The sequence below is a fragment of the Xenopus laevis genome, chromosome 8L (assembly GCF_017654675.1).
Source record: "Xenopus laevis strain J_2021 chromosome 8L, Xenopus_laevis_v10.1, whole genome shotgun sequence".
Lineage (NCBI taxonomy): Eukaryota > Metazoa > Chordata > Amphibia > Anura > Pipidae > Xenopus > Xenopus laevis.
In genome coordinates this window covers 5,209,303-5,353,481 of record NC_054385.1, presented here as the reverse complement: position 1 = coordinate 5,353,481, position 144,179 = coordinate 5,209,303, and the positions used below count along the sequence as shown (strand labels likewise).

The following is a 144,179-nucleotide window of genomic DNA, read 5'->3' as shown; positions in this document are numbered from 1 at the left end:
TAGTTGCTAGGGTCCAAATTCCCCTAGCAACCATGCATAATTTGAATAAGAGACTGGAATATGAATAGGAGAGGCCTGATTAGAAAGATGAGTAATTAAAAAGTAGCAATAACAATAAGGGGGTTATTTACTAAATTCTGAATGCAAATTTTTTTTTTTTTTATATAATCTGTATTTTTCAGAATTTATTAGACCCCGAGGATGAAAAAGTCAGAATCTGAAAATCCGGCATCTCAGACTTGTCGAGGTTGCATATAAGTCAATGGGAGAAGTCTCAATGATTTTTTGATGTGCGCTTGGTTTCTTGCAAAAAAATTTTGCCCGAAAATCTGAGTTTTTGGTTGAAAAATAAAAAAAAAGTCATCGGCTAAAAAATCTGAAAAAAACTTGAACGTTTTCAGGAAAATGTAATAATAAATAGGCGTAAAAAAACCAGAGCGGATTTGAATGAAGTTTGTAGCAGAAAATATTGAGATAAATTATTACATTATAGAATGGCTAATTCTAAGCACCTTTTCAATTGGCCTTTATTTGAATTTTTTAAATAATTTGCCTTCTTCTTCTGACTCTACAGCTTTCATATGGGGGTCACCGACTCCATCTAATGCTCTGCAAGGCTGCAAATGTATTGTTATTGCTACTTTTTATTTCTTTATTACAGTTCTCTCCTATTCATATTCCAGTCTCTTATTCAAATCAATGCAAGGTTGCTAGGCAAATTTGGAACCTAGCAACCAGATGTCTGAAACTGCAAACTGGAGAGCTGCTGAATAAAAAGCTAAATAAGTCAAAAACCACAAATAATAAAAAATGAAAAGCAATTGCAAATGGTCTCAGAATATCCCTCTCTACATCATACAAAAAACATAAACGTTGTGTTTGCCAGCAAATAAAAGCCGTATTTTCCAATAAAAAGGCTTCCGTGCCGTGACAATACAGTAAGGTATTTAAACAGCCTTTGAAGCTGCTTCCCAAAAGCATTTTGCTTTCTGCCGATTCTAAAGGCCTCATTGATCATTGACTTCTAAACCATGAATAGTCCCACGGCAGATCAAAATGCCAGTGTTTCATCACCTCTGACTGGCGGCCAGAGAAATTGCCTCCCAAGATCAAGGCAGAAACATGGAGGCTCTGATCATCCCGTATCTGAGGACAAAACACTTGCTGCAAATAGTCCTGGGCTGTGATCTGAAAGGCTCTCGGACCTGCAATGGGTCGACTGCAGTACTCAACGTCTGTGTGTCTGTCCAAGTTCTGGATAGAAAGACATTCTATAGTAGAGACGACTTCCTCTGTGTGTAATACTGTGACCCCTTCTGATCTTTATATGGTCACAGAACAACCCCTCAGTGGCTTCTAATATCCTTATCATTTACAGTAGGGGGTACATTATCCCTTATAATACATGAGTGATACTCAGAGTTCCCTGTATAACTCAGCCTGCAGCCTTGTGCCTTTATATGGTCACAGAACAACCCCACAGTGACTTCTAATATCCTTATCATTTACAGTAGGGGGTACATTATCCCTTATAATACATGAGTGATACTCAGAGTTCCCTGTATAACTCAGCCTGCAGCCTTGTGCCTTTATATGGTCACAGAACAACCCCTCAGTGACTTCTAATATCCTTATCATTTACAGTAGGGGGTACATTATCCCTTATAATACATGAGTGATACTCAGAGTTCCCTGTATAACTCAGCCTGCAGCCTTGTGCCTTTATATGGTCACAGAACAACCCCTCAGTGACTTCTAATATCCTTATCATTTACAGTAGGGGGTACATTATCCCTTATAATACATGAGTGATACTCAGAGTTCCCTGTATAACTCAGCCTGCAGCCTTGTGCCTTTATATGGTCACAGAACAACCCCTCAGTGACTTCTAATATCCTTATCATTTACAGTAGGGGGTACATTATCCCTTATAATACATGAGTGATACTCAGAGTTCCCTGTATAACTCAGCCTGCAGCCTTGTGCCTTTATATGGTCACAGAACACCTCAGTGACTTCTAATATCCTTATCATTTACAGTAGGGGGTACATTATCCCTTATAATACATGAGTGATACTCAGAGTTCCCTGTATAACTCAGCCTGCAGCCTTGTGTCTTTATATGGTCACCATACATTAAGTACCGTTTACCAATAAAACATTAAATAAATCCAATAGGATCTTTAGGTCACCAATACGGTTTCACGCAGCTTAGTTAAAATCAAGTGCAAGTCTATGTAATTTGGAGCTTTCTGGATAACGGATACCTGTATTTCATTCTTGCATTTGATTGGCATGAAAGCATTCCTATCTTTGTTCCTAGATTCCTGGGAGAATGCCGAGAATGAAAAAAAAAACTTTTACTTCCCAGACATTTGTGCAACATTTCTGCAGCATTTTCTCCACGGTTCTCTCCAAACACACGTCTGTTTACTCGTCCATCCCCAGAGAAGTAAATGTTTAGCAGCGGCTTTATCCTTTCACTAGAAAGGCCCTGACATTTCCACTAAGACATGAACATAAAACGCCGGAGCAGATTCACAATTACCGAGAGGAAACGGTTCTTATTTATCTTTCCATTTTCCCGCAGATATTTCGTTCCCCTTTAAATGAACTGTTTGTATGACGTAAAGAGGGATATTCTGAGACAATTTGCAATCGGTTTTCATTTTTTATTATTTGTGGTTTTTGACTTATTTAGCTTTTTATTCAGCAGCTCTCCAGTTTGCAATTTCAGCCATCTGGTTGCTAAGGTCCAAAGTCCCCTAGCAACCATTAGCGTTCGTTTCGGGGGGCGGGCACTGGTGCGTGACGCGCAGCCGGGCCCCGCCCCCCTCTGTGCGGCCGCATTTGGCCACATTTTCAATGGCGAACGGACTGCCGGGGGCAGTGTCGGACTGGGGGGCACGGGGCCCACCGGGACAGCTGTCTAGGGCCCCCCTCTGGCCTCCCCGTCCGGCCCCTACTTTGAAGTGCGCCGGCGCGCACGCATTCTGGCGCGCTCAGCGCGCACGCACGATGCTGTACTCGCCGCATCGGCGCATGCGCAGGCTGCGCGGCGCAGTTTTTTCTTTCCGATTTGTGAATGGAGAGAGGTGGTCTGGCCCGGCGGGAACCCATGTGGGTCGGGGCCCACCGGGTTTTTTCCCGGTGTCCCGCCGGGCCAGTCCGACACTGGCCGGGGGGCCCTGAGGGGGTGCGGGCCCTGGCCCGCTCGCACCCCCTGCTCCCCCGATAGTTCCGCCACTGCTAGCAACCATGCACTGATTTGAATAAGAGACTGGAATATGAATAGGAGAGGCCTGAATAGAAAGATGAGTAATAAAAAGTAGCAATAACAATATGTTTGTACACAAAATTTGAATAGCAGGCACCGCTCCGGAACACCAAAATCAGTTGAGTCCAAATTTTAAATAATACTAAAGTCTTTATTTTATATTATGTATAAAAGATAAAAGCCTGACGCGTTTCGTGTCCCCCAAGGACAGTCTATGATTAAGTGTCCTTGGGGGACACGAAACGCGTCAGGCTTTTTATCTTTTATACATAATGTAAAATAAAGACTTTAGTATTATTTAAAATTTGGACTCAACTGATTTTGGTGTTCCGGAGCGGTGCCTGCTATTCAAATTTCGTGTTGCTGCTCCCTCTGCTGAGGGTCTGGGGCATTGGTGTATGAGTGTAATTTCAAGGACAAGAAAAAAGGTTGTGAGTTGTAGTTCAGCAAGGCGAAAAAAGTTATTTCCCAGGAATTATAGGTTTTTCCAATATGGTGAAGCAGTGGAGTGGTGCTTATCTGAGTATATTGAGCAGGCAGACCGATAGACAGCTGAATCTAGAGAGCAGATTATCAAAGGGATGTATTGGGGCGTCCCCCACTCCCTCCTCCTTGCCAGCTGCAAAAGCCCCCCAAAAAAGGAGTTGTAATGGTCTCACCAGATACACAGTTCCGGAATTTCTCAAGGGCGCAGCCGGGTTTGAACTCTCAGCAGCCTCAGGTCTGTTTCACAAATTCGCTTCTCTGCAGATGTCCTTTTCACGTTGATCCAAGATGGCGCACCGTCTGTTCACAGCGAAACGCAAACTCCGACGATCACGATCTCCCGTTGCATCATGAAACTTTTACAACTTTTCACGATTTTTCCGTTGTTTGGATTAAAAGCATAAAAGAATAAAAGTCCTCGCCAAGGAATGATCCCACCTGGATACTGCAACGCGTTTCGCCACTGAAGCAGTTAAAGACCTTTTTCTTGTCCTTTATATCACAAGCATACACCAATACCAAGGAACAATCATTTTAACTTTCCCTACAGGAAAAGCGATCGCCCACCTGGATTGTATTTATTATTGGGTTTTATATCTCTTTATTCTTAACGTATTCACTGTGTTTCCTGGCCGGCCAGTGTTTTAGAGATTATATAAAAAATTGGTTTTTTTTCAATATATCGTATTCGATTTGCTTTATGTAGACAATATGTTTGTAGCCTTACAAAGTATTCGTTGTTTTTTTTTTTTTTAAATAGGGTCAGCGACCCCCATTTGAAAGCTGGAAAGAGAAGAAAAAGGCAAATAATTCAAAAACGGCAAAAAAAAAAGACCAATTGAAATGTTGCTAGAATTAGCCGTTCTATAAAATACTTAAAGGTGAACTTTAAACTGCCGCAGCCTTGCGGATGCCACATTTAGCTATAAGAACCCCCATCATGTATTGGGGTGCTGCCATACAAAAGGCCCCATACTCCCTAATTACTCAGCCGTTCCCCAGTCTCTATAATGAGCAGCTGATTCTTGCACCCTTATTATTTCTATCAGGGGATATAGGGAAGCATGCGGCCCCCTCCTACTGTTGGGAGACGCGGCACTGCAGCTGGGGTGGGGGGTGACATTGGGCACAGCTGGAATGCTGCAAGTTTGACATCCCTGAAATACAATATACAGATATAGGGAAAGGAGGGGGAGGCTGCAGAGAGAAGAGAAAGGCACCCTCTGTTTTAGGAAGCAAAGCATGCAGTCTGATTCACTTAAAGGAAAATCATAGATTTCTCATACATTTTTTTCCCACACTCGCTGAGAGTATTTCCACTGCTTTCTATACTAACATCATCATCATCATCACAACACTTTGCAAATATTCTATTAAGAAAGGGAGGTTTTACAGTAAACAAAGCAGCAACTCGAGATAAATTAGCCATAAAACGTAAGGATAATTAAAGGAGACATAGAGGATAGATAAGGCAATAATGAATACTGTATGGTGCTGGCTTTACTTTGGGCTAAAAATGTATAATTTCAATAACAATGGCTCCCTGTAGATCTGCTGCGATCCCTGACCTGTTTTAGGGGTGTGGCCAAATGGTCCCGGGGCCAGAAGCACAGTAGGAGTGGTCAGGGTCAGGCTGGTGGGTACAGGGTCTTGCACCCCCAAAGGGGCCCCAGCCATACCCCCACACCCCCCTACAGGGGCCACCCCCACCCACCCTCCTCTGAGCATGCGTAACTTAAACCTACGTTTAGCGCATCACAGGACAGAGATCAGTTTCCTGGCGGCGTTTCGGGTCTGGGTCGGGCCCACTGTGTTTTTTCCTGGTGTCCAGTCCAACCCTGGGAGGGGGACAGCCAATCGCAACCCTTCAGTCACACAAGCAAAGACAGGCTTCAGTTCCCTATCAGGTCTGCCCAGCTGCTGATTGGTTCCCATCCTACAATGCAGCCTAGGAAAGGAGGCAGCGGGACTTGTAGGGTTTTTACAGTAATTTTCAATAAATCAGCCTGAAACACAATTTTTTTTAGAGCATTTTCCTTCTATATTTAAAAAAGTAGAAAGCACTGGCACTTTTCTTGCACTGATATAATATGTCTCCTTTAGGGATGCACCGGATCCACTATTTTGGATTCGGCCGAACCCCCGAATCCTAATTTGCATATACAAATTAAGGGTGGGAAGGGGAAAACATTTTTTACTTCCTTGTTTTGTGACAAAAACTCACGCGATTTCCCTCCCTTCATATGCAAATTAGGATTCGATCCGAATCCTGCTGAAAAAGACCGTTATCCTTGCCGAAAGACGAACCAAATCCTGGATTCAGTGCATCCCTAGTCTCCTTTAAGCAGACTTTTATTTTTTTTTTTTTTATATCTAGAAACGTTACAAAAAGCCATAGCAAGTAAGACTGAAGGAAAGGAGATTTCAAAATCAGGATAGCAAAGGCTGTAAGGGCAGGGTGGAATTCCCTATGGGGGGGGGGTTGGAATGAGTGATTCATTAAGGGGATTTCACAATAAGGGATTCTTTACTGCAAAGGAATTCAGGAAGGTTACATTTATGGGTAAAGAACAAATTCTTCCTACTCCCATGAGGCTTCGTTGGCTGCCGAATAATTTGGTGGTTTTGTTTGCTTTTCAGTTTTGCAGGGGAACAATGGGAGGTCTTTGGGAAACCAAGCAAGTTATTTTTTTTCATCTAGTAGTGATACATCTAAAGCAACTCAACTTAGTGAGTAATCGTGAATATACTTCATCCATGGGGATTCTACAGGTCCTGGAATGTCAAGATGACCACCATGCGTAAGGATGAGCGTTGCAATGTTCCCAATGATACTCATCAAGTCCAGTTGCAGTGGACTTACCACTACTACGTGCAATAAATCTGCTTTTTGGGTCTTTACAGGGACCCCCTTCCTCCAGTATCACCCACATAGTCTGCTCCCCCTTATTGTGTGACTGGCACAACCTGAAGAAGGTTTTCCAAAACCCTTTAGAGGTGTCAGGGAGAGTGTAGAGAACATGTTTAACAACTGGATATATTATATATACACCAGGGACATCTCTTGTTTAGATAACCGTCCCCAGAATAGGGGCCAACACCTTCCTACTCTTCTACTTCTCTAAACCAGGAGGACATGGACAGTAAGGGGCTACAACTGGAAACCTCCATTCCATTGAGTTTATTGAACGTAAACCTACCAAAATGTCACCTGGGAGGACAGAACATACAGAGAGGCAAACAGCTGGAAACAGAACCAGTAAATCGCAGGACTCGGAGGTCACTTCTTTAAAGAAACCTAGAGATCTTTGTGTTGAGGCTGCTCTTGGTTACAAGGAATATTGTGCAGACACAAGCCTAGTGTTAATGAAATGAGAATGGGTGACGGATTCTCTACAAAGAGGGAGAACATGTAAGAAAAAACATCTCTGGCAGCATACACTGTATTTGTTAAAATGCTTTTTGAAAGATGTAGCAACAAGAGAATAGGAAGCTGAAGGCCAAGATGGTAGCTCTTTGGTGGCTTAGCTTCAATAGTGGGAATGAAACTGCCATATCCCGGCGCTGCTTAAGAGATTAGCTGAACCACAAATCGCTTTCAAATTACATCTTTATTTTACAGTCTGCTCACTTCTAGGAACTATGAATTGAATGGGAAAACGTCAGGCAGTGGAGGAAAACTGCATATATTCCATGACAATAGGAAAACAAAGAAGCCACAAAAAGTCAAAGCAGAAGATTATTTTTGAATTCTTGGCTTGCATCAAACCAGATGTAATGCCAAACAGAGCCTCCTTTAGACAGCCAGTGCGCATAGGGGGATACCAAACAGCCAATCAAATAGCTCACGGGTAAAAAAAGGTTTGGGACCCCTGTTCTAATGCAATATAGACCTCCTGGTAGAGGAATGACTAAGTAAGAATGATCAGTGTTGAACTGGGCCTCCAACACCCCACCAGAAAATGGACATCTGGGCCCAGAAAAATTAGAAGGAAATACCATATGGGATAGAGGTGAGATAGACCTATGGTGCAAATAAGAAAAGGCAGAGAAGAACTGTCCCAAACTGGGGTACCCTAGGATAATCTGGTATGTTGGTAGGCCAGTCTGACCCTGAGTAATGAGAATGGAAAATCAAGAGAGCGGTCAATTAGGTGACACATGGAATGAAAAATTATGCTTCGATTATGCCTTCCAATGTTGAGCCAGAAGGCACTTGTGAGGGATTGGTGCCAAACGGGGAGAGAGGAACCCACCATATTTAAAGGTTATCCTAGCACAGACCTGATGAAAGGCAACATGGCCTAAAATGTTGTTGGTACCCAGCATGTTGCACGATAAAACAATAACTGGGGACCTTTCAAGTACCTTTCAAGTATATAAATCTTGACTTTCACTTTCAGAACGTTGAAGGTTGTGGCCACACTGGGAGTGGAACAATGGGAACAATGTAGTTGAATAGATATGCTTCTATATATTATGTGAAAAGAAATATGGAGATAGGTTGGTTTTATTCTGTTTTTAAAATAGTGGAGGCCACAGAATCCCCAGATAGTGGCTAAACTACAAACCCCAGTATTAGCACACTAGGGGTCAGGCTTGGAAACATGCTGGGTCGGGTAATACAGCTGTGGGAACCTGGATTGAGATTCAATACTTCTCAAGCTTTATCATGGGAAAAAAAAGGATGACTGTCCATGTCCTGTGTTGGGGAATGATGGAAGTTAAAGACAGAAAGGTTTAAGAGTTAAGGCGAAGGCCCACAGCTGGTTTAAGGAAACGGATAAAGGTCCACATGTTGCGTTGGCCAAAGGCCAGATAGACGGGGTTTCCTTAGTGAGGCATTTTTTTGGAATCGGAAATGGACAGATTAGGCCCCCGTGTGTATCTTTGAAGTCAGGGGAGCTACTGGAGAGACTGATGGAGTCAGGCAGCACACACAGGCTAGCTTGGGTTTCCCATGGGATGGACTGATTCCATTACCAAATGGTTTCTTGGTTAGCGATGAGCAACTTGTGGTTTCCCTGCTCCTGCATTCCAGCTGAGAGAGATAAGCTTTTTTTTCTGAGAATCCATCTATATAACCTCCTCCCACCTAACATCTTAAGCCTTTACATAGCCCCACCACCTTGTAATAACTCTGCATTTCGCTCTCTTAGGTCTGTATTGGCTTTAAATCTCTCTCTCTTTATCCTGTTCAAGAAATAATCAGAACCCTCAAGTCAACGCTTGTCCATTCTGCTCTCTTCAGCGGATGCCGTAGATTGCTGAAAGGACTTTGGCCATCGTGTTACATATAATAAGGATGCTGAGTCTCCTTCTCCCAAAAATGACCAACTGGAAGAGCTGGGCAAAGAAGTATAGGGGCCCAAGGCAATATTATTTATTACTACTACTACTACTACTACTATTACTATATGCCACTCAGATTAACCCTTTCTGTCCAGGGGTACAGTTTCAAGACCACAGCCTCCCAAATTGATAATGATCCATTGACGGATTGATAAACTGGGCAAGCAAGATAACTTTCAGATACTTCTAAAGAATAAAACGAGTCCATGGTGTAATGATCCTCCTCAGGGCCTCCCTACAAAAAATAAGGGCCCATACAGCTACCCCCCATGTACACTTATTGGACCCCAAAACAGGCCCAGGGCTGGGCAGAAGAGGCACGTGCCTAGGACACAACTGTTGGGGGGTGCAATGTACATAACTCTTCTGTTGCCTACCCTGATCTGGCCCTTGCACCTCACTGGTTGCTGGAGGCTTTTAATCGCTCCCCAAGTCATGGAGGAGGGGCAACATGGCTAACTGGGTTGCCTAGGGTCCCTGGCCGGCCTGGCCCGGCCCTGTCCAGACCCCCCACTCTCCTGGACCATTTTTTTGCATTATATTCTGTAGGGCAGTAACACCATTGATGCCCTGGGCCATGTATAGAGGTGTGTGTGTTAAAAAGTCCCCAAGGAATAAGGCACAATAAAATAATTCGAATAATACTAAAAGTATCAGCAATGCGCCGTAACTTGAGATAACACAGAGCTAGATTTGTATGTGGCTTCCAGACATTCTGCAGCTTTTTTCCGACATTAGCAAGCGGGATGTGTTTTCACTCCTCGGCGTTCCCTGGAAGGGTGCCGAAAAACTAAAGAACAAGGCAGGAGAAGCTCCAAGAATACGCTAAAGCATTCAGGCAGATTTCATAGACGTATAGCACTTTTATTTTACTACTATTTATTCCTCACCTTTCATCCAGGCCCTCTCCAATTCATCATATTCCATCCTCGTGTTCAAATCAGTGCATGGTTGCTATAGTAATTTAGACCCTAGCAACCAGATGGCTGAAACTGTAGAGCTGCCAAATAAAAGCTAAATAAGTCAAAAACCACAAATAATAAAAAATAAAAAAAAATTGCAAGTTATCTCAGAATATCCCTCTCTACATCCTACTAACAGTTCATTTAAAGGTGAACAAACCCCTTTAAGGAATTGACGGTTAGATTCATATTCCTGTGCAAAGGATTACATTGTGCGACTCCCAATCCCAGAATTCACACGGGCAAAATAACCAACATCTGCCGAGTGTTACAACTGGTTTTGTTTTCAGGGGGGATCAGATTCATATTTCATTCTTGCAACTTACGTCCAAGGACAAAGTCACTTTAATTGTTCCAAGAAGACAAAACTCCTGGGCCGGGAGGGTGTGAGCGACCCCAGACTCGTTTCATTCGGTTATAAGAAAAAATAATGTCAGAAAGGAAATCTGGAAATGAGTTTTGACACTTTCTGATGCAAAAAGTAAACTAAACGTGCCTTGTTTATGTCATGTCCGCTCAAGAGCCAAACAAAAGAAACAAACAGAGACTTTAAAATACGAACTGAGATATGAAATTCATCCCACCTGACTGAATATTGACACTGATCCTTACAACTTATTGAATAGGTATTCCCTGTACTAAGCACAATTCAGCAGGAACAGTCCCCTAAATTTGCTCATAGTCTGTACAGAGAGAGATCCCATAAAACTATGGCAGCATAGGTATTCCCTGTACTAAGCACAATTCAGCAGGAACAGTCCCCTAAATTTGCTCATAGTCTGTACAGAGAGAGATCCCATAAAACTATGGCAGCATAGGTATTCCCTGTACTAAGCACAATTCAGCAGGAACAGTCCCTAAGTTTGCTCATAGTCTGTACAGAGAGATCCCATAAAACTATGGCAGCATAGGTATTCCCTGTACTAAGCACAATTCAGCAGGAACAGTCCCCTAAATTTGCTCATAGTCTGTACAGTGAGATCCCATAAAACTATGGCAGCATAGGTATTCCCCTGTACTAAGCACAATTCAGCAGGAACAGTCCCTAAGTTTGCTCATAGTCTGTACAGAGAGATCCCATAAAACTATGGCAGCATAGGTATTCCCTGTACTAAGCACAATTCAGCAGGGACAGTCCCTAAATTTGCTCATAATCTGTACAGAGAGATCCCATAAAACTATGGCAACATAGGTATTCCCTGTACTAAGCACAATTCAGCAGGAACAACCCCCAAGGTTTGCTCATAGTCTGTACAGAGAGAGATCCCATAAAACTATGGCAGCATAGGTATTCCCCTGTACTAAGCACAATTCAGCAGGAACAGTCCCTAAATTTGCTCATAATCTGTACAGAGAGATCCCATAAAACTATGGCAGCATAGTTATTCCCTGTACTAAGCACAATTCAGCAGGAACAGTCCCTAAGTTTGCTCATAGTCTCTAAAGAGAGATATTATAAAACTATGGCAGCATAGGTATTCCCCTGTACTAAGCACAATTCAGCAGGAACAGTCCATAAGTTTGCTCATAGTCTGTACAGAGAGATCCCATAAAACTATGGCAGCATAGGTATTCCCTGTACTAAGCACAATTCAGCAGGAACAGTCCCCTAAGTTTGCTCATAGTCTGTACAGAGAGATCCCATAAAACTATGGCAGCATAGGTATTCCCTGTACTAAGCACAATTCAGTAGGAATATCTTCCCTGCTATATCATTCTGAGTTTCCCACTATGCTGTAATATTTTCCGTGCTGTGGAAAATGTTATTCTCATTACCAAGATGTGGTCGAGTGGGATAATAGCTCAAAATGAACGATTCTGGAAAAGATTAAAGTAGTGTCTTAACTGATTGCCAATACATAGCGTCACTAGAACAACAATAGGGCAGGAAGCTCACACTTCACGGTAGCAGTTTCTATCATTTCTATCTATTAAATCGGAAGCCTTTTGTATTCAAAGGCCAAACCATTCAGCCGCACACAGCCACAAAGCGAAGGCTTCTCTACCATAATTACCATCAATTAATGCAGAATTGTTCTTGTTGTTAAATAACAAGTCGTTTGGCAAATTAATTCGGCACAGGAAGTGTCAGCATTAGAGAAATCAATGTCACGGCTTCTCTGTAATTGAACTGTGTTTACATGTCCCTTCGCTTAAATGCGCAGAAAAGATTAGATTTGGGTTTAACTAGCGTGACATTAATGCAAACTGGGGGGAAAGCGGAACTTCATGTCGAACGCCGCTTGCTGGAATTTAACAGCACTGGGGGTTATTTATAAACATAGGGCAAATTTGCACATGGGCAGTTACCCCTGGCAACCAGTCAAAAGTTTGCTTTCATTGTTCAACCTGCAGTTTGGCTGACACAAGTCAGTCACTGATTGGTTGCCCATGGGCCCTGTGTTTATAAATTAGCCCCTAGTGTGTCTTTTCATTTTGGTCAATAATTCTTAACGATATCCCCTATTAACAAGTGTAGGGTTGGACTGGGCCATCTGGACACCAGGGGAAAAAAAAATAATAACCACGGGCCGCACCAGTCCAGACCCGCTCCCTGCCGAGACCCTGGGCATTGCTTACTGACGTCCCCCGCTGGTGGAGAGGGGTTGTGGCTATGGAACCGGATGCAACTTTAAAGGATAAATAAACCTTTAAAACAAGTGAATGTAAAATTGACGAGAGTGCTATTCTAAGCACAGTGGCGTAACTACTCACCGGCAGGCCCTGGTATAGGATGAGCACCTGGGCCCCCCTGTTGGGCCCTCCCCCCTATGAATTGCGTGCACTGTACAATCTCCCCCTGCCCAACCACCCACGATATTCATTATCGTGGCTGCGGTGGGCCCCAAGAGGGTGCAGACCCAGGTGCCATCGCACCCCTGGTAGTTACACCACTGTCTAAGCAATTTTGCCATTTACATTCATTGTTTATTTTCTTTTTATTCCAAGATATTAAGGGATACATGTACTGTTAATATCAATGAATTTTGTTCCAACAGCGCCACCTGCTGGTCAGTTTCCCACCAGCAAGTAGTCAAGGAAGTTGTCAGGAAAAAGAAAGAGGCTGATGTGCTTCTGCTTAGGAAAGATGTGAGAAAGGTTTATAATTTTATTCCTAAGCAGAAGAACATCAGTTCAGCCTCTTTCTTACTCCTGACAACTTCCTTGACTACTTGGTAGTCAGACTGGTGGGAAAATGACCAGCAGGTGGCGCTGTTGGAACAAGATTAATTAATATTAACAGCACATGTATCCCTTAATATCTTGGAATAAAAAGAAAATATATAATGAATGTAAATAACAAAATTGCTTAGAATAGCACTCTCCTCAATTTTACATTCACTTGTTTTAAAGGTTTATTTATCCTTTAAGGGCCCCATCCCACCATCCACACAGACGCCCCCACGACCTTCTTCCTCTATTGTTGTGATCGGGGGAGACCAGGGGGTGCGAGCTTCGGTTGGTGGGGCCCTTGAAGGCTCATTAAAACCCTGCACCTGTCCCAAACTGCACCCCCATGCCCCTATAACCACAGATTCATGGCAATATATAGGTGTCCCAGCCCGAGGAGAAGATTCTCCTCTCTGCCACATTTTTTGCAGCCACTGGCAACCAGGGTTGGACTGGACCATTGGGAGCCCACGGGTTCAAAACGTCTGGGGCCCCAAGCATGTGCAAATGGAGCCCGGCCGCATTTCGTTCTTTCTATGGGGCCAGTGATCAGGGAGTGGGTCTGGGCCGGCCGGTTTCCATGAGGGCTGGGGCCCACCGGGTTTTTTCCCAGTGTCCCTCCAGCCCAGTCCGACCCTCCTGGCAACCAGTGGGAGGCTGCTGAGTGTCTCAACTCACCTCATTGGTGCAGCGCCGCTGTTGGGGTGCATACAAGTTTCCCATTCTTAACCCTTCTCTTATGGAGCCTAAAATGAATCTCCAACAGAGCTTGATTTATAGCCAGTTATGACCTCATTTTATTATTTCTTTCAATTTTTTTATGGGGATCATGGAGACCCACACTAAAAACCATGGGGTGCTGATTACCAATCCCCACCCTCAGACTATAGTGGGGTTTTCACATAGCACCGGTCTAGTTATGAGCTTAATATAATGTAATGCTGGATGGGAAACAGGGAACCGGATCCAAAACAACTCCAAACCTCTGCCCTGAAAAATAATGCCCTTTGCGTTATCAGTAAACAATGTAGCTAAACATTCTCTTATTCATCAGCTTTTTGCCAAAGTTATTACCCCGAGCCGCCTTGTAAAAAGTCAAATGCTAATAAAATAAATGCAGGAATTCTATAAGCACATCCAGCTGGAAAGGATTTATGTGGCTCTATTGGATCAAGTCCATTGATCTCTTATGTTATTTCATTTGTACAGATTCTAGCAGCGACCAACACACCGACATTTGCATAATCCTATTCCCCTTCCTGCACAGGTCTCCGTATCTATAAAGCTTAATGCAATTTGCCTTGTTTGGCTACGGATCGACCTTTGTGACTGTCCCTGTTATTCTCCATAATGCTGTTAAAATTGTTCCATGATGCAGCGGTGTAAGGAAAAAACAACGGACTATTGAAATACAGGGAATAAAAGAAAGGACTATTTTCCTCTTCTTTTGATAAAGATGACGATGGTTATATTTTAAGACGCTGGATACATTTTCAAAGTTTGCCTTTGTCGTATTGCAACATTCTCTGATTCCCTGCCCAGGTACACACAAGATAAGTCTAGCCTAAAACCAAAAAGTGGATGAAAGTAAAATGCCAGTATAGGTTTGGGATCTGTACTGTCTAAGGGAATCAATATGGCACCTCCCTCCCATATGTATAAATACAAATATACAGAGAAGGAATGTTCTGGGCACACAATAAGCTATACCCTCATACTGTACTGTCTAAGGGAATCAATATGGCACCTCCTCCTCCCATATGTATAAATACAAATATACAGAGAAGGAATGTTCTGGGCACACAATAAGCTATACCCTCATACTGTACTGTCTAAGGGAATCAATATGGCACCTTCCTCCTCCCATATGTATAAATACAAATATACAGAGAAGGAATGTTCTGGGCACACAATAAGCTATACCCTCATACTGTACTGTCTAAGGGAATCAATATGGCACCTTCCTCCTCCCATATGTATAAATACAAATATACAGAGAAGGAATGTTCTGGGCACACAATAAGCTATACCCTCATACTGTACTGTCTAAGGGAATCAATATGGCACCTCCTCCCATATGTATAAATACAAATATACAGAGAAGGAATGTTCTGGGCACACAATAAGCTATACCCTCATACTGTACTGTCTAAGGGAATCAATATGGCACCTCCTCCTCCCATATGTAAAAATACAAATATACAGAGAAGGAATGTTCTGGGCACACAATAAGCTATACCCTCATACTGTACTGTCTAAGGGAATCAATATGGCACCTCCTCCCATATGTATAAATACAAATATACAGAGAAGGAATGTTCTGGGCACACAATAAGCTATACCCTCATATTGTACTGTCTAAGGGAATCAATATGGCACCTCCCTCCTCCCATATGTATAAATACAAATTTACAGAGAAGGAATGTTCTGGGCACACAATAAGCTATACCCTCATACTGTACTGTCTAAGGGAATCAATATGGCACCTTCCTCCTCCCATATGTATAAATACAAATATACAGAGAAGGAATGTTCTGGGCACACAATAAGCTATACCCTCATACTGTACTGTCTAAGGGAATCAATATGGCACCTCCTGCTCTCATATGTATAAATACAGATATACAAAGAAGGAATGTTCTGGGCACACAATAAGCTATACCCTCATACTGTACTGTCTAAGGGAATCAATATGGCACCTCCCTCCTCCCATATGTATAAATACAAATATACAGAGAAAGAATGTTCTGGGCACACAATAAGCTATACCCCAATACTGTACTGTCTAAGGGAATCAATATGGCACCTCCTCCCATATGTATAAATACAAATATACAGAGAAGGAATGTTCTGGGCACACAATAAGCTATACCCTCATACTGTACTGTCTAAGGGAATCAATATGGCACCTCCTCCCATATGTATAAATACAAATATACAGAGAAGGAATGTTCTGGGCACACAATAAGCTATACCCTCATACTGTACTGTCTAAGGGAATCAATATGACATAGTACATTTTTACTTTAAGAGAAATATTAATTATGATCATTTCACAGAATTCTGCACCGGTTGCCTAAAAAGCATTCCGCCGGCATGTTGGATCACACAGATAAATGTACCCGGCTCATCTGCTAATTAATGGGACAAGGCTTGTTTCAGCATTCTCGTGTAATCTCCAAGCATGAAGCCTGAGATATCTTAAACCCCAGTGAGTTATCACACGCTTAAAGGGATAAACGTTGCGCAGTTCCAGTGCGTCTCAATGAACCACAGCGTTAATCCACTTTATATCAAACCCTAGTAGGGAAATCTCTCCTTATCACAACCGGCTCCTTCTCAAATGTCAGGGATTGTTTTTTCCTATCCTTTCACCTGCATCAAATTATGCCTGGAATTTCTGTTTAATTTGCTAGAATTTGCCTGTGTTTTATCCCTGCTGACATCTTGAGTCTGAGTCACTGGTAAACACAAAGATATTTCAAGAACTTTAAAACCAGTGAAAAATGTGCAATTGATGGAGAATGGAAAGTTGGTTAGAATGACATTTTCTTTCTTTAGGCAAGAACAATTTTTGGGTGGAGATCCCCTTTAAAGAACAGAATAATAGAATACATAAGACAAGTAATTTGACTAATGGACTTTGAGATCTATGCCCAAACACTATAAAAAAAAAGCAAAAAACACACAAGCAAAAACAACCAGTTAATTTATTTCAGCCCCTGGCCCGGATTTGTGGCAAGGCCACAAAGACCCAGGCTTAGGGCTGCAAAATATTAGGGACAACATGCCACCCAGCCACTTTCTGGGGAGCACTAGGAACGTGCCGCTCCTGTATACTCGATACTTGACTAAAGAAGAATTGTGCTTTGATAGGTCCATCTGCCTGAAGATGTTGGTGCCTCAACTGCAATATATCTCAGTCCTTTGGTAGCTCCCACCAGAAATCCATCTGAAAAGCTCATCAGAAGAAGTGTATTGGTGGACTACTAATTATATAGTACAGTGCTGTCCAACTTCTGTGGTACCGAGGGCCAACTTTTCACTGGCCTTTGTGGTGGAGGGCCGATAATAGAAGTCAGTGTTGGCCACTACCCCTTTTAAACCACACCCACTGTAAACCACACCCATGTTACCACAAGAACTTTTAAGACCATATCCACATTAATTGTGGTAACACACCAAAAAACCAAATGGTTGGTGCTCACTGCAGGGAGATCCCTCATCACTCATATGCAAAAAATCTAAGCAAGCAGAGAATGGCACACACAAGCAGCACTGGGCAAGCAGAGAATGGCAATCACAGGCATCACTGGGCAAGCAGAGAATGGCACACACAAGCAGTACTGGGCAAGCAGAGAATGGCACATACAAGCAGTACTGGGCAAGCAGAGAATGGCACACACAAGCAGTACTGGGCAAGCAGAGAATGGCACACACAAGTAGCACTGGGCAAGCAGAGAATGGCACACACAAGCAGCACTGGGCAAGCAGAGAATGGCACACCCAAGCAGTACTGGGCAAGCAGAGAATGGCACACACAAGCAGCACTGGGCAAGCAGAGAATGGCAATCACAGGCATCACTGGGCAAGCAGAGAATGGCACACACAAGCAGTACTGGGCAAGCAGAGAATGGCACATACAAGCAGCACTGGGCAAGCAGAGAATGGCACAAACAAGCAGCACTGGGCAAGCAGAGAATGGCACACCCAAGCAGTACTGGGCAAGCAGAGAATGGCACACACAAGCAGCACTAGGCAAGCAGAGAATGGCACACCCAAGCAGTACTGGGCAAGCAGAGAATGGCACACACAAGCAGCACTGGGCAAGCAGAGAATGGCACACACAAGCAGCACTGGGCAAGCAGAGAATGGCACACACAAGCAGCACTGGGCAAGCAGAGAATGACACACACAGGGAGGGAAGGCAGAACAGAGCAGGAGACAGGAATCAGGACCAGTCTAATATGTACTACATACAGTGACACAGAGCTGGTGCCCCATTAGCATTTTGAATAAGGTGTGAACAGGTGAACAATGTGGCAGTTTAAGTCTGGATCTCAGGTGTGAACAGTACAGAGCTGTAGGGGTGTGAACAATAGAGGTGTCACAAGTGTGAACAATGCAGGGGAGTCACAGGTGTGAACAATACAGAGGATTACAGTCTGAATTTGAGGTTTAAGCAATGCAGGGGCCAGTTAATCTCTGTAGTGATACCTTTTAAAGTTTACATATGGTAAACAGACACAGCATGTGGGGGCCACACAAGGGGGGGTCGTGGGCCGCCAGTTGAACAGCCCTGATATAGTATATTTAGAAGTATTTGAAGATCCATTCCTACTTGGGGCCCACTCAACACCATCCTGTGCCTTGAAACACAATATTAAAATTATCTGTCTTGTAAATCACTTGGCTATTCTACAGGAGTAAAAGCAAGTCAACGTATGATGAACATGCTGGGATGCTCTATAAGGGCCAAGGGAACGGGGTTGTTTCCATGGTGGGTCTTTTGGGAAGAGAAGAGACTTGTGGAAGATAATAAAGGGTGATAGAGAATTTAACACGTGGGATGCAGATGGGGAGATGTTACAAGATACAAGGTTCCTATCAGAGGGTAAAGCTTGCAAAACAGAAGAATATTTGGAGGCTGGGGAAGCCTCCAAAGATGAGAGAAGAAGATGTAATCTATTAAAAGTCCATCATATGTTTTCATGGAACAGGTTGAGGTTAGCAGTCAGTCCCTGTACACACATTAACTCAGATGAAGCAAGCCATTGCATTACTAAACAAATGACGCCCCATCTTGTTAGTGATCAGCCTATTATGTACAAATAGCAGCTTCAGTTTATATGATGGGGACAATGGAGAGATTATTAACAAACAAAACCAAATCCATACAAGATGGTTGCATTAACCCATACCAACGTTTCAATTCTAGAAACTCTATAAATTCCCCTTTTACGGTCCTCTTGGGTGGTCACATGAACTTCCATGGTGGCCCGAGTTATTGAAATGCAGAAAGTAATCCTCTCGTACAGGCACGGCCACCAGATGTAATCTCATTGGAGAAGATCAGTATAAACTACCCAAGACAAGTCAAGGACTACAACTTCTGAAATGTAACATATGTAAACAGCCTGACGATTATGGTCATTAAACCTTGCAGATTACTCTTTAGAGAGTTGAGACAATAATGCCCTATATTTTACAAGTCCGTGCCCTATTCTGCAACGCACAGCTGTGAATGAAAGAGACCTTTGCATCTGATAAAAGACAATGGAGTTCTCTGAGCAGTTTGGCATGACCAGTTACTCTTTAAGAAATGCTTGGCTTGCTTTTCCCTCTGTTAATGATCCGTAGCATTTCAGTGGCAAGAAACTGGCAAGGCTTTCATTACAGGGGACTGGAGCGGGAAGGTGCTATGGATAAAGGGACTCACTAAGGCAATAGGTGCAAAAAAATATATGAAATTGGCTCAAAATGTAGGTACTATTGTTTAATGAAGATGGATTATTCTTCAAAAGTCCTGGGAACACTTTTTTTTATGTCCAACTTTAGTGTTAAAAGTGGGCAATGAATGGGACATGTGCAGAAAACTCAATAAAGCACACAGAAATTATGTATGAAAACTAAGGTTTTAAAAAATGGCTTAGAAGAAACTTTAGTAGAGATACTTTGATTCATTAAGAGATCAAATGTTGCTTTTTACATAGTTTTCTTTAAGACCCCCCTTAAGAAGCACCATTTGTGGGATTAGGCATTTAGATGTTCAACATAAAAACCCATGAATGAAAAAGTAAATGGATTGTGCCTTTATTAAACACACACATTACCCCACCTTTTCTTGCACAGTGTACAATAAGGGCTCACGTACAGAAAGTCTGCTTAATGTGTACTAGATGCCATAACACTATTAGTAAACATTTAGAAGTCATGTCTACTAGGAGCTGTAATGCAGAGACTGCCGATGACATTAGATAGTAATAAGCCATCTCTGAAGGCTCTCAGCAGCTTTATTTTTTAAGTTCAAGACCATGACATCTCCATTTGAGCAAACTGTGAAGAAGACAATTGCTTCTTGGAGGTCTACAGAGAGTCTACTGGAGTCATCCAGATATGTAAAAGTCTTGGTCTCACCAGAGTGTCTAAAGAGGTGAGGCTTATCATAAAGAGGGAGTTCGGTCCCTTTATTTTTTAAGTTCAAGACCATGACATCTGCATTTGAGCAAACTGTGAAGAAGACAATTGCTTCTTGGAGGTCTACAGAGAGTCTACTGGAGTCATCCAGATATGTAAAAGTCTTGGTCTCACCAGAGTGTCTAAAGAGGTGAGGCTTATCATAAAGAGGGAGTTTGGTCTAGTAATGTGTGATATGACTTGGTGGACCAGAGGCATGGCCAATAATGCCCTAAATTTACTTTGGGAACATTTGAAAATTTCACACATAGACATACTTTTTATACAAAACAAAGTTTGGGTTGTTGAAGTTTTTATAGCCTGAAATCCTTAAAACATGATTTTAACCTTTTCCATAAAGGAATTATTGATAATGGTAAAAAATTACATGGACATCCAGATAGTGTTGTTTGCTCAGAGGAAAATTTGTGACCCCTTCGAGTTTTAACCATGAGCCCTCCCTACCAACCAATAGCAGAAGAAAGAGAATTCTAGACATTAAATAAAAATTACAAAGAAAAAAAAAGACCTAAATTCGAATAACAACATGGAAAATTCCAAGAAAATAAATTATTTGAATGGGAAAACCAGAGACAAAATGATTTGGCCTGTGAGCATACAGTATAAGTTTCCTGTTAATGTTCATGGCCATAACCACTCGCACAGGTATAAGGATAAGGCACAAAACCAGAGTAAACAGTAAAAACTTGTTTCAGTTCTACAAGTTCTACATGGCAGGTTAGATTTCACCTGACTTGGCTTCCCATACCCTCAAGTTCAGCTCCAAGAAACCTGTATCACTGGATCTAGTTTCATTTGCTTGCCCTTGCAATAGAATAAAGGCGCTTCCATCCAAAGGCTAAGCCGAGTGATTTATGCTTCCTGGCTGGTGGAAGATTCCCAACTGACTCATTAAACAGTGCAAGCCAAGTGAATCCCAGTGTGTCCTACACCGGTAGGGTGAGCAATTCAGTTCCTGGCCAACTGAGAAATCGTAAAAAGTGTTCAAGTTTATTAGAAAATATGTGACTGACAAATCTACTTCCTAAGAGCTTCCATATTTTACTGCCTGCTGGGGTGGCCAACTGACCTCCCATGGTGGCTTTATCATTACATATCCGCCAGTCTCCCAATATGTTCTTCTATCTAGTTGGCTTAGGTCCCTTGACTTGTGGTCGGTGCTGGGGTTTAACAGAGGAGGGAGATCCAGGTTGGCTGAAAGATATGATGTGACAGCTCTCCAAAAGGGCTGGATTTGAGAGAATTGCCAGGTCATATGCAGAAACCCCATTGCCTCAGTCTGGAATCTACCATTCTCCAATCTCAGGTACCATGTTGTAGTAGTTGGAGGACCACTACCTTTCCTTAATTATATCTTGAACGTTCTACAAGATACTGTACATACACACTATACTTATCCTAATAAACGTAGAGATCCAAGGCTTGAACTTAATTTTACTTGGATCTATCTGGACTCCTTATCTAAATGGGGTGTCCAACCTGGGGGTTTACTGTAGCCCTTCAGGTATTTTTTTTAGCCCCTAATCTGCCTATGGTCTTCTTTGCTGGACATCATCATTGGATTACAAACTGGATCTCATACAGTTACATCAGCCCACTATAAGTACAAGAACAAGGGAAGGTTATAAAAACAATGGCCAACGTTAAGTAATGGCCAACGTTAATAAATGCAGAATAATTGCCAGAATTTCCAGGACAAATTACTAATTTTGAAAGAAAAAAAGTTCCTCCTTCATCCAACAGTTCTTTGGATACATGTAGACTGTACTCAACAATTGCCTTATATTCTACTAACTGTCGTTTTTCTTGGTACTCACCATTTTCTTTTGAAGGACAGACCTTTCTGTATCAATCTTTGAAACAGAAAGATTGGAATAGTTCTTTCAAAGTTGTTGTTAGAAAGATTCATTCAAGGTGACGGGTGAAACGTTTGACGCCCTTCAGGGAGGTTTCTAAAGTCTCAGTAGATGTTCCTCGTAGTTGGATGTTCTGATTCTGCTCTATAAAATACAAAAACACACAGCCATGTTAAGGGGGTATTATAGTGTCCAGTCATTTTCCCATGTTAATCTTCTCATGGGACCAACAAAGTTAAAGGGGTTTCTTCACCTTTAAATTAACTTTTAGTATAGTTTTAGCATTCCCCTAGCAACCACGCATTGATTTGAATAAAAGCCTGGAATATGAATAAGAGAGGCCTGAATAGAAAGAGGGTAAGAAAATAAGCAATGACAATACATTTATAGCCTTACAGAGTATTTGGTTTTTAGATAGGGTCAGTGACCCCAGCTTGAAAGCTGGAAACAGTCCAAAGAAGAAGGCATATAATTGAAAAATTATAAAAATTAAAAAATGAAGACCAATTGAAAAGATGCTGTTCTATAACATACTAAAAGTTTACTTAAAGGGGAACCATCCCGTTCATAAGTACCTGGATAACAAGGACAAGATACGCAGTGGCTGTTTCCGTAGCAGACGTCCCAGGATTTTTGGATAATAAATAATGAGTTATTTAGAAGTTAGACGACAGCCAAACCATCTGTTTTTGGGCTGGGCTCTGTTATTTCATAAGCTAGCTAACTCAACTAACTTAGTAACTTTGTTTCACTGCAGACGGTTCTACAAGCAGTATTAGAACAGACTTATTTGGAACAGTAACACAATTGAGTGCTCGGATCGGACGAACCAGAAGTGGGTAGAGACCCAGTGGAACTACAAGGCTCAGGTGAGCTGATTTTGAGCCTGATTTAAGGGAGAATAATAATTCAACCCTGCATGAGGTTCCTACAAGAACATCTGTAATGAAAGAGAACCCGCTGATGCGTGACATTATTTGCATATTTCGTCTGCATTACTGGTTTTCCCAGTGCACTTCCATTACAGTCCTATGCAAATGAAGGATTCTGCTTTACTTTGAACATTGCATTATATGCTGTAGGGTAAAGTTTCACAGATGCATCACTTTGCATAAGATTACAGGCTTCACCATCCCGGGGTCTTGATTTGCATTAAATCATTTTAGTACTTCTCCCATCCTACTGATCTACTGTACATAAATTCCCTATAAACAAGGAAAATATAAATATATCCTATGGGGTCCTTTGACTTGTCACAGTACAATAAAAAAAAAAAAACCCACCTCACTGCAAAGTCTAGGCCAAAAAAACAACCTTTCCCCTATACATTAAGGTGTTAAATAATAGTAAATAGTTTTATGGGATCTCTCTGTACAGACTATGAGCAAACTTAGGGGACTGTTCCTGCTGAATTGTGCTTAGTACAGGGGAATACCTATGCTCAAAATTTTTACCATGTTTTTCTACGTTAGCATTGATATAGGAAACCTATTAACCCACCATTTTCAACACACCAAATGGCTACTGGAACCATTGTTCACCCCTGAAAGGCCCCCTTTTTGGCATCTTGTAAACCTGATCCTTACAATATAACGGTATTAGAGAACTGCAGTTTTTGGGAGAAGATAAAGTTTGTTGCCGGTGAATGAAAGAACAATGGAGGCTTGTGCAAGTCTGGAATGTCAGTAACACTGGTCAGGGTTGTCTAGAGAACAGAGAAAGTACTTCAACTCCAAAGCAAAGGTGTGAGTACTAGATAAGAATAACTTTTATGTATGTACAATATATTATGGTTTAATGCTTCTCTCCTGGTTAGTCAGTCCAACCAAGGCCTTCCGTGCAACCCGATCAAAATGTTCTTGACTTGATTACGTCTGTCTAAAAGGAATTGTAGGGCAGTCATGGAAATATGGTGTGTGCCCGAGACGTGTCTGTTACCTGCTCGTTAATCAACTTCAAGCAAAAGCGGCTTCTTTGGAAGGGGGAAACCCATTCCTCCTACTCTTAGTATTTCATCGGCCTCTTACAGCGCTGGACTCAAGGGTCTGAGACCCACCAGAGCTTCTGGCACAGGGTCCCCAGGCCCAGTTCAACCCTGACCTCTTGAGTTATAGTTTTAGGCTCATGTTTAGCTCAATTCTTGGATAATGCTATGAACAGTTGGCTGGAACAACCTGCAACAGATTAGGCCGGAGTAAGGATTAAGGTTGCCACCTGTCCAGATTTCACCCAGACTGCCCGGTTTTTGGATGGGCTGAAAAGTGCCTGTCCAGATTTCCAAATTAGGACAGGACATTGAAGTTAATGACATGGTATTCAGCCAATCGCTGATGGCCACATCATCAGCCCTGCCCCTGACATCACTGGCCGCCCCCCCAATGTCATCTGTCCTGTCCGTTTTCCCCAAACTGAAAAGGTGGCAACCCTAGTAGGGATATTATTAAAGGGGTTGTTAACCTTGAAATGAACATTTAGTATGATGTAGAGAGTGACATCTAAAATTGCAATTGGTTTTCATTTCGTATTATTTGTGGTTTTCCAGTTATTTCGTTTTTTATTCAGCAGCTCTCCAGTTTGAAATTTCAGCCTTCTGGTTGCTAGCGTCAAAATTCCCCTAGCAACCATGCATTGATTTGAACGAGAGGCTGGAATATGAACAGGAAAGAAACAGTAAAAGATGAGTAATAAAAAGTAGCAATAAAAATACATTTGTAGCCTTGCACAGCATTTGTTTTTGAGATGGGGTCAGTGACCCCCGTCTGAAAGCTGGAGAGAAGGCAAAAAAATTGAAAAACGATATAAAAAGAAAGCCAATTGAAAAACTGCTTAGAATTAGCCATTCTATAACATATAAAAAGTTAACTTAAAGGAGAATGAAAGGTTAAAACCAAGTCAGCTTTATCAGAATGGTCTATATAAATACACCAGTAACCCTCAAAGTAATGCTGCTCTGAGTCCTCTGTCAAAAGAAACAGCACATTTCTTTCCTTCTATTGTGTACTCATGGGCTTCTGTATCAGACTTCCTGTTTTCAGCTTAAACCTCCAGGGCTAGGGCTTGAGCATGCTCAGTTTGCTTCTCTCCCTCCTCCCTCCCTGCTGTAATCTGAGCCCAGAGCTATGAATGAGCAGGGAGAGACTCAGACAGGAAGTGATATCACACCAAGCTAATATGGCAGCTGCTATCCTAACCAAACAGAGAGAGCTTCTAGAGCTTTTTACTCAGGTATGGTAAAGCATTCTGCAGAATAAATATAGTCTTATAGCTTGCACTATTGCAGCTAATTTATTTGCAATAAAATGCCTCCGTAGCTTTCTTTCTCCTTTAAAGATAACCCACCCTTTAAGGTTGACGTCCCATGTCCTATAGGTATCTGTCACCTAAAACAATTCTCAGTTGCGTTCCATTGTTCTTGATGAAACAGAACATGACGATACAGCACATAGAGGTTTGAGTTAAAAAAAAATATTTGCTTTGCCTTAAGCAAGGGCGTAACTACAGAGGAAGCAGACCCTGCGGCTGCAAGGGGGCCCAGGAGGTATAGGGGTCCCATGAGGCCCTAATTAACAAGCAAACTCAACATATATTGGTAAAACAGGACAACCTGAATATGTTGCTGTGGGGCCTGGTATAATCTATTTACGCCACTGGCCTTACGAATTATTTCTGTGCTGGAGGAAGAAAAAATAAGATCATTACAATTTTTGGAAAGCTGTAATAAATGCTGCAAAGTTCATATATATATATATATATATATATATATATATATATATATATATATATATATATATATATATATATAAATATTTAAGGAACTTTCTCAAGCACAGCAGGGGGGAAGATAATTATCTTTTGCATCAGGAGAAATATTTGCTGCCAGAGTGGAGCCTGCGGAGACTGAAACAAAACCCAATGGGGTGTTTTTAAACATTGTACCTTCCCTGCTATGTCCACCTGCCGTCCCGCAGAAGAAAGGGCACCAGGGACCCCTGTGAGTGTAGAAAACACATTTAGGGCTGCACAGAATATAAATGAGTAAAATTAGCAGTGATGTTTGGACTAAAGACTGTTTCTGCACAGAAATAAAACATAGCAAAAGAAAGTGAAAGCTTACTGTTGTGTAATGGCTGCATGACTCTGCTAATAAAGCACTTTTATACTCTACTCATCCTCGGCTACCCAAAATATAACACCTATTTAGATAGCGTGGGTCCAAAACTGGCACAAAGTTAAAATGCCAAAAAGGGGGTGTTCTGCTGCCATAGAGGAAGGACCTGTGCCTGTTGTGATTACATTAGGACATCAGGACGACACGTAACAGGGTACAGGGCATAGGCATCTGCTGTACTCAAGACTGTCAGAGAATAATAAAGATTTAAGGCAATCAACTGCTATATATATTTATATACAGGTATGGGATCTATTATCAGGAAAGCTCTGAATTACAGAAAGGCCGTCTCTCATAGACGATTTTTCTTTTTCTCTGTTATGATAAAACAGTCGCTTGTATGTGATCCCAACTATTGGCTTTATTTAATGTTTACATGATTTTCTAGTAGACTTAAGGTATGAAGAAGGAATAAAGTTACATTTTTAACCTCCATGGCCATGGTTGCAGGAGTGCGTGCAGATTTATTTTTAAGGTATGAAGATCCAAATTAAGGAAAGATCTATTATCCGGTCCAGAGCATTCTGGGTAACAGGACCCATACCTGTTATTATAAAACAGTCGCTTGTACTTGATCCCAACTAAGATATAATTAATCCTTATTGGAAGCAAAACCAGCCTATTGGGTTTATTTCATGTTTATATGGTTTTATGGTTGTTGTCTACTGCAGAGCACAGGTAAAAATAAATACTATGTTAAGACAAACATTAATAATAACTAAATGTATATGTTTCAACTTACATACAAATTCAACTTAAGAACAAACCTACAGACTATCTTGTACGTAACCCAGGGACTGGCTGTGTGTATATATATATATATATATATATATATATATATATATATATATATATATATATATATATATATATATATATATATATATATATATATATAAGATATACTCATAAATGCACACAAAAGTATATCAGAGATACATCAGGAAGCCTGTCGTACAGCTGCTTTCCCCTAAACCTATAAACTTGATCTCAACATGACTTCACTGGAAAGAATCAGTACAGCAGGAAAAGAGATACTAGAATAACACAAATCCCCCAGATTCTGAAATCCAATCAAATTATCCCTGTGGCTGATTAAAGGGGTTGTTCACCTTTAATTGAACTGCTAGTAAGATCTAGAGGGGGATATTCTGAGACAATTTGCAACTGGCTTTCATTTTTTATTATTTGTGGTTTTTAAGTGATTTAGCTTTTTATTCAGCAGCTCTCCAGTTTGTAATTTCAGCAGTCTGGTTGCTAGGGTCCAAATTCCCCCAGCAACCATGCATTGATTTGAATAAGAGACTGGAATATGAATAGGAGAGGCCTGAATAGAAAGAGGAGTGATAAAAAGTAGCAATAACTATATATTTCTAGCCTTACAGAGCATTTGTTTTTTCAAATGGGGTCAGTGACCCCCGTTTGAAAGCTGGAAAGAGTCAGAAGAAGACGGCAAATAACTGAAAAACTATAAAAAGAAAAATAATAATAAAGACCAATTAAAAAGTTGCTTAAATGTTCACTTAAAGTTGAACCACCCCTTTAAAACCACTTTAAAAAGCAAACTTTCCAGCCTAGAATAAAGGAATAAGGATAATACTTTCCGATTTAGTCGGACAGCAATTCGGGAAGAGAGAAATCTCCGTCCTGCACCCCCTCCCCGCGGCTCTAAAACTCTTCCAGATGTGCCAGAGAGTGAGGTCATCCCAGAGATCCGTCTGTCATACCAGTAATTACTTTCCAATGCCGCTGCTTCCAAAAGGTGGAAATTTGGGCTCAGACTTCACCAAAAAAAAATGCTTATTTTGCTTTGTCCCAGGCTAATGTTGGAGGTGGAAAAAAAGAGAGTAATATTCCATGTACTTCCAGTTGTTTCATCATATGGTTATTTCACACTTATAAACCCCATCCCTTAGTTTAAAGGGCATATGTTAAGAGGGCAGAATCGGGGAGATGTCGCAAGCAGCAAAGGCAAACTGTACCTGCGGAGGTTGTACAGCAGCTGAACAACCTGTAATAGGTCTGTTTAAAGAGACATTACATTACTGTATAAAGTAAACATTATCGGGGGCTTTTAGCTGCCCCTGGTAACTGTATAAACTCCAATCTGCTTGTTTAGAGAGGGTTTCCTTACAAGGAGATCTGGACCCAATCAGGCTGATCATCCAGTGGGGACCTACAGAGACCCATCGTACAACATCAAATGCGCTTTTTATTGAAACTTGACTTCAAACCTGTCCAATTGATATCGGTTGGCCATACATAGCCATACACAGTTGCTAATTTGAGCTGGAAGTTAGGGATGTAGCGAACGTCGGAAAAAAAGTTCGCGAACATATTCGCGAACTTGCGCAAAAACGCGAGCGGTTCGCGAACGGTTCGCGAACCCCATAGACTTCAATGGGAAGGCGAACTTTAACATCTAGAAAAGACATTTCTGGCCAGAAAAATGATTTTAAAGTTGTTTAAAGGGTGCAACGACCTGGACAGTGGCATGCCAGAGGGGGATCAAGGGCAAAAATGTATCTGAAAAATCTGCCTGTGTGTGCTTGGAAGAGATAGTGTAGGGGGAGAGCTGTTAGTGATTTCAGGGACAGATGATAGTAAGTTTGCTGGCTAGTAATCTGCTTGATACTGCTCTGTATTGGAGGGACAGAAGTCTGCAGGGATTTGAGGGACATTTTAGCTTAGGTAGCTTTGCTGGCTAGTAATCTACTGTTCTCTTTAAACAACTGCCATACGTTGACCTTGTAGGCATTGTTTGCCCAGTTTTTTTGGACGCAGCCACTGAAGCACAGTTGCCAGAAAAAATATGCCATATAAATGCTGAAAATAGTCATTTTTCGCCATACGTTGACCTTGTAGACATTGTTTGCCCAGTTTTTTTGGACGCAGCCACTGAAGCACAGTTGCCAGAAAAATTATGCCATATAAATGCTGAAAATATAAATTTTTTTGGTTGCAGCCACTGAAGCACAGAGGCCAGAAAAATTATGCCATATAAATGCAGAAAATATGCATTTTTTTGGTTGCAGCCACTGAAGCACAGAGGCCAGAAAAATTATGCCATATAAATGCAGAAAATATGCATTTTTTTGGATGCAGCCACTGAAGCACAGTTGCCAGAAAAAATATGCCATATAAATGCTGAAAATAGTCATTTTTGCCATACGTTGACCTTGTAGACATTGTTTGCCCAGTTTTTTTGGTTGCAGCCACTGAAGCACAGAGGCCAGAAAAAATTAAACCAGTAGGGTTTGCACCCTAGTTTGTAACGGTGGCGGAGGGAGGAGGAGGACGCTAAAGGACAGCTGTGTGTGGAGTCATGAGGCTTGAAGAGAAGGACAGCTGCATAGAAGTCAGAACAAGTCTTCCGGCGTGCAGTAACCCTCCGAGATCCACCCCTCATTCATTTTAATAAAGGTCAGGTAATCGACACTTTTGTGACCTAGGCGAGTTCTCTTCTCAGTTACAATCCTCCTGCTGCACTGAAGGTCCTTTCTGAGAGCACACTTGAGGCTGGGCAAGACAAGAGGTTCATGGCAAATTGTGACAGCTCTGGCCACAGATCAAGCCTGCGCACCCAGTAGTCCAGGGGTTCATCGCTCCTCAGAGTGTCGATATCTGCAGTTAATGCCAGGTAGTCCGCTACCTGCCGGTCGAGGCGTTCTTTGAGGGTGGATCCAGAAGGGTTGTGGCGCTGCCTTGGACAGAAAAACATTTGCATGTCTGACGTTACAGACTGGCCAAAGGGCTTTGTCCTTGCAGGTGTGCTCGTGGCAGGATTACTGGCACCTCTGCCCCTGGAATGTTGATGAGTTCCTGAAGTGACATCACCCTTAAAAGCATTGTACAACATGTTTTGCAGGCTGGTTTGTAAATGCCGCATCTTTTCGGACTTGTGGTATGTTGGTAACATTTCTGACACTTTATGCTTGTACCGAGGGTCTAGTAGCGTTGCGACCCAGTACAGGTCCTTCTCCTTAAGCCTCTTGATACGGGGGTCCTTCAACAGGCATGACAGCATGAAAGACCCCATTCTCACAAGGTTGGATGCAGAGCTATCCATCTCCGCTTCCTCATTATCAAGGACTGCATCATCCACGGTCTCCTCCCCCCAGCCACGTACAAGACCAGGGGTCCCCAAAAGGTCACCACTAGCCCCCTGGGAAGCCTGCTCCTGTTGGTCCTCCTCCTCCTCCTCCACAAAGCCACCTTCCTCCTCTGACTCCACTTCTGGCACCTCTCCCTGCGTTGCAGCAGGTGCCTGGGTTCGTTCTGGTGATTCCGACCAGAAATCGTGCGCTTCCAGCTCCTCGTCACGCTGGTCTACAGCCTCATCTGTCACTCGTCGCATGGCACGCTCCAGGAAGAAAGCGAAGGGTATTAGGTCGCTGATGGTGCCTTCGGTGCGACTGACCATATTTGTCACCTCTTCAAAAGGTCGCATGAGCCTGCAGGCATCGCGCATAAGCACCCAGTAACGGGGGAAAAAAATCCCCAGCTGTGCAGATCCAGTCCTACCACCCAGTTCAAAAAGGTACTCGTTGACGGCCCTTTGTTGTTGCAGCAGACGTTCCAACATAAGGAGCGTTGAATTCCAGCGAGTCTGGCTGTCAGAAATCAAACGCCTGACTGGCATGTTGTAGCGCTGCTGAATGTCAGCAAGGCGTGCCATGGCTGTGTAGGAACGTCTGAAATGGGCCGACACCTTTCTGGACTGGGTGAGAACGTCCTGGAATCCTGGGTACTTGGAGACAAAACGTTGGACTATTAAATTTAACACATGTGCCATGCAGGGCACATGTGTTAAATTGCCTAGTCTCAACGCTGCCAACAGATTGCTTCCATTGTCACACACCACTTTTCCGATCTGCAGTTGGTGTGGGGTCAGCCACCGATCGGCCTGTGACTGCAGAGATGACAGGAGTACAGATCCGGTATGGTTTTTGCTTTCCAGGCACGTCATCCCCAAGACAGCGTGACAACGGCGTACCTGGCACGTCGAATAGCCTAGGGGGAGCTGGGGGTGCACAGGTGTGGAGGAGGAGAAGGAGGACCCAGCAGCAGAGTAAGAAGAAGAAGAAGACGAGGTAGAGAGCGATGGAGGAGTAGAGGTGGTGGCAGAACCGCGTGCAATCCGTGGCGGTGACACCAACTCCACTGTTGTTGTTGAGCTACCCATTCCCTGCTTCCCAGCCATTACCAAGTTCACCCAGTGGGCAGTGTAGGTGACATACCTGCCCTGACCATGCTTGGAGGACCATGCGTCAGTAGTCATATGGACCTTTGGCCCAACACTAAGTGACAGAGATGCGGTAACTTGGCTCTGCACATGTTGGTACAGGTGTGGTATTCCCTTTTTAGAAAAAAAATTGCGGCTGGGTACCTTCCACTGCGGTGTCCCAATTGCTACAAATTTGCGGAAGGCCTCAGAGTCCACCAGCTGGTATGGTAAAAGCTGGCGGGCTAAGAGTGCAGACAAGCCAGCTGTCAGACGCCGGGCAAGGGGGTGACAGTCAGACATTGGCTTCTTACGCTCAAACATGGCCTTCACAGAAACTTGGCTGGTGGCAGATGACTGGGAATGGGAACAGGTGGTCAAGGTGGAAGGCGGAGTGGAGGGTGGTTCAGACGGGTCAAGGAGAGCAGAGGTAGAGCAGTAAGATGCTGGACCAGAAGGAGTGTGGCTTTTAGTTTGCCTGTTGCCTTTGAGGTGTTGCTCCCAAAGTGCTTTGTGCTTGCCGCTCATGTGCCTTCGCATAGAAGTTGTACCTATGTGGCTGTTGGGCTTACCAAGGCTCAGTTTCTGACTGCACTCATTGCAAATTACAATGCTTTTGTCAGAGGCACACACATTAAAAAAATCCCACACTGCTGACTTTTTGGAAGTGTGCGATCTGGCGGTAACAGTAGAAGTTGGCGGAGTTGGCGGTATTGGCGGCAATGGCGGGTGCGTTGGCCGGCTGAACACAGGTGCCGATACATGTTGTTGCCCTGCTGATCCCTGCGGGCTGTCCTCCCTGCTTCTTCTAAGTCTTATTCTCCTACTGCCTCTCTGACTCTCCGTCTCTCCATCTGAACTACCCTCCTCTTGCTCTCTTCTACTAGGCACCCACAAAACATCAATCTCCTCATCATCATTCTCCTCAGATGCATCAATTTCTTCTGACACATCACAGAAGGAAGCAGCAGCGGGGACCTCCTCCTCATCACTCATTATGTCCATCTCTATCGTGTTCTCTGCCAGAATTAAATCTGGTGTAAGGTCCTCATCTCCTTCATCTTCTTCTGGCAATAATGGTTGCGCATTACTCAGTTCAAGAAACTCATTGGAAAATAACTCCTCTGACCCCAGTGAAGAAGGGGCACCGGTGGTGGAGGAAGTGTTACGTGGGGTGGCCATAGCAGTGGAGGATGAGGAGGATGTTGTGGTAAAGTTAGAAACGGTAGAGGATGGGGTGTGCTGTGTAAGCCAGTCAACTACCTCTTCAGCATTTTGGGAGTTCAGGGTCATTGGCTTTTTAAAACTGGGCAATTTGCTAGGGCCACAGGATTGCATAGCAGCACGGCCCCTAGCACGGCCTCTGCGTGGCGGCCTGCCTTTGCCTGGCATTATTTTTAAAAAAACAACAACAACAACAAAAACTCAGTTGGTTTTTCTGGAAACGATAATACACACAGCTAGATGGCGGGTTGAAGAAAACACTGTGCAAATAATGCCTACAAAGTCAACGTATACACTACTACAGCGGTGGATACGGATTACGTAAAATATATGAATGCTGCTTGAAAAAAAGTAACTCAAGTGGTTTTTCTAGAGACGATAATATTATCAATATTTAGACAAAATGTGAACAAGGTCACACAGCTCGATGGCGGGTTGAAGAAAACAGTGTGCAAATAATGCCTACAAGGTCAACGTATACACTACTACAGCGGTGGATACGGATTACGTAAAATATATGAATGCTGCTTGAAAAAAAGTAACTCAAGTGGTTTTTCTAGAGACGATAATATTATCAATATTTAGACAAAATGTGAACAAGGTCACACAGCTCAATGGCGGGTTGAAGAAAACAGTGTGCAAATAATGCCTACAAGGTCAACGTATACACTACTACAGCGGTGGATACGGATTACGTAAAATATATGAATGCTGCTTGAAAAAAAGTAACTCAAGTGGTTTTTCTAGAGACGATAATATTATCAATATTTAGACAAAATGTGAACAAGGTCACACAGCTCGATGGCGGGTTGAAGAAAACAGTGTGCAAATAATGCCTACAAGGTCAACGTATACACTACTACAGCGGTGGATACGGATTACGTAAAATATATGAATGCTGCTTGAAAAAAAGTAACTCAAGTGGTTTTTCTAGAGACGATAATATTATCAATATTTAGACAAAATGTGAACAAGCTCACACAGCTCGATGGCGGGTTGAAGAAAACACTGTGCAAATAATGCCTACAAGGCCAACGTATACACTACTACAGCGGTGGATACGGATTACGTAAAATATATGAATGCTGCTTGAAAAAAGTGACTCCGGTGTTTTTTCTGGAGACGGTAATATTATGGATATTTAGACAGAATGGGAACAAGGTCACACAGCTCGATGGCGGGTTGAAGAAAACAGTGTGCAAATAATGCCTACAAGGCCAACGTATACACTACTACAGCGGTGGATACGGATTACGTAAAATATATGAATGCTGCTTGAAAAAAGTGACTCCGGTGTTTTTTCTGGAGACGGTAATATTATGGATATTTAGACAGAATGGGAACAAGGTCACACAGCTCGATGGCGGGTTGAAGAAAACAGTGTGCAAATAATGCCTACAAGGTCAACGTATACACTACTACAGCGGTGGATACGGATTACGTAAAATATATGAATGCTGCTTGAAAAAAAGTAACTCAAGTGGTTTTTCTAGAGACGATAATATTATCAATATTTAGACAAAATGTGAACAAGGTCACACAGCTCGATGGCGGGTTGAAGAAAACAGTGTGCAAATAATGCCTACAAGGTCAACGTATACACTACTACAGCGGTGGATACGGATTACGTAAAATATATGAATGCTGCTTGAAAAAAAGTAACTCAAGTGGTTTTTCTAGAGACGATAATATTATCAATATTTAGACAAAATGTGAACAAGCTCACACAGCTCGATGGCGGGTTGAAGAAAACACTGTGCAAATAATGCCTACAAGGCCAACGTATACACTACTACAGCGGTGGATACGGATTACGTAAAATATATGAATGCTGCTTGAAAAAAGTGACTCCGGTGTTTTTTCTGGAGACGGTAATATTATGGATATTTAGAAAGAATGGGAACAAGGTCACACAGCTCGATGGCGGGTTGAAGAAAACAGTGTGCAAATAATGCCTACAAGGCCAACGTATACACTACTACAGCGGTGGATACGGATTACGTAAAATATATGAATGCTGCTTGAAAAAAGTGACTCCGGTGTTTTTTCTGGAGACGGTAATATTATGGATATTTAGACAGAATGGGAACAAGGTCACACAGCTCGATGGCGGGTTGAAGAAAACAGTGTGCAAATAATGCCTACAAGGCCAACGTATACACTACTACAGCGGTGGATACGGATTACGTAAAATATATGAATGCTGCTTGAAAAAAGTGACTCCGGTGTTTTTTCTGGAGACGGTAATATTATGGATATTTAGACAGAATGGGAACAAGGTCACACAGCTCGATGGCGGGTTGAAGAAAACAGTGTGCAAATAATGCCTACAAGGCCAACGTATACACTACTACAGCGGTGGATACGGATTACGTAAAATATATTATGGCTGCTTGAAAAAAGTGACTCCGGTGTTTTTTCTGGAGACGGTAATATTATGGATATTTAGACAGAATGTGAACAAGGTCACACAGCTCGATGGCGGGTTGAAGAAAACAGTGTGCAAATAATGCCTACAGGGCAAATAATGCCTAAAAGGTCAACTTATACACTACTACAGCGGTAGTAAAATAAAAAAAAGTAAAATAAAAAAAAAATGAATATTAAAAAAAAAAAATTAAAGTTGGTGCTGCTGAACTACTAGGAGCAGCAGATTAGCACACCAGTCCCACTCCCCAACACTGCTAGACTAATAGCACTGGGCTCTTATAGTAGTAGTAGTAGTAGTAGTAGTAAAACAACAAAAAAATAAATAAAAGCAGTCCTTACAAGGACTACTGTTATTGCAGCAGTCAGCAGATGAGATCAGAAGCAGGACAGCTGCCCACTGCAGCTACATACAGAGCACTGCAGTAGAAGGTAGATTACTAGCCAGCAAAGCTACCTAAGCTTAAATGTCCCTCAAACCCCTGCAGACTTCTGTCCCTCCAATAACAGAGCAGTATCAAAACGATTACTAGCCAGCAAACTTTCAACTGTCCCTGAAATCACTAACAGGCAGCAGCTCTCTCCCTACACTATCTCTTCAGCACACACAGGCAGAGTGAAAAAACGCTGCAGGGCTTCGGTTTTTATAGGGAAGGGGAGTGGTCCAGGGGAGAGCTTCCTGATTGGCTGCCATGTACCTGCTGGTCTGGGGTGAGAGGGCAAAAAAAAGCGCCAACAATGGCGAACCCAAAATGGCGAACGTCGCGCGACGTTCGCGAACTTCCGGCGAGCGCGAACACCCGATGTTCGCGCGAACAAGTTCGCCGGCGAACAGTTCGCGACATCTCTACTGGAAGTACTTTTATTGGGCTGTATGGGCCACCGTAACTCAAGCAACAAGTGAGACTAGACCACCTCAAGGCCACTTACATGTAAAGGGGATGGGAGGAGCTAATTCAGGCAGTGGGTGGGACTAGAACAGCCTGACGGCAATTAACAGGTGGTGGAGTAGGGTTGCCACCTGTCTGGTTTTGACCCGGACAGCCTGTTCTTTTGTAAGGGTCAAAACTGCCTGTCCAGTTTTCCAAATTTGATTTGAGATTGAAGCGGCGATCAGCGATTCTCATAGCCCCGCCCCCGAAGTGTCATCCTGCCCCGTTACATCATTCCCCGCTACATCATGGCCCAGCCTCCCGCTATGTCAAAGCCCCGCCTCCCCTCTCGGAGTTAGTCGGGAGGAAAGGTGACAACCCTATGGTGGAGGCAAAAATGTAAGCAGTGGCCTGGACTAGATTAGCCTGATGTTGTGTGTATTTTAGAGACAAATCCGTATGACACACAGTATACAGGTATGGGACCTGTTATCCAGAATGCTCTTAACTTGGGGTTTTCCGGGTAATGAATCTTTCCATAATTTGGATTTTCATACCTTAAATCTACTAGAAAATCATGTAACCATTAAATAAACCCAATAGGCTGGTTTTGCCTCTAAAAAGGATTAATTATATCTTAGCTGGGATCAAGTACAAGCGACTTTTTCATTATTATAGAAAAAAAAAGAAAATAATTTTTAACAATTTGGATTACTTGAAAAAAAATTGAGTCTATGGCAGACGGCCTTTGCTTATTTGGAGTGTTCTGGATAACAGATCCCATACCTGTACCTTAAATAACACTGTGGAAACACATGGAGCAGTTGAACGATTAATTTTTTTTTTTGCCCGAATTACGACGGGCCCTGCGTAACAAACACTAGAGGGCACATCAGTCCTGCGAAACTGCATGGCACGGAGCATACCTGGGTGTTCACCAGACATTCGATCCGCTGATAATATATTTTATTTGTTCCGATTTCTGTGCAGCCCGAAAGCGAAAGAATATTTATGAAAAAGAATTCACGCTTGTTGTTGAATGAAGACCAGATTGACTAAAATAAAGGCTATTTATCAAACATATAATTCATTCCTGCCTTTGCGCGGTATAATATTGGAAAAACAAAAACATTTTAAGGACACATTAAGAAAAAAGAGGAGTACATATGTAGAGCAGAGTAGAGTAGAGTAGTAGAGCTTATTTGTACTCCCCATGCCATGAACTGATTCACAAACAGCAAAGCTCAGGACTGGACATGGTAATAGTGGAATGGATATTTTTGATTTAAGACAAGAGGAACCCCCGTTGGTAATATGCAGGTACAGTTATGGGATCCATTATCCGGAAACACATTATCTAGCTATTAACTACGGAAAGGCCATCTCCCAAAAGGCCAACATCTCCTAATATGATGTAAAACATCAAGACACGGAAAGGAAAATGATTATCTTTCAGGATGGGGGCAATTTTCAGAAGAGGAGAATGGAACCAGATGTTGGAAGTTAGAGTAGATAAGAGACTGAAAGACAAAGGCTCAATATTTATGTAAAGTGCTGCAGGCATTTTGCCTTTTGGGCCCCTGGAATAATATTACACTGCTAATAAACCTGCACAGTTGAGTCTATTTTAGCAGACTAGGACAGGGTCAGAGTGGGCTAGAAAAAACCCAGTGGGCCCTGGCCCTAATCCGTTCCCTGCTTGAAGATTTGTGCAGCATAGGACCGAATGCGGCTGCAAGATTAGGAAGATACGTGTCAGGGTGAGGGCAAGGAGCCCCTGGAGGGGTTGCAGATAGGGTCACCACCTGGCCCATAATTGACCGGCCTGGCCGGGAAAAATGAAAGGGGTTGTTCACCTTTCAGATAACTTTTAGTATGATGTAGAGAGGGATATTCTAAGACAATTTGTAATAGTAGAGGCCTGAATAGAAAGATGAGTAATAAAAAAGTAGCAGTAACAATAAATGTGTACAGAGCGTTTGCTGTTTAGAAGGGGTCAGCGACATCCATTTGAAAGCTGCAAAGAGTCAGAAGAAAAAGGCGAATAACTATAAAACTATAAAAAATACATAAAGAAAACCAATTGAAAAGTTGCTTAGCCGATCTATAACATGATAAAAGTTACCTTAAAGGTGAACCACCCACCCCTTTAATAGGAAAAAACGGCGAGAATATAGTAAGGCCAGTATTTTTTTCCAGAAAAAGAGGCAACCCTAGTTGCAGATGGGGCAAGGGCCTGGGGGGTTTGTGGCTGGGGTGGCACGGGGCCAATTGTGGCCACAAAATTAGGAAGCTGTGCCCAAGGAGTGCAGGGGGGTTTGCGGTTATGTACCAGGAAGGGGGGTGGTTGGGATGGGGGCTCAAGGGGTTTGCAGCTGTGGCAGGGGAGGCCCAGGGGCCCCTGAAGTAGTGGCACGGGTGGGGGCCGAGCCTTCGTACGAGGCTGAACTAGGAGGCAACATAATCCCAGTCTTTCTGACATGTTGGGCCATCGGCAAGTGGGGAATATGAATATGACGAATTGACAGTCAGGCCTAGACTGGGACAAAATAATCCTTGGCATTTTAAGCATTGAGAAGCCCAAACAACTCCCAGCCAGCCCACTAAATAGTGACTGTCTATAGCCCCTCTGCCATTTGCCACAATCCACAGATTGCCAGTCCAGGCCTGGTGACAGGGACTGTATGTACCTTCTGCACAGAAGATATGCCCAAGAAGCAGCTCCTTACAATTTGGCCAATGATTATTTATCTTCTTCACTTTGTGCCAGATCTTCTCTGCCTCACTAACAGTCTTAAGCTTGGCACCCACTGAAAGATCAGCTTGTTTGGTGACCACTTTGGAGTGGCCAATATTTGGCAAATCCCTAGGGCCAAACGATCGGATTTAAGAGGAAGGATAGAGGCCATTATACAGCAACGACATTGCCCAACGAGATCTTTAAATCAACTGATATCCAGCCATTTTTTAGGCCAGATATTGTAGGTAGGCCTTGATGGGTAGACCCATCAGAGTGCCCCATACAGGGCCAATTTTAACTGAAGGAGCCACCTTGAACCAGGATCAAGAGTGCTGAAATACAGATTTCTATAAAATAAGAAACATCTTGAGGAATTTCTAAATGTTTACAAACAGCCGAATTCCTTGCTAGAGATTGAGAGCGAGCGGGTTCCTAAAGACAAACAATCCCATATGAAGGCACATGTAATGAGGGATGCACTAAACATATGGGATCCGTTATTTGGAAAGCTCCAAATTACTAAAAGGTTGTCTCCGTTATAATCAAATAATCCAGATTTTAAAAAATGGTTTTTCTGTGTAATAATAAAACAGTCGCTTGTATTTGATCCCTACTAAGATCTAATTAATCCTTATTGGAAGCAAAACCAGCCGATTGGGGGAGTCTCTGTTGACAAAATATAGAAATCAATAAATCTGGCCAGTGGAAGCTCCTGTAATAGGCAATAAACTGTAGCAATACAAATGTAACATTTCCCAGACAAGAATTCAACAAAAGATACGGTACCATGAAGTTATTGGCACGATATTTCTTCTGTCTGAGCAAAATGATTTTTCCTAAACTGAACTGACATGGCATGAAAGTATATTTGAGTTTTACTAATGGTGCATTAAAATAAACACAAAGTGCAACAAACGCAGCTTTTTGTTTGACGACTGAGCTACGAATCTTTCCTTTTCAGAGATAAACCTCTATTAATTGTTGGCTGCAAATGTAAAAATACACAACTTCAGAAGTATGAAAAATAAGGAATTCAATAAATATTGACTGTAGAAGGGATTAAAGAATCACCAAATGACTCACTAATAATGTTCCCTGCACAGAGAGACTAAGATGAGAGGGAAATACAGAATGAGTAACTTCATCTGTGAATTAGTATGTCTCTCACCTTACCCTCTGTCTGAGTAAGCTCCATCTGTGGTTCCTCATTCTGTTTGTGCCCCTCCTCTTCCCCTCTGTCTGGGCAGGCTCCATCTGTGGTTCCTCATTCTGTATGTACCCCTCCTCTTCCCCTCTGTCTGGGCAGGCTCCATCTGTGGTTCCTCATTCTGTATGTACCCCTCCTCTTCCCCTCTGTCTGGGCAGGCTCCATCTGTGGTTCATCATTCTGTATGTACCCCTCACCTTCCCCTCTGTCTGGGCAGGCTCCATCTGTGGTTCCTCATTCTGTATGTACCCCTCCTCTTCCCCTCTGTCTGGGCAGGCTCCATCTGTGGTTCCTCATTCTGTATGTACCACTCACCTTCCCCTCTGTCTGGGCAGGTTCCATCTGTGGTTCCTCATTCTGTATGTGCCCCTCACCTTCCCCTCATCTGTGAATTAGTATGTCTCTCACCTTACCCTCTGTCTGAGTAAGCTCCATCTGTGGTTCCTCATTCTGTATGTACCCCTCCTCTTCCCCTCTGTCTGGGCAGGCTCCATCTGTGGTTCCTCATTCTGTATGTACCCCTCCTCTTCCCCTCTGTCTGGGCAGGCTCCATCTGTGGTTCCTCATTCTGTATGTACCCCTCCTCTTCCCCTCTGTCTGGGCAGGCTCCATCTGTGGTTCCTCATTCTGTATGTACCACTCACCTTCCCCTCTGTCTGGGCAGGTTCCATCTGTGGTTCCTCATTCTGTATGTGCCCCTCACCTTCCCCTCATCTGTGAATTAGTATGTCTCTCACCTTACCCTCTGTCTGAGTAAGCTCCATCTGTGGTTCCTCATTCTGTATGTGCCCCTCATCTTCCCCTCTGTCTGGGCAGGCTCCATCTGTGGTTCCTCATTCAGTATGTACCCCTCATCTTCCCCTCTGTCTGGGCAGGTTCCATCTGTGGTTCCTCATTCTGTATGTGCCCCTCACCTTCCCCTCTGTCTGGGCAGGTTCCATCTGTGGTTCCTCATTCTGTACGTACTCCTCACTTTCCTATCTGTCTGGGTAGGCTCCAACTGTGGTTCCTCATTTTGTACGTACTCCTCACCTTCCCCTCTGTCTGGGTAGGCTCCAACTGTGGTTCCTCATTCTGTATGTGCCCCTCACCTTCCCCTCTGTCTGGGCAGGTTCCATCTGTGGTTCCTCATTCTGTATGTACCCCTCACCTTCCCCTCTGTCTGGATAGGCTCCATCTGCGGTTCCTCATTCTGTATGTACCCCTCACTTTCCCCTCTGTCTGTGCAGGGTAAATCTTTATGTACCACACACAAATAATTCCCCAGAAGTTCTGCACTTGCACATCTCTGATCTATTCCATTTCATTAGGAGGACAGGAGCAATTTCTCATACATGAGTTTGTGCTTTCTTAACTTTGGGAGTTGGGACAGTCTTTATTAATGAGCCATGGGAAGAACTGCTTTAAAAAGTAAATGAAATACAGTGAGTGTTTTAAGGCCAATCCGGGAGATTCCCTATTTTTTGTTTTTAACCTTAAGGCAAATGATATATATATATATATATATATATATATAATGATTTTCACCAGAAGCTGTAATTTAGTAGCTGTTTAAGACTCTGCCAGTAGCTGGCTCAGGAATCACAGAGCTGTTTCTAATCTCCTCGGACTTAACCGGCATTATTGGGTCGATTATGTGCATTCTTGGGTTTCATGTCCTCATGCTGAGCCCCTTCCTGCGGCAGCTCACCTGGAACGAAGGGTTTTTTGTACTTGGTTTGTAATTGTAAAGTCTGCATGTTCTCTGAGTTGGCAGCACAATTAGAGCACAAAGGGCTGCTGTGTGGCAACAACAGGACTTTAACACCTCAAACAAATAGAAGGAATGGTAAAAAGAGTTAAAGAAGTCATTTCAACCAGAAGAATATCGCCCAAAACATATGGAGAACAGTCCGAGCCCAGCACCCGGTACACAGATCAGACTCTCATTGGCACACCTCATCATACAGCATTATCGGATATTAACGCCAATAAAAGCATAGATTAACCAGCATGACAGCAAGCAGCCAATAAATCCGACTTACATGCACCACATGTCAGAGAACTAAACTGCTGCTGTAGAGAGTACCAACAAACTGGATTCATTGTGTAAAAATTAAAAAGGAACTCACTACTATAAGTCAACTGTATTGCAGGCCAAGTCCATCAGTTACCAATTCTGGTTACAGAAACCAGCGGCGCCAATAGGCATGACTTGTGCACCAAACTGGGCACCATTGACTGATTATCTTGTTATTATTTGCTCTCTCAAAAGGCTTTTACTTTAAGGAAAACGCAATGAACCCTAAACTTGCTTGTGGGGAAATGCTCCCATAAATACCCCTAAGGCCTGTGTCACTCCACATCGAGTGTTAAATGGAACCTTACTGGTAGGTTCCTCACTTGATTAAGTCTTCCCAACTAGGTTGGCTGTCCTCCTATCTTACTAGTCTAGTCCTGAGAATCTCTCACTGGTAGGTTCCTCACTTGATAAAGTCTTCCCAACTAGGTTGGCTGTCCTATCTAACTAGTGTAGTCCTGAGAAGCTCTCACTGGTAGGTTCCTCACTTGATAAAGTCTTCCCAACTAGGTTAGCTGTCCTCCTATCTAACTAGTCTAGTCCTGAGAATCTCTCACTGGTAGGTTCCTCACTTGATAAAGTCTTCCCAACTAGGTTGGCTGTCCTCCTATCTAACTAGTCTAGTCCTGAGAAGCTCTCACTGGTAGGTTCCCCACTTGATAAAGTCTTCCCAACTAGGTTGACTGTCCTCCTATCTAACTAGTCTAGTCCTGAGAAGCTCTCACTGGTAGGTTCCCCACTTGATAAAGTCTTCCCAACTAGGTTGACTGTCCTCCTATCTAACTAGTCTAGTCCTGAGAAGCTCTCACTGGTAGGTTACTCACTTGATAAAGTCTTCCCAACTAGGTTTGCTGTCCTATCTAACTAGTGTAGTCCTGAGAAGCTCTCACTGGTAGGTTCCTCACTTGATAAAGTCTTCCCAACTAGGTTGGCTGTCCTATCTAACCAGTGTAGTCCTGAGAAGCTCTCACTGGTAGGTTCCTCACTTGATAAAGTTTTCCCAATTAGGTTGGCTGCCCACTACACCTGCACTTCTCCAATGAGCTCAATTTCCATTGGTTAACCACTCATACATGGATAAAAGGGCTCTATTCTGGGCTTGTAATTCCTAACGAAGAGTTGATCGTGCTAACGCAGTGCATGGATTTCTCTCCATCCTGGCTAATATATTCTCTAAATCTGAGCTGACTCCTCAGTCAGGGTTGTGAAAATGGTTCTATCCTACCCACTACACTCATTAGGTCCGAATATAACTGGGCACCTCCTAGTACAAGCAGCGAATAATTAGTTTATATAGAGGTACAATGGGCGGGGCAAATCCTATTAACTTTAAAAATAAAAATAAAACTTTCATAAAATTTCATTATTTTTTTATTTCTATTTGAAACTGGAAATATGCCTCGGTGAATTTCATGCTGGAAACAGCTACAATACGAGCAATATAATTTCATTCTTTTATTTGGTGATAGATTTGGACAAAGTGCAGGTTCTGTCTTCTCATGTGATGTCACTCCGATGGCAGCCAATCCAGTAACAAGTCCAAGACTTACCCATCACACTTTTATCTTTTATTGGATGTTCTGCACAAATTCTGTATTATAAACACAGATACCCCCCCCAAAAAAGTGTTTTGTAGGTGTATTTAGACTAGGGATTGATTTAAATGTGGGCCAGCCAGGACTAGCATTTTAGTGTCAGCCCAAGATGGGATGAGTGACCCCCAATTGAAAACTGGAAAGAGTCAGAAGAAGAAGACAGACATTTCAAAAACGATAAAACTAAATAATGAAGACCAATTTAAAAGTTGCTTAGAATTAGTCATCATTCTATAACATACTAAATGGTGAACCACCCCTATAAGACGTCATCACTTATATACAGTGATTTGGGGTATATAGACCTACTATATACTTTTTCCCCAAAACAAATCACCTGAAACTGCACCTTAAAGGAATATTGTACCCCTCTTTCGACATGAGCTCATTCACCTGGGGGATATCTGAAAAAGTGCATAAAACACCATCAGAATCCTTTATTTAGCAGATGTATCCGATTCCACAGACTGAAAAGAAACTATGATGGTCCCTGCGAGCAAAGACACACTATTTACCTATCCCCATTAGGTTTACAGTGTAATCCATTCCCTCCCTCACTTTGTTTCATCGTGGAGTGATGGATTATGGGACACGGCGGGGACTCGGCTTCCGAAATAATCTGTGCACCACCCGCTATGGAAAGCAGCGATTCTTCAAGTCCCAGAATCCATCACTTCACTATGGAACAAGGTAAGGGAATGGTTGCAGGACACTATGAGCCTAAAGGGGGAGGTTGCAAAAAAAAATATGAATATCTATCCTTTACTTAACTTAATCTGTGGAAACAGGTATGTCTGAGTATTTTTTGGAAGTTCAGGTACCTTTTCGACTAAATGAGCTCATGTCGAAAATGAGGGCTCTATTTGCCCTTTAACTTGCCATCACCAGCAACAAGAATCACATTAAAAAAAGAAAAATCAACATTTCCGCCTCTGTTGCCGTTCATGGGAATGAAAAAAAAAATTGTGATTTGAGCTATGGAACTGGCCTACAAATACACTCAAAATTTCACATTTCTTACTTGCCAAGGCTATAAACTGAAAGCGCACGAGATCCAGGAAAGACACGAACACTCCCTACACTCATCCCTAACAAACCCAAATAATACTAGAGCTTCAAGCATGGATGTGTAAAGTGACATGGAAAAGTGATGGACATGAGAGATTTAAAGGGGTTGTTCCCCTTTAAATGAACTGTTAATATGATGTAGAGAGGGATATTCTGAGACAATTTGCAATTGGTTTTCATTTTTTATTAATTGTGGTTTTTGACTTATTTAGCTTTTTATTCAGCAGCTCTCCCGTTTGCAATTACAGCAATCTGGTTTCTAGGATCTAATTTACCCTAGCAACCATGCATGGATTTGAATAAGAGACTGGAATATGAATAGGAGAGGCCTGAATAGAAAGATGAGTAATAAAAAAAAAAAAGAACAACAAGGTGTAGCCTTACAGAGCATTTGTTTTTTAGATGGGGTCAGTGACCCCCATTTGAGATGGAAAGAGTCAAAAGAAGAAGGCAAATTAAAAAAAAAAAAGAAAAAATGAAGGCCAATGGAAAATTTGGCTGGAATTAGCCATGTTATTTGTTATAACATAATAAATCCACACCTTGAATGCAAGTACAGAGGTCTGTGTGCACATATGGAATAGGGCTAGTGTTCTTCTGTTAAATCCCAGATTTAGGGGGTTCTTTATCGAAATCTGATTTTTTTCTAATTATTTGAAATAAAAAAGTCTACCCAAACAAGAATCCACGATGGAACCTTATTTATTATTAAATAAAGCACTATTTATTCTGATTGGGGTAAAAACTCGATAAAATCGAGCGTAACCGAATGGGACAATTGTTATGGGTTTATTCCAGAATTTTTGGGATTTGCCGATTTTTGGGCTAATTCCAGCCCAGATCACAGATTTTTCCACATAGGACAGGGAGCTCTCCCATCGACTTATATACGACCTCAGCAGGTCTGAGATGCTGGGTTTTTTTTCTGATTCAGACTTTTTGCAGCATCTGGCCTTGATATATCCCCAAAAAAATATATTTTTTTTATTTCACAAAAAATTAGAAAAACTTGAATTCTTCGATTTTTTTCCGATCGGACTTTAATAAACAACCCCCTAAAATTCGAATACATATTTCGGTTTTCAGGCTCCTTCATTTAAAAGATAGCAACGTAAACAAAATAAACTACACGGCTAATACTTCAGCACCGGGTGCCAGGAAATAACTGTCACATATTGGAAACCTGAACAACTGCAGAAACTTAATTAAAATGTATTAAGTAGCCTTTTTTCCTCCCCTAATGGGAGACTCATGTCATCTTAAATGCCTAAAACAGGTTCTGCTAAGAAAGGATGTTTTTCATTTTGCTCCCAAAGGGATTCCAAAGCTGAAATAGGAAATGGATTGGCCTTACTGTGATACATTTATTGAGGTTATCCCAATGAAATCTAACCCACTAGATACAACAGATCGGTTAATTTATCTTAATTTATCCATGACTAACACTTGCACAGAGCAACACACAACGTGGATTCTGTCCCATCCCAAAAGCTCTGTCTATAATATAAAGTGGTCCAGGCAACATTGTCTCACTCTTGGTTTAGAGTTTAGGATTCTATACTGGACAGTGAATAAAATGTAATCACTTATCAGTTGGTTGCTCTGTGGTCCCCAATGCAAAAAGAGATTCTTTTGAAAGCAGAAAGATGGGGAGAAAGTCAGATTTAGATTGTAAGCTCCATAGGCACAGGGGCTGATGGGAAGTTGCCTGGAAGCAGCACAGGACACTAACTTTATTACATATCACTGGCAGCAACCAGGGGCATAACTAGATATTACTGGGCCCCACAGCAAACTAATTTTAGGGCCCCCAACATAGCCAGAGGTTGTCCTGTTTAACCAATATTTACCACTATTAACCTATTCAGTGCTGGTGCACTCCACCACTGGGCTGAGCAAGGGAGGGACTGGCTGGACAGGTTAATAGTGAGGCTAAGCAGGGAGTAGGGCAGCAGTCAGGGGGTACTGGGAGTTGTAGGTGGAAGAGCTTGTGGATAAGCATTAGTCAAGCTAAAGGTGCAGCTAGGGGCTAAAGTGACACAGTGACAGGAGTGAGGCTACAGGTGGGCTAATAAGTCTGGGCCCAGTCACCTTATCACCTTGTAGCCCTAGTTAAGTGCAACGGCCAAAGACTTATCAGCTCTAGACTGGGACTCAAAATAGGCCTTGGCATTTCAGCTACACAGAGGCCCAAACACCCCCCAATAAATAGTGACTGACAACTTACTGCTGCCCCTCTGGCATTTGCCACAACTCACACATTGCCAGTCCAGGCCTGGTTGTTATTACACAGAGAAAAGCAGAGCTGGCACAGCCCCAGTCAGACTGGCCCTAGACTAAATAGCCATTCATTCTCCATGTTGCACTCGTTTCTCTGCAGCCCGTCACTACACATAGTCTTGATTAAAAGATCAGTAAGACCAAAACATGACTATTTCTATCCAATGCACTGGTAATAACTGTGTGTTTGCTTCACCAGCACTGCTTCAATTTATTGGCTCCCACAGTAAAGTCCGTTTAGTTTAACCAATAGGAAAATAGCTTGTACTGTGTATATATACATATGTATTACAATGGAGCTGATTTGGGGGTTTCACAAGTTCCTCCCCAGCAGGTGTTGGGTCTGCTCTACATCCCTGGAAAGTGGGTTTAGCGAGTGTAGTTTAGGACTGATGAATTTGTGGCCTACGAGATAATTTATTTTATGGTATTATGGGTAGGAATTCAACAGTAAACCGCTGTACACACCATATATATATATATATATATATATATATATATATATATATATATATATATATATATATATATATATATATATATATATATATATAAAATAAAAACATAAAATAATGCCAACATAGGTATTCCTCTGTACTATGCACAATTCAGCAGGAACAGCCCCTAAGTTTGCTCGTAGTCTGTACAGAGAGATCCCATAAAACTATGACAGCATAGGTATTCCCTGTACTAAGCACAATTCAGCAGGAACAGTCCCCTAAGTTTGCGCATAGTCTGTACAGAGAGATCCCATAAAACTATGGCAGCATAGGTATCCCCTGTACTAAGCACAATTCAGCAGGAACAGCCCCTAAGTTTGCTCATAGTCTGTACAGAGAGATCCCATAAAACTATGGCAGCATAGGTATTCCCTTTACTAAGCACAATTCAGCAGGAACAGTCCCTAAGTTTGCTCATAGTCTGTACAGAGAGATCCCATAAAACTATGGCAGCATAGGTATTCCCTGTACTAAGCACAATTCAGCAGGAACAGCCCCTAAGTTTGCTCATAGTCTGTACAGAGAGATCCCATAAAACTATGGCAGCATAGGTATTCCCCTGTACTAAGCACAATTCAGCAGGAACAGCCCCTATGTTTGCTCATAGTCTGTACAGAGAGATCCCATAAAACTATGGCAGCATAGGTACTCCCTGTACTAAGCACAATTCAGCAGGAACAGTGCCAAGTTTGATCCAACCTAAACTATACCAGCCGTTAAAATAACACATACAATGAGCCTTTAATTGAAATGCCATGCAAAGGGGAGTCCATCTGTTTGCAATAACCCAAACTTCTGAGGCCTTCCATCAGCCCAGATTATACAGCTCACAGGGCCATGTGGTCTAGTCATCTCCGATGGATCTGGAAAAACTGTCTCCTCTCACTGTCAGTTCCCCCATGTGAGTGACATGATGTCACAGCTCCAGAATGTAATCTCTTTTCAAGACGGAACGGAAATCCTTGCGGCAGAAAAAGCGAATAAAGAAGCCACATATACAGGTAATGGTATCTCGAGAGATGTTATTTAGGGCGGTCACTGAGTTCCGGAAGTTCGACCGTCTCCCTCCATTTTTAAAGAAATAGAGATCAGTGACAAAGGAGTGCCATAAAGTAAATATTTTATATATATTTCCACATTTTCTTGAAAATGAAATCTGTTCCCACTTAAAACCACACAATTATCTCCTCCTATACTGTACTTTGAATTCTGGAAAGTAATTGGTGCATTAGGATGTGGTGCATTAGTGCTTCAGACTTGGCGCTCACCAAATTGCCATCTACTTTTAGTATATTATTGATGGATCTTTTCAAAGCTACTTATTGGGAGAACTTCATTTTTATATTTCTTTTGGTTGTAGCCTCCAGCTTCATGGCTTGCAACTAAAACAGTATGGTCGCCTAGGCATGCCAAAATACAGAATGAACCGAGACTGTGATATTCTTGTTAATGTTCATTTTTTTTCATCATTTATATATTTTTATTCAGGCAATATACATATCTTCTTCTAGTCTGATTTACCGCCTGTTTGCTAGCTTTATCAAGCTCTGGCAACCACATAGAACCCTGGTAGATACAGGCGATAAAAAAAATGAAGACCAATTGCAGGTCATCTTAAGGTGGCCATACACGGGCCGATAAAAGCTGCTGACAGACAGAGTCGGCAGTTTATTGGCCCGTGTATGGGGGCCCCCGAGGGGCTTCCCTGATCGAGATCTGGCCGACAGTCGGCCAGATCTCGATCGGATGGGACTAAAAATCCCGTCGGATTGCGGGCTCATCTGTTCGTTGATGCGGTCTCGTGATCCGACTGCCCGTTCCCGTTCGCCAGGATCCGATCGTTGATCTCTAGGGCATATCGGAGAGAGATCCGCTCGTTTGGCGACATCGCCAAACGAGCGTATCTCTCCGTGTATGTCCACCTTTAGGATGCAGATCATTATAAGGTGAGCTAGCCCTTTAAAGAGAACATAAACCCTTCAAACAAACAAATTCATGCAGTTTTTCACTGCTAAAATAATGACAAACATTAGAGCCTGCTATTCATTTTGACGGATGAAGGTTGGTTGACAGGGCCGGATTTCTAAAAGGTGTGCCCCTAGGCCACTTCCCCCTGAGCCCCTGACCCGCTTGGACACCCCTGCCCCAGGGCAGCCATCAGGGGGGGACATGGGGGAGAGTTGTAGGGGGCCCCGAGGGTAAGGGGGGCCCGGCCACGCCACACTTACTTGATTAGCCGGGCCCACCATCTTTCTGAGAGCTTCTGACTTCGGGAAGGCATGGACGTTTAAGGGACCCTGGCCACCAATTTTCTCATAATGTGGGGGGGGGGCCCTGGCCACCAATTTTGGCCACCAAATTTTTTTTCTCATGTGGGGTCCTAGCCACCAATATTTTTTAATGGGGGGCCGTGGCCACAAATGTTTTTTTATGGGGGTCCCTGACCACCAATATCTTTTTATTTTTTATTTTATTATTTTTTATTATTTATGTGCGAACCCTAGCCACCAATATTTTTTTTGTTTTTTTTTACTGTATGGTGGGGGGCGGACCTGTGAGGTGGAGAGGGCGGACCTGTAGGTGGGGCTTGCAGTGGGTGCAGCCCAGGGGGCCCAGGAAATTTTGTTGTATGGGGCCCTGCGATTTCTGATTGCGGTCCTGACCTGCACAACCAGCTCGCAAACCCCCACTGCCAGGCCTGAGCTGCTGCGCATGCGCGGGGAGGATGGTGCACTCACGAGGCGCCCTAGGACCCAGCGGCCTAGGGCGTTGAAGCCAAAAGTCCAGGCCTGCCCACTAGTGATTAGGCTTTTCCCGACCTGCACCCGTCCACCTCCCACCCGTGCCTGACTTCCTGGTTCCATTTATAGACCCGCCCCGATGATGATGTCACAAAAGGGATGGGGCGAGAGGTGCGCGTCTATAAAAGTTTAAACCAGAAGTCGGAATCCGGCATTTGGAAGGTCACCGGAAAAAAGCGCGCGAGGCTGGCCTGAACCCACCTGAACCCGCACGACCCGTGGGTATAGGGCCGGCCTGTACATCACTACTGCTCATCTCTCTTAACTCCACCTATTGCTGCCACTGGGGACTAGGCAGGCATGCTGCCCTAGGTCTTGGAGAGGCCCAGGCCTCTAAATTGAAAATTTAACTATAAAAACGACACAAAATAAAAAATGGAGGCCAAATAAAAAGTTGCTTACATACTAAAATTTAACTTAAAAGTGAACCACGCCTTTAAATTAGTACCATCATCTGATAATTCGAATGTCATAAAAGATCAAAACGGTCGCAAAAAAAATTTATTAAATATTTGATTCCCTGGGATAAAACCCAAGTGGCAGTCTCCCAACACCAAAAAAACCCCCAAAGTGTACGTTGACGATTCTTTATTGCAATCATTAGTTTATTTGGAACGGTGGAAGTCTTTTAATTACCTAAGCCAAAGGAAAAACATGCAAATACGTCTGTAGCATTTCCAAAATAAATGATTTAACTTAAACGCAGATGTTTCGGCAGAGCTGTAGAGCATAATCAAATGAAGATATTGGCAGGACAGCTCTTGCAGGGCCACTCAACATCTGCTCTGAAAGGGACGTCTCATGTACGTGTAATGAAATAAACAGATCCCTTATTCTGTTTTCCCACTTAAACTTGCCCCAGCCAAAGCGCTTGCAGGTATGGCCAAGGAAACGGAATACCAGAGGGGTTTGAACTGGCTCGGGCAACCAACACAAGCGTTCCGCTGCCAGCGACAGGAACCTCCACTGGGTATGTTTCTGAGGAACGGATTCCAAAATGTTCTGTTCGCCGAGGGTGAACGCGTGAGGTTAGAATTCATTTTCCACAAATGGAATCCAGAATGAATTTTTTAATATAGACACACAAATAATATATATATATTAGGGTTGCACCTATTCCAGGATTCGGTTCGGTTTTCAGACAGGATTCAGCCATTTTCAGCAGGGTTCGGATTCGGCTGAATCCTTGTGCCGAACCGAATCCTTAAAATCATGTGACTTTTCGTCACAAAACAAGGAAGTAAAAAATGTTTTAGCTGCGCACTTTGGTTCATGGACTAGAACCTTTGTCAAGATGTATATAGTTAAGTGAAGAGCCAGCACTAATGAATAAATTATCATACCTCCCTAAAAAGAGGGACAACATTTTTTGACCATGCCCCTTTCTGTGGCCACACCCCCTAATTACCCATGTTCGTTTTACAAAATTTGGCAGGTTATGAAAGTTTGAAAATAAATCTCCTCATCTAAACTGTTTGTTTGTGTCTCAAAATTGTTACAAAGTATCTTATTTGCACGTTAGCTGTTCTGTGCTCTCTGCTAAAAGCCAATTAAGTTAGAAACTTTCTAGTAGAAATGAGGGACTGCAGGTAGAAAAGAGGGACTGTCCCTCCGAAAAAGGGACAGTTGGGAGGTATGAATCATTAATATGCCTGGGTTGCAGAGTCAAAATAACGTATATGTCCATAGAAAATGATCCGCACTCACAGGTCTGAAAAATTCAACATTATGTATTTTTTAAAAGGTAAGGAATGACGTTTCGGCCTATCCTAAGGCCTCTCTCACTTTTGAGAAAAGCCTTAGGATATGCCGAAAAGTCAGTCCTTACCTTTTAAAAAATAAATAATGTTGAATTTTTAAGACTTGGAAGTGTGGATCATTATATATACTGTATATATATATATATATATATATATATATATATATATATATATATATATTTATTTATTTATATATTATCTACAGATCTGTTGCTTTGTACAAATGCAGCAATAGAAAAACAGCTATACTATGCAGGGCCTCTTGCATGCTCTTTTAGTCTGTGGGCTCTTGCACTTCAAAGATGCATAGGACTTTTGCTATTTTGCAAAAATGAAGGCCTGTGTTGTATTCCGATTTCTTATAATAGTATTCATATTAAAGGGGTTGTTCAACTTTGTGTTAACTTTAAGAATGCTATTGTGTATAGAGTGAAATTTAGACAATTTGCAATTGGTTTTCATTTTTTATTATTTGTGGTTTTTGACTTATTTAGATTTTTTTGAGTAGCTCTCCAGTTTGCAATGTCAGCAATCTGGCTGCTACAGTCCAAATTACCCTAGCAACCATGCATTGCTGGGAATATGAACAGGAGAGGCCTGAATAGAAAGACTAGTCATAAAAAGTAGCAATAACAAGAAATTTGTAGCCTTACAGAGCATTTGTTTTGTTTTTTAGAGGTGGCCAGTGATCCTCCATTTGAAAACTGGAAAGAGTCAGAAGTCAAATAATTCAAAAAACGATAAAAAATAGTGAAGACCAATTGAAAGGTTGATTAGAGCCATTCTATAACATTCTAAAAGTTAACTTAAAGGTGAACCACTTTTATATATTTAATTTACAGAAAATAAAACACATACATTGAATCTTCTAGGTACAGGTTTTACTCTGGTTCAAATTAGGGATGCACCGAATCCACTTTTTTGGATTCGGCCGAACAGCCAAATCCTTTGTGAAAGATTCGGACGAATACCGAACCCTAATTTGCATATGCAAATCAGTGAGGGGGAGGGAAAAATAGAGCTGCGCACAAAGCGTGCGGCTAAAAATTTTTTTACTTCCTTGTTTTGTGACAAAAAGCAGTGTCGGACTGCCGGCCCAGATCCGCTACTTAGTGGGGCGGCGCGACCCCACTTTGTCCAGGGTTGCGGTAGAATAGAATATCTGCACATGCGCACAAAGGTAGCGCCGCGCGCGTGCGCACAAATGCGGGGCCTCGCGCATGCGCAATAGGCTGTTGCAGCACTCCGGAGCGGCAGCCGGAGGGGGGCCCCAAGCCTCCCAGTCCGACCCTGACGAAAAGTCACATGATTTTAAGGATACGGATTCGGTTCGGCCAGGCACAAGGATTTGCTGAATCGAAATCCGGCTGAAAATCCTGGTCGAATACTGAACTGAATACTGGATTCAGTGCATCCCTAGTTCAAATAAGTATTGACAGGTGATTTCAACACAAAATTGTTAGGCTAATTTCTTTATATAAACCTGCCACAATCTGCCAAAAACATGATATTCAAATACGTATATCATAGCACCAAGAGTAATTTAAATTCAAATTCCAGCTTTCGTAGGCCAGTTCCTGTATATTATCCTGCCTCCTACACTGACATTCTAATATTCTGCCAAAAAATTAGGCTACGGTTCACTTTTTTTGGGTACAATGTAAAGTTATTTAGGTAAATTATCTTGTAAATTATTTCCTTATAAACGGTGAGTTCTGATGTCATTTCTGTCATATGACTCACTGAAATTTGTGTATTATAATAAATAAAGTACCCCTAGTTGTAAAATATGAGGATATGAGAAGTTACGTCGGAGTTCCATGACCTGTATAAAAACACTCGGCCTTCAGCCTCGTGTTTTTATATGGTCATGAATCCTTATATTTTACAAGAGGGGGTACTTTATTCACTATATAAATAAATGTATGGAGGTGTATTTATAGTTTGTGCCACTCTATGCCATTGTGGAAGATGGTACGCCTAGAATCTGGGGAGAAAGGCTATTAAAATATGTTACTGCCCATGCAAGCCCCGTGCTTGTCCCCATACCAGTCATACTTGAATAATCAATTAAGCAACAACAAAGAAAGAGGACACTCTGGCGGCAGGGTGCCCAGAAGAGACAGGGGAAGAACATTTATTATCTGTCCTGGGGGGAAGTTTGGAGGGATCATAAGTCACAACTCAGAATATATGGCCACCAAGAACTATTTGCTGACAAGGACCCTGGGGACTTCAGGTTAAACCCTTGCTCTGAAATTATAAATACTGTCAAGATATTTAAGAGCCTTTGTACCCAGGTGTCACGGTCGGCACCCTAAATTCAGAACCAATACTAAGCACCCTGTTCTCGGCCAAGCAAGGGGTTCTGAACGAGCAAAGGGGCATGACTGTAAAGCAAAGTCTTTTGGGCAGACAGTCACGGTACAAGGCGTAGACAGGAGGCGTAGTCAGATCAGGCCAGATCGGGGCAGGCAGAGTACAAACGGAGTCAGGCAGGCAAGGGTCAGACCGGAAGATCAATCAGAAACAGTGGAGTCGATAATCAGGCACGGGTCAGAATTCAGAAGTCAGGATTGTCAGTAGAAGACAGGGGTCACAACAGAAAATCAGATTACAAAAGCTAAACAGCACAGAGGAACCAGTTAATTCAGGAACAAGCGGGTGCGACAAGGTCATCTTTCATCATACTTTGTCCTTGCGCTGAAGCAATTGAGGAGATGGGATATCGGAGTAGATGATCTTGGTACAACCTCCCGGCGTGCTTTTTACATGAGGGTGCTAAATGTCTACTTTACTATCCCTCTCGCTTTGAAGGACTGCATTGGGGACACTCTGGTCAGGAGCTTGCGCTTCCTCAATAGCAAAAGGCTGCCACTCAAGCTATTTGACCTATCCTGGCTCTCCCTTCAGGGAAAGCTCTTTGTCAGGGAGAATGTCAAGTATTTGTCGGTGGTCGACCGAAACTGCCCCTGGGGGTGTGGTGTGGAGGAGACCCAGGAGCATTTTCTGCAGCATTGTCCCTTGGCAAAGAGGGTGCTCTCTCAGGTCTCCCGAGCTCTAAATGCTCCGCTCCTGCGCACCCTGGGCTATGCTGAACTGGCCTATGGAGTGTCAGCCAGACAGCGCAGCCACGACCACGAGACAATGTACCTGGTGATCACAGTATATAAGTACCATCTATGGCACGGGCGATGTCGTTATACTTTTGGTTCAGATGTGACTCCTCAGAGCATTGTTAAATCCATCATGGGAGAGTTATGGTATATAAGATCTTTAGAGTCAGCTCGCTCCTGGGACACCACTTCATTATGGAAGGGCTTTACTCTGTAGCCTTCGAGCCATGGCAGTTTTCTTTCTATAAGGAGTCTCTTTTATTATTGCTGTCATATTTTTATTTCAAGAACATGATTCTGTTGTGTTTTTTTTTGTGGTGGGCTCTGGATATTTTGGTTTTGATGGAGAGAGATAAGACTTTTAAACTGGCTATCCATTGGGTGTTGTTGGAATTAATAAAAAAAATACCTATAACGAGCAAGGCAAAATATGTTTTGTGGCTTTAAATACTTTTGAATTTCGCGCCACGTCATCAGGCCAGCACGCTTGCGGCGATAAACCAGGAAGAAGCGCGCCGCGCACGCGCCTTAACAAACATTACCAGAGGAGCGGCAGCGTGGCGGGTGTCCCCAATGAGGAGGCTGTAGGCGTCCCTGCAGACCTCCTCCCACTAGACCACCAGGGTAAGTTGTTACACCAGGTCTCGAATGAGAATGAAAATAGGCCCTGGCATTTCAGATACACAGAGGCCCAATCAGCCCACTAAATACGGACTCTCTATGGCACCTTATAGCAACCCCTCTGGCATTTGCCAGAACCCACAGATTGCCAGTCCGGGCCTGTTTGTACCATTACAAATTCATGTCCTCCTGATTGTATGGAGCAGAATCCTGCTGATGAACAGAGCCAAGGGATGATTGACTTATGCTTAAGGTTGCCACCTGGCCGGTAAAATTGTTGCTTGATGCCAATGTTATTTATAGGGAAAAACCATAAAAATATATATAATGTATTTTTTCCAGAAATGGTGGCAACCCTACTTATGCTCCATGGTTTCAAGCATCAGAACCAGAGAACAAACAGGGACATGTATTAATAGTACCTTCAATTACTTTTACTCAGTGACAACCAGTGTCGGACTGGGATGCCAGGGGCCCACCAAAAAAATCTTAGGCTTAGGGCCCACTTTCCAACCTATTATACCTCCTCTCCTCACTCAACCTCTTTAATCTTCTAGTCTCTTTTCTCTACATACTACTCTCTATTCTTCCATTATTAAGCCTCTTTGTTTCCATAAAGAAATAGGGAATAACCATAAAATCGGCCAAATGGTTAGAAGCAAGAGGCTCACTGACACCTGGGCCCACTGGGAGTTTTCCTGGTATCCCGGTGGGCCAGTCCGACACTGGTGACAACTAGTGTTTACCCTACTGGCCACGGCCAAGCCTCTTGAGGGCACAGCCTCAACAAACAGCTAAAAAGTTTTCCCACGCTGCGGTACGGTCAGGTGACTAGCGCTGCGGGCGGCTAAGAGATCACGTGACATGACTGCGTCAGGATACTAGCCTGTGTTTCCGGCGAAGGTCTGTCACGTGACATGTAGGAGAACAAGCTCGAAGTAGAGTAAGAGGCAGTGACGTAGGAGAAAGGCGGGTAGATAAGGCGGTTGGTGTCTGACAGTAAATAATAGGCTCTGCCTATAAAGACCTTGCCATAGTGCCTTATAAAGGTTCCTTCTGGACAGAACTAGTCATACATTACAAGTGTTCAGTAAATGTCTGCATTCGCAAAGGTGTGAGTGGGTAGGGAATTCAAACTCCCAGAACCATAACCATTGTCCCCAGCAAAGGGCACAAGCAGAGGATCTCAGGAGCCAAGTATAATGGTCATTAGTAAATATGGGCCTCAGCTTCTCCCTGACAAGATGGCGTCTACTGGCACTTTATGTATCAGGCAGGCTGGCAGTTGTGTGAATGTTGCTTTTGAAATAAAGACTCCTTCGTGCTGATGCCCCTTTTTCAAAAAACTCTCAAGGGAAACCAAAGAAGAGCAACATCTATCCCCACCCCAAAAATAATATATTAAAAGACAATAGATCCTAAAGCCAGGCTAATATATTATTTTTGGGGCCAGGGTTATGTGTTGTTCCTGTAACCCCAACCAGAAATATACCTTTATTATCTGCTTGGGTTTTATTTCCTCACATTCACAAAGAATTGAGTAACATTCCTTGTGTCTTGTCTCTGGCGATGAGTTTGTTTTCCACTTTGGCTGTGTTGGTTTTCCTGCCCCAAAAAACACAACAACACTGACATGAGAGAACTATTGAAGGTAATGTGCAAATTGCTTGCAGAGTGAGAAGACATTTTTGACACGAGCATCTGCTGCCATTGTAATCTCTCTTTACAGTCTATGAGCAAACTTAGGTGACTGATCCTGCTGAATTGTACTTAGTAAATGGGAATACCTATGCTGCCATAGTTTTATGGGATCTCTCTGTACAGACAATGAGCAAACTTAGGGGCTGTTCCTGCTGAATTGTGCTTAGTACAGGGGAATACCTATGCTGCCATAGTTTTATGGGATCTCTCTGTACAGACTATGAGCAAACTTAGGGACTGTTCCTGCTGAATTGTGCTTAGTACAGGGGAATACCTATGCTGCCATAGTTTTATGGGATCTCTCTGTACAGACTATGAGCAAACAGGGGTCTGTTCCTGCTGAATTGTGCTTAGTACAGGGAATACCTATGCTGCCATAGTTTTATGGGATCTCTCTGTACAGACTATGAGCAAACTTAGGGGCTGTTCCTGCTGAATTGTGCTTAGTACAGGGAATACCTATGCTGCCATAGTTTTATGGGATCTCTCTGAACAGACTATGAGCAAACTTAGGGACTGTCCCTGCTGAATTGTGCTTAGTACAGGGAATACCTATGCTGCCATAGTTTTATGGGATCTCTCTGTACAGACTATGAGCAAACTTAGGGACTGTTCCTGCTGAATTGTGCTTAGTACAGGGGAATACCTATGCTGCCATAGTTTTATGGGATCTCTCTGTACAGACTATGAGCAAACTTAGGGGCTGTTCCTGCTGAATTGTGCTTAGTACAGGGAATACCTATGCTGCCATAGTTTTATGGGATCTCTCTGTACAGACTATGAGCAAACAGGGGTCTGTTCCTGCTGAATTGTGCTTAGTACAGGGAATACCTATGCTGCCATAGTTTTATGGCATCGCTCTGTACAGACTATGAGAAAACTTAGGGGCTGTTCCTGCTGAATTGTGCTTAGTACAGAGGAATACATATGCTGCCATAGTTTTATGGGATCTCTCTGTACAGACTATGAGCAAACTTAGGGACTGTCCCTGCTGAATTGTGCTTAGTACAGGGAATACCTATGCTGCCATAGTTTTATGGCATCGCTCTGTACAGACTATGAGCAAACTTAGGGGACTGTTCCTGCTGAATTGTGCTTACTACAGGGAATACCTATGCTGCCATAGTTTTATGGGATCTCTCTGTACAGACTATGAGCAAACTTAGGGACTGTTCCTGCTGAATTGTGCTTAGTACAGGGAATACCTATGCTGCCATAGTTTTATGGGATCTCTCTGTACAGACTATGAGCAAACTTAGGGACTGTTCCTGTTGAATTGTGCTTAGTACAGGGGAATACCTATGCTGCCATAGTTTTATGGGATTTCTCTATTATTATTATTGTTAAAAAGGACAAACATACATTTTAAAAAAAATAATTATTTGCTTTATATAGCAATGCACTGTATCCCTGCCTTCTTATCGAAACCATATCTGAACCCTAAAAATCACATGACTTTAGGTGTCAAAATTTGCAATTTATTTTCTGTGTGCAAATTTTTTCCATCGTCATGCAAATTCATGAAAGATTCAACTGAATCCCCCCCAAAGTACATATTTGCTGCATCACTATCTTAAAAATTTACTCTATAGATGTACTTTCCATAATTCTGAACCAGATTCCAAGATAAGAGTCCTGTACAGGTATAGGAGACGTTATCCGGAAACCTATTTTCCAGAGAGCTCCAAATGATGGGAAGACCATCTCTCATAGACTCTGTTCTAATCAAATAATTAAGTTTTAAAAAAATTTATCAAATAGATGAATAAATAAAACTGCACCTTTTACTTGATCCTAACTTAGTCCTTATTGGGGATAAAACAATGGTATTGGGTTTAATTCATGTTTAAATTAGTAGACTAAAGGTATGGCGATCCAAATTGAAGAAAGACCTGTTTTCCGGAATAGCCGAAGTTCTGAGCATTCTGGTCAACAGATCTCATATCTGTATTAGAGAACATGACTCCAAGCCAGAGTCTTGCAAGAGAATTATAACATAACAGGGGGATTACGGTAGCAAAGAAGATGAGTGTGGTCTCCAGCTAAGACAGTGGCATGTTAGATATAAAACTACACGATGAGATAGAAGGTTTATATAATATCTGCCTCTACTTTGGGAGTCCATGGATCTCATTGTTATCCACTTTTATAAATTCATTCTCCCAGACTCAGCTGCCTCTTACACACAGACACGCAGAAGGTCACATTCCTGATCCCAGTGATAAATTATTATTTTAGCCTTAAGTCATTATGTTTTAACCTACATAATGTAATAGCTGTAATCACAGTGGGACCTGTAACTATGGAAATGTAAGAAATGTAATTACCAACTCTAATAGCAGCACTTTAACTCTTTGCTGCCGCCCCAAAAGCACAGATCAGCCCACGGGAAATCCAAGTCTCATAAATCAACTGCAAACTGCTGGATGTGACTGAAACCTTATATATTCTCCCAAAATCATGCCGTTTTAGAGATATACTGCATATTAGGGTAAGGCCACGCTGGGCGTTTTGGGGAGATTTGGTCACCTGGCAACTAATCGCCTTGTCTTTGCGGCGACCAATCTCCCCAAACGCCTTCCTTGACTCTGCGCCGGCTAAAATGAAAAAACTTTGTTTTTCAAAGTCGTCTGAAGTTTCTTGGGAAGCAACTTGGGAAAACGAACCGCCGCGTGTGATTAGCGCCGGCGTTTTTTTCATTTTAGCCGGCGCAGAGTCAGGGAAGGCGTTTGGGGAGATTGGTCGCCGCAGAGACGATTAGTCGCCAGGCAACCAAATCAACCCAAAACGCCTAGTGTGGCCTAACCCTAATGTGGAGCAATAATGGTCACGGACTTTTTAACCAAATAAGGACCTGGCACTCTAAGTAAATTCTGGGCAGGGGGCAGCCCAGTTTCAATATTGTATGTTTATTTCATTTATTATATACAGGTATTGGACCTGCTATGCAGAATGCTCGGGACCTGGGGTTTCGCAGATAACGGATCTTTCCGAAATTTAGATCTCCATACCTTAAGTCTATTTGAAAATCATGTAAACATTAAATAAACCCAACAGGCTGGTTTTGGTTCCAATAAGGATTAATTATATCTTAGTTGGGATCAAGTACAAGCTACTGTTTTATTATTACAGGTATGGGACCTGTTATCCAGAATGCACGGCCCCTGGGTTTTCCTGAAAACGGATCTTGGATCTTCATACCTTAATTCTACTAGAAAATCATATAAACATGAAATAAACCCAATAGGCTGGTTTGCCTCCAATAAGGATTAATTCTATCTTAGTTGGGATCAAGTACAAGCGACTGTTTTATTATTACAGGTATGGGACCTGTTATCCAGAATGCACGGCCCCTGGGTTTTCTGAAAACGGATCTTGGATCTTCCTACCTTAATTCTACTAGAAAATCATATCAACATGAAATAAACCCAATAGGCTGGTTTGCCTCCAATAAGGATTAATTCTATCTTAGTTGGGATCAAGTACAAGCGACTGTTTTATTATTACAGGTATGGGACCTGTTATCCAGAATGCTCGGCCCCTGGGTTTTCCGGAAAATGGATCTTGGATCTTCCTACCTTAATTCTACTAGAAAATCATATAAACATGAAATAAACCCAATAGGCTGGTTTTGCCTCCAATAAGGATTCATTCTATCTTAGTTGGGATCAAGTACAAGCGACTGTTTTATTATTACAGGTATGGGACCTGTTATCCAGAATGCTCAGGACCTGGGTTTTCCGGAAAACGGATCTTGGATCTTCATACCTTAATTCTACTAGAAAATCATATAAACATTAAATAAAGCCAATAGGCTGTTTTTTCTTCAAATAAGGATTAATTATATTTTAGTTGGGATCAAGTACAAGCGACTGTTTTATTATTACAGCAAAAAAGGAAAATCGGTTTTAAAAATTTGGATTATTTGGATAAAATGGGGTCTGTGGGAGAGGGTCTTTCCGTAACTCCTGGAAAACAAGTTTCCGGATAACAGATCCCATACCTCTATTATATATTTAGGATTGGTTTTCTGCAAATCTGATACTCCTCACTGAAAATTCTAATGGGCAGATGCATTCCTGAGCTGTCTGAAGGCCTCATATGAGGCAGTTCTCTGGTACAAATAAGCGGTAGAGATGTCGCGAACTGTTCGCCGGCGAACTTGTTCGCGCGAACATCGGGTGTTCGCGCTCGCCGGAAGTTCGCGAACGTCGCGCGACGTTCGCCATTTTGGGTTCGCCATTGTTGGCGCTTTTTTTTGCCCTCTCACCCCAGACCAGCAGGTACATGGCAGCCAATCAGGAAGCTCTCCCCTGGACCACTCCCCTTCCCTATAAAAACCGAAGCCCTGCAGCGTTTTTTCACTCTGCCTGTGTGTGCTGAAGAGATAGTGTAGGGAGAGAGCTGCTGCCTGTTAGTGATTTCAGGGACAGTTGAAAGTTTGCTGGCTAGTAATCGTTTTGATACTGCTCTGTATTGTAGGGACAGAAGTCTGCAGGGGTTTGAGGGACATTTTAGCTTAGGTAGCTTTGCTGGCTAGTAATCTACCTTCTACTGCAGTGCTCTGTATGTAGCTGCAGTGGGCAGCTGTCCTGCTTCTGATCTCATCTGCTGACTGCTGCAATAACAGTAGTCCTTGTAAGGACTGCTTTTATTTATTTTTTTGTTGTTTTACTACTACTACTACTACTACTACTATAAGAGCCCAGTGCTATTAGTCTAGCAGTGTTGGGGAGTGGGACTGGTGTGCTAATCTGCTGCTCCTAGTAGTTCAGCAGCACCAACTTTAATTTTTTTTTTTAATATTCATTTTTTTTTTATTTTACTTTTTTTTATTTTACTACCGCTGTAGTAGTGTATAAGTTGACCTTTTAGGCATTATTTGCCCTGTAGGCATTATTTGCACAGTGTTTTCTTCAACCCGCCATCTAGCTGTGTGACCTTGTTCACATTCTGTCTAAATATCCATAATATTACCGTCTCCAGAAAAAACACCGGAGTGACTTTTTTCAAGCAGCCATAATATATTTTACGTAATCCGTATCCACCGCTGTAGTAGTGTATACGTTGACCTTGTAGGCATTGTTTGCCCAGTTTTTTTGGCCGCAGCCACTGAAGCACAGAGGCCAGAAAAAATATGCCATATAAATGCTGAAAATAGTCATTTTTTGCCATACGTTGACTCAACGTATATGGCAAAAAATGACTATTTTCAGCATTTATATAGCATATTTTTTCTGGCAACTGTGCTTCAGTGGCTGCGACCAAAAAAACTGGGCAAACAATGCCTACAAGGTCAACGTATGGCAAAAAATGACTATTTTCAGCATTTATATGGCATATTTTTTCTGGCAACTGTGCTTCAGTGGCTGCAACCAAAAAAACTGGGCAAACAATGTCTACAAGGTCAACGTATGGCGAAAAATGACTATTTTCAGCATTTATATGGCATATTTTTTCTGGCAACTGTGCTTCAGTGGCTGCGTCCAAAAAAACTGGGCAAACAATGCCTACAAGGTCAACGTATGGCAGTTGTTTAAAGAGAACAGTAGATTACTAGCCAGCAAAGCTACCTAAGCTAAAATGTCCCTCAAATCCCTGCAGACTTCTGTCCCTCCAATACAGAGCAGTATCAAGCAGATTACTAGCCAGCAAACTTACTATCATCTGTCCCTGAAATCACTAACAGCTCTCCCCCTACACTATCTCTTCCAAGCACACACAGGCAGATTTTTCAGATACATTTTTGCCCTTGATCCCCCTCTGGCATGCCACTGTCCAGGTCGTTGCACCCTTTAAACAACTTTAAAATCATTTTTCTGGCCAGAAATTTTTTTTTTAGATGTTAAAGTTCGCCTTCCCATTGAAGTCTATGGGGTTCGCGAACCGTTCGCGAACCGCTCGCGTTTTTGCGCAAGTTCGCGAATATGTTCGCGAACTTTTTTTCCGACGTTCGCTACATCCCTAATAAGCGGCAGTCGCACCTGAATAAACAAAACTATTACCAACAAGTCTATAAAGTGTTCAGTCCCCATCACTCACAGAGCAAAGCAAATTCCACGTGTCATTAAAAGGGTGGCTCACCTTTAAGTTAACTTTTAGTATGTTCAGGCCAATTGTAAGCAACTTTTCAATTGGTCGTCAATATTTTTTTTTTATTGTATTTCCAGCTTTCAAATGAGGGGGTCACTGACTCCCATCTAAAAAACAAATGCTCTGTAAGGCTACAAATATATTGTTATTGCTACTTTATATTCCTCATCTTTCTATTCGGGCCTCTCCTATTCATATTCCAGTCACTTATTCAAATCAATGCAAGGTTGCTAGGGGAATTTGGACCCTAGCAACCAGATACTGGCTGGAATTTCAAACTGGAGAGCTGCCGAATAAAAAGCTGAATAAAAAATTAGCAGCAGTCGCACCAGAATAAACAAAACGATTACCAAAAAGTCTACAGAGCATTCAGTACCCATCACTCTTAGAGCAAAGCAAATGCAACGTGTTATTAAAAGGGTGGTTCAGCTTTAAGTTAATTTTTAGTATGTTATGGCCTTTTCTAAGCAACTTTTCAATTGGTCTTCAAATTTTTTTTCCAGCTTTGAACCTCTAAGTTAACTTTTAGTATGTTATAGTATGGCCAATTTTAAGAAACTGGTTTTCATTATTTATTTTTTATAGTTTTTGAATTATTAGCCTTCTTCTTCTGACTCTTTCCAGCTTTCAAGTGGGGGTCACTGACCCCATCTAAAAAATAAATGCTCTGTAAAGCTACAGATGTATTGTTATTGCTACTTTTTATTACTCCTCGTTCTCTTCAGTCTTCTCCTGTTCCAGTCCCTTATTCAGATCAGTACATGGTTGCTAGTGTAATTTGGAGCCTAGCAACCAGATGGCAGAAATAACAAACTGGAGAGCTGCTGAATAAAAAGCGAAATAACTCAAAAACCACAAATAATAAAAAATGAAAACCAATTGCAAAGTGTCTCAGAATATCCCTCTCTACATCATTATGAAAGTTAATTTAAAGGTGAACAACCGCTTTACTGAACAATTTCAATATATCATGGTAGAATAGGTCAACTTAGAGGCCTAAATTGAATTTGCCGTGGGGTCCAGTAACGTCTAGTGATGGCACTGTGCAAAAGTCAAATTCTCTTAATAAATGGCGAGCATACGGGTGCAATTGGAACCAGCAACATATGGACAATTCTCAGGTCTAACACTACTTTACAAGTAAAATGTAACGTCTCTTTTAACTTTCCCTTTTTTTTTTTAAAGGGCTGATGGTGAGCTGCCTGCAGGGGATTTTATACAACCATTTCTGCACCTACAACCGAGCTTGAGCCGCGGGGAAGAATAAACAGGCAGCTAGAACCGACAGAAAGAGAACTAGGGAAGCTCAATGCAAAATACAGGCCTTCCGAGTACTATTGCTCTGGAGTCACGTTGTTTAGAATGACAGTGCAGCAGTTTATACGCAGAAAGAATTTCCTTTGTAAATAAGGCAGCTCATTTACCAATTTGTTTAATGGATTGTGTAACCATCGAACCTCTTGGCTCACTTGCTGAATTGCTGTTGATTTTGCATTGATGTAGCAAACAGCATTTACCCGGCCCTCATTATTGGGTGTCTAGGTCGGCTGGACTTTCGAGGAAAGTTGAACTGGACAATAGGGATGTAGCGAACGTCGGAAAAAAAGTTCGCGAACATATTCGCGAACTTGCGCAAAAACGCGAGCGGTTCGCGAACGGTTCGCGAACCCCATAGACTTCAATGGGAAGGCGAACTTTAACATCTAGAAAAGACATTTCTGGCCAGAAAAATGATTTTAAAGTTGTTTAAAGGGTGCAACGACCTGGACAGTGGCATGCCAGAGGGGGATCAAGGGCAAAAATGTATCTGAAAAATCTGCCTGTGTGTGCTTGGAAGAGATAGTGTAGGGGGAGAGCTGTTAGTGATTTCAGGGACAGATGATAGTAAGTTTGCTGGCTAGTAATCTGCTTGATACTGCTCTGTATTGGAGGGACAGAAGTCTGCAGGGATTTGAGGGACATTTTAGCTTAGGTAGCTTTGCTGGCTAGTAATCTACTGTTCTCTTTAAACAACTGCCATACGTTGACCTTGTAGGCATTGTTTGCCCAGTTTTTTTGGACGCAGCCACTGAAGCACAGTTGCCAGAAAAAATATGCCATATAAATGCTGAAAATAGTCATTTTTCGCCATACGTTGACCTTGTAGACATTGTTTGCCCAGTTTTTTTGGACGCAGCCACTGAAGCACAGTTGCCAGAAAAATTATGCCATATAAATGCTGAAAATATAAATTTTTTGGTTGCAGCCACTGAAGCACAGAGGCCAGAAAAATTACGCCATATAAATGCAGAAAATATGCATTTTTTTGGTCGCAGCCACTGAAGCACAGTTGACAGAAAAATTATGCCATATAAATGCTGAAAATATAAACTTTTTTGGTTGCAGCCACTGAAGCACAGAGGCCAGAAAAATTATGCCATATAAATGCAGAAAACATGCATTTTTTTGGTCGCAGCCACTGAAGCACAGTTGACAGAAAAATTATGCCATATAAATGCTGAAAATATAAATTTTTTTGGTTGCAGCCACTGAAGCACAGAGGCCAGAAAAATTATGCCATATAAATGCAGAAAATATGCATTTTTTTGGTCGCAGCCACTGAAGCACAGTTGCCAGAAAAAATATGCCATATAAATGCTGAAAATAGTCATTTTTTGCCATATACGTTGAGTCAACGTATGGCAAAAAATGACTATTTTCAGCATTTATATGGCATATTTTTTCTGGCCTCTGTGCTTCAGTGGCTGCGGCCAAAAAAACTGGGCAAACAATGCCTACAAGGTCAACGTCGTTGACCTTGTAGGCATTGTTTGCCCAGTTTTTTTGGCCGCAGCCACTGAAGCACAGAGGCCAGAAAAAATATGCCATATAAATGCTGAAAATAGTCATTTTTTTGGTCGCAGCCACTGAAGCACAGTTGCCAGAAAAATTATGCCATATAAATGCTGAAAATATAAATTTTTTTGGTTGCAGCCACTGAAGCACAGAGGCCAGAAAAATTATGCCATATAAATGCAGAAAATATGCATTTTTTTGGTTGCAGCCACTGAAGCACAGAGGCCAGAAAAATTATGCCATATAAATGCAGAAAATATGCATTTTTTTGGATGCAGCCACTGAAGCACAGTTGCCAGAAAAAATATGCCATATAAATGCTGAAAATAGTCATTTTTTGCCATACGCTGACCTTGTAGACATTGTTTGCCCAGTTTTTTTGGTTGCAGCCACTGAAGCACAGAGGCCAGAAAAAATTAAACCAGTAGGGTTTGCACCCTAGTTTGTAACGGTGGCGGAGGGAGGAGGAGGACGCTAAAGGACAGCTGTGTGTGGAGTCATGAGGCTTGAAGAGAAGGACAGCTGCATAGAAGTCAGAACAAGTCTTCCGGCGTGCAGTAACCCTCCGAGATCCACCCCTCATTCATTTTAATAAAGGTCAGGTAATCGACACTTTTGTGACCTAGGCGAGTTCTCTTCTCAGTTACAATCCCTCCTGCTGCACTGAAGGTCCTTTCTGAGAGCACACTTGAGGCTGGGCAAGACAAGAGGTTCATGGCAAATTGTGACAGCTCTGGCCACAGATCAAGCCTGCGCACCCAGTAGTCCAGGGGTTCATCGCTCCTCAGAGTGTCGATATCTGCAGTTAATGCCAGGTAGTCCGCTACCTGCCGGTCGAGGCGTTCTTTGAGGGTGGATCCAGAAGGGTTGTGGCGCTGCCTTGGACAGAAAAACATTTGCATGTCTGACGTTACAGACTGGCCAAAGGGCTTTGTCCTTGCAGGTGTGCTCGTGGCAGGATTACTGGCACCTCTGCCCCTGGAATGTTGATGAGTTCCTGAAGTGACATCACCCTTAAAAGCATTGTACAACATGTTTTGCAGGCTGGTTTGTAAATGCCGCATCTTTTCGGACTTGTGGTATGTTGGTAACATTTCTGACACTTTATGCTTGTACCGAGGGTCTAGTAGCGTTGCGACCCAGTACAGGTCCTTCTCCTTAAGCCTCTTGATACGGGGGTCCTTCAACAGGCATGACAGCATGAAAGACCCCATTCTCACAAGGTTGGATGCAGAGCTATCCATCTCCGCTTCCTCATTATCAAGGACTGCATCATCCACGGTCTCCTCCCCCCAGCCACGTACAAGACCAGGGGTCCCCAAAAGGTCACCACTAGCCCCCTGGGAAGCCTGCTCCTGTTGGTCCTCCTCCTCCTCCTCCACAAAGCCACCTTCCTCCTCTGACTCCACTTCTGGCACCTCTCCCTGCGTTGCAGCAGGTGCCTGGGTTCGTTCTGGTGATTCCGACCAGAAATCGTGCGCTTCCAGCTCCTCGTCACGCTGGTCTACAGCCTCATCTGTCACTCGTCGCACGGCACGCTCCAGGAAGAAAGCGAAGGGTATTAGGTCGCTGATGGTGCCTTCGGTGCGACTGACCATATTTGTCACCTCTTCAAAAGGTCGCATGAGCCTGCAGGCATCGCGCATAAGCACCCAGTAACGGGGGAAAAAAATCCCCAGCTGTGCAGATCCAGTCCTACCACCCAGTTCAAAAAGGTACTCGTTGACGGCCCTTTGTTGTTGCAGCAGACGTTCCAACATAAGGAGCGTTGAATTCCAGCGAGTCTGGCTGTCAGAAATCAAACGCCTGACTGGCATGTTGTAGCGCTGCTGAATGTCAGCAAGGCGTGCCATGGCTGTGTAGGAACGTCTGAAATGGGCCGACACCTTTCTGGACTGGGTGAGAACGTCCTGGAATCCTGGGTACTTGGAGACAAAACGTTGGACTATTAAATTTAACACATGTGCCATGCAGGGCACATGTGTTAAATTGCCTAGTCTCAACGCTGCCAACAGATTGCTTCCATTGTCACACACCACTTTTCCGATCTGCAGTTGGTGTGGGGTCAGCCACCGATCGGCCTGTGACTGCAGAGATGACAGGAGTACAGATCCGGTATGGTTTTTGCTTTCCAGGCACGTCATCCCCAAGACAGCGTGACAACGGCGTACCTGGCACGTCGAATAGCCTAGGGGGAGCTGGGGGTGCACAGGTGTGGAGGAGGAGAAGGAGGACCCAGCAGCAGAGTAAGAAGAAGAAGAAGACGAGGTAGAGAGCGATGGAGGAGTAGAGGTGGTGGCAGAACCGCGTGCAATCCGTGGCGGTGACACCAACTCCACTGTTGTTGTTGAGCTACCCATTCCCTGCTTCCCAGCCATTACCAAGTTCACCCAGTGGGCAGTGTAGGTGACATACCTGCCCTGACCATGCTTGGAGGACCATGCGTCAGTAGTCATATGGACCTTTGGCCCAACACTAAGTGACAGAGATGCGGTAACTTGGCTCTGCACATGTTGGTACAGGTGTGGTATTCCCTTTTTAGAAAAAAAATTGCGGCTGGGTACCTTCCACTGCGGTGTCCCAATTGCTACAAATTTGCGGAAGGCCTCAGAGTCCACCAGCTGGTATGGTAAAAGCTGGCGGGCTAAGAGTGCAGACAAGCCAGCTGTCAGACGCCGGGCAAGGGGGTGACAGTCAGACATTGGCTTCTTACGCTCAAACATGGCCTTCACAGAAACTTGGCTGGTGGCAGATGACTGGGAATGGGAACAGGTGGTCAAGGTGGAAGGCGGAGTGGAGGGTGGTTCAGACGGGTCAAGGAGAGCAGAGGTAGAGCAGTAAGATGCTGGACCAGAAGGAGTGTGGCTTTTAGTTTGCCTGTTGCCTTTGAGGTGTTGCTCCCAAAGTGCTTTGTGCTTGCCGCTCATGTGCCTTCGCATAGAAGTTGTACCTATGTGGCTGTTGGGCTTACCAAGGCTCAGTTTCTGACTGCACTCATTGCAAATTACAATGCTTTTGTCAGAGGCACACACATTAAAAAAATCCCACACTGCTGACTTTTTGGAAGTGTGCGATCTGGCGGTAACAGTAGACGTTGGCGGAGTTGGCGGTATTGGCGGCAATGGCGGGTGCGTTGGCCGGCTGAACACAGGTGCCGATACATGTTGTTGCCCTGCTGATCCCTGCGGGCTGTCCTCCCTGCTTCTTCTAAGTCTTATTCTCCTACTGCCTCTCTGACTCTCCGTCTCTCCATCTGAACTACCCTCCTCTTGCTCTCTTCTACTAGGCACCCACAAAACATCAATCTCCTCATCATCATTCTCCTCAGATGCATCAATTTCTTCTGACACATCACAGAAGGAAGCAGCAGCGGGGACCTCCTCCTCATCACTCATTATGTCCATCTCTATCGTGTTCTCTGCCAGAATTAAATCTGGTGTAAGGTCCTCATCTCCTTCATCTTCTTCTGGCAATAATGGTTGCGCATTACTCAGTTCAAGAAACTCATTGGAAAATAACTCCTCTGACCCCAGTGAAGAAGGGGCACCGGTGGTGGAGGAAGTGTTACGTGGGGTGGCCATAGCAGTGGAGGATGAGGAGGATGTTGTGGTAAAGTTAGAAACGGTAGAGGATGGGGTGTGCTGTGTAAGCCAGTCAACTACCTCTTCAGCATTTTGGGAGTTCAGGGTCATTGGCTTTTTAAAACTGGGCAATTTGCTAGGGCCACAGGATTGCATAGCAGCACGGCCCCTAGCACGGCCTCTGCGTGGCGGCCTGCCTTTGCCTGGCATTATTTTTAAAAAAACAACAACAACAACAAAAACTCAGTTGGTTTTTCTGGAAACGATAATACACACAGCTAGATGGCGGGTTGAAGAAAACACTGTGCAAATAATGCCTACAAAGTCAACGTATACACTACTACAGCGGTGGATACGGATTACGTAAAATATATGAATGCTGCTTGAAAAAAGTGACTCCGGTGTTTTTTCTGGAGACGGTAATATTATGGATATTTAGACAGAATGTGAACAAGGTCACACAGCTCGATGGCGGGTTGAAGAAAACAGTGTGCAAATAATGCCTACAAGGCCAACGTATACACTACTACAGCGGTGGATACGGATTACGTAAAATATATGAATGCTGCTTGAAAAAAGTGACTCCGGTGTTTTTTCTGGAGACGGTAATATTATGGATATTTAGACAGAATGGGAACAAGGTCACACAGCTCGATGGCGGGTTGAAGAAAACAGTGTGCAAATAATGCCTACAAGGCCAACGTATACACTACTACAGCGGTGGATACGGATTACGTAAAATATATTATGGCTGCTTGAAAAAAGTGACTCCGGTGTTTTTTCTGGAGACGGTAATATTATGGATATTTAGACAGAATGTGAACAAGGTCACACAGCTCGATGGCGGGTTGAAGAAAACAGTGTGCAAATAATGCCTACAGGGCAAATAATGCCTAAAAGGTCAACTTATACACTACTACAGCGGTAGTAAAATAAAAAAAAGTAAAATAAAAAAAAATGAATATTAAAAAAAAAAAATTAAAGTTGGTGCTGCTGAACTACTAGGAGCAGCAGATTAGCACACCAGTCCCACTCCCCAACACTGCTAGACTAATAGCACTGGGCTCTTATAGTAGTAGTAGTAGTAGTAGTAGTAGTAGTAGTAGTAAAACAACAAAAAAATAAATAAAAGCAGTCCTTACAAGGACTACTGTTATTGCAGCAGTCAGCAGATGAGATCAGAAGCAGGACAGCTGCCCACTGCAGCTACATACAGAGCACTGCAGTAGAAGGTAGATTACTAGCCAGCAAAGCTACCTAAGCTTAAATGTCCCTCAAACCCCTGCAGACTTCTGTCCCTCCAATAACAGAGCAGTATCAAAACGATTACTAGCCAGCAAACTTTCAACTGTCCCTGAAATCACTAACAGGCACCAGCTCTCTCCCTACACTATCTCTTCAGCACACACAGGCAGAGTGAAAAAACGCTGCAGGGCTTCGGTTTTTATAGGGAAGGGGAGTGGTCCAGGGGAGAGCTTCCTGATTGGCTGCCATGTACCTGCTGGTCTGGGGTGAGAGGGCAAAAAAAAGCGCCAACAATGGCGAACCCAAAATGGCGAACGTCGCGCGACGTTCGCGAACTTCCGGCGAGCGCGAACACCCGATGTTCGCGCGAACAAGTTCGCCGGCGAACAGTTCGCGACATCTCTACTGGACAATCAGACTATGTATGTACTAAACAGAATTTTTACTTTTTTTTTTTTGAGGGGGGGAAATGACTCATCCCACTTTAATAAATGTACATCATGTTCAGCCAAGTCCCCCCCTCTTCCCTGTTATCTTTGCTTGACTCATGCCTGCGTTATGTCTGCGTTGTGTTACTGTAGTTCTACAAAGCCACACACTTCTAACTTGCCCAGCACCACCTTATCCGACAGGGAATTCAGATACTTTGGCCCCAAAAAATGCAGAAGCAACAGATTTGGGAAAGTGTGCAAAAAGTAATTTTTTTGCAGAATTGTAAGCTGAACGAGGGAAGGAACAACCCTGTAATGATGCATGTGTTTACTCTGAGTAGTAGAGTAAACTAAGTATGTATCTTAATTTAATTAAAATAATAATAATAATAATAATAATGGTATCTCAGGGCTGTTCCTGCTGAATTGTGCTTAGTACAGGGAATACCTATGTTGCCATAGTTTTATGGGATCTCTCTGTACAGACTATGAGTAAACTTAGGGGACTGTTCCTGCTGAATTGTGCTTAGTACAGGGAATACCTATGCGGCCATTGTTTTATGGGATCTCTCTGTACAGACTATGAGCAAACTTAGGGACTGTTCCTGCTGAATTGTGCTTAGTACAGAGGAATACCTATGCTGCCATAGTTTTATGGGATCTCTCTGTACAGACTATGAGCAAACTTAGGGACTGTTCCTGCTGAATTGTGCTTAGTACAGGGAATACCTATACTGCCATAGTTTTATGGGATCTCTCTGTACAGACTATGAGCAAACTTAGGGACTGTTCCTGCTGAATTGTGCTTAGGACAGGGAATACCTATGCTGCCATTGTTTTATGGGATCTCTCTGTACAGACTATGAGTAAACTGAGGGGACTGTTCCTGCTGAATTGTGCTTAGTACAGAAAATACCTATGCTGCCATAGTTTTATGGGATCTCTCTGTACAGACTATGAGCAAATTTAGGGACTGTTCCTGCTGAATTGTGCTTAGTACAGGGGATACCTATGCTGCCATAGTTTTAAGACTCTCTGTACCACGTATGAGCAAACAGGGAATATACTTGCTAAATAGTGTTTATACTGATATGGTTTATGATTTCTCTCTGTGCTGGTTAAAATAAAAGAAAGAAATGCCTCTGCTATGGAGTGTTCTCTATGAATTGATCAGTGAGTTGGAGAGCTGCAGAAGGTAAAACAAACTTCTTTCTACATTATGCTTGTTTAAAGGTTAACGTTCCCTGTAGTATTTACGATGGTAACACTATAAAGTCACGTACAGGTGGGCGGCAGATGCCAATACTGGGGCCTATACATGTGTTACATAATAAACTGTAAGATTTCTATTTCTGTAGAAGTTTTTGGTTGATGACGACACCTCTGAAATGAATAAATGCCAGGGCAGTTCATCAGAAGACAATGTGGCCTTTAATGACTGAGCTATTGAGAAATCTCATCAAAGCTTTAAGTCAGCATGGAAAATGTCAAGTGTAGAATAAAGAGCTTGTCACCGTCGGAAAGAGCTTGAAGTAGATATAACTGTGTGCGTCTGTCACTGATAACAACAGACAAGTGTCGGACAGACTGTCTCTCTAGAAACAGGATAAGGATGTCACTATTAGTGATGGGCGAATTTATTCGGCAGGCACAAATTCGAGGCGAATAAATTCGCAAATCTGCAGCTCCGGCGTCCTTATAAAAAAACTGCTGCCGGCGTAAAAAATGGACGCCGGCATCAAAAACGAGAATTTTTCAGCGAAGCTAAACGCCCCAAATTCGCCTCGCCTCACTAGTCACTATGAGACACCCAGCTAGAGATCTGCAGGATCAGGGCTGTAGAGTTGTATCCCAGGGCCTCCCATTAAATGACATTTCTACACACATGATGCAAGTACAGGTACTGAAAAAGCATTCTGAAAAACAGGTCCCATACCTGTAATAATAAAACAGTAGTTTCTACTTGATCCCAACTAAGATATAATTAATCCTTATTGGAAGCAAAACCAGCCTATTGGGTTTATTTAATGTTTATATGATTTTCTAGTAGACTTAGGGCTCTTACTCACGCGCGTCTATTCCTGCGCTCCCCTGCGGCTGAACGCCGAAAAACGGAACGCAGGGGAGCGCAGGTAAAAACGCGCGTGAGTAAGAGCCCTTAAGGTATGAAGATCCAAATTATGGAAAGATCAGTTATCAGGAAAGTCCAAGGTCCCCAGTATTGTGGATAACAGGTCCCATACCTGTACAGTGTTGTAATCTTATTGTGTGATAAGAGATGAGAGAATAGTGTTGAGTGCACATAAAGTGATACAAATGATACACAATGTGCAACGCTCTGAATTGTAACTTGTCCCTTCACTTGTCTCCTTTCCCTCCACTCACTAATTACTGCAGCTGTTTTACACTGGTTGCCTTGGTTACCAACCACTGCTTTTGTCCCCAGATCTGTTGGGTTTAAATGTTTGTGTTTCATTTCAGTCTGTTGGTTTGTCCCTGAGGAAAAGCAGTGTTTTTGTCATACAACTTTTCTTTGTATTTAGTCCCAGCGAGTGCAGTACTCTGTTATTCCTTATTTATATATATACAGGTATGGGATCTGTTATCTGGAAACCTGTTATCCAAAAAGCTCCAAATTACAGAAAGGCTGTCTCCCATTGACTCCATTATATCCAAATAATCTATATTTTTAAAAACAATTTCCTTTTTCTGTGTAATAATAAAACAGTCGCTTGTACTTGATCCCAACTAAGATATAATTAATCCTTATTGGAAGCAAAAACAGTCTATTGGGTTTATTTTCTAGTAGACTTATAGTATGAAGATCCAAATTACGGCAACATCCATTATCCAGAAAGCCCCAGGTCTCCAGAGCATTCTGGATAACAGGTCCCATACCTATATGTATGTGTGTGTGTGTGTGTGTATATATGTGTGTGTGTGTGTATATATATATATATATATATATATATATAATACACAAAAGCCATGAATATCCTGTAAATTATATCCTTATAAACGGTGAGTTCTGATGTCATCAGTTATAAACGGTGAGTTCTGATGTCATTTCTGTCACATGACTCATTGAAATTTGTGTATTATAATAAATAAAGTACCCCTAGTTGTAAAATATGAGGATATTAGAAGTTACCTCGGAGTTCCATGACCTGTATAAAAACACTCGGCCTTCGGCCTCGTGTTTTTATAGGGTCATGAAACTCCTCGGTAACTTATAATATCCCTATATTTTACAAAAGGGGTACTTTATTCACTATATATATATATATATATATATATATATATATATATATATATATATATATATATATATATATATATATATATATATATATATATATATATTTTTTTTTTTCCTCAGGGACAAACCAAAAGACTAAAATGAAACACAAACATTTAAACCTAACAGATTTGGAGGGAAAACCAGTGGTTGGTAACCAAGGCAACCAGTGTAAAACAGCTGCAGTAATTAGTGAGTGGAGGAAAAGGAGACAAATGAAGGGACAAATGAAGGGACATTAACATTATTTGAGGTGCAGAAAATGAGACGTTAAAATAAATCATCAGTCACAAAACATGTATTAGGGTTGCTTAAGGTATGAAGATCCAAATTACAGAAAGATCCATTATCCGGTAAACCCCAGGTCCAGAGCATTCTGGATAACAGGCCTCATGACTGTATATGAAAATATAGCTTTTAAGATTTATTGTAAAGATACATAAAACATCTTTCATCGTGTAAAAAAAGTAAAAAACCGCAGACTTAGCTGAGGCAGATAAGGAAAGGTGGGAACCCCTATATCTCCTGGGCCCCCTGCAGCCGCAGGGTCTGCTTCCTCTGTAGTTACGCCCCTGCTTCGTCTACGTTTCATTGGTGGATCGGAGTGTCGATCAGAGTCTGTCTAGGAAAAAAACGGAGATCATTAGCTGCACAAACCAACTGCTGTTCAGAATTACACAATGTGGTTAAATATGGGCGGATTGTGTCATTTTGAGACACTAACAACAACAAAATAATGTCCGTAGATCATCTGTGACCAAAAATGGCAATGTAGATTGGCTTCCATATAAGCAAAGGATATCTCTGCGGACACAGCTGTGAATGACTTGGGCTGATCCCAGAATGGACATGTGTAAACTACACGTTCCTGCGCAAACTGAACTCTAGAGCTTACAGCTGGGTAACTGTTTTATTAACAGCGCAGTGTTTGGATTGGGAAAGACGTGCGCTTTACAGCTGCTTGGGCACCGGCGTAGCCATGTCATGTCCATGATACAATATTTAAGTCGCAGGAAATCGAATGGCTTTAGTAGATTATCATTATTTATTCAAACTTAACCCTGTGGAAGAGGCTCCAATACAGTGAATAGCAAGGCCTACAGTACTCGCACTACTGTCTTTGATATATATAAAAATCTGGATTATTTCGTTAAAATCCAGTCTATGGGAGATGGCCTTTCCGTTATTCGGAGCTTTCTGGATAACTGATTTCATACCTGTACTTTCAAAGCCTTTGAATTTTGCCCATGTGCCAGAAGTCTTCTGTGGTTGTTGTAGCAGAAAGCATTATTCTGGCTATGAAAACATCTTATTTTGCTCTGCTTAAATATGCTCATTAGGCCCCAATCAATTGATGTTAATAATCTTTACCCCCTTTTGAACTGTATGGGGGCTCTGTTATTAGCCCAGGCAAATTTGCCAAATTACTGAGCCCTGATTACCCGCCCTTCCGACTCACAAAAATAAATCCCCTAAAAAGGGGGACCTGTCACCTTACACCAAGCTTCCATAACCACATCTTAGAACAAGCCAGGCAAAATGTTAGCAGATGCCGCTCTCAAAATATAAAGCCAACCTTTGGGCTCTGTGATTTAAAAAGCCTTTTTTTTTAAATACCCCATACAGCGCTTCTATGGACTATCTGCTGTTTGAGCAAAACACTGATATATATATCTATCTATATCTATATCTATATATCTATATCTATATCTATATCTATATCTATATCTAGATAGATAGATAGATAGATAGATAGATAGATAGATAGATAGATAGATAGAAATATAGATAGAAATATAGATATATAGATATATATATAGATATATAGATATATATATATATCTATATATATATATATATATATATATATAGATATATATATATATATATATATATATATATATATACACAGTATATATAGATATATATATATATATATATATTTTACAGAACAAATAACCAGAGCTTTGGTTACACCTGTGCTATGCATTACCCTTTAAATATGTTCATTTATTAGGCTGGTTTTGCTTCCAATAAGGATTAATTATATCTTAGCTGGGGTGAAGTACAATCTACTGTTTTATTATTACAGGTATGGGACCTGTTATCCAGAATGCTCGGGACCTGGATCTTTCTGGATAACGGATCTTTCCATGATTTGAATCTACATACTCTAAATCTACTAGAAAATCATGTAAACATGAAATAAACCCAATAGGCTGCTTTTGCTTCCAATAAGTATTAATTATATCTTAGTTGGGATCAAGTACAAGGTACTGTTTTATTATTACAGGTATGGGTCCTGATATCCAGAATGCTTGGGACCTGGGGATTTCTGGATAATGGATCTTTTGGTAATTTGGCTCTCCATACAATAAGTCTAAAAGAAAATCATGTAAACATTAAAAAACCAATAAGGATTAATTATATCTTAGTTGTGATCAAGTACAAGCTACTGTTTTATTATTACAAGTATGGGACCTGTAATCCAGAATGTGTTGGAGCTTTGGTTTTCTGGATAACAGATCTTTCCATAATTTGGATACCTAAAGTCTACTAGAAAATCATATAAACATTAAATAAAGCCAATAGGCTGGTTTTGCCTCCAAGGGCTTTTACAGAAAAGCGTTTTTACCTGCGCTCCCCTGCATTCCGTTTTTCTGCGTTCAGCCGAAGGGGAGCACAGGAATAGACACATTACATTTTTTCCAATGGGGCTGTACTCACACAGATGCGTGTAGGCGCCAAACGCAGGTTGAGATGCAACATGCTGCATTTTTCCTGCGTTCGGCGCCTACACGCGTCTGTGTGTGTACAGCCCCATTGGAAAAAATGTAATGCGTCTATTCCTGCGCTCCCCTGTGGCTGAACGCAGAAAAACGGAACGCAGGGGAGCGCAGGTAAAAACGCTTGTCTGTAAGAGCCCCAATAAGGATTAATTATATCTTAGTTGGGATCAAGTACAAGCTACTGTTTTATTATTACAGGTATGGGACCTGTTATCCAGAATGTGTTGGAGCTTTGGTTTTCTGGATAACAGATCTTTCCATAATTTGGATACCTTAAGTCTACTAGAAAATCATATGAACATTAAATAAAGCCAATAGGCTGGTTTAGCCTCCAATAAGGATTCAGTATGTCTTAGTTGGGATCAAGTACAAGCAACTGTTTTATTATTACACAGAGAAAGGAAATCATTTATTAAAACTTGAGTATTTGATTAAAATGGAGTCTACTGGAAACGGACTTTCAGTAATTCCTAGATAACAGGTTTCCGGATAACTGATCCCATCCCTGTATTATATATTTAGGGCAAGCCCGCTGCAAATTTGATACTGGATTATTTGGATACAATGGAGTCTATGGGAGACAGCCATTACCTAATTTGGAGCTGTCTGGATAACGGGTTTCCGTATAATGGATCCCATATCTGTACTGCCACACTAAATACAGTGAAATATCCATGAAAAATAAAAAAAAAACAAAGCTATGCTTTCTGTGCAGAGTTCAGGTGATTGTCTAACCCTAGTACAGGTGTGCCAATCAGAAGGAATAATGACTGCACCTGAGCTTCCCTTCTTCATGCAGATCTGTTTGTCCTGGAGGATAGCATCTTAGCAACAGCAGGAAAACCCCATGCATTTCCAGCAGCAAAGGTAAGGCAGTATTCTATTCTACAACATAGTGCCTCTATATTAGACATGCTGAGTAGGCTTGGGCGAATTTGACCCTTTTTGTTTTGCCAAAAATTTGACGCCGGCGAAATTAAAGTCTATGGGTGTCAAAAAAACCAAAAAAACGCACAAAGCCATACAAGTCTAAGAGCGTCACTTCCGCAGCGAAACAAGGCGAAAAAAATTTGCCCATCCCTAATGCTAAGTGGTTGCAGGCAGTACTGCAGGCTGCATTGTTCCCAATGCATGTTATGCAGCATTTGGCTTTTATAGGTTGCTTGTCTCTTATATGTAAAACAGAGTATTGTAACAGCCATTGAACATAAATAGAAAAACAAAAAGGGGATATTTTGCTGATGCAATATTGTATTTCTGTCTCTGCAGTCAAACTTTCTTACTATACAATTGCACCACTTAATGGAACAGGGAAAACACTCCATTGCATCACTACCTCTCTATAAAGCTTATAAAGACTTCCAAAGGGGCATAAATGCATAAGCAGAGAGAGACCTTCTATTTTGATTACAATCCATAATTGTAGAGGATACTGGATTTGTGTTGCCACCTTTAAAATCAAACACACATGGAATCTACAACCTGCCTGGCTAATTAGCAATTCATTTAGATGCATGCTGCAAACTGGGCTGATTTATGTGCAGCCATGCATCTAAATGAATTGCTAATTAGCCATGCAGGTTGTAGATTCCATATGTGTTCGGCTATAAAGAGGTGCGATGGTAACCCTAATACTGGGCCCCCCAGCACAGTAATTTTAGGGCCCCCTAGGGTTGTCCTGCTTTAACCATATATGTTGCAATTGCTCTTTATTTGAACCTCATGGGGTCCCCTATACTTCCTAGCTCCCCTGCAGCCACAGGGTCTGCTTCTTCTGTAGTTCGGATCCTATGTTTACAGATGAATGTGCATTAGTAGTCATTTGTACTCACAAACATCTGCCCATCTGTTATTATATAATGTGCTTTCTCTGGGACCCACATGTCCTTAACGGGTGCAAATCGTGCATTAAATCATGGAAGGCGGGGTTAGACTTTAACTCCTCCCACCTACCTATCATTTCCCCTGAGAATCCTAATTTATCTGTCTAAGCACATAAAGACAAATGTCAGTGTTTTTTGTTCCCAATGTCTCTTACTACAGTATCTGTGCTTCTCCAGTGAATTATGTGTGTAACTAATCAACCTGTATCATGGGAATTATAAAAAAAAAAAAGAGCTGTCCAGTAAATATACAAATAAACAGTCACTTTTGGCATTATGATGGAAAAATCCTTTTTTTTTTTTAAATTTTAAACCAGGTGCAGGGATATACGTTTAACTCCCATTGCTAAATTGAAAACCTCTATTTATATGTCGCTGCCAAGCAGTTTTAATGTTTAGCAAGGGATTTAAACACACAACTGTTCTGTGAGTTGTAGTTCACATGAGTTGGATGATTATATACCTACAGTAATGTTATTGTGGATTCTAAATACAATACATGAGAAATGCATGTTTGAAACACACTTAGGGCTCTTACACATGAGCGTTCTGACCTGCGCTCCCCTGCGTTCCGTTTTTTGGCGTTCAGCCGCAGGGGAGCGCAGGAATAGACGCAAGTCATTATTTGAAATGGGGCTGTACTCACTCAGGCGCGTGTAGGCGCCGAACGCAGGTTCAGACGCAACATGCTGCATTTTTCCTGCGTTCGGCGCCTACACGCGCCTGAGTGAGTACAGCCCCATTTCGAATAATGACTTGCGTCTATTCCTGCGCTCCCCTGCGGCTGAACGCCAAAAAACGGAACGCAGGGGAGCGCAGGTCAGAACGCTCATGTGTAAGAGCCCTTAGGGCTCTTACTGAGGAGCGTTTTTACCTGCGCTCCCCTGCGTTCCATTTTTCTGCGTTCAGCCGCATGCCTGTGTAGGCGACGAACGCAGGAAAAATGCAGCATGTTGCGTCTCAACCTGCGTTCAGCGCCTACACCAACCTGTGTGAGTACAGCCCGATTGGAAAAAATGTAATGCGTCTTATTCCTGCGCTCCCCTGCGGCTGAACGCAGAAAAAATGGAACGCAGGGGAGCGCAGGTAAAAACGCTCGTCAGTAAGAGCCCTTGAGGGCTCTTACAGACGAGTGTTTTTAGCTGCGCTCCCCTGCGTTCCGGTTTGATGAGTTAAGGCACAGGGGAGCGCAGGAGTAGACGCATTGAATTATTGTCAATGGGGCTGTACTCACACAGACACATGTGAGCTCCGAGGTTGGGACGCAGCATGTTGCATTTTTCCTGCGTTCAGCGCTTTCATGCGTTTGTGTGAGTACAGCCCCATTGACAATAATTCAATGCGTCTACTCCTGCGCTCCCCTGCGGCTGAACTCATCAAACCGGAACGCAGGGGAGCGCAGCTAAAAACACTCGTCTGTCTGAGCCCTAATTTACATTATAAATATAGAAATGCAATGTATGCATTTACTGCATGTTCAGAATGCATTTCAGCCCTCACTCGTTTATAACTATAACTACGGCTTCAAATGTCACTTTTATCGTGTGATTTCGAGTGGTTTCTTGCAGTGCCATTGGATTTTGATTTGAAATGCAAACAATATAAATAAACTATACGACACAGATGGTCAAAATGATACTGTATTTACTTTACTTGCAAATTCATAGGATTAAGGGATTAAAGTTATTTTGGGTGGGATGAGACCAAGCTGTTTCTATGCACAAATATTACCCTTCAACGAGGAATGTATTATATGGCCAAAACTATCGGGACAACACAACATCTCATACCCCAGCCAAGGGGGTAAATATGCATTTGCCCCTCCATGTGCTGTTATAACTGCCCCCTGCTTCTGGGAAAGTTCCCACTAGATGTTGGAACATTGTGATTTGCTTTCATTCAGCTGCAAGAGCATTAGTGATGTTGGGGTTCAAGCCTGGCTCACAGTTGGGGTTCCAATCCACCCCTTAGGTGTTAAAGGGGTTGTTCATCTTTAAATTTAAATACCAGTATGATATAGAGAGGGATCTTCTGAGACAATTTGCAATTGGTTTTCATTTTTTATTATTTGTGGTTTTTGACTTATTCAGCTTTTTATTCAGCAGCTCTCCAGTTTGCAATTTCAGCAATCTGTTGCCAGGGTCCCCATTCCCCTAGCAACCATGCACTGATTTGAATAAGAGACTAGAGCATAAATAGGAGAGGCCTAAAAAGAAAGATGAGTAATAAAAAGTAGCAATAACAATACATTTGTAGCCTTAGAGAGCATTTGTTTTTAGATGGGGTCAGTGACCCCCATTTGAAAGTTGGAATGAGTCAGAAGACGATGGTGAAAAATTTAAAAACTCTTAAAATAAATAAATAGTTGCTTAGAACTGGCCATTCTATAACACAGTAAAAGGGCTCTCTGCAGGCTGGTCTGGTTCTTCTATTCCCTTCTCTGTAATCTTAATCTTAATGGACAATAATTTCATTGTGCTCTGTTGCGGTTGGTTCACCTTTAAGTTAACTTTCAGTATGTTATAGAATGACTAATGCTAAGCAACTTTTTAATTGGTCTTTATTTTTTATAGTTTTCTAATAATTTATTTTTCTGACTCTTTCCAGCTTTCACTGACCCCATCTAAAAAAACAAATGCTCTCTAAGGCTACAAATGTATTGTTATTGCTACTTTTTATTACTCATCTTTCTTTTTAGGCCTCTCCTATTTATGTTCTAGTCTCTTATTCAAATCAGTGCATGGTTGCTAGGGGAATGTGGACCCTGGCAACAGATTGCTGAAATTGCAAACTGGAGAGCTGCTGAATAAAAAGATAAATAAGTCAAAAACCACAAATAATAAAAAATGAAAACCAATTGCAAATTGTCTCAGAATATCCCTCTCTACATCATACTGGCTTTCTATTCATTCTCTCCTATTCATATTCCAGTCTATTATTCAAATCAATGCATGGTTGCTAGGGTAACTTAGACCCTAATCCAGAGTCTGAAATATGCCTATATGATTGAGCAGTCAGACTCTGAAGCTGGCCATAGACTCAAAGATCTGCTTGTTTGGCGACTTCGCCAAACGAGCAGATCTTTCCCCGATATGCCACTAATGGCATGGCTATATCGGGGGTAATTTGAACGCTCGGCCGTATGGTTGAACAATACACGGGCAGATAAGCTGTCAAATCGGTCTAAATGGCCGATATCGGCAGCTTTATCTGCCCGTGTATGTCCACCTTAAGCGGGTTATGTAATAAAAGGCACTAAGGGTAGTCACCCATAGCAACCAATCAACAGGTAGCTCGATATCTCCTAACTGTCCCGTTTTTAGATGGGCTGTCCCTCTCATGACATCTCAACCCGGAGTCCCTCATTTGTACTGAAAAGTCCAGTTTTTCTCTGCACTGAACAGCCAGAAAAAGAAACAAAGTTTCTAACTTCTAACTTTTTGGCAGAGAGCCCAGAACAGCCACAGCTGCTTGTAAGATACTTTTGTAACAATTTCAAGATAAGGAAATAAGCAATTGTTACAATATATGATAACTGGTCCCTTGGGAAATGTTACTCACACTTTAAAGGGCAATTCAACTTCATTAGCAAAATTGTAATAACTGAAAAATGCAGAAATATGTTCAAAGTTTCATAACCTGCCAAATTTTGTAAAATGAACATGGTAATTAGGGGTGCGGCCACAAAATGGGAGTGGTCAAACAATTTTGCCGCGCTACGCTCTGCAACTTTTTGTCCCTCTTTTTATATCCAAAATGTTGGTTGGTCTGTTTTACTAGTCACTTGGCTATGGGTTGCTGCTCCTGGGCAAATTTAGTGCCTTTTATTACATATGGGGCTAAGTGCTTATTCCATTCCCTTCTCCGTCCCAAATATCCGGGGGGGGGGGGGGGGTAATGTCCAATAACGACTATAATAACCATATTTTTGGCCTATGAAATTGTAGTAGAACCAGACGTACATTTTGCTGGAATTACTGCCCTGTACTTATTATTATTTTTTATTTTTTGTCTATCTGCTGGAATACATCCATTAGAGATTTCGAAGGATAGAGTTTGCTCAGCTGTAATCCAGATGGGAGCAACAAAACTCACAGAAAGGAATAGCCAAGTCAGATATTTTGCTTCCATTGGGGTTAAAAAACGAGGCCTTTTTTTTTCTTTGCTTCTTCTTCTTCTTCTTCTTCTTTTTTTTTTTATAAGAGCATTGTTTCAAGGTTTGGGGAAAAGAACACCAGTCACTCACCTCCCTCCGACCGGACCATGTTCTAACATCTAAATATTGCCTGAGTGAGGCATATGTTTCTTGTAATGTGTGTGTTAGGGCCACAGCCCTGTGTACAGAGAAATGTTCCAGCCCCTGTCTCAGCCCTTCCAACTGCATTTCACTGCTCTTCACAACATCTGAGTTTCGGGGAGTGCTGCTGGGATGCTCCCAAAACCCAAGCCAGCTGTACTGCTGGAGAGAAGGAATTCTGAAAGAATCAAATACAAAGTTCACCCCACTGCTTTTTTTGCAAATCTCCTTCCCTTCTGACCGGGCCGTAAATATTTTATCCATCGGAAGTGAAGACAATGACGTTTTTTTTCCCTGTGTTGCCCTTGTCCCTTTTATTATCCAGCTAAATAATCAGGGCTTCATAGCCGGCCCGGAACACAGCATGTGTCTGCATGTTCTCTATTGGCAAGGCGTTTTTACGTTGCGTTTTTAGAAAAGCTCCGCCGGGCGTAAATACGCATAAACTGCACTACCACTGAAACGAATGGAAAACCCACTATGGCAATTCTCACAGGGCGCTTGCAAGCCGAAATCCGCAGAAACGCCACTACGTCAAGAAACTAGTAAATCGATAGACTCTATGGGATTTGCATGTTCGAAACCACACTTTACATCAAAAATACCCAGCGTATTTTAAATGCGGTGTCCAAATTCTCGTATTAGGTGACGTAATTATTGACGATCATTCCTGCTCCATTTTGCATGTAAATAGCGTTTCTATCTTTAAATAGCTTTTCTATTTCTAGCCAGCGGAATTATGGGGGACGAGAACAATGAGAAGTGCATGTTGGGGGGGAAAAGAAACCTACGGGCTGAAAAACGCATGTTCGCGGTCGTGTGTGGTTTCAGTGGCGTATTTTCGCCCCACGGAGTTTTTTTTAAAAACGCCTTGCCCTTAGGCTTTCTTCCCACAGGTTTATTAGCTTCTTCTTTTATTTATATAGCACCAACATATTCTGCAGCGCATAAACATCCTTTCCATCTGTTCCCAGTCTGAAGTCCCTGTCAAATTAACACATATACATTGGGAGAACATAACTCCTTGCAGATAGTCCTCGACTGGAATTGAATTTGGGGCTCCAGTCAGTGCAGATTAGATTGTAAGCTCTACTGGGGCTGTGCTGTTACCGCATAGTTTCTAACAGCTTCTGGTCTCTTTTTAGCTTTTTGTTAAAGGCAGTGGAGTAACTAAATGTTGCTGGGCCCCACAGCAAATTCGATTTAGGTCCCAGGGGTGTAACTACAGAGGAAGCCGACCCTACAGCTTCAGTAGGGCCCAGGAGGTATAGGGGCCCCATGAGGCCCTCATTCATATGCTATTTCAATAAATATTGGTAAATCAAGTCAACCTCTAGACATTTTGGGGGCCTGAAAAATGATTTAAGGCAATGGAGTAATAAGATATTACTGGGCCCCACAGCAAATTAATTTTGCAGCCCTCAACATATCCAAAAGTTGTCCTGTTTTACCAAGATGTGTTAAAATTGCTCATTAATTAGGGACTCATGGGGCCTGCTATAACTCCTGGGCCCCCCTGCAGCTGCAGGGTCTGGTTCCTCTGTAGTTACGCCCCGTTTAATAAGGGTGGTTTACCTTTATGTTAACTTTTAGTATGTTATAGAAGCAACTTTTCAATTGGTCTTCACTATTTTTTTTTTATAGTTTTTGAATTATTTGCTTGATTCTTCTGTCTGGTTTTCAACTTTCGGATGGGGGTCACTGACCCCATCTAAAAAACAAATGCTCTGTAAGGCTATTAATGTAGTGTTATTGCCACTTTTTATTACTCCTCTTTCTATTTAGTCCCTCTCCTATTCATATTCCAGTCTCTTATTCAAATCCGTGCATGGTTGCTAGGGAAATTTGGACCCTAGCAACCATACTGCTGAAATTGCAAACTGGAGAGCTGCTGAAAAAAGCTAAACCACAAATAATAAAAAATGAAAACCAACTGCAATTGTCTGACTCTCTACTAAAAGTTAATTTAAAGATGAACGACCCCTTTTAAAGGTGACACTAGGCCTTTACGTTTCCTAGTTCATAAAATGAGGAAAGCTGTGGGTTAATGTAAGATTTATGTTTTTAGTAATCTAAACCTATCAGAAGTTGGCAAAGAAACACAGGATTTTTGGACTTGGCCCACTGGGAGCACATTCTGTGACCGAAATACGCGACTTGACTTTTTCCGGTAACCCATGTGGTCTCCCAGTTACATTGACCTAGAAACCACGAGAAGGTCAAGGCTCCAGTCAATCACCACTTTGTCTGGTATAGACACGTAATCGGATCAATTGTTGAATCATGAAAAAGGCATTTTTTTTGGTCAAACTAGTAAATCATGGGAAAATGATGCAATCTTGTAAAAAATGTTCTCCTTCTTACTGTTCTTTGTTTTGTTATTTTGCTTTATCTCCCTCATTTGCCTCTACGTCTTTAACAAAAAAACCCTTCCGTCCCCTCTTCATATTTTATGCCTGACCCTTCTTTTTTTATTGCTCCATGTCAACTGATCCTTTTTGGAAAAGTGAAAACATTGTAGAAAAGAAATGCACTGCTGCTGTTAGCGGCCAAAAAAAAAAAATCATATTTAGGGTTATTTTTCCTTGGGTTTTGGTAGTTATTGCGCTTAATGCTTTTTTTTCCCGCATAAAATTGACTTTGTAAGAAATATTACTGACCCTTTAAACCGGTTTTGCATATAAAGGGGAATATAAAACCTTTCGTTACTGCGGTATGAATAAGTGAAGCCCCTCTGGGAGCACTGCGAGAATAAACCATTACAACAAAATAATTGGCACTCACAAAAAAGAGTTTTATTTGCTTTCTATCTGCCAACTGCCATTTTTTTTTTTTGTCTTCAGCTGTGCTTTTTTTTTTTTTTTTAATTTCTCCTTTAAGTAACATTTTACTTAATAACAGTAACAGCGCATATAATTCAATATAAACTGTCTAAAATGAACTAATAAGATCTATAGCAACTGATTTGGGTTTAGGTTTCCACCAAACTCCCCAAAACAGCTGGATTTAGTCATTGTTATTTCTGGTATGTTCAGCTGTAGACAGAGGCCCAGTTTATGGTTAACTAGTAGATTGTATTGAGTAGGTCTCATAAAAAGGGACATTTTTATGGTATTCCCAGTTGGGCTCCAAGCAAATGCCGTGATTTGGTGGAAAAATGCCATCAAGCCTCATATCCAAGATTTTTTTGTAAACATACTAAGCGATGTACAAAATCTTTTGTTTTTTTTTTTGCATACATGTATGGAGAAATGCAACAGGCCATTAGGGTTTTTTTTTGTTTTTTTTTGCATAGAAGTATGGAACTACCCCCTTAGATGATTTATGTGACCCCATGGGGAAATATAATCTAAATCTTAAGGGTCTTTTTTTGTTTAGACATATGGAGAGAAAGACCATGGATATCTGGAGGTCAGTGGAGTTTTATAGACGTATAGAGAGAGAACTCGGACCTTTGGGAGGGTGGGTTGTGTAGACCTATGGGAGCAAATTCACTAAGCACTGAAAATGCGTTCGCGACGGCTTCACCAGGCGTTTCACCAGGGCTGCTCGAATTCACTAAAATCCGAAGTTGCGCCCAGGGAGGTAGCAAAGTTTCACTATCGTTAATTCGTAAAGCAGATTGAAGTTGCGCTAGTGATGCCTAACTTGCATACGGCGCCAAGTTAAAGTACAATGGACGTATATGCAGCATAAACTAAATTACACTACACAAGCCTGGGAAGGAGGGGGGGAAGGAGTGTGCCCCAAAAAAATTTTCAATCTTTTTCAGCTGATCACCCTGAAAAATTTAAGACGCCACCGTTTTTTGGGACTTAGAAAAACTTTCAACTATTTTTGATGATCCTCCTGTCTACTCTATTGCACTTCACCTTGTCTGAGCTGGCGAAGTCAGGTCTGGCGCAAGAGGTAACGTTCAGTAAATTCCGCAAGTTAGTGAATGAGCGTAGTTTCGTGCCTTCGCCAAAGCGCAACTTCGTCTGGCGTTTGGGTGCGAAGTAGCCCTAGAGTATGTCTATTTCACTAGCGAAGTTAGAGATATCACAGATTTTTGGGGTTTTTTTGTATACCAATATGAGAACTACCTCTTTAGGGATTTTTTTTTTTTTCGCATAGAAACGTGGAGCAATATATCAAATCGTTAGGGTTTTTTTTTTTGTAGACCTATGGAAAGATGCCCCCAGTCTTTAGTTTTTTTTTGCATAGATACATGGAGAGATCACTCAAATCTTTGGGGATTTTTGTGTAGACATGTGAAGAGATACCACCAATCTTTGCTGCTCCAACAGCTTCTGCCCCACTAGATGTTGGAACATTGTTTGTTTCCGGTCACACACAAGAGCCTTAGTGAGGTTGGGTGGTCGGTTTGTTTGGTCTACCACTTTGTGGCATAATTGTGATTGCTGTTGACAAAGGGCAGTTTTAGTGGGGTAAAAAAACTTTTTTACATAATGGAAAGGTGGGATCCTATGATGGTGTCAAATCACTGAACTTTTCCCATACAACTCATTCTCCTGCCAATAATAAAGTAATAATAATAATTTCCTAAAAAAACTTGATGACCATCATTCAGTGTGATTTTGGCACATTAATTGACCAAATAAACGTTACATTTTGGCTGGCTAGTGTCACACCATAAATATATTAGAGTGTTTGTACCAGTAATTGGAGCCACCTTATAATTTGGTTATGGATGCATTTGAAACTGCACAACAAACAGTCAGCTCTACTTAAGACCGAACAATTAACCCAGGAGTCCTTCAAAATCTCGGGTAACCACAAAACATGCAAGCATTGGTGGATAGGTACATATGGGGCACATTTACTTAGCTCAAGTGAAGGAATAGACTAAAAAAAACTTAGAATGATTTTTTTGGCTACTTCGACCATCGGATAGACTACTTCGACCTTCGACTATGACTTCGAATCGAACGATTCGAACTAAAAATTGTTCGACTATTCGACCAAGTGCAATGTTAGCCTATGGGGAAGGTTCCCATAGGCTTTCTAATGTTTTTTTTGGTCGAAGAAAAATCGTTCAATCGATGGATTAAAATCCTTCGAATCGAAGGATTTATTCGTTCGGTCAAACTATTTGCGGTAACTCCTTCGACTTCGATAGTCGAAGGAATTACATTCGGCAGTTGAATATCGAGGGTTAATTAACCCTCGATATTCGACCCTGTGTAAATCTGCCCCATGGAGTTAGGGTTGCAGGTTTCTATAATTTTGCTCTACTACTAGTATTACAGGATTATCTACCTCCTTCTTGCCATAATCATGTTTTAAGTCGGGGGTAGTAGTTGGAGAGATACCACCAATCTTTCAAGGTTTTTTTGCACTGAAATATGGAGAAATACCCCAGATATGTAGGGGTTCTAAAGCAATGTGTGTATGTCCAGCAATATCACACTCGGTTCTTTGGGTTCTTGCAATCAAAGGGACTTCAAAAACACCAGGATGCATGTGCCCTAAATGGCTGTTCCTCCAACATAAGCCCAATGTCCCTTCTCAAAATGAGTCTCCCATTACTTGAATAACTTTTTAACGTGGTTTGGATGGAAGAAGCCATATTCACAATGGAAACAATATGACATTTCCTGAATGTGTGCCTTGCCTCTCTGCTTCACCCCTTGGTTCTTAATCGGAAACTGCTATGGGAATCAGCAACTCGCTCTTGGTCGAATCCAAAACAATTAAGCCATGATGTAACAAAACAAGCAAGAACAGTGATTTTAGTTCCAGGATAAACTATTCCATTCTAGTAGGGGGGTACTTTGTAGATAGATCTACTAATTCTTCAGTGATTCTCTCTTTCTGAGCTGGGACTACAGTAACAGAGTGCAAAACATTACTTAGCAACACACCCATGTACAATACTTCCACACTGAATTTTTCTTTTTTTTTTTTTTACGGATGAATATTCTTTCCATCCTCAACACGTGTCAAACTCGGCCATTCAATTTGTCTCTGTCCCAACATCTGCTTCTTGGTTTTTTCTTTTTTTTTTCTTTCATTGCTTACATAAATAACACAGTCGCTGTAATGACTCTGCAATGTGGGGGTTCAAAATAGTGCCCCCCATAATAAATATAAATCACTAAATTGAAATGAAGAAATGTTGTTGTTTTTTATGTAGGAATTTTAAGTAGCCTGTGCTACTTAAAGGGCAAGCAAATCCCTGAATGAATATGGATTATTTTTAGTCTTGAGGCACAGAGCTAGCAATCCTATGCCACAAAACTTTTGTTTTTCCATTGTTATGGATATAGTGCAAGTTCAGTGTACTGCCTTGGGTCTAAGGTACTGGTGTAGATACAAATCAATTAAACTGTACTCCAAGGTGCAACACTTGACATTTAGTCTGCTCTTTAGTTCTTTAAATTGGACCATAATGGGGGAAACCTGTGCAAGTTCTGCCCATAGACAATCAGCTATTGGGACCATCTACTACCTGATCCTGAACATCTTTATCCCTTACCTGCTAGCTAATCTGAAACATGATTGTGACAAGAAGGAGGTAAATTATCCTGTTATACTGGTAGTAGAGCAAAATTATCCCAACCTGCAACCCTAAGCTCCGTATGTACCTATCCACCAATGGTTGCACGTTTTGTGGTTACCTGAGATTTTCAAGGACTTCAGCTCATGTGTTAATTGTTGTGCATTTTCAAATACATCCATAACCAATTTATAAGAAGAAACTAATTGGCAGACCGGTCCCCTCCTATACCTGACTGGTACAGACACTCTGTAATAAATCAATGGTGTGACACTAGCCAGCCATTTGGTCAATTAATGTGCCAAAATCACACTGAATGATGGTCATCAAGTTTGTTGGGAAATTATTATTATTTTATTATTGGCATAAGAATGATGAGAATAAGAATGGATGAGTCCAGTGATTTGACGCCACCATCATAGGATCCCACCTTTCCATCATGTGACACAAATTTCTACCCCACTAAAATTGCCCTTTGTCAACAGCAATCACAATTATGTCACCAAGTGGTAGGCCAAACAAACCGACCACCCCACTTCAGTGGCCAACCTCACTGTTGGAGCAGCAAGAAGAGGGGCAACTTTATCATAATGCCCTAAGTTTGGGAATGAGATAATGGATGGCCAAACATATTTATTGAATATTAGTTTTGTTTTACTTTCATATGGTTATCCTTTAAGAGATGAAGTAGTAGCATATCCAACACCCTAATGCTAGGTCCTTTAAGGTACATCCTACACCAAAATGAAAGGCAGGGAAATAAAATCTTCTTTTTGAGTTTTCTTGGTAGGTGATATCTGGCTCTGTTTCATTGTCACTGTTGGAAGTTCTGGCATGTTAAGCATTATATTGCCCTAGTGTAGGCAGATTCTTCCAGCACTGAATGGAGGAGGTGAAAGGCCAGAAGGCATACTTTCAAGGGAGAAAATAGGAAATGTAAAGAGGTCAGGTTTCCAAGTCAACCGAGCAGAAACAAAGAAAGAAATGCCAGATATTATGTCAGACAATTTATGACTTTGCACATGGGATCGTAATGGAGGAACCTTTCCCTCAACCCCATGTTTGTTTAAGTGTAGCATTTTCTGATAGGTTAGCAGTTCTTCTCTGCTGTGACTATTAAAACAAATAGTTGTGCCTTTACATTTTTTTTTAATCCCCTCTTCCTTTCCTGATTGCTGTGTAGTCCTCTTTCTTCTCTAGAATTAGCCGTCTCTCTTGGGGGAACCAAAAATGTGGCTGTTCCCACCACTCCATTCCTTGCTTTCCAGAGATATCATGCACATTAACTGTACTGAACTGACGAATTATATATTGAGGGTGCTTGGGTCGTTACCAGGAACCCTAGTTTTGTGCAGGCATGGAAGTCATTCTCTTCTTATAAAACAAAAAAAACCCATAAACTAAGAATCGGTTCAAGCAGGGACTAACCGACCCATAACAATGGGTACAGTTCCACTTGGAGATCAATTGGGCTCCTTTCTTATTCATGAACCTTGGAAAAGAGAGGAGGGTAGAAAGTTTTATTTTCCTCCTACAGTAGGGGCTCACTTTACATTCCTGAGAAAATCATAATGTGCTCTTCCAGCGTGTGTTACTCTGACTGACTGCACCAACATTCTCACCCACTAATTTGACTTCCTCTCATTTATAATCACATTCCTTGCTGAAAACATTCTCTCTTTGGACACGCTTCACTGCCCTCTCTGATAATTTCATCATGAAAAAAATGTGTACTGGTGACAAAAATGTCCTGCATCCCAGGCAGGTTCGTACAAAATATTTGATGCTTTGATTTCCCCCCCTCCCCCAAAAAATGCATGTGCACAACCCTAAATATATTCCTGTTGGAAGCAAAGAACACAAGATCGACTATTCATTTTCTTAGTGTTCCAAATGCCATTAGGGGACAACGTGGGATGCAGTGGTTCTCTTCACTGATGTGAATGATGTACAATATCTGTAAACAGTATATAAATACCAATAAATAAATATACAAATAAAGAAAATCTACTATACATTCAGTATGCAATAAGAAGCCATAGCGTTGCTGCACTAATGGTAGAGTGGGCCCCTTGCCAGCCCTCCACTACATAGTATTGAGCCATAATGCTGGAACACATCAGTGGAGCCTGCTTTATCTGTATTTAAACACAGGGAGCTTATCTATTATTCTAGGTTCTCACAGACACATAAATAAGGAGATACGCATATGCTGTAAGATAATACAGAAATAATGAGATTGGCTTGTGCTGTAAAATAATACAAAATAATCAAAGTGCCAGTTAGAGTTGACTTATTACTGCAAACAGATCAAGTTCACCATGGAATCTCTGACACTTTTTCACTTAAGGGAGTTTGCTTTTGTTATGAGATTTCAAATGCGCTCCTAAAATGCAGTTGAACAATATGCATAGTTTCAGGCAATAACCCTCCGACCTTGGGTTCTTTGTGCGGTGGGTCATAAACCGTTCCATTAAATTTTGGAAAAGGGAAAAAAAAAAAGGTAAATGGTGTTTGGGTTAAAAATAGACAATGGCCCTCAAATTCAACCCCTCTAAATGGTCCCTATCTGTACACTCACATTTTATAAAAAATATATGTACACATACCAATGCTAAACTATCTATATTCTGTGCTTCTAACTGTAGGAGAGGTTGGAAGTCCAACCTCTCAGCCATGAATATATGTTGTATATACTTAAAAAATTGCGTAAACTGATAGTGAAGTAGTATAAACACCTTACATGCGAAGTCTATTTCAAGGCTTTCCTGTAGAACTCTCCATCTGATGCCCATGTTTATAGCACGGCATCAACACCGAGCATATGTTTATGGAGAAATCTGGCCTTCGTTGCAGAATGTGCCGTGCCAGCAATTCTCTACTGACACGTTTCTCAAAAATTACATCCTAACATTCCATGCACTTGCACAATGCCATCTTTGACAATTCCATTGGGCAGCGGCATTTCAGTTGTACCAACAAAAAAAAAGGAAAAAGAAAATGCCAGGTCCCCATAATAAAAATGCACAAAGGTCCATCCTATCCGCATAAGCTGAATATAAATTGCTGGGTCTACTCTCCCGTTGGCAATGCCACTGAAACTTGGATATGGACCTGTTATATCTTCATATGTGTGTGGACTGAAATTAGGCTCCATTGTTTTCTAATGAATGTCACCCAATATTATGGTCCAAATGGGAGGAAGGAATAGGCTGCACTAATAAGTGCTGGATGTACAATGTTCAGTGACACATTGGAGCCACTATTTTGAATTTAACAAGGTAAAATAAAAGATACAGAGCACAGAAATCCTATTGCCAAATGCATACCAAAACAGATTTATCAATGGTGAAAATAGAAGGAAGGAGCTGTAGGAATTATAAATTCAAAAGATTTAAAAGTTAGCCCACCATGCAAATGAGGGAAGCTATAAAATACAAGGCTGCTTAGGAAAATGTATTCATGTATTCAATAAATCTACCACTGGTGAGACCTCACCTTTTGATACTAAGCTCCGTTTTGGAGGCTCAGTCGGAAGAAAGATCTAGAGAAATGCAACTAAGAATATGCACAGTGTAAATAAACAAGGATATAAGGGAAGTCTGTACAGCGATGTACAATAGAAATGTGCGGTGACCTAGAAAAAACGACTCACTGGAATTAACAGAGTTCAGGGATTATAGGTAAACTGGACCCAAGAACAAGACATTGTTGAGATAAGAGACTGGAAGACGAAGAGGAGAGAACTTGAAAAGAAATATACAAAGTAAGAATGAAATCATAAATCATTTTTTGGCTGCCTAATCCGGTCATCCCCATTTGAACCTGGAAAGTGGCAGAAAAGGGAGAAGCAAAGAGTTTGAAAACTATAAAAATGAAGATTAACTGAAACGTTTCTAAGACTAGCGTATTCTAGAACATCGTAAAACTTAGTCTTCTTCCACTTGAGGGATCCAAAAGTTAGGCACCCCCAAGTGATTATTTTTACTTACCTGAAACCCCAGGCTGGTGCTCCTATCAGCAGAATACTGCACCAGCCCGAGGTTATACCAGTGAGCACCATAGAGCGATCCTCTTCCGTCTTCTTCTTTCTTCTTGCAGCTGCACATGCGCAGAAGAGCAAAAGGCAGAACTATTACTAAAAAGTTGCTATTTCATTCTACTGCGCATGCGTCTGCCTCTGGAAATTTGAAGAAAGAAGAAGCTTGAAGAGGATCGATCCGTGGTGCTTGTTGGAAGAAGCCCAGGCCAGTGCAGTTTTCTGCTGATAGGAGCACCGGCATGGGTTTCAGGTTAGTAAATACAATCACTTGGGGGCACACCCAAGTGGAATTTCCTTCTCCTTTACGGAAACACAAGAAGGACAATAAGATGATGGTCTTGCCTTCCTATAGATTTTGTATTTGGATCATTTCAGGAAGTGATTTGATACTACAGGTATGGGATCCGTTATTTGGATATCCAGAAAGCTACGAATTACGGAATGGCCATCTCCCATAGACTCCATTATCATAATTTTTTTAAAAAGTATTCCCTTTTCCTCTGTAATAATTAATCAGTACCTGATACTTGATCCAAACTAAGATATAATTAATCCTTATTTGGAAGCAAAACCAGCCTTTTTGGTTTATAAATATTTACATGATTATGGAAATTATCCGGGAAAACCCCCAGATCCCGAGCATTCTGGATAACGGGTCCCTTACCCGTACAACAAATAAAAACAATCCACATAATGGTTCTTTTCACCAATCAACTTTTATTTTTACTATGTTTGCAAGACGTTCCCGCAAGGTGCCAAACTCTACAATAATATGTGTTTGTGTAGTTCATTTAGTTCCTTTCCTTAATCGTGTTTGGACATCTCAAGCAGCACATTCAGGTTTATTTATTCTCATTGTTCTCGGCAGCAGTGGGACTTAGATTTCCTTACTGAACAGACATGAACACTCGGGTCAATTTCATCAGAAACCAATGACCCATCAGTACGTGTGAGGACTATGGGGTGAAATTGGAGAAGCAAAAGGAAACCCGCAGGTGGGGGGGTAGCGTACTAGTTGGTCTGTATGAACCAATGCGGGAGCATATTTTTAACAACAAATATAAAGAGGGATCTGGCAGTTCCAGTATATTCCTGATTAGAGCTGTGGTAGGTAATGTAGTAATATCCCAGAGATCTCAAGCTATTTCCTGAGCAGCATTGTGTGAGATGACGGATACTTTATGTTTCAGCCTTGTAGAGTTTCATACAAGACACTAAGCAAACCTTGGCTCTTTGTTTTTATATATTTATAGATATGTTTCTTTCATTTGTGCATCCCGACTTTTATCTGATGCCTAGCGAAATACATCGGCAGCTTTAATAACTGGACACAATTCTCCAATGACTTCAGGTAGCGGCTAGCTGTCAGACAGAAGTCTCCATTGGATGAAATCCTTCCCAATTAGATTGTGTGACCTTGAATTCCCAAGCAACTCTCACATACACACATCTTGGCCATCTGCAATTCCACAGTGGGTAATCTCATGGAGTGGAAACGGGACTCAACTGAAAGGACCTTTGTATTTTAGGAATCCTCATATTCATGTGTTGTTACTGTATATGATATGTTTTGTTGCCTGGTAATACAGGTATGGGACCTGTTATCCAGAATGCCCAAGACCTGGGGTTTTCCATAAAATGGATCTTTCTGTAATTTGGATCTTCATATCTTAAGTCTACTAAAATGTCATTTAAACATTAAATAAACCCAATAGGCGCTTCCAATCAGGATTAATTATATCTTGGTTGGGATCAAGTACAAGCTACTGAGAAAAAAATATTTTTAAATGGTTACATTTATTGGTTAGAATGGAGTCTATGGGAGATGGCCTTCCCATAATTTAGAGCTTTCTGGATAACGGGTTTCAGGATAACGGATCCTGTACCGTATTATAAATAGGAAGCTAATTTAGCTTCTATGTAGGTTAGTTCCACCTTCCACCAGTTTAGTATTACCATGTTATACCTAGAAATAGAATTACTGTTAGAAGTAGTTTACGTGGGGGTGTGGCACAATCCATATAATGGTTTATTGGGGGGGGGTCCTGCAGCAAGCGCTTCATACGAAGTGTTCTTTTTTTTTTTTTTTTTGGTGTGATTTGACAGTTATTGTTTATACCACGTTATCCATTCAAACAAAAGAAATTAGAAAAAGGGAGGTGCCTTTTAACTACAGTAGTACAGGTACGGGATTCGTTATTCAGAAAGCTCCATCTCCCATAGACTCCATTCCAACCAATAAGTTTAACAATTTAAAAATATTTTTTCCTCTGTAATAATAAAACAGTCGCTTGTACACGATCCCAACTAAGATATAATGAATCCTTATTGGAAGCAAAACCAGCCTATTGGCTTTATTTCATGTTTATATGATTTTCTAGTAGTAAGGTATGAAGATCCAAATTATGGAAAGATCCGTTATCCAGAAAGCCTGAGCATTCTGGATAATCTGTCCCATACCTGTACCTTGTAAAAGAAAAAAGAGTGACAAAAATGTGGGTTACAGGAATAAAAAAACTAGGAAAAAGCAAGCAAATACTGTGTATATATACCGTACAAGTACAGGACCTGTTATCCAGACCTTTATTTGGATAAAATGGAGTCTATGGGAGACAGCCTTTCCGTAAGTCACAACTTTCTGGATAACAGATCCCATACACACACAAAATATATATATATATATATATATATACTATATATACAGTATATATATATATATATATATATATATATATATATATATATATATATATATATATATATATATACAGGTGTAAATATATATCTATATCTATATATATATATATATATAGTGTGTATGGGATCTGTTATCCAGAAAGTTGTGACTTACGGAAAGGCTGTCTCCCATAGACTCCATTTTATCCAAATAATCAAAATTTTTTGATTTTTTTTTTTAAAAAAAAAAAAACTATTTACTCTTTCTGTGTAATTATAAAACCATACCTTTTTACTTGATCTCAACTCAGATATAATTAATCCTTATTGGAGGCAAAACCAGCCTATTGGGGTTATTTCATGTTTAGATGATTTTCTAGTAGACTTAAGGAGATCCAAATTTGGGAAAGACCCCCCCCATCAGGAAGACTTTAGGTCTGGATAACAGGTCCTGCACTTGTACTGTAATTTTCACACACAGATCATAACAAATGACAAGCACTGATTATGACAAGCACTCATTATGCTATGTAGGAGAAGACTTTTGAGTTGCGGTGGCCAATATGGGCCGATTGTCTTCTCCAAGACATGTGACATCAATATTATATCAAGGCCAATATGGGCCGATTGTCTTCTCCAAGACATGTGAAATCAATATTATATCAAGGCCAATATGGGCCGATTGTCTTCTCCAAGACATATGTGACATCAATATTATATTAAGCTCAGATCTACAGGTTCAAAAAAACAGGTCCATAATTTGGTGCCCTTTAAAGGAAATGAATCATGAGGCTTGGGTATGCTAAGCTGCCATTTTAAATTTTTTTTTAAAGCACATTCAGACTACAATGAACTCACAATTGTGTAAACTGTTTTTTGATCAAAGGTACTTTGGGGGAATCTATGTTGTAAAAAGGCATAATTAGTAGGCGGAAAGCTGTTTCAGGTTACTACCTGCCTCCGGGATTAAAGAGAGATGCTCCAGTTTGCACAGGCGTCCAAGAGAAAGTATACAGAAAGATAGGACAATATTCAACATAACCTAAATGTGTCTGGCTCCTTTTGTAATCCCATTCCTGCATAATGGGTTGTAATTTGAAATATCAAAAAACAGAGTTTTCTCCTCAAACATGTTTAGGTAAAGGTGTGTCATTAAGCTTGTTTTGGGAGCTTTAGAACCACCTTGTTTTGCCTCGGCTGAAGCAGCTAGTTAAATCTCTTAATGCAGGAGTAAAGCAACAACTATTTCGTTTTGTTTCCCAGTGCAACTGCTAACAGACTAGTTAGGCCAGAGTTGGTTTAATGAGACTGCTGAGATTATTCATGGTCTAACACCTATAGCTTAAATGTAAGAGTCAGGCTTGGCTTGGGTCTAGCAACCTTGTGCCATAAATCTCTCTCTCCGTAGTAACCGTTTCGTCCACAGAAATCCCTTTGACATTTTCATAGGAGGGTGACGTCACAATAGTCAGTTGGTTCTACCAAGTAAGTTTCTCAAGATCTGAACCAATAAAAACCTTTCTTCTAAAATCTATCATTGTCCCACCATATAGTCATTAGATCCAATTAATCTTTTCTCCTACCAATTGCTAGTGTTCAAGATTGGCCGTGCCTTATATCAATGTTCAGGTTCTTTTGGGACAAGCCTCCCTTTAATGTGGTTGTTCACCTTTATATAAACCTTTAGTATGATGTAGAGAGGGATATTCTGAGACCATTTGAATTTGATTTTCATTTTTTATTATTTGTGGTTTTTAAGTTATTTAGCTTTTTATGCAGCAGCAATCTGGTTGCCAGGCTCCAAATTCCCCTAGCAACCATGCACTGATTTGAATAAGAAACTGAAATATGAATAGGACATATAGACAGATGAGTAATAAAAAAAAGTAGCAAAAACAATAAGGGGGTTAAATATCAAAATACGAAAATATCTATTTTCTGAAATCTACTCCGACCAAATCCGCACGGGTTCTTTATATCAGCACATTTGTCTGAAAATTTCATGTCCGGAGAAAAAACTCGAAGAAATTGTGAAAAATTTGAATTGTACGAATTTTTCGGATTTTTGCCTGAAAACCGTGAAATTTTTGGATTATTGCACAAAACACAGATCAGGATATGTTCGGGACCTTCCCATGACTCCTACACAACTTCAGCAGGTCTGAGATTCCGGATTTTCAGATTCAGACCTTTTCCATCCTCAGGGTATACTAGATCCTGAAAAATTAGTTTGTTTTTTTTGGACGAAAAATCCAAATTTTATAGTGTAAAAATAAACAAAACAAAACAAATTTCTTTGTGTTGTTGGCATTTGGACTTTAATAAATAACCCCCTAATTCTGCATCCTTGCATGACATTTGCTTTTAGAAGGGACCAGAGACCCCCATTTGAAAGCTGGAAAGAGTCAGAAGAAGAGGGCAAATAATTCAAAACAAAACTGAAGACCGATTTAAAAGTTGCTTAGAATTAGCAATTCTATAACATACTAAAGGGATTATTTATTAAATTCTGAATACCCTAAATCCGAAAAATCAAAATTTTTTCAGGATTTATTAAAGTCCGATGGTATGAAAAATCAGAATCTGAACACTCAGCATCGCAAAGCTCTCAAGTCAAGTGGATTTTATTGTCATTTCAGCCATATACAGTAAATAAAGTACATGTTAGAAACGAAATGGAGTTCCTCCAGAACCTCATGATTCTGTCATTTAGTCAATGGGGAAGGTCACAGTGTTTGCGCTGCTGTCTGTACCGATATCCGATGATTTTGGGACAAAAAGTCAGAAAACCCCTGAAATTTGTGATTTTTTGTGGAAAAGTCTGAAAACTTGTCAAACCTATTTTTTTGAATGATAAAAAAAAGTCCATTTGGGAATTTGAAGTTGCTCGGATTTTTATCTTAGAAATACTGAGATAAATTCGGAGCTTGATAAATAACCCCCTAAAAGTTAACTTTAAGGTGAACCACCCCTTTATGTTCCATTATTTGGTCCCAGGATCTCTTTTAGCTGTTTCAGTTAATCCGTAATCATTTTAGAATTATCCAGGGTGGCAAAGAAGCAATCACTCCAACTGACCTTTACCGTTGACTTCCAGGAGTATCTTATTGAATAATTCGGCATTCTTCCCAAGTCTTACCCTAACGGACGTTCAAGATGATCACCCTTGGGTGTGGCAGCCCAACAGTCCAATTAATCTTTTCTCCTACCAATTGCTAGTGTTCAAGATTGGCCGTGCCTTATATCAATGTTCAGGTTCTTTTGGGACAAGCCTCCCTTTAATGTGGTTGTTCACCTTTATATAAACCTTTAGTATGATATAGAGAGGGATATTCTGAGACCATTTGCATTTGATTTTCATTTTTTATTATTTGTGGTTTTTAAGTTATTTAGCTTTTTATGCAGCAGCAATCTGGTTGCCAGGCTCCAAATTCCCCTAGCAACCATGCACTGATTTGAATAAGAAACTGAAATATGAATAGGACATATAGACAGATGAGTAATAAAAAAAGTAGCAAAAACAATAAGGGGGTTAAATATCAAAATACGAAAATATCTATTTTCTGAAATCTACTCCGACCAAATCCGCACGGGTTCTTTATATCAGCACATTTGTCTGAAAATTTAATGTCCGGAGAAAAAACTCGAAGAAATTGTGAAAAATTTGAATTGTATGAATTTTTCGGATTTTTGCCTGAAAACCGTGAAATTTTTGGATTATTGCACAAAACCCAGATCAGGATATGTTCGGGACCTTCCCATGACTCCTACACAAATTCAGCAGGTCTGAGATTCCGGATTTTCAGATTCAGACCTTTTCCATCCTCAGGGTATACTAGATTCTGGAAAATGTGTGTTTTTTTTGGATGAAAAATTCCAATTTTATAGTAAAAAAAAAAAACAAACAAATTTTTTTGTGTTGTTGGCATTTGGACTTTAATAAATAACCCCCTAATTCTGCATCCTTGCATGACATTTGCTTTTAGAAGGGACCAGAGACCCCCATTTGAAAACTGGAAAGAGTCAGAAGAAGAGGGCTAATAATTCAAAACAAAACTGAAGACCGATTTAAAAGTTGCTGAGAATTAGCGATTCTATAACATACTAAGGGGGTTATTTATTCAGTCCCTAAATCCAAAAAATCTAAATTTTTCCTGCATTTATTAAAGTCCGATGGTATGAAAACTCCGAATCCGAAAACTCGGCATCGCAAAGCTCTCATGGTTCTGTATTAGTCAATGGGGAAGGTCACAGTGTTTGCGCTGCTGTCTGTACCGATATCCGATGATTTTGGGACAAAAAGTCAGAAAACCCCTGAAATTTGTGATTTTTTGTGGAAAAGTCTGAAAACTTGTCGAACCTATTTTTTTGAATGATAAAAAAAAGTCCATTTGGGAATTTGAAGTTGCTCGGATTTTTATCTTAGAAATACTGAGATAAATTCGGAGCTTGATAAATAACCCCCTAAAAGTTAACTTTAAGGTGAACCACCCCTTTATGTTCCATTATTTGGTCCCAGGATCTCTTTTAGCTGTTTCAGTTAATCCGTAATCATTTTAGAATTATCCAGGGTGGCAAAGAAGCAATCACTCCAACTGACCTTTACCGTTGACTTCCAGGAGTATCTTGTTGAATAATTCGGCATTCTTCCCAAGTCTTACCCTAACGGGCGTTCAAGATGATCACCCTTGGGTGTGGCAGCCCAACAGTTTGGAAAGACTGCTTTAATATTTTTAACGCTTCTTTTGCAAAGAGTATGAATTCAATAGATCGACTTGGTGGAGACAAATAGTAGAACTATGAGATTCTTTTTGTTGACTGCAATTATATTTGGTGTATTTGTTTTGTTTTCAGCAATAATCCTTTTTAAAGGCATGGCTCATCTGTAAGTTAATTTTAGTATTTTATAGAATGGCATATTTTAAGCAATTTTCCTATTGGTCTTTTTTTCTTTTTTTTATAGTTTTTCTTCCAGCTTTCAAATGGGGCTTACTGACCCATCTAAAAAACAAATGCTCTGTAAGGCTACAAATGTATTGCTACTTTTCAATTACTCGTCTTTGTATTCAGGTCTCTACTATTCATATTCCAGTCTCTTATTCGAATTAATGCATGGTTGCTAGAGGAATTTGGACCCTAGCTACCAAATTGTTGAAATTGCAAACTGGAGAGCTACTGAATAAAAAGCTAAAACCAAAAATAATAATAAATGAAAACCAATTGCAAATTGTCTCAGAATTTCCCTCTCTATGTCATACTAAAATTAAATGTACTTGTTTTGCCCAAAGAGGACTGTCACAGTAACTTAAATGTCACTACAGTGTAAATAATACCACTGCCTCGATCCTACCAAGTGGCATTTAGTAAAAGTCTAGCCTACTTTTCCAAGGGAACCATTCTATTATAGTACAGTACCCTCAGCTTGCTGTACTGCCAAGAAATAAACTCACACCATGTTGCTTTTCTCAATTTAAACATGTCCTATACCTTCTAAATATTATATTTTCCCAGACATTATACATATGTTACTGTATATGATATTGTCGGCTTCTAGATAACCATGGCAGATATATAAAACCACCAGCCTTGAGGCATCAAAACAAGGCTCAAGACGAGGATGCTTTTAATATTTGGGCCACATCATTCCCATCTCGGTCCGTCTCAGATCCATGCATCTGGTTGTCCAAGACTCAGGAAATTAAATTAACCTTTTATTTTGTAGATACAATCTCTGTCCTCCAGATTCTGCTTCAATCAATTGAAGAAACGTGTGTTTGTGAAGATGCACATGTGGCGGTTACTTCTCTGGAGACGTCCAGTGCGGATACTTTATTCAACTGCCCTAAAAATATTCTCACGCATTGTTATAATATTGTTAAAAGAAAAAGCAAGCAGATGCCAACAAGGCATGTTATGCTTTAAAACCGGACACCATATCTACTTACTAACCTACATCCTTTTGTTTCCATAATATATGTGAATTTGCATATGTATAATATCTGCGTTCCCACGAAAAAGTTTATTAACATCCATATTCATACTTGTGCTGACTGTCTGAAGACATCTGAAAAGCAACTATTTCTGCATAAATACCACCTAAAACATGATCTGTTTATCATGCAAGTCCTAAAGTTTGATACAGGTATAAGACCTGTTGTCCGGATTGCTGGGGACCTGGGGTTTTCCGAATAAGGATCTTCATACCTTAATTTTACTAGAAAATCATATAAACATGAAATAAACCCAATAGGCTGGATTTTCTTCCAATAAGGATTAATTATATCTTAGTTGGGATCAAGTACAAGCGACTGTTTTATTATTACAGGTATGGGACCTGTTATCCAGAATGCTCGGGACCTGGGGTTTTCCGGATAACAGATCTTTCCATAATTTGGATCTTCATACCTCTTCATGAGGACATTAGAAGTTACCTCGGAGTTCCATGACCTGTATAAGGTCATGAAACTCCTCGGTAACATATAAAATCCTTATCATTTACAACAGGGGGTACTTTATTCACTATAATCTTCATACCTTAAGTCTACTAGAAAATCATATAAACATGAAATAAAGCCAATAGGCTGGTTTTGCTTCCAATAAGGATTAATTATATCTTAGTTGTGATCAAGTACAAGCGACTGTTTTATTATTACACAGAAAAAGGAAATTAAAAAAATTTGGCTTATTGGAATAAAATGGAGTCTATGGGAGATGGCCTTTCCATAATTCAGAGCTTTCTGGTTAACTGGTTTCTGGATAACAGGTCCCATACCTGTACATGTTTTCTTATTGATGATTTATTTTGACAAACCAAGGCAACCAGTGTAAAACAGCTGCAGTAATTAGTGAGTGGAAGGAAAGGAGACAAGTGAAGGGACAAATGAAGTGACATGAACTAGAAAATCATATAAACATGAAATAAACCCAATAGGCTGGTTCTGCTTCCAATAAGGATTAATTATATCTTTGTTGGGATCAAGTACACACTACTGTTTTAGTATTGCAGAGAAAAAGGAAATTATTTTTAAAAATGTGCATTATTAAGATAAAATGGAGCCTATGGCCATCCCATAATTCTGAGATTTCTGGTTCCAGATAAAAGATCCCTTACTTGTAATGGGAAGCCAAATAAATAAACACTTAGGGGGTTATTTATTAAAGGCCGAGTTTTAGAGGTTTGTGAGTTTTTTTTTTTTATACCTGAATTAACTCACAACTTGAATGTTTTCTAATTTATGAAAAAACTTGAATGTAAAAAAACTCTTATTATTGAATTTTGGGTGAAGAACCAAAAAATTGAATTAATCAAGTTCTTGGCAAAAAAACAAACAAACTTGACTCGCCTTAATTATTTGAATTTTCAAATGAAACCCACTGAATAAAGAGATCATGAAGGCTATTATGGTTGAAGGAACCTCTGCCATTGACCTCAACAGGTTTTAGCTGGCATATTTTTGGATTCAAGCTATTTCCAGGTTCAGGTATAACAAATTGCGAAAAAATTTAGATTTTAAAAAAAAAAAAATTGTTTTTTTGTACCCTTGAAAACTTGATTTTTTTGGTAACTCAACCTTTGATTAAATAACCTCCTTAATGCCAGTGAATGGAAAATTATCCATAGTCATATGAATGTGAACCTCTAGCATTCTCATTCTTCATTTTAAGGTAGAATTAGAGTCTAGTGTTTGAATCAACGATTGGGGGTCCCTGCCTTGTTTATAGAACAAAAATCTGGCTCTTCTCTATCCAAACCTGATCTAGAATAGGTTTGTGTCATGGCTTGAACAAAAGCAAAGTAATAGGATCATATACTGTACATATATACAGTATCTGCCATGGCAAAAAAAAAGCAAATTGATTTACAGCAGATTTTTGAAAAAAACCAAAAAACTTTGACTGGGAGTTTAGAACTTTCCCCATATCTTCACGGAAACAACTGCAACAAATCTACACTTCCAAAGGCCATTTTTAATAAAACTGATCCTGAGCAGACTAATAAAGAACATGTGTCTGGAGATGATCGGCCTGTTAGGTCATGCGTTCCATTGAGAACCTGTCACATGACTCAAAGGAATGGAATTTGAGGTAGAATAAATGGCTACCATAAATGTCTCCTGGTTACCCACAGCAACGCAAGAGAGATGATTATTTTTTTTGTGGGACATAAAGTTGCTGTATTTATTATGTAGAAGCTCAATTTGGAAAGACAACACTGCTTGTTTGGCACGTTCAGTTGGGGTGCAATTCCTTTTGTATTCACTTTGGAACCAAGTGCGTCCTTGCGTAGCAGAATTCCACCGCATGGGATTGGCTGGGGTCATGTGTTATCTTTGTTATAATGTTTATCATATGTTGAACAGAGTAATCCATCCAGTCACATGGAACTTGTAGGGATTCACTAGACCCATAACTATACAGCGATAACTAAGTTTCATTAGAACGTATAGGTGCAAATTAATCCCTTTCACTATAGGCCAACAGAAGGTATTCGCTCTTTCTTAAAATCCATCTTCGATTAATCCAGAATTAAAACATATACATATGGTCTAGGAGAGGCATGGGTCTGTATTGTATGTTGGAGACCTTTGCTGGTCTTGGAATAATCTGCAGTGGTCATACTTGCCCAGTAGACACATTCCTCAGGAAGTGACTTCAGTGCATGCAAATGGTGCAAAATGTTACTTTAAAGTACTTAAAGCATCATTTGGCTCTTCTTCTCTGCAGGAGTTTTTCCTTTGTTCCTGTTCTTGGCCTGTCCTGACTACTGCTTGGACAAAGCACTTGTACCTTGTTAACATCCAGTATGCTAAACTTTATACTTTTCCCAACTTTTGCCTACCAGCTGGCCTGTGTTTACTTATCCTTACCTTGTTACCCACCTGTGCTTCAATACAGGTGTTTCCAATTCGTTAACACTTATTAAAGTGTATTCTTATTTCTGTTCATATCTACCTGCCTTTTCCCAGCTCAGCCTTCTCCTGGGACCAGGTCTGGACTGGGAGCCAAAATAGGCCCTGGTATTCCATGTACACAGAGGCCCAAACAGTCCCCCACCAGGCCACTAAATACTGACTTTCTATGGCACCATACAGCAGCCCCTCTGGCATTTGCCAGAACCCACAGATTGCCAGTCTGGGCCTGCCTGGGACCCTACTCTACGTGCTATGACCAGTTGGCCCTGGGAATCTCTGCAACCCATATTTTTACCAACTTGGTCCCTCTACTTGATCCAACCACCAATAGCTTGATCTACAACCCAACCTACTACCTCTTGGCTACCATTGACATCACTGTATATTTTGTTGGAGTGCAGGGTTGACAAAATGCTAGATAAATAAGCTTACATGACCAGTGGCAAAACTAACTAGATATTACCGTGCCTCACCGCAAATTCTTTTTCATGCCCCCAAAATGTCTAGAGATTGACCTGTTTTACCAATATTTATATATGAATTAGGGCCTCATGGGGACCCTATACTATCTAGGCCCCCTGCAGCCACAGGATCTACTTCCTCTGTATTTACAGCCCTGTATATGACAACTTGCAAATTCCTCCCACAACGTACAGAATATTTAAAATTTTAGGTAACTTCAGGTACCCAATTCCATGCAGGACCCTATTGTGTTTACAGTTTATTAGTTCAGATATGCGACCTGTTATGCAGAATGCGCAGGTCCTGGGCTATTCCATATAAGGGATCTTTCTGTAATTTGAAAGTCTACTAGAAAATCATGTAAACATGAAATAAAGCCACTAGGCTGGTTCTGATTCCAATGAGGATTAATTATATCTTCGTTTGGATCAAGTACAAGTGACTGTTTTATTATTACTGTTATTATTTGGATAAAATGGAATCTATGGGAGACAGCCTTTTGGTAATCCTGAGCTTTCTGGGTGTCCGGATAACGGATTCTATACCTGTACTAAAATTGTATCACAGTATTTATACAGGATAAAAACAAAAGATGAGATACTAAATCCGTTTGTTGACATGGCACATAGAAGCTGAGATATGAGCCTGACCTTGCATCTTTCTAGAAGCATTTATTGGCTGGGTAACCGAGGGAGCTGCTAAAAGTATATGACTGGGGAATAGGCTGATACACAGAGGAAAGCCGGCATTAAAATTATCCTGTTTCCCAAATATTTTATACGTGGCAAGGAACACATTGTTTACGAATAATTGTAGATTTTTTTTTTTATTACTCTCCTGCCCATAAATGGATACGCACAAGGGGGAGGTTAGTTCAGTAACACTAACTTGAAACAGAAGTGTGCTCCCACAGCGGAAACACAAATCACTGGTTTTTAATAGTAATTTCTAGAGATAACCGGAAGCAATGGTTTTTGAGAATTGTACATCAGTAATGAGTAAATGGAGGTTCCTGTCATAAATGGACCATAAATCTTTAAGTATTTCTTTGATCCCATGAGTGGGGATAGGGTGGGACTCCATGGGACTTTTTTTTTCCTCTTTCCAGGAATTTTGGAGTAATACCATACATAGGTCAAGTTGGATTCTATTAGTCTATGTTTAAGTGCACACTTAGTCTAGTATAGCAGTTCATGTTGTAGTGTTTCTATCTTCTTATCTTCCCCTGCACTAAACTTGTTCTATATGATTTATATAGACTGGGTTACCTGGGGCCACAGGGTACCTGACTCAAGGGCCCACCACCCAGGCACCAAAGGACCCACCTCTGCCCCAGCCAAAGCTACTTACTTTGCTATTAAAAATTAAAGATGGACAGTGAAACATGTGGTGGTGGCTGGGGGGGGGGAGCGACTGGCTTGCGAGCAGGGCCCAACAAGTTTGGGTCCACCAGGATTTTTCCCAATACCCTGGGTGGCCAGTCTGACCCTGTTTACTTACATGCTGCTGAACCAAAAGGTTCTTATGAAAGGGCTGCTCAGTTGCACCTTTGCAGTTACCCATTGCAACCAATCAGATCTTTGCTTTATAGCGTGCATTAGACCAATCAAACGTAATTGCTAATTAGTTGCAACATAGCACTAATGTTAGTACCCCTTCAACGGTATTTTAATTGATAAGGGTTACGGAGAATCTGTCAGGGACATATTTTGTCTTAATAAAGTTGGAATAGGTGTCATTAATGATAGGGACATTACAACTTTTTGTGTTTTGGGGAGGATCACAGATTACCATTTATCTAAATGGCATTTCATTTCAAAATGATTATTAAAATTATTGGTTTTTATAAACTGCTTGAAATGCAAAGTCTTGCTGTCACGGCACCCAAAACCAGAACTAATGCCAAGCTCCCTGGTCTCGGCTCGGCTTCACCAGTAGTGTGACCGCCTTTGGCTTCGGGAGGAGCCCTCAGAGTACTAAAATGCCACCTGGACTTTTTGAGAGGAGCAAAGCGAGGAGTTCTGGCAAGCAAAGGGGCACGACTGTTGTAAAAGTCAGTTAGGCGGTCACGGTACAAATGGAGCAGGCAAGAGAATCGTCAGACAGGTAGACATCGAGAATCGTCAGGCAGGCAAGGGTCAAACCGGGTTGTCAATCAAGGGATTTAGCAGGAAGAGTTGTCGAAGGCAGGCAAGGGTCAGGTTCCAGAGATCAGAATAGTCAAACAGGCAGGCAGGGATCAAAACAGATAATCAGGATCAGATTCAAACGGAATAGCAATAGCTAACAGCACCAGGAACAAATCCTATCACGGGCAATGCAAAAAGTAAAACTGCACCTTTAAATACATTTGAATTTCACGCCAGCGCGCATGCGCTTTTAAAAAGCGGAAGTGCGCGCACACTAGGAAGCCGGCACACAGAGGGAAGAGGAGCGGCGTGGCGGGCGTCCCCTCCGATAGCGTGGTGGGCGTCCACGCCGCACCACTAGACTACCAGGGACAGGTAATTTTATTACACTTGCGTTTCTTCGCCGAAATCCGCTGAGTCTGTTCGCCAGGAGCCAACACAAGGCTTCCGGACATGAGCAGGCATGAAGAATTGACTAGCGGTTGGGGGCTGAAATCCGCCTACGAGTAAGTGCCCAATTGGCATGAAATGCATTGGGCTACACATGTCCTAATAAATACTTTTTAAAGTTTACTAAACTTTACTTCTACTACATTTATCAATTGCCGATCTCTTTATTTTACTTTGAGCGCTTTTCTAATTTTTGGGTAGCCTTCTACTGGGGGTTTTTGTGAACAAAACCGTGTGGTGACTTATCCTTGACAAACTATTAAAATTTTTACTCTATAGAAGCAGAAATACGTGCCATTTTTGGTTTATTTAGCTGCAATCAGCCTACTGAAATCCACAGGCCAATTTCAGCCATCGACCGCTAGCAGAATCCGCTTCTTATCCTCTTTAGCGGTCACGTACGGAAGCCTTGTATCTGCTCTGGCCCAAAGACACTCGGACGATTTAGTGAAGGAATGCAAGACTTTACATTTCGAGCCGAAATCCACCGAGTGTGTTCGCACTGGAACTGACATAAGACTTCCGGATGCAAAAAGAGGAGATTCTGCTAGAAGTCAGGGGCTGAAATTGGCCCGCGGATTTCATCAGACTGATTTCAGCCCCGTCTGGCCCAAGCCTAAAGGAAGCGATGCAATATCTGTATCACGAAAACAGACGAGCAGGCATCAGGAAAGGAAAAACATTGACCCCATATGTTAAACTGAATGTATGAGAAAGGAAATTCCACTTAGATATTTGATATGGAAGTTACGATTGGCGTGCCAAGGCAAACAGAGCAAGAACCCTTTATTGTATCTATTCCAACAGACAACCCAAAAGCAAGACACAAGCAGATAATAGGATCTGTCTTGTACATGGCCCACCTTACTGTACATTATCCTACCTCTGAATGCAGTAATCGGATTAGGAGAGAAATACATGTAAATGTTACTCTCCGCAAAGTAAATGATTACACTACAAAGTTGTATTTGTAAGATGGCAATTTTTTAAACTAGGATCGAAGGAATGAAGGGAGGCACGCAAAACACAGAGCTGTGCTGCTACATTTTATTTAGTTCGTAGAGTCTCACATTAACGTTATGTGGAAACGCGTTCTGCAGAAAGTACCAAATTCCGGAAAGGCCGTCTCCCATAGACGCCATTATATCCAAATAATCCACACTTTTAAAAATGATTCCCTCTTTCTGTGTAATAATAAAACAGTCACTTGTACTTGATCCCAACTAAGATATAATTAATCCTTATTGGTAGCAAACCCAGCCTATTGCGTTTATTTAATGTCTATATGACTTTCTATCAGACTTTTGTATTAAGATCCAAATTACAGAAAGATTTGGAAAACCCAGGTCCCGAGCATTCTGGATAACCGGTCCCTTACCTGTACTTGTTTTTCTGCGTTAATAGAAATTACTTAATGTGGTTATTTACTAAAACTGGAGGTTTATCTAATTTTTTGCATCAAAACGAAGTCGACCAAACTCCCATCCACAAATTGAACTCATTTATCAAAACGTTTTCTTGAAACAGTTGAAACTGAGCATCAATTCAGAAGATGCAACTTTATGGAATTCTCCAGCGCAGATCACCATGTCAAGAAACAACTTCAGAGACATATGCCATTGACTTCTACAGGACCTCGACAGCTTTGAGATGAGTATTTTTGGATTTGAATTTTTAGCAGCTTCAGGGTATAATAAATCTCAAGGTTTAATAAATGAGCTCCTTAGTGTACATTTTTTAATCCCGTGTTCACATAGTGATCCTCCCTGCCATCAAAGTCAATCAGATCACAAGATGAATAATTGAAGTCCAGTTATGCAAAAACTTTATATTTCATTCACGTCGGGTGTAGTAATCCCAATCGATGCGATATATACACCTCCTAGTGAGAGGAGCCCTTAAATTGAGGTTACTGCCTGCCCTTCTTTAAAAAAGAGTCTCTAGAACAGTCCAAAGAATAGTGATTTACCATCACTGATCCATTTGAAAAGTAATCTGTATCTTATGTAAAACTCTTTGGCTAAATCTTGAGCCGAGGTACTAGTCTCCTGTAGGCTGCCACATAGGGGCTATTAAATAGCCAATCACAGCCTTCATTTGGCACCCCTGGGACATTTTTTATGCTTTTGTTGCGTGAAGAAAAAGGAAGATGCAAGAGGTTCGCTCTGTGATGCTCAATGGCCCTGGGTTTCAGGTAAGTCAATACGATCACTTGGTGCACAAAGCCTTTCCTTCTCCTTTAACAATATTGTGCTTCTCTAAGCTTGGCCAGTTTTTGTTCATGCATATTTCCGATGTGATTGCATAATGTTTGATGTGCTAAATAAAGTAAAAAGAAGTCATTTTAAACATAGTGGATATTGAAGCCTGGCAAATGCCAAAAGCTGTGAGATTTATATAGTGTATCGGAGCCAGACAGCCCCATTCTCACTAATTCTTAAACTGTTCTAGAACTTGTGCTAAATCATCATCCTTCAATGTTGAAGTTGGGTGTGAGTTTACAAATTTTTGGGGACTCTCTTGTTTACGTTTTCATTTGGTTTCTGCTAATTGATATCCCCTTTCTGGCGCTGCGTCAAGATCCCCAGCCACAGCGAACGTTCATAAACTGAAGAAATGGACTTGTGGTTTCAAAATGTCGGAGCGAATGTTTCTAACATTGCACAATTGCACAAGCCTTTCTGCTAGATGGAATAAACAGCCCCGCGAATGAGCTTTTGCCAGTCTGGCAGGAACATTTATTGTTTCTCTCTTTCCAAAGCCAGAGATTTATTTTATCTTTAAATCCCATACATTTATTGCAGTATTACTTCATGTGCTAAACACTCTACCAGTTCCAAGTTCACAGGGTTTTTTCCTTTTTTTTTTTAATACAATTTTATCAATCTCTTCTTTCCTGGACATCATTTGTTCTGCACTTCGCCTATTAAAGAGAGGGGCTGAAAAACGGTGAGTGTGATTTTTCCAAATCTAAATGGAAGAAAACAATATCCGGGAAATAAAGGTACAGTACCTAATAGGAGGACAGGGTTTGCCTCATTTTCTCTGTTACCTTCTATATTAAAAATGCTGGCATATTGGGGGGGGGGGGAGGAAGGCTGTTCCAATACCCTAGACTAGGCCTACTTGGTGTGACTCTACTTTTTATTACTCCTCTTTCTATTCAGGGCCTCTCCTTTTCCTATTCCAATCTATTCAAATTCAATGCATGGTTGCTATGGTAATTTGGACCCTAGTAACCAGTTGTAAACTGGAGAGCTGCTAAATAAGTCAAAAACCACAAATAATAAAAAATGAAAACCAATTGCAAACTGTCTCAGAATATACTCTCTACATCATACTAAAAAGAAACTCAGACAAACAACCCCTTTTAAAGGGTCTCTTGCCCTGGATGAGACAGGCTTAAAGAAAATCCTTCTTACTTTTTTAATGCATTCATATATTGACAAGGTACTCGAATTGCTAATTTTTCTATAGAAACGTATGAAAACCAACTAGAAAGTACGGTGTTAACATGTATTATTCTACTCATTCCACTGATAAACCTGCTCAAATAAAAAGAGGTCCATCATTGAACTTCTCCTTCTTTGAGAAGCCCTTGACTTTGTGTCCAACCTTTTCCTGCCCTTTAGCAGATATACAAATGTCTTGGCGAGGAATAAAAATAATTCTTTGGCAAAATGTTAAGATTTAATTTCATATCTATTAAAACCGCATGTTCTTGACCGCTAAAGCTAAACCTCAAAGGAGATTTTGGACAGTGGGAGCCACCAGATGCTCCGTTCAGTTCTAATGCACAAATAGGAATTTATCAGTGAAATCCTTGTGCTGTAGACATTTCAGGTTTGTGCCTTGGTTGACATGAGGCCTGTTTAGCCCCAAGGAAGCCAATGCATATGGTCTAGTTGAGGAACATCAAAGGGCTATCTACTGAGAGTGGGATTACTGTCATTTGCAAAAATGAATCTGGCAAACAGACACATTCCCATGTTGGGCGGCTAGCTCTATACAGAGGCACACCATGTAGGCTCACTTTATTCTACACTGTAAAGTAGGGGGGGGGCATGAGGAAAGATTAAAGGGGAGCGCTCTCATAAAATGTTTTACTGCACATCAGTATATCTATAAAATAGTTTGCCCTGTAGAGACTTCTTCCTCCACTTTTTACTGTTGAGTAATACTGATCCCTGTCCCGTGCCTCCGTCATTTAAAATGGCTGTAAATAACAGTGCCGGCAAGTCATAATGTTTAGAATAATGCTGAAATCAATCCATGTTCTGTGGGGCTTTATGGATGTAGTTAATTTACTATTGCCTTTGTAATATATAGAATGGAAGTACGTGGGACACCATATGGTCGTTTTTTTTTATACGGGTAAACAAACGGTCAGTTCTTTTCTTTGACAAGACAAGCAGTTTGAAGTCTGAAGGTCAGTTAGGGGGAGATTTAGGGTGAGTGCTTGTTTGTGCCCTGGGTACCCCTGGAACTATAGCAGGGTGACTGTTACCCCAATGTTTCTATATATCTGTAACCTTGTTATGAGCTAAGGGGGCCCAGTCTAAAGGTCAGTTAGGGAGAGATTTGGGGTGAGTGCTTATTTGTACCCTGGGTACCCCTGGAACTATAGCAGGGTGACTGTTACCCCAATGTTTCTATATATCTGTAACCTTGTTATGAGCTAAGGGGGCCTAGTCTGAAGGTCAGTTAGGGGGAGATTTGGGGTGAGTGCTTATTTGTACCCTGGGTACCCCTGGAACTATAGCAGGGTGACACCCCAATGTTTCTATATATCTGTAACCTTGTTATGAGCTAAGGGGGCCCAGTCTGAAGGCCAGTTAAGGGGAGATTTGGGGTGAGTGATTATTTGTACCCTGGGTACCCCTGGAACTATAGCAGGGTGACTGTTACCCCAATGTTTCTATATATCTGTAACCTTGTTGTGTTCTAAAGGGAAATCATACCAGTTGTTGGGCCTCACGAGAGGACCTAAATCAATAAAGACCCAAATCTACTGCTTTACTATTTATTATACAGTTTATTACCTGCATTTCGAGGAGATTTAGTCGCCTGGCGACTAATCGCCTCTTCTGCATTCAAGTAGGCGGAAGGCAGGAAGAAGGCAGTTCAGGGAGATTGTCGACTAAATCTGCCCGTCTGCCATATAGTTTGCAAGGTCAGGTCCATACCTATGTGGATTAGATAAGACCTGTGGCATGCTGCTTTGGCAGGTTTTTTTTATAATCATGCCAATTCATGTCTAGGCAGAGCAAATAATTGATACAGATCTTGGTGAATTCAAACCAACCCCCTGGAAAATGTTCCTGAATTTGCCTTATTGGGCCAAATTCCAGTCTGTGCCCTTTCTACAACGATCTCTATTGAGTTCCTTAACCAATTTCTCAGTAAATTTTTATTCAAGGGTTTAAAACGTTTAAAGGGATTGTTCCTTCAGGTAATCATCCTACAATAATGTTATGGTCTGAAACCACTGCATTGTACTCCTGTGGATATCTGCATGTTGTCAGCTCAGCAGTGTTTTGCAAGCTTTAATATTGACGGCACAACGGCAAATGGATTTGGCAGGTTCCCCATTGCCAATGACAACGGAAAATGTAAAACTGTTTCAAGAATTATTATGTTTCAGACATGTGTTTTTAAGCGCAGCAGATGTTAAAAAAATATGGCCTTACTCTTTGCCAGTTCCTTTTTTTTAGTTTCTCAATTGCCCATTTGGGACGGTGCTTAGTTCAGTATTGCCTTAAAAAATGGGGGCCTTTGTTTTAGGAGATGGCAATTTGTCGCCCATTGTCAATGCCAAATAGCGATTTGGCTCATTGGTGCGTTGCAGTGCATTGTGGGAAAAGTCAGGTAGACAATACGACTACTTCTTATAATAGAAAAAGTTGCGATTCACATATTGGCAGCAAACTCATTTCTTGTTTCATTGCCAGACCGGGAAAGAGTTGGCATACCCTTATAATAAATTGTTTTAAAATGGGTCCAATACCGGTATCAGTCCTTATTTCTACAGAATAGACAAAGTCCTAGTGGGAAGACATCATGGGAAAATACAGAAGACTATTTAATGTACCCGTTATAAAGGCTTGGAGAGTTCTTGCTCCTGGATGTCAAATAATTTCAGACATACTTTGTCTTCCCTTATCGTGATGTTAGGATTTTTTTTTATAAATTACAACCATGTGTTCAACAAATATTTCAAACTTGCACACAAATTATTATTAATTGACTGGATGGGAGAAAAAACAAAGGAACGCCTATATCCATTGTGTTCTCTTTAAAGTTGTGAAATCAGGGTCGGACTGGGACCGCCAGACCATACCAGCTCCCTGTGCCTCTCCAAGACCTCCCCTCCTGGCCCCAACCACCTTGCATCTTGCAGGAAGAAAGGTACAAGTGGGGCATGGGAGGGGGGTTGTGCCTGGGGCAGAGGGATGTTGGAGAGTGTTGTGCCTGGGGTGGGGGGCCATCAGAGGTAGGGGTTGCCCCACAGATTGTACAATGACCTCTATTGATAGCTGCCTACTGGATGAGGGGCATGGACTCTGTAACTCAAGCAATGGACTAGGCTATTAACACTCATGACAATTTGCAGGAGCAGGAAAGGGGAAGAGGAAAGCAGGAGGCCAGACAAGAAAACCGTGCAGTCTGGTTTTCACTATGGCCATCTACTTCAAACCTGGCTTTTTTTCCTGAATTCTGAAACCTGGAAAAAACTCTACTGGATGACTTGCCAAATCACCACCTGCCACATCATTAATCTGCCCCCTGACATCATCGATCTGCCCCTAAATGGCATTACCTTCCCACTGACATCTCCTGCCCCTCCACCCCCCATAACCTGACAAATTTCTGAACAGTGAAAGATGGCAACCTAACTGTAATGGTATCTTACAGGAGGAAAGACAAGGGATACTGTAAGTCAAGAAGTTATTTGGACTAGAACATTCTTATGGTATCTTACAGGAGGAAAGACAAGGATACTGTAAGTCAAGGAGTGAGATTGACTAGAACATTCTTATGGAATCTTACAGGAGGAAAGGCAGGGAGACAAAGTCAAGGAGTGAGATGGACTAGAACATTCTTATGGAATCTTACAGGAGTAGGGATGGGGGATTTTTTTTTTTTGGCTTGTTTTGCCGCATAAATGATGCCCATAGACTTGTATGGCGTTGTGTGACCAAAAAAAAAAAAAAGACGCGCGTCAAAAAAATTGTCGCCCATAGACTTTAATGGGCGTCGGCGACATTTCGCCTGTGGCGAATTTTTAACGAAACCTATACAGGAGGAAAGGCAGGGAGACTAAGTCAAGGAGTGAGATGGACCAAAACATTCTTATACTATCTTCCAGGAGGAAAGGCAGGGAAACTGTCAAGGAGTGAGATGTACTAGAACATTCTTATGGTATATTACTGGAGGAAAGGCAGGGACACTGAAAGTCAAGGAGTGAGATAGACTAGAACATTCTTATGGTATCTTATAGGAGGAAAGGCAGGAAGACTAAGTCAAGGAGTGAGATGGACTAGAACTTTCTTATGGTATCTTCCAGGAGGAAAGGCAAGGAGACTGTAAGTCAATGAGTTAGATGGACTACAACATTCTTATGGTATCTTCCCGGAGGAAAGGTAGGGAAGACTGTAAGTCTAGGAGTGAGCAGGATTAAGACACAGGCAGTTTACAGGGGTGTGTATCTGTAGCTCAAGCAGTGGACTGAACTAGAGCTGCCTGAGGGATTTAATATATTGAAATCATGCAGATGAAATGTGAGAGGTTCCCCACTAAAAAGTTTTACATTTGATTTAAACATAAATAACTTTTAGTAAATTGACATAAACAAAATTCATTCCATAGGAACTTACACTCCTTGTAAAATGAAAATTTCCCAGCAATAAAGCATTTTAAAGAGAACAGACAATTAAAAGTACACTATACTTTTTATTAACTTTCTTTAGGAAAACATTATTATACTCTGTATCTAAAGGCATTGTATTTCGCTTTCACGGCATAAGTTTTACACACCATCATGTTCTGCCAGAAACCCACTGTAAGCCTCTCTCTGAGATGTTCCCCAAATGTTCAATATCCCCCCCCTCTCAAACTGTAGCACAGACAGAATGCTGAGCTTGGCGTACGGCATGGAAAGTTTTAGACATCTTCTACGCTCCAGTTTGTTGGAGAAGCTGACATCTGAAACGCCAATTTCTTCCCACCCCCCTTTAACAATAACAAAACTCAGGCATTAATCAGGTTTCCAATGTAAGTGAAGTCCAGGAAACATGCCTGTAGTGTATAACATAAAAACACACAGCACTAACCTTTGTCATGAAAGAAACAAGGCCTTCTGCAACCAAGCCATAAACATAGATAGTACCTAGCTAAATAACATATAACTGGAGTGTCTCGGTTGCTATGGGCGGGAGGGGTAGCTCTTTTCATATGTAGGTACCTTGTGACTTGAGAGAAATCCCTTTTTATCCCCCACAACTGAAATCATTTGCTTCCTAACTCTAAGGTCAGGGAAGAAATCCATGGGAAGTGATTTTAGAAGTGGAGGTGGAAAAGTCAAATCCATTGGAAATTATACAGAAAGAAACCTGTAGGAAGCTGCACACCCACCGCTAGTTAGAAAAATAATAAAAAAGACTATTATCTGCACTAAGTAGAAGGGAGATAGTAGGTCAAGTAAACCATTGTTGTATGCAGCTGCTGGAATTATCATTCCAACCAATTAAAAAAAATGGAAATGGACTAAACCGTGTTTAACTGAGGGCAATAGGCAACGGCAACCAATGAGAAGTGAAAATAAGTGCAATAGACCATTGTACCTGCTGATAAAGGAGATCATTGAGAAATGTAAGTCTTGCAAAATTAGCTTTGTATCACTACTTGTAATCTATGTGAATCTAAAGGAACATATTGGTTAGGGAGAGAAGGACTTTAAAAGAGTCCCTCTTCTACCTGCTCAGACACCATGTCCAATATCTTACCCTGATGAGGTCTGAGGAGACTGAAACAAGTTTGGATATAGGACTAGCAGGATGCATTGGTGCTATTAAACCAGCAGTTCTGGATGCAGTTGGCCACAGGGACATTAAGGAGTCATTTCCATGTCTCCGCCTATAGTGAAGGTTAAAACCTCTCATTTTTGGTTTTAAGGGAGTGAAACAGTATGTATGTAGTGCTAGTAGTTTCCTGGACAAGGAAGGAAGGAAAAGTACTGGCCCAGGGAAAAAATAACGTAGTACCACCGATCTTTCCCAGGCGTCCCTAATTCACTAATGCAGAGTTTGGGGCTAGTTTTACCTGAGCTTCATGGTTTATGGTGGTCTACTTTGTGTTTCTTTGGTCCATTTTTTCCCCGCAAAACTTAAAATCTAACCTGGTTTCAGACAAGCTTCTAAAAAAAGAATGCACACATGTGGGTTATTTTTCCAAAAGTAGTGCCGGACCAGAAAAAAAACATTTGGATTTACTGGGGATGCCTAACCTAAAGGATAATAGTGAGCTAAATCAATTTCCAACTGCTGTCCTCTGGTGGGTTTTTATGGTTGCACTCCTTCCACAAAGTCTCTTTATCCAACGAGTTCTCAGATTCTCAGGTGCACAAAAGGGAGGTAAAGACAAAGGCTAATGAATTGGAGAGAAACAAGTAAAACTGTTTAACTGGGGAAGTAACTGGGAGGGTGGACTAGATCAGCTGGGGTGAGAAATGAAAAGATTGAGGTTGTTTGATGTAGAATCCATAAATTCTGCTGAATTTGGGAAGATCTGATTCCTGATCAGAATTTTGGGTTGAAAGAGTTGCTTTCTCACTCCCAGGTTCTGATCAGGCCCCATCTCTGATACAGCAGAAGGGGTGAAATGAAAATATTGGGGTCATTGGGTCAATGATATGAAAACTTTGTTGGGTGGAGAATAATCCTTATTAGAAACATGGAACAAGAGAGGGAAGAACTTGACTCAAGTAGAGCTAAAAATTGGAAAGATTGAGGTATTTGGCCCGTAGATACTAAAATACTAGAAAAGAATTTGGAGATAGATGTAGAGATAGCTTATCAGGCATTGGGTGTGTAGATCGGAGTTATTTGTAGGGGTATAAAACAAAGAGAATAAAATCTGATTCTACTGTTATAAAACAATGGAAAAGCAACTACAGAGTGATCATAGCTGCTCGCAATTGAAGCAGACCTATCGATAGTAAATTACACTGATGCTCTGTGCAGCCTCCCTATTTATCAGGGTTCCAGCCTCAGAATCCCTGTTGGCTTCTGTCCTTTCAACAACAATGTTGTGTTGCAACTGTCAGCTTTCCAGTGGTCTGCTGCTATTGTGGGTAGATGCCGTGCCGTTACGAATTTTAATAAAAACAGAATTACGCAATCCAATTCTTTAATTCACATCCCTAGAAATTGTGCACTTGCTGTGCACTCCTGGTGTCTGGAATTGAAGATTGACAGCTGGGGAAAGTGTGTGTTTGAAGAGCTCCGGAGAGAGATTGACAGGAACATTGGAATTTACTGTATGGTGACATTTATATACGCTTTTAAGCACAGTGGTGTGGAATTCTTTTTTTTTTTCTTAACCTTAATTGCACCTTGGGCTGGGATTTTATTGGCTATGTCTGTAGAGAAAACATCATAACTAGGGCTAGTATTGGTTTTTGTGTATCTTTATGGACTTGGTACTAGACACTGATCCTGAACTCACCAAGGAGGTTTTGAAATATATTTCTTTTCCACTAAATGGTGCCAAAGAAGCAGAACAATGGGCTCATCTCCAATTTCTTCCTCAATTCCCACTTTGAAGCCTAGCTATAATTTTTTCCTGAGTCGCTTTGTTACACTGTTCTGCAGTTTGCAATGTAACCCGAGAACATTAGGTGTCTGTCTGGTTTGTGAGCATATGGATAAAGTGAGTGGTACTTTTGAGGCAGACTTCTGAGCTTAGTCATAGAAGAGAAGTGAGTCAGTCAGTTGCCAGACATGTTCCATTCTTTAGCGTGAACAACCCACTGTGTTCTCTTCTGAGAGCCCACTGGGCATCAAGCTGTGTAACAATCTCTACCGACTGCGAGAGACATTACACACAGCACGGAAAATACATGACAAAAATGGGAATCTGGGTGAGAAGGAGTAATGCTCCTGACTTTGTCAATAATTCCTCTTTCCTTGTCTTGGCACTATTTAAATGATGTTTCTAGGTGGGGGCGTAGCATTGGAAAGAAAATCACTGCATATTCCTACAGAAAGTATTTTGTCATTGTAAAGACATTTTGGATGCCTTCCAACGATTGACACACACAGAAGAATGAGATCAATGCAACACAGTTAATGCAAAGTATAAAATGCTATTGGGTTAATCTTTAAAGAAGATCATGGCAGATGGATAAAGCTTGCAATGTAATTACTATAAATTAGATTGTAGCGTTGTTTCTCAGAAAAAAATTAATCTTTCGGCAATGTCATTTGAGTAGTTCCAGATTAGCTACTGATCTTGTAGTGGTGAATCGCAGCTGGTGAGGTCTTCCTTTTTCAGTGGGAAAATGTTGGTTGGGGACCCACACATAATGATAATCATGAGATGTAGAGAAGGATCCTTGTTAGAAACATGGTACAAGAGCGAGAGATGAACTTGACCCAACTGGACTTAAAAATCTGAAAGACTGAGGTAGTTGGGCCATAGAGAATAAAATATTAGAATAGAAATTTGGAAAGGATGTAGAGCTGGATTATCAGGATAGCTTATCCGCACAGTTGCTGGATTGGTTTGGGACCCACGCACAATGACAATCAAGAGATGAAGAGAAGGATCCTTATTAGCTACATGGTTTGGTTGGCTAGAATGTCTTGGTTTTTTATTCAGCTCTGCTGAAGAAAGGGCTCATAATGGAATGGATGGACAAGAATGTCCATCAGGGAACATTCAGCTGTTTTTTAGCAACTCTTTCCTTGGTCTATGAGTTTTCAAACCAAGGGACATTGCTTATTTACACTGGGCTTCTGACCTTCACCTCTCTTCTCCTCATAACTTCACCCCTTTCCTGACTGCAAGGCTTTTGTCTATCTCTGGAACTCTCTGCCTCAATCTATTAGACTCTCCCCTTCCTTCTAAAGCTTCATACGTTTACTAAAGACCAGTTGTTTTGAGAAGTATATTAGGGATTAGTGACAAAATGTTGCCATTGTAGGACCTGCACTCAACCCGTACCGATATCTTTCCTCTTTGTATGCTACTTCTGCATTCACCTCTGGTTCAAATGTAGGGAATCTTCAAGGGACGAGGAGGAGTGTACTTTACCCAGACTGACCCGTACCCAACTTGAACCTACAATGGTCTCCCAAATTTCAATCTGATTCTGTGGGTTTTGGGTCATCCCGGCATTTTACGAAAGCTTATTCAATGCTTATTGATTGATCTGACATCAACTTATCAAAAATCACCCATCTTCCTTATGTTTTAAATGTTCCTTCACTGTTTTAGTACGTTTTTGTGAGTGGGCCTTACTCTGTAAGGCCCCTGTTTCTTCTATTTAATGTAAAGCAATCTGTAACTTGCTGGCACTATAAAATAAATGATGAGAATGATGACAATAGTGAGTTATGGGTAGCAAAGGTGCAACTCTGCATGCTTCTGCCACCAACCAATGGAGATTATGCCCACTAGGACAGAAGAGATACAATGGACACTTGTCTTAGATGAATATATTATTATTTCTTTTCATTATTTTGTTTTAAAACATTTTGCAAGCTTTGACTTTTGGAGCAGAATATTAAAATAGAACTTGTTTTCTGTGTTTTTGTCAAAATAAATACACTATTTCTATATCGTAGACAGTAGGCCTTCAGTATTGGATGTCAGGATTGCATTTCGTGTTATCATTGTGTAAGAGAAGCTGACATTTTAATCTCAGTTTTGATATGTTAAAGTTTAAACCCTTTTTACTAGTTTTGAAATAAACCAATATTGCCACTGACAGTGTGTAGAAGTCACTCCTCCAAGTACCAAACCTAAAAAAAGAAAATAATTCTAATAATAGACATTAATCTGCACGAGCTAGTGGGACCTCGGTAATGGTGAAAAAAAAATTATTTTCCCTAGACGTACTCCATGTCAGTACGTTACGGGATAGCCCCTCCTCCCTGCTCCAATTAGAAGGAACCTCCCCAAGCCTTTAAAAGGCCAACCACACCCACCTACCGGCGTCTTTTTTTTTCCTTCTCTTATGCTCTTGGCTTTGTTCTCTGAACTAAGGCCTCAATCATTAGAAGCAAATTTTTGTTTTTCTCTTTTACGCCTAGGAAAGCATTAGGCCTGCCCGGAAGGCGTCCTAGGGACAGGGGTTTTGGTCCATGGGACCTTTTTTCCCCCCAGCACACTACCTCAGACCTGGAGTCTTCTGAACTTCAGCTTTTGAATCAGGTAAGGCACTGAGGTGCAATGTTTGCTACTCCTTGTCTGCCTGTATTTCAGTTGCCTTCCTGTATTGCTATCAAGAGCATTGGGTGGCAGGTGCTTGTCCCCCCATTCGTGTGCCCTCCCGACCTGCCCAGAGGGCCTCAGGCGGCACTGGTGTATGTGGCCCCTACACCCCATTTTTACGAATGGGCGAGGGAGGTGGCAGTTAACTTAGGCTAATTAGTTAGGGGCCTGAACCTTACTGCCCCCTGTTACCTTTGTTTTATTTTTGTTTTAATGGGGGCAGGTCATGGCCAACTGCCTCCCTCAACAGACTTTCCTAAGGTGGAGGTAGTTAAAATAATAATAAAAAAAAAAAAAATATATAAAAAAAAAAAAAAAAAAAAAAAGTTTCGCTATAGGCTTCATATTATAGCAAACTTGGGCCTGTGCAGGAAGCACCAACACTAATTATCCAATTCGCCTCAGTATAACCTACGCAGTTGCTTTGGGTTCCCTGCCTATGCAGACACCAGCTGAGTATAATCAACCCCCCACTGAGTGCAGACACCAGCTGAGTATAATCAGGTCCAGCTTAAAGCAAGTGGAGATGTCCCCGCCCACTCTCTAATAGGGATGTAGCGAACGTCGGAAAAAAAGTTCGCGAACATATTCGCGAACTTGCGCAAAAATGCGAGCGGTTCGCGAACGGTTCGCGAACCCCATAGACTTCAATGGGAAGGCGAACTTTAACATCTAGAAAAGACATTTCTGGCCAGAAAAATGATTTTAAAGTTGTTTAAAGGGTGCAACGACCTGGACAGTGGCATGCCAGAGGGGGATCAAGGGCAAAAATGTATCTGAAAAATCTGCCTGTGTGTGCTTGGAAGAGATAGTGTAGGGGGAGAGCTGTTAGTGATTTCAGGGACAGATGATAGTAAGTTTGCTGGCTAGTAATCTGCTTGATACTGCTCTGTATTGGAGGGACAGAAGTCTGCAGGGATTTGAGGGACATTTTAGCTTAGGTAGCTTTGCTGGCTAGTAATCTACTGTTCTCTTTAAACAACTGCCATACGTTGACCTTGTAGGCATTGTTTGCCCAGTTTTTTTGGACGCAGCCACTGAAGCACAGTTGCCAGAAAAAATATGCCATATAAATGCTGAAAATAGTAATTTTTCGCCATACGTTGACCTTGTAGACATTGTTTGCCCAGTTTTTTTGGTTGCAGCCACTGAAGCACAGTTGCCAGAAAAAATATGCCATATAAATGCTGAAAATAGTCATTTTTTGCCATACGTTGACCTTGTAGGCATTGTTTGCCCAGTTTTTTTGGTCGCAGCCACTGAAGCACAGTTGCCAGAAAAAATATGCCATATAAATGCTGAAAATAGTCATTTTTTGCCATATACGTTGAGTCAACGTATGGCAAAAAATGACTATTTTCAGCATTTATATGGCATATTTTTTCTGGCCTCTGTGCTTCAGTGGCTGCGGCCAAAAAAACTGGGCAAACAATGCCTACAAGGTCAACGTATACACTACTACAGCGGTGGATACGGATTACGTAAAATATATGAATGCTGCTTGAAAAAAAGTAACTCAAGTGGTTTTTCTAGAGACGATAATATTATCAATATTTAGACAAAATGTGAACAAGCTCACACAGCTCGATGGCGGGTTGAAGAAAACACTGTGCAAATAATGCCTACAAGGCCAACGTATACACTACTACAGCGGTGGATACGGATTACGTAAAATATATGAATGCTGCTTGAAAAAAGTGACTCCGGTGTTTTTTCTGGAGACGGTAATATTATGGATATTTAGACAGAATGGGAACAAGGTCACACAGCTCGATGGCGGGTTGAAGAAAACAGTGTGCAAATAATGCCTACAAGGCCAACGTATACACTACTACAGCGGTGGATACGGATTACGTAAAATATATTATGGCTGCTTGAAAAAAGTGACTCCGGTGTTTTTTCTGGAGACGGTAATATTATGGATATTTAGACAGAATGTGAACAAGGTCACACAGCTCGATGGCGGGTTGAAGAAAACAGTGTGCAAATAATGCCTACAGGGCAAATAATGCCTAAAAGGTCAACTTATACACTACTACAGCGGTAGTAAAATAAAAAAAAGTAAAATAAAAAAAAAAAGAATATTAAAAAAAAAAAATTAAAGTTGGTGCTGCTGAACTACTAGGAGCAGCAGATTAGCACACCAGTCCCACTCCCCAACACTGCTAGACTAATAGCACTGGGCTCTTATAGTAGTAGTAGTAGTAGTAGTAGTAAAACAACAAAAAAATAAATAAAAGCAGTCCTTACAAGGACTACTGTTATTGCAGCAGTCAGCAGATGAGATCAGAAGCAGGACAGCTGCCCACTGCAGCTACATACAGAGCACTGCAGTAGAAGGTAGATTACTAGCCAGCAAAGCTACCTAAGCTTAAATGTCCCTCAAACCCCTGCAGACTTCTGTCCCTCCAATAACAGAGCAGTATCAAAACGATTACTAGCCAGCAAACTTTCAACTGTCCCTGAAATCACTAACAGGCAGCAGCTCTCTCCCTACACTATCTCTTCAGCACACACAGGCAGAGTGAAAAAACGCTGCAGGGCTTCGGTTTTTATAGGGAAGGGGAGTGGTCCAGGGGAGAGCTTCCTGATTGGCTGCCATGTACCTGCTGGTCTGGGGTGAGAGGGCAAAAAAAAGCGCCAACAATGGCGAACCCAAAATGGCGAACGTCGCGCGACGTTCGCGAACTTCCGGCGAGCGCGAACACCCGATGTTCGCGCGAACAAGTTCGCCGGCGAACAGTTCGCGACATCTCTACTCTCTAACTCAGCAAGCGAGGAAGCTGCAGCCTCAGGTAAGTCCTGCTGTTGTCAGTAAACTTGTGAGGCCTGTTTTCCCGTTAACAATAGAGTGTCCTGGAATTTGTGACATTAAAGGGTCTGCTTCCAGCCTTGCATAATGAGCAGCAGGTAAGGAGTGTGTCCATATGCTGTTCTGCAGTGTACTAAAGTCTAACTAACTGCTTGCATGCTATATATTCATATGCTTATCTGCACTGTGCCTGGTTATGATTGTTTCCTGCCTGAAAGCACAAGCCATTTACAAATAGGACACCAGTAGCCCTATTGAATATGGATCACTGGGCTGGGGGGGCTGCTAGGCTCTGATATATACTTGCTATAAACATCAGATAATCCATAATATGTATTGCACTATTTTTGTTCTGCATTCTATGTTTTGGCTATTGCTCACATAGAACAGGTAGCCATAATAGAGGTCGAGCAAAGGTCTGGCTGAATGCTAGGGCCCGATATAAGCTTGCTCTATGCAGCAGCTAATCTAAACTATGGACCTCATGTTTCCGTGATTGTACCTGTGCTCCTATTTTGTTCTACAGCTTAAGCTCTGGCTATTGCTCACAGGTAAAACGTGGCCCTACAGGATGTAGAGCACAGGTCTGGCTGGCAGCTAGGCCCTGAGACATGCTTGCTCGAAGCAGCAGCTAATCTAACTATGTATTTCATATTGCTGTGATTGTACCTGTGCTACTATTTGTTATACAGCTTATGCTCTGGCTATTGCTCACAAAGAACACGTAGCCCTGTGAGATGTAGAGCACAGATCTGTCTTGCTGCTAGGTCCTGATACATGCTTGCTATAAGCAGCAGCTAACCTAACTATGTACTACAGGTTTTCTGCAGTTTATGAGTTGGCTATTTCTCTCATGGAACAAGTAGCCCTAATGGATGTAGAGCACAGGCCTTTTGAGTTGCTAGGCCCTGAGATATGCTTGCCCTAAGCAGCAGCTAATATAAACTATGTATTTCATGTTACTGTGATTGAATCTGTGCTTATATTTTCTTCTGCAGTATATACCCTGGCTATGGCTCACCTGGAATAGGTAGCCCTAAGGTATGTAAAGCACAGGCCTGGGAACGGCTAGGACCAGATTTACGCTTGCCCTAAGCAGTAGCTAATATTTTATGTATTACATGTTGCTGTGATCATATCGGTATGCTCCTATTCTCTGCAGTATGATATGCTCTAATTATTGCTCACCTTGAACCAGTAGCTCTAATAGATGTAGATCACTGGACTGGGTGGCTATGAAGGTCGGATATAGGTTTGCTCTGACTGCAGCTAACCTAAACTATGCATTACATGGGGTTGTAATTGTTTCTGGGGTACATTCAGGTTTAATCCAGATGACTACTGATAGGAATACCTACATATGAATGTCTTTTCATTCCATGGCATTGCTCCTGGGATAAGATATGGCTTAATAAATTAGACACTAGGAAATATTTTTTCCCGATGGCAGGTAAGCTTAACTTTGTCTTGATAAACACTACAGGAGTTCTGAAGCCTGTCTGTCATAAGGATTGCTGGGTTAACAATAACCACAGGTATGTACTACTTTTGGGACCATTGAATGTACATTTTTCCAGATTCAGCAGCCTTGTATCACCGATCACTGCCTGAACGAATGGAGGACCAGATAATTGCTTTGCCCAGTCAATTGTGCAGTTTATTACTACCCACGCAGCTCGAGCTCTGGGGTCGGGTACTGTGCTCTACCAGGAGCTTAGGACTCTGACCGAGGTACATATTATTATCACATATTTAATATATGCTTGCACCATGGCCCACATCCTGCAGGGGGATTCTACTGCCTTCAGAACAAATGCTCAATTAATGGATAAACTCCATAATACAACTGGTCTACCAAGCAACATATATGTTTGCATCTATAAGAGGGCCATAGGCAGGTGCATATATTTTAATACTAAGGCATGTATATGAGTGTGTATATATGTTTGCACAGATATCTATATATGATTTGTGTCCTTGGGATGGGTTCTTTTTTGGAACCAGAAACGTTGGCTCAATAAACCTATATTTTTATGCAACATATAGTATTTTTGAAGATTCCTGGAACAATCAGTACTTGAACTCTCCATCCATAAATTTCACTATAGCAGCCAGGACATCTGGCTAGTTTCTAGGGGTGCAACCTGTGGAAATTCCATATTCATAGGTTTAAGGAAGAACAAGGTATACAGTTCTCTATGCTTGGCTGAAGGATCCCCAGATGTATTTCTACCATTTTCTAGGGTGACTCCTTAGTGCCTCCTACAAATTAGAGAGGGGAGCCACTACCCAGTGTTATTCCTATACTATTTCTACTGATATTCTTAATGTCAGGATAGATGGGACATTTTATCTGCCAATACAGGGTGTCTATAGAGACAGGGTACACATACATATCAGGCCACTGGGAATTTGCATAAGGTATATATTTCAAACCAAGGGTTTTCAGGCTATATGAGTCCTCAAAGTGTCTTGTTAGTCCATAGAGATGACCTCTGTTCAAGTCTGGCCCAGGATAAGGATATTCTGCTTATACTACCTTATACTATCATCAAAACGGCTTTGTGACTTAAGGCTCTGTGTCCAGAAGGCACTTATTTTGGGCCCATTTATTTATTTTTTTCTTCAATTTCTCAATCCCCTAGTTAGTGGTCTTTTAGAATACAGGGCTGGCTGTTCTTCCACACCAGATAGGTAACTGATTGGACAGCAGATGGAGGCGTCCTAGGAGCGTTAATTATTTTCCCTCTCTATGTCTGTGCCCTCTTGGAACACCAGCAGTTTTGGATCTTTCCTCCTTACAGTTACATACTGCAGTTGCTACTTGTCCTATTGTTTCGGCCGAAGATGTACTTGGCTCTTCTGAGCAGGATCATAGTCTTCCCTTAAGTGGGACGGTTGCAGTCATTACAGTAGAGTGTAATCTCTTACCACTTCTAGTCATTAATTTCATTGAGAATGAATTAAGGATATTTTATGTATCTGTCATACAGGTTTGTCTAGCTTCAAATGGGATGCTTGGAAGTATTTTTTTTTTTTTTGTCTGTTTTGACCATGTCTGTCACATTATTCCTATGCTAGGGGGATTACATTTACACCTGCTGAAAATTGTGTCTGAAACATTCGCACAGAGCTCAATGTCCAGGTAACTTCCAGATACAACACTCCTATTATCCTGGTTTGTTCTCGGATTCACATTCCTGCGCCACTCCAGATACATATGACCCAGCATGACTCTAGTAGATCAGAGGCCCTTCTGACACTTACTGGAACATCCATAGCGTCCTCCAGTTCCAAGGTCAGCCTCAACGATTAAATATGTAGTATAGTTGATTCCACATATAAGTGGGTCCCTTATGGGTAGAGAGAACACAGGTTTGTGGGTGACTAGAAACATTTATCCAGGGCATATAATCTGCCTCCATAAATCTTGGAATTAGTCCTTTAGTTGCACTGTGGTTATTGGGAGCTGTAACCTTAGGGGTATTCAGTTATACCTCTCAGAGTACTAGGTTGGGTCAACCAACAGGGGCTCTTTCTTAGGTACTGGAGTTGCTCAACTCTTTACAGTTAATTGAGTCTGCCTCATCACAGGACCTTACACAGGGTAAGGAATTCTAATCCCAATTATTTTCTCAGGTGCCCTTGTCTCCGATCTTTAGGATCTGCTTTCGGTTAGAACAGTCCTGACTAACATGCATTCTGATATGAAGATATTTATGGTACTGGCCTTGGGTACCTCAGGGTTCATTGGATATCCTACATTTATGGATATATCCTAAGTAGATCATTTCTAGATTGTGTCTGTTTTGGGTTCTTACTCCTACCAAGTGTTTCTTACAGGTACCTTGCAATTTGCACTGAATTTAGGCATACATTTGATGAATGCTATTTGGTGAGTAGGAGAGTAAGTATTTCAGCTTGCTGAATTCGCCTTTTACAGGACTGTCTTCCTCTCTCTCTCTCTCTTCTGGAGGGTGACGTGGTGGTTAGTAGGGATGTAGCGAACGTCGGAAAAAAAGTTCGCGAACATATTCGCGAACTTGCGCAAAAACGCGAGCGGTTCGCGAACGGTTCGCGAACCCCATAGACTTCAATGGGAAGGCGAACTTTAACATCTAGAAAAGACATTTCTGGCCAGAAAAATGATTTTAAAGTTGTTTAAAGGGTGCAACGACCTGGACAGTGGCATGCCAGAGGGGGATCAAGGGCAAAAATGTATCTGAAAAATCTGCCTGTGTGTGCTTGGAAGAGATAGTGTAGGGGGAGAGCTGTTAGTGATTTCAGGGACAGATGATAGTAAGTTTGCTGGCTAGTAATCTGCTTGATACTGCTCTGTATTGGAGGGACAGAAGTCTGCAGGGATTTGAGGGACATTTTAGCTTAGGTAGCTTTGCTGGCTAGTAATCTACTGTTCTCTTTAAACAACTGCCATACGTTGACCTTGTAGGCATTGTTTGCCCAGTTTTTTTGGACGCAGCCACTGAAGCACAGTTACCAGAAAAAATATGCCATATAAATGCTGAAAATAGTCATTTTTCGCCATACGTTGACCTTGTAGACATTGTTTGCCCAGTTTTTTTGGACGCAGCCACTGAAGCACAGTTGCCAGAAAAATTATGCCATATAAATGCTGAAAATATAAATTTTTTTGGTTGCAGCCACTGAAGCACAGAGGCCAGAAAAATTATGCCATATAAATGCAGAAAATATGCATTTTTTTGGTCGCAGCCACTGAAGCACAGTTGACAGAAAAATTATGCCATATAAATGCTGAAAATATAAACTTTTTTGGTTGCAGCCACTGAAGCACAGAGGCCAGAAAAATTATGCCATATAAATGCAGAAAACATGCATTTTTTTGGTCGCAGCCACTGAAGCACAGTTGACAGAAAAATTATGCCATATAAATGCTGAAAATATAAATTTTTTTGGTTGCAGCCACTGAAGCACAGAGGCCAGAAAAATTATGCCATATAAATGCAGAAAATATGCATTTTTTGGTCGCAGCCACTGAAGCACAGTTGCCAGAAAAATATGCCATATAAATGCTGAAAATAGTCATTTTTTGCCATATACGTTGAGTCAACGTATGGCAAAAAATGACTATTTTCAGCATTTATATGGCATATTTTTTCTGGCCTCTGTGCTTCAGTGGCTGCGGCCAAAAAAACTGGGCAAACAATGCCTACAAGGTCAACGACGTTGACATTGTAGGCATTGTTTGCCCAGTTTTTTTGGCCGCAGCCACTGAAGCACAGAGGCCAGAAAAAATATGCCATATAAATGCTGAAAATAGTCATTTTTTTGGTCGCAGCCACTGAAGCACAGTTGCCAGAAAAATTATGCCATATAAATGCTGAAAATATAAATTTTTTTGGTTGCAGCCACTGAAGCACAGAGGCCAGAAAAATTATGCCATATAAATGCAGAAAATATGCATTTTTTTGGTTGCAGCCACTGAAGCACAGAGGCCAGAAAAATTATGCCATATAAATGCAGAAAATATGCATTTTTTTGGATGCAGCCACTGAAGCACAGTTGCCAGAAAAAATATGCCATATAAATGCTGAAAATAGTCATTTTTTGCCATACGTTGACCTTGTAGACATTGTTTGCCCAGTTTTTTTGGTTGCAGCCACTGAAGCACAGAGGCCAGAAAAAATTAAACCAGTAGGGTTTGCACCCTAGTTTGTAACGGTGGCGGAGGGAGGAGGAGGACGCTAAAGGACAGCTGTGTGTGGAGTCATGAGGCTTGAAGAGAAGGACAGCTGCATAGAAGTCAGAACAAGTCTTCCGGCGTGCAGTAACCCTCCGAGATCCACCCCTCATTCATTTTAATAAAGGTCAGGTAATCGACACTTTTGTGACCTAGGCGAGTTCTCTTCTCAGTTACAATCCCTCCTGCTGCACTGAAGGTCCTTTCTGAGAGCACACTTGAGGCTGGGCAAGACAAGAGGTTCATGGCAAATTGTGACAGCTCTGGCCACAGATCAAGCCTGCGCACCCAGTAGTCCAGGGGTTCATCGCTCCTCAGAGTGTCGATATCTGCAGTTAATGCCAGGTAGTCCGCTACCTGCCGGTCGAGGCGTTCTTTGAGGGTGGATCCAGAAGGGTTGTGGCGCTGCCTTGGACAGAAAAACATTTGCATGTCTGACGTTACAGACTGGCCAAAGGGCTTTGTCCTTGCAGGTGTGCTCGTGGCAGGATTACTGGCACCTCTGCCCCTGGAATGTTGATGAGTTCCTGAAGTGACATCACCCTTAAAAGCATTGTACAACATGTTTTGCAGGCTGGTTTGTAAATGCCGCATCTTTTCGGACTTGTGGTATGTTGGTAACATTTCTGACACTTTATGCTTGTACCGAGGGTCTAGTAGCGTTGCGACCCAGTACAGGTCCTTCTCCTTAAGCCTCTTGATACGGGGGTCCTTCAACAGGCATGACAGCATGAAAGACCCCATTCTCACAAGGTTGGATGCAGAGCTATCCATCTCCGCTTCCTCATTATCAAGGACTGCATCATCCACGGTCTCCTCCCCCCAGCCACGTACAAGACCAGGGGTCCCCAAAAGGTCACCACTAGCCCCCTGGGAAGCCTGCTCCTGTTGGTCCTCCTCCTCCTCCTCCACAAAGCCACCTTCCTCCTCTGACTCCACTTCTGGCACCTCTCCCTGCGTTGCAGCAGGTGCCTGGGTTCGTTCTGGTGATTCCGACCAGAAATCGTGCGCTTCCAGCTCCTCGTCACGCTGGTCTACAGCCTCATCTGTCACTCGTCGCACGGCACGCTCCAGGAAGAAAGCGAAGGGTATTAGGTCGCTGATGGTGCCTTCGGTGCGACTGACCATATTTGTCACCTCTTCAAAAGGTCGCATGAGCCTGCAGGCATCGCGCATAAGCACCCAGTAACGGGGGAAAAAAATCCCCAGCTGTGCAGATCCAGTCCTACCACCCAGTTCAAAAAGGTACTCGTTGACGGCCCTTTGTTGTTGCAGCAGACGTTCCAACATAAGGAGCGTTGAATTCCAGCGAGTCTGGCTGTCAGAAATCAAACGCCTGACTGGCATGTTGTAGCGCTGCTGAATGTCAGCAAGGCGTGCCATGGCTGTGTAGGAACGTCTGAAATGGGCCGACACCTTTCTGGACTGGGTGAGAACGTCCTGGAATCCTGGGTACTTGGAGACAAAACGTTGGACTATTAAATTTAACACATGTGCCATGCAGGGCACATGTGTTAAATTGCCTAGTCTCAACGCTGCCAACAGATTGCTTCCATTGTCACACACCACTTTTCCGATCTGCAGTTGGTGTGGGGTCAGCCACCGATCGGCCTGTGACTGCAGAGATGACAGGAGTACAGATCCGGTATGGTTTTTGCTTTCCAGGCACGTCATCCCCAAGACAGCGTGACAACGGCGTACCTGGCACGTCGAATAGCCTAGGGGGAGCTGGGGGTGCACAGGTGTGGAGGAGGAGAAGGAGGACCCAGCAGCAGAGTAAGAAGAAGACGAGGTAGAGAGCGATGGAGGAGTAGAGGTGGTGGCAGAACCGCGTGCAATCCGTGGCGGTGACACCAACTCCACTGTTGTTGTTGAGCTACCCATTCCCTGCTTCCCAGCCATTACCAAGTTCACCCAGTGGGCAGTGTAGGTGACATACCTGCCCTGACCATGCTTGGAGGACCATGCGTCAGTAGTCATATGGACCTTTGGCCCAACACTAAGTGACAGAGATGCGGTAACTTGGCTCTGCACATGTTGGTACAGGTGTGGTATTCCCTTTTTAGAAAAAAAATTGCGGCTGGGTACCTTCCACTGCGGTGTCCCAATTGCTACAAATTTGCGGAAGGCCTCAGAGTCCACCAGCTGGTATGGTAAAAGCTGGCGGGCTAAGAGTGCAGACAAGCCAGCTGTCAGACGCCGGGCAAGGGGGTGACAGTCAGACATTGGCTTCTTACGCTCAAACATGGCCTTCACAGAAACTTGGCTGGTGGCAGATGACTGGGAATGGGAACAGGTGGTCAAGGTGGAAGGCGGAGTGGAGGGTGGTTCAGACGGGTCAAGGAGAGCAGAGGTAGAGCAGTAAGATGCTGGACCAGAAGGAGTGTGGCTTTTAGTTTGCCTGTTGCCTTTGAGGTGTTGCTCCCAAAGTGCTTTGTGCTTGCCGCTCATGTGCCTTCGCATAGAAGTTGTACCTATGTGGCTGTTGGGCTTACCAAGGCTCAGTTTCTGACTGCACTCTACAGCAAATTACAATGCTTTTGTCAGAGGCACACACATTAAAAAAATCCCACACTGCTGACTTTTTGGAAGTGTGCGATCTGGCGGTAACAGTAGAAGTTGGCGGAGTTGGCGGTATTGGCGGCAATGGCGGGTGCGTTGGCCGGCTGAACACAGGTGCCGATACATGTTGTTGCCCTGCTGATCCCTGCGGGCTGTCCTCCCTGCTTCTTCTAAGTCTTATTCTCCTACTGCCTCTCTGACTCTCCGTCTCTCCATCTGAACTACCCTCCTCTTGCTCTCTTCTACTAGGCACCCACAAAACATCAATCTCCTCATCATCATTCTCCTCAGATGCATCAATTTCTTCTGACACATCACAGAAGGAAGCAGCAGCGGGGACCTCCTCCTCATCACTCATTATGTCCATCTCTATCGTGTTCTCTGCCAGAATTAAATCTGGTGTAAGGTCCTCATCTCCTTCATCTTCTTCTGGCAATAATGGTTGCGCATTACTCAGTTCAAGAAACTCATTGGAAAATAACTCCTCTGACCCCAGTGAAGAAGGGGCACCGGTGGTGGAGGAAGTGTTACGTGGGGTGGCCATAGCAGTGGAGGATGAGGAGGATGTTGTGGTAAAGTTAGAAACGGTAGAGGATGGGGTGTGCTGTGTAAGCCAGTCAACTACCTCTTCAGCATTTGGGAGTTCAGGGTCATTGGCTTTTTAAAACTGGGCAATTTGCTAGGGCCACAGGATTGCATAGCAGCACGGCCCCTAGCACGGCCTCTGCGTGGCGGCCTGCCTTTGCCTGGCATTATTTTTAAAAAAACAACAACAACAACAAAAACTCAGTTGGTTTTTCTGGAAACGATAATACACACAGCTAGATGGCGGGTTGAAGAAAACACTGTGCAAATAATGCCTACAAAGTCAACGTATACACTACTACAGCGGTGGATACGGATTACGTAAAATATATGAATGCTGCTTGAAAAAAAGTAACTCAAGTGGTTTTCTAGAGACGATAATATTATCAATATTTAGACAAAATGTGAACAAGCTCACACAGCTCGATGGCGGGTTGAAGAAAACAGTGTGCAAATAATGCCTACAAGGTCAACGTATACACTACTACAGCGGTGGATACGGATTACGTAAAATATATGAATGCTGCTTGAAAAAAAGTAACTCAAGTGGTTTTTCTAGAGACGATAATATTATCAATATTTAGACAAAATGTGAACAAGCTCACACAGCTCGATGGCGGGTTGAAGAAAACACTGTGCAAATAATGCCTACAAGGCCAACGTATACACTACTACAGCGGTGGATACGGATTACGTAAAATATATGAATGCTGCTTGAAAAAAGTGACTCCGGTGTTTTTTCTGGAGACGGTAATATTATGGATATTTAGACAGAATGGGAACAAGGTCACACAGCTCGATGGCGGGTTGAAGAAAACAGTGTGCAAATAATGCCTACAAGGCCAACGTATACACTACTACAGCGGTGGATACGGATTACGTAAAATATATGAATGCTGCTTGAAAAAAGTGACTCCGGTGTTTTTTCTGGAGACGGTAATATTATGGATATTTAGACAGAATGGGAACAAGGTCACACAGCTCGATGGCGGGTTGAAGAAAACAGTGTGCAAATAATGCCTACAAGGCCAACGTATACACTACTACAGCGGTGGATACGGATTACGTAAAATATATGAATGCTGCTTGAAAAAAGTGACTCCGGTGTTTTTTCTGGAGACGGTAATATTATGGATATTTAGACAGAATGGGAACAAGGTCACACAGCTCGATGGCGGGTTGAAGAAAACAGTGTGCAAATAATGCCTACAAGGTCAACGTATACACTACTACAGCGGTGGATACGGATTACGTAAAATATATGAATGCTGCTTGAAAAAAAGTAACTCAAGTGGTTTTTCTAGAGACGATAATATTATCAATATTTAGACAAAATGTGAACAAGCTCACACAGCTCGATGGCGGGTTGAAGAAAACACTGTGCAAATAATGCCTACAAGGCCAACGTATACACTACTACAGCGGTGGATACGGATTACGTAAAATATATGAATGCTGCTTGAAAAAAGTGACTCCGGTGTTTTTTCTGGAGACGGTAATATTATGGATATTTAGACAGAATGGGAACAAGGTCACACAGCTCGATGGCGGGTTGAAGAAAACAGTGTGCAAATAATGCCTACAAGGCCAACGTATACACTACTACAGCGGTGGATACGGATTACGTAAAATATATGAATGCTGCTTGAAAAAAGTGACTCCGGTGTTTTTTCTGGAGACGGTAATATTATGGATATTTAGACAGAATGGGAACAAGGTCACACAGCTCGATGGCGGGTTGAAGAAAACAGTGTGCAAATAATGCCTACAAGGCCAACGTATACACTACTACAGCGGTGGATACGGATTACGTAAAATATATGAATGCTGCTTGAAAAAAGTGACTCCGGTGTTTTTTCTGGAGACGGTAATATTATGGATATTTAGACAGAATGGGAACAAGGTCACACAGCTCGATGGCGGGTTGAAGAAAACAGTGTGCAAATAATGCCTACAAGGCCAACGTATACACTACTACAGCGGTGGATACGGATTACGTAAAATATATTATGGCTGCTTGAAAAAAGTGACTCCGGTGTTTTTTCTGGAGACGGTAATATTATGGATATTTAGACAGAATGTGAACAAGGTCACACAGCTCGATGGCGGGTTGAAGAAAACAGTGTGCAAATAATGCCTACAGGGCAAATAATGCCTAAAAGGTCAACTTATACACTACTACAGCGGTAGTAAAATAAAAAAAAGTAAAATAAAAAAAAAATGAATATTAAAAAAAAAAATTAAAGTTGGTGCTGCTGAACTACTAGGAGCAGCAGATTAGCACACCAGTCCCACTCCCCAACACTGCTAGACTAATAGCACTGGGCTCTTATAGTAGTAGTAGTAGTAGTAGTAGTAAAACAACAAAAAAATAAATAAAAGCAGTCCTTACAAGGACTACTGTTATTGCAGCAGTCAGCAGATGAGATCAGAAGCAGGACAGCTGCCCACTGCAGCTACATACAGAGCACTGCAGTAGAAGGTAGATTACTAGCCAGCAAAGCTACCTAAGCTTAAATGTCCCTCAAACCCCTGCAGACTTCTGTCCCTCCAATAACAGAGCAGTATCAAAACGATTACTAGCCAGCAAACTTTCAACTGTCCCTGAAATCACTAACAGGCAGCAGCTCTCTCCCTACACTATCTCTTCAGCACACACAGGCAGAGTGAAAAAACGCTGCAGGGCTTCGGTTTTTATAGGGAAGGGGAGTGGTCCAGGGGAGAGCTTCCTGATTGGCTGCCATGTACCTGCTGGTCTGGGGTGAGAGGGCAAAAAAAAGCGCCAACAATGGCGAACCCAAAATGGCGAACGTCGCGCGACGTTCGCGAACTTCCGGCGAGCGCGAACACCCGATGTTCGCGCGAACAAGTTCGCCGGCGAACAGTTCGCGACATCTCTAGTGGTTAGTGAGCTAACTTGTTCCTCACTCTCAGTGGGCTAATATCTCTCTCTCGCGCTCTCTCTCTCTTTCTCTATAGTATATGCTATACTATAGCTCTATTCTTAGCCTGGTGAACTTATTCTGGGGTTTTCACCTGGACTCTCTATATTAAGGTAAGGAGTTTGCATGATGGTGGACTATCTAGTCAGAGATACTCCTTTCCTTATTACAGTTTCTTCTTAAAGCATATTCCCTCCCATGGGATAACGTTAACTTGCTATGTCCCGTAACGTACTGACATGGAGTACGTCTAGGGAAAAAGGAAGATTATTTCATACTTACCGAGATCTTCCTTTCCTAGATGTACTCCATGTCAGTACACCCGCCCTTTCTTTTCCGGTAATTTAAGAGCTTGTTACAAAGACGCCGGTAGGTGGGTGTGGTTGGCCTTTTAAAGGCTTGGGGAGGTTCCTTCTAATTGGAGCAGGGAGGAGGGGCTATCCCGTAACGTACTGACATGGAGTACGTCTAGGAAAGGAAGATCTCGGTAAGTATGAAATAATCTTCCTTTTTCCCCCTTTATTTGTGATCTTTGTAGCCATTATCCAACTGAGCCTCTTTGGGCCTCAATAAAACAATATGTGCTTCAGAAACAGAACTCCCTTGCAGTATGAAATGAAATGTGTATACTGTGGTCTTCGGTTCTAATCCAAATAATTTCTCATATAATACGTTGTCACTGTGGAATTCCAGACATAAACCTTTAAGCGAATGTGGGTTTGGGGGAGAGAGTAATTTAAGATATCTGACTGAATCAGCTGGGGCTTTTATTAGTCATTTCCTTTAACTCTACTGCTTCAAATTAATGATAGGTTTAAAGACAACTGTACAGTATTGCTGGGAAACTGACTATATTCTTTTATGAGATGAATTTTGGAAAGTCCTTTGACAAATCTTAACAAATAAGTAGATGGCTGGGATGTTCCCATCGTTGAAGAAGGTTTAAAGCTGGCCTCAGGCACACAGGTCAACCTGTTCCATTGGATGACTGAATGAGTAGGTCACTGTCCAATTTGGCATCATGTGTTTTCAACCACACTGGCCAATAAAAGCCCAGATATAGTCTTTACTAGATGCTCAAATGGCACCAGGAGTCTGCTCTTCCAATGATCTCTTTTTAGATCTGTACCAGCTCTATTTTAATAGTTCTAGTCCATATATCTGCTGTTTAACTCCATAAAACTCATAAAAATTGGTAACCACATATCTGTGCTGCCTGGGCAGAAGGCTCCAATGGTAAATACAAAATCTAAGGAGGTTGATCTCTTTAATTTGGAATATGGCAGGTAATGTTTTGCTTGGACTCTTATATGAGCTTCCTTCAAGATTCTCCTTAGTATAATGAAAGTTTCTTTTCCGTTTGTTCCTCTTTAAGTTATTCTGAACAGATGGTTTATGAGTCCTGTTGTGTATGGAATTAAATGGACATGTCTGAGTAACGTCACCAGGAAAGAAAAGGCAATGGTTGTATATGTATATTTAAGTTATTCTATAATGAACTAGCTGCAAGAGAAAAGCAAACCCCTGGTCTCATGATTATGCATAGACCTAGACAAATGTGAATTTGTGTGTGAAGGTTTGTGTGGTTAAAGAATGTCTCTAAGGCAGAATAAAACTAGGCTAGTTGTCGGAGGTTATCCTTGGAATGATCGTTCTAAGCAATGGGAAGTCTGGGCATTGACTAAGTGTATCTGTCACCAAGGAATATGAGGGAGCCTTCATCAAGGTATGCACTGGATTAGTGTGTGTGGTCAAAGCTTCTTATTCAGGACCTGCTTCAGTGTGTGAATGGATTAATGTCATATAGAACATCTCTTGGGGTTTTTCTTCAGTTTCCTTCTCTCAAACAACATTACACAAGTTCAGTGATCCCCCAACTAGTGGCTCTCGAGCAACATGTTGCTCTCTGCCCCTTTGGATGTTGCTCACGATGGCCGCAAAGGATTGCTTATTTTTTCATTACTTGATTGGAGGCAAGTTTTGGTTGCATAAAAACCAGGTGTACTGCCAAACGGAACCTCCTGTAGGCTGCAAGTCCACATACGGTCTACCAATTGCCAATCACATCCCGTATTTTGCACCCTTGGGAACATATGTCTTCAACTGCTTTTACATTTAAAAAGTAAATCATGAGTAAAAAAATGTTGGGGACCCCTGCACCAGTTGCTAAGGTAACTCTGTGTATTAATGTCTGTATGTGTCCTAAGGCCATGTGACATAAACATGTGGTCATTGGTGGCTTTAAAGCCTTTATCTGTAATGAACCTCTGGAGTTTGTCTCCACTGCCCAACGCAGTAGACATAATCTATTTTCCTTGGATAGATTAAAGGCAAGTGTAAGTGACTTTTGTATTCCACTTAACCAACTACTCTTGGCTGACCCACCAGAGTACTAGTGGCCAACCAAAAACCCAATTAGGCCTCTGACACCTATAACATTTAACACTATCTACATAAAGTGAGTATGGGTTCCTAGGAGGCCCCCTGACACTCTTCAGCTATGTATCACTATTGAAGAGGCTGATACTAATTTTAACCACATTTTAGTTCTAATGTAAGGCAATAAACAACCAATTCTATTCCTTTCCTTTCACATTACCATGTTTAACAGTGTAATTAAATAGCTTTCGATGGTGCAGGCTGTCTCATCCAGTTTCTTATCATACTCATCAGCGCTAGAACTATCTAATGCTGTTGGATGTTTAATAACATCTGGCACTTGAATGCTATGCCAGATGTTTGTTCAACAAAGCAACCCTGCAGACCATTAATGCAAAGTCACTGAAAGAAGAAAAAAAAAGACTAAAGCATGTACTGTGATGTTCTCACTTTTTTGGTCTTCTTATTTGATTCCTTTTTTTTTAACTAGAGGGGCTATACCCATTTTGCATAAATTAAGTCTCTTGAAAGCTTTTCTTTTGGTAGTTTAGTTTTCATTTATCACAGCTAGGAAGGAAGCCTCATCACCCCAGCCTTTCTGCTTTGAAGATAATCTTAGACCTATCAGTTGGTTTGCATGTTCCCATCAGCCTAAAGCCTGCTGAAAAGAATGCAGATGAGCACTAGCTTACAGCACCATCCACAGAAGTAAAGGAAAATGAAAATAGTTCTGAATTTTTCTTTGTATAATCACTCATATGACAGCACAGCGCTCCTCACTTAGGGAAGTTGTCATGAACAATCAAGACATACTGCAGCCCATGGCACTTTTTTTTGACAGGTATGTATAATTGCCAACAGCAGTGACTTTTGAAGGCTATGCAAAGATAGCACTCAAGGCTACATTAGATGTGAGAGCTGATTATACTTTCAGCTCAAATCCCTGGGTTCACTTAGTGTTCAAGAGAAAGAAGGCGTGGGCTTTTGTTATTCTACTGCAATGGCACCACGGCAAATTAGTCCCAGATGATATTTTTGTCTTTGACATCCTTAAAATACATAGGAACTCATTAAGGAAAGTGTTAAGGTCCACAGTTACAAGTTCCAAACCTCAGGTATAGTCCCTTATACTTGTGTTTTGTTGAAGTTGATGTACCAAGCCCTTCTTTTTTATTTATTTTCTCAGCATGGGTTATCTCAGTAATTCTGCTGCAGTTCAGACTTGAGTCACCTTTCCAGTGTATTACAAATGCTCCTTCCTAGCAGGTGTCCACAAATGACCAGGGCCTGGTGTTTTATTAATCATTCTACCCCCCCCTGCCTATGTCAAAGCTTCTGTGTCCAGCAGTTTGTAATGGTTTGCTCACACAACTACATTTTAATCATCTCCTTGTTTCAAGTTAGTAAATTGCTAATGAACCCTTTTTATTATCATATTATCATATAATCAAATATCATATAGGTTTAGCCTTCATTATCATCTTCAGATGATCTACTATAGCACAAAATCCACCATACTGTACAGTAAAGCCCACAGTACATAGACCACTGCAATACTTCAGAGCAGTCCTTGAATCCTGTAGCCTTATACCCTAGGACACATGTTGGTAGTAAATGTAGCATTAGGTACCAAAAGAAGTCCATTGTATCATAACTCCAGGAGACCCAGCTCTTGGAGCTGATGTTGCTCCAAAATCCTCCTCCAGAAGATCAAGATGATTTTTGTAGGGCAACCTTAGTTTGTATGTCTACTGTGTATAGTCCCATAGTCTCCGGCTATTTTACATACATGGACTTGGTTTTGTGGGTCTGTATCTTTGCGTTCCAGAAGAGGTGACCTACCAGCATGGAAGAGCCTGTCATATTTCCCAAGGAACCTCTAATACAGTGATCCCCAAGCAGTGGCTTGCGAGAAACATGTTGCTCACTGTGGAGATGTGAATGGTACTGCTTCATTGTGTTTCTAATGTGTACTAAAATCTGTCACACTGGTTTTAATGCAAGCGTTCACATGGACTGACAGACCTATGCTGGGTGAATGGTTTTCCTTTCTGTTAATTTTCCTTTTCACCATTAGGCTGGCCACCTAATGCACTTTCCTTTCTAAATCTGTCGGCACCTGTGGACCATGCATGTAATTAACTAGCTTGTGTTAAAAACCATACTTGTATTGTGTAAAAAAAAATAAAAAATATGTAGCAGCACTTCCTGGAATGCTGCAGTGCATGGTGGGAGTTTCTGACTCCTATAAAAGGCCGGAGTGATGTGAAAGCAGGTGAGTCATTTGTAAAGCACAAGTGCTGGTATAATTTTTTTTATTTGTAACAGTCTGCTTTGCAAAACTGTTAAATAAGAGTCTTTCTTATTATTGTTTTTTATGGAGGTCTGGAAAATTTAAATAAACCTTTTTTCATCAAGAAGAGTACTTTTTTGAGAATTTCCCCATGCTCACACTCACTAACCCTCTGTATGTTGCTTCCAATGGCCTCAAAGCAGGTGTTTATTTTTTAATTCTGGCTTGGAGGCAAGTTTTGGTACATAAAAACCAGGTTTATGGCCAAACAGAGTCCACACAGGGGCTCTAACATCTGCTTTGTAGGTACCGGTATCTGTGCCAGATGCTTGGTCTTGTAGTACTGGCCAACATTGGCAATCCCATACTTCCATTCGTGTTGGGTCTAAAGCATTTTTAACATCTATTGTAGTTCAATTAATTAAAGCATACATTTGATTGATTGTTACGTGTGTTAATTGTACCCCCCCTCTAAGTGGCTTGTAAAGAAGTTGTGCTTATATATAAAAAAAAAAGAATGCTATTGGTACCCCTCCTCCTGACATGCGATGGGCCGACGTGCGTGCAAAGATCTCATTCCTAAAGAAGTCAAATTGTCATTTTCAAGAAATATGCAAAGAAAGATGAAAAAGAAAAAAAAAAATAAACACTACAAATCATGATAACACTTTTCTTTCTACGCCACCTCGGTGTGTGAAGCAAAACAAGAAGTGAGACGCTGTATTACTGCTTGTTTGACACATCTGTAATTATTACGAGCCTTTTGAAGTCGCGGTGGAAGTAAGAACTCGGAACCAAGAAACAATTTGCTCTTGGAAGCTCAGTGGAAACATTTCAAGGCTGAACTACTCGCAAAGACCCAATATGATTTTGAAACTTTCATTCCTGGCACCATCACCGTTGGACATTTTATGTAAGAGTCGTATTACAGTGTGGAACTCTGCTCTCCATTCCAGTCCCCATATTATTCCAGTTCTAATCTCGTTTGTCACACACACAGATGTTGTCCTAGCACTGAGATCAAGTATGAATATGATTTGACAGCACTGATTTAACCCGTTAAACTTCTCTCATTATTGGGGTAAGCTTGCTGTTAGTTCCTGAACCCCGTGGCATAACTAGATGTTACTGGGCCCCCAGCAAATTCATTTTAGGGCCCCTAATATATCCAGAGTTTGTCCTGTTTTACCAATATATGTTGAAATCTCTCATAAATTATGGCCTTGTGGGGCCCCCTTTAAACCACAGGGTACGTTTCCTTTGCTGTTCCACCACTGCCTGAACTATTAAGGCAAGTTATATGATTATAATTGCCATGGTTTTTTGCATGGTAAAATGCCATAAAATAATGAACTTACTTACTATAAATAAGGTCTTTAAGCACACCGTTCATAGTTAAAATTACTTTTTTGAGTGTTGAAGTGGGGGGTCCGGGCCCACCAGGGCTGCCACATCAGAGGCCCACATACACCTGCTGCTGACCCCCCAACCCCCCTCTGCCAAATTTAGGGCCCCCTCCTCCAACTTCAGGTGCTCGTACGCCAGCTGCCTGCAACCCTCCTCTATCCACCTCCCGTCCCAACCATCGAGTAGCTGCTTTTCTTACATCAGTCAGGCTGGAAGACATCCTGGAGCACTGAGTGAGAGAAGATTTGGTCCAGATGAGAGTGGACCTGGTCTGGTGAGGTTGGACCAGTCTGACACTGACTTGTTTTATGTATGTTTGTTATTTCAGTTCTTCTCTCACCATATCTAACATTGTCTAATCTCTGCTTTTGTCATTCTGACTCCTTTTTCTCTTTTTTTTTCCATTTTCTCCCAATATATCCTATTCAGGTCCAGGTTGGGATTCAAATTAGGCCCTGGTATTTCAGGTAGACAGAGGCCCAAACAGCCTCCTGTAATAAATAGTGAGTGTCTATGGCATTTGTCAGGATCTACAGCAGGGATCCCAAACTTTTTTTTTTACCCCTGAGTCACATTCAAATGTAAAAAAAAATTGAGAGCAAAATAAGAAAAGCAAAAAGATCCTGGAGTTGTGAATGACTATTGGAAGCCCCTATGGGGCTCTGTTTGGAAGTAGCCATGGTTTAAAATCTTG

At 41.6% G+C, this 144,179-nt stretch overlaps 1 long non-coding RNA gene across 1 annotated transcript; it reads left to right on the top strand.

The window, feature by feature from the left end:
- The first annotated feature begins 78,653 nt into the window (after positions 1–78,653).
- On the top strand, positions 78,654–112,503 carry LOC121396860. The gene is made up of 2 exons (XR_005963197.1): positions 78,654–78,803; positions 110,817–112,503. It is a non-coding gene; the product is annotated as an uncharacterized LOC121396860 (long non-coding RNA).
- The last annotated feature ends 31,676 nt before the right edge of the window (positions 112,504–144,179 follow it).